Source organism: Thamnophis sirtalis, unplaced genomic scaffold (assembly GCF_051295495.1).
Source record: "Thamnophis sirtalis isolate CommonGarterSnake01/CBP01778 unplaced genomic scaffold, rThaSir2_p1.2 scaffold_12, whole genome shotgun sequence".
NCBI lineage: Eukaryota > Metazoa > Chordata > Lepidosauria > Squamata > Natricidae > Thamnophis > Thamnophis sirtalis.
In genome coordinates, this window is record NW_028261392.1 from 56,808,327 (window position 1) to 56,930,222 (window position 121,896).

The following is a 121,896-nucleotide window of genomic DNA, read 5'->3' on the forward strand; positions in this document are numbered from 1 at the left end:
CTGTAACTTCAGCAGGTGAAGAAGTGGTGAACTGGACAAAGAGCCAATTAAGAGTATGATAGTGAGAGTTCAACTTCTAAAAAGAAAATGTATAGAGCTTTTTAAGTAGGACTTAATTTGCCTCTGGCCAAACTTTATTTAAAGTATTCTCTGGATATTGAAATAAATGAGATATGATGATTAGTTGGTGTTTACTAGAGACAATGAATAGTGAATTTTGAAAAAAATGTGAGAAGTCCTAATATTCAGTGAAAAATCATGTGAATATATTTATATTTATAATCTTTTAAAAACTAGAATTTTAGTAATAGCCAAAAATAGCAAGATACTTTTGTAAGAATTTTTCTCTATTTAAAAACAGAGAATTGCATGTTTTCAAGTCTTCATGAGGAAAATTTCAAGTCTCTTACTTGGTCTGACTAAATTGTAACCTTTTCTTTTAGTTAATTCCGCAAACATCAGTGATTTTTTTCTGCTTTGATTGAATGAGTTTATTTTTTTCTCAGCATTCCCATACCTGTATAGGAAACTCTGGAACAATGGCTATAATTTATTTGCCAGCTCAGATATTTATTTATTTATCTATTACATTTCAGCCAATAATTACTACAAACCATGATTTGGAAAACTAAACTTGATTTACTAAAACATTATTTTATAATCACCCTAGTGCTAGTTTAAGGATAGTTTAATCTGAATTAAGCCATTTTGTTTGGAGAAAGTTCTTTCTTAACTCTAATAGGTAATATTGAAGAAATACCCTTGCCTGATCTTGTGTAGGAGGTGACGTCTGTGGCTTGATTATCAGATATAATCTGCTTTTGTTACATTTTGATATGCTAACTTTTTGTTTAACATTTTATGCAACAGCTTTTGGAAGTTAAGAGTGCACCAGTACATTTAGTAGTCTGTAAAAACTTTAAACACAAAAAAAAATAGTACTTCATATGCTGACAATGTGCAAATAATCTCATGTTTCTATTTTGACAAATTTGTTTCAGGCAAAGCCATCTTTTCTTATGTTAACTTATTTCCTGAGTTGAGAAATTATCAAACTTCAAGCTACCATTTATAGTTTTAGGGTTTTCTTGATTTATTTCTGTTTACTTTCTATTTTATCTAACCCCTGTCCTCCCTGTTATCAGTGATGAAGCAGAATCTCCATTGTTTCTTACTTTTTTTTAAGAGAATTTGTATATTACACAAAATAGCTCTTAATCTCATTTTGCAGATTTAGCCCTTCGGGTAGTGTGGTTACTGTGAATGATCGGTACAGGTCAAAAAGTGAATCTCCATGGCGGATGGATGAACCTAAGCAGCCCAGTTCGCAGGTAGGTATCTCTTGGTGAGCTGTGATGATAATTATGATGCTGATGTTTTATAAGAGTAGCTATAGAGAAGCACTTTGCAGTTGGTGTATTTGTTTATGTGTTATTGGGGTGTGTATGTGTGTGTGAGATGAAGAGAGAGAGAGATAATATTAAGGTGATGTGCTAAGAATGGAAAGATTCAGGTTCTGGTCCAGTGGTGGGATTCAACATTTTTTACTACTGTGGACAACACTTGGTGAGCGTGAGTTGGTGGACATGACAGAGGAAGGATACTATAAAATCTCAATTTCCTCCCAATCAGCTGGGACTCGGGCGGCAGAGAATAGATGGGGGCGGGGCCAGTCAGAGGTGGTATTTACCGGTTCTCCAAACTACTCCAACTTTCCACTACCAGTTTTCCAGAACTGGTCAGAACTTGCTGAATACCACCTCTGTTTTAGTCTTTCCTTACATATGGAAGCCCAATTGAGTGATTTTGGTCAGTTATTTTTTCAGTCCTAGACTGGGGAGTCAAAAGTCACTATCTACTAACCTGTAGATTAGTGCAATGTGTGCATAATCCACAAAAAGAGACACTCTGCTACTGTGTTATATGGCGGGTTAGTAGTGAATTAGACATACTCTATTATTAATTATAATAGGGTATGAGTACTTCAGAAAATAGGTCAAAGGAATTTTGGGAAGGAATGTGAAGAAATTGATTTTTATATGTATCTAAACACTATTAATCAGTGAACCAATAAGCAGACTTCTACTAATGTATCTGGAAGCAATAAACCCTCTTTATATTTCAGATGCAGTGGCTAAAACACTGAGCTTGTTGATCAGAAAGGTTGTCAGTTCAGGGGTTCAAATCCCTAGTGCCATGTAATGGAGTGAGCTCCTGTTACTTGTCCCAGCTTCTGCAAACCTAGCAATTCGAAAGCATGTAAAAATGCAAGTAGAAGAATAGGAACCACCTTTGGTGGGAAGGTAACAGCATTCCATGTGCCTTCGGCTCTTAGTCATGCCAGCCACATGACCATGGAGATGTCTTCGGACAGTGCTGGCTCTTCATTTCTTTGAAATGGAGATTAGCACAACCCCCTAAATTCAGGAACAACTAGGGGAACCTTTACCTATGTTTTAGAATTTTATCTTGTTTCCTAACCCTGTCTGCTCAGGATGCACATAGAAACATGTTAAAAGCAAAACTATAACATGTGTTGCACATTTTAGAAATTTAACCTTAATCATCCCACCGTCATAAGAAAACCCTCTACATTTGAATACAGAAAATGCTTTTATTTCATCTTAGGGATTTGGATGATAAGCACAAGACAGTTTACTGAAACAGGGCAGCCCCACATTATTGTGAATCAAACTAAACATTTTTAATTTTGTCCAACTGATGAACATGCAAGGCTCTTATAGACTTTAAAGTACTTCTTCCTCTGTGCTAAAATAATTGCTCAGGTTGTTTAATTAGCTTAAGTGGAATACTTCAAGCACTATCCCACACAAAGCACAGTTAAAATGTAAAAAAAATCTGGTATATGTATTTTTAAACTACATGTAGAGTATTAAAAATTAAAACTTTCTATAGTACATTAACATTCATGCCAATCAAGCCATTTAGTTCTACAGTATATCTTGTTTTTTGCAGTGATCACCATATGATTCCAGGAAGTTTCAGGCAAGGAATAAGCATAGCAGTCTTTGTTGTTTTGTCTTAGTCTTTAATACTCTGAGAAATAATGCTTCTAAATCTGGATTTTGCTGATCAACCATTAATATGTCTAAGCCTTCTTGTTAATGTCCATGATCATATTTAGCCAACCTTATTTTTCTTCATAATGTTTCTGTTCTAGGCGGAAGAGTCAGCTATTGTTGGAGTAAGCGGCTATGTGGAATATCTCCGTGAACAGGAAGTATCTGAACGGTGGTTTCGTTACAACCCACGTCTGACTTGCATCTACTGTGCCAAATCCTTCAACCAGAAGGGTAGTCTGGACCGGCACATGCGGCTTCATATGGGCATCACGCCTTTTGTTTGCCGGATGTGCGGCAAAAAGTATACCCGCAAGGATCAGTTGGAGTATCACATCCGGAAACATACAGGCAACAAGCCCTTTCACTGCCATGTCTGTGGCAAGAGCTTCCCCTTCCAGGCTATCCTCAACCAGCACTTTCGTAAGAACCACCCCGGCTGTATGCCACTGGAGGGATCGCACAGCATCTCTCCAGAGACCACGGTCACCTCCAGAGGCCAAGCTGAGGAAGAGTCTCCTCTTCGGGAAGAAGCTGGTCTGGCTGGGGAAAGTGCACAGGGATCTGTATCGACTACTGGGCCAGATTGAGACCAGAGGCCCAGTGGATCTTCTGTAGGATAAGCAAGCCCCACTGGGATGGTGAGCTCCTGTAGTTGGTTGTGCAATGTTACCACTGGACGAAGACACTCCCGAGAGAGAGGTTGCCAAAACAGAAAAGATACAGTACTGTAACTAAAGTGCTTATGGTTTCCTTTATTTTTCTCCATCTCCTTGGAAAGGAAAAAAAACTGGGTCAACTAACCTCTGATTCAGGGATTAACAACTTCGGAGGGGTGGGCTTTTTTTTTTAAGTATTCAGTAGTGAACAAGGAGAAATAGATTTTTCTCATTTCTGGGCAACAGATCCTGTGGTCCTAAGGGCTGCAGAGTTCTAGCTATGTGTATGCAGAGCATCAGCATCTGTATCAAAATCATTATACCTCCATAAGATACACGGGGTCAGGAATTGGTTTTTGTTGTTCTGTGCCCCACTCTTATTTCCCAGGTAATTCTTTTTCGAGAACAATGGCTGTTGTACTATAACCAACCATGCCTAAGTGTAGTTTATCTCATTTTCATTTGATGTATCTTTTTAAAAAAATTGACCCATTACCTAAGGGCTTTTATTAAGGGGAGGGGGCTTGCCATTTCAACATGTGTGGCCTTGCCTGTTTGTTATAAGGCTAGCAATTTTTTGAGCAGTATTTTAAAGATTACACAATATTTAAGTAAGTAAGCTACTGAAAAAGAAGGCAGTAACTGCAGTATGAGGTTCTGCCGTGTTTGAATGAATATTTTCAGTTGTGAAATATGGGTAGTGCAGACCACGTCACAATTCTTGCTTATTCTGTGTGCTGCAAAAACTGAAAAGTAGATTTCTAGTTATGAATTTTTAAAACAGTGGCTTTTTCCAAAGGTCATCCTTTGCCTCCCATGGACTTGGATCTAATGAAACAGCAATATTTGTATATCAAAATAGATGGATCTCGGTGGGAGAAGAAATCCTGGTTTGTGTTTGTTTCCCTGTTTGATATTTTTATATGAAAAACATGCAAAAAACATACTCTTACAATTCAGTAGGGTAAAAGCTCCCATTTCCTGTAAGCAATGAAAACTTTTCCTTTACACTTCTATAATATTTCACATATGAAGTTGAGGAGATATCTCTTTCTCTCTCTGCCAAATCCAGCAAATATGCACCTCATGTTTCTTAATATTCTGTTTATAATTAAAAGGATACATGTGCAGGAGAGCAAATATTTCAAATAAGTGTCTTATATTTGCAAAAGAAGTTCTGTGTTGGTATTTAGTAGCAATGCTGTAGAATAAAGGTGAAGAGTTGGCATAATCCTAATATTATAGATTATATGGAGTTAAAATAGCCGAAGCAAAACTTATAGGAGAAAGCTTGAGATATGGTGGAGCCACGAAATGAATAGAGACAGGCATTATAATATTATGGTAAAGGAAGAAACAGCTTCTTGGTGAACATGCTTAGATTTGTATAATATTAATATTTCGCCGATCTTGCCTTCTTATGCCACACATTTCTTGCTTCTAAAAATGAAATTCTTGATTATGCTCACAGGAAGAATGAAAATTGTTCGATGCTCTCCCCTTTCCTCCCTATGTGTGCATTTCTTTTTTTATGTTAACTGAGGAATTTGTTCCATTCCCCAATTCATGATAAAGCAAGCAGTGATTTTTTTCTTTGTGATCACAAAGATACAGATTCAAAAGTCATTGAAAAGATTAACTCATACTTGTTTTAAGAGTTTGACGAGATTCTTCCAAAGCCACCCACACACTATTCTTCTAGATGAAGTAGGGAGGATAATAGATGTAAATATATCTATCTATATGCTGCTTTAATCATAACTTTCAAATCTACCAAAAAGAGACAATTTACATTAAAAAGAATTGGAAAATATTTCTAGTTAGTTTATAACAAAGTTTTTAAAGCATTTAAGAATAGAATTTTAAAAATGTTACCAAACTTGTAAGGCATACATTTATTTATCTACAAGTATGATATAAATATATATATATAAATATATATAAATATATAATTATAATGGGAATATTTCTTTGCTGAATTGATGACGGTGTAGCATTTCTATATAAGAATTTCCTCCAAAGCAGAATGCAGCAAAAATCCATACATATTAAAGAGAGCAAAGAGTTGTAATGGATTGTTGAATGTGGCATTTACAGAGCTGTGAGTTCCTTTTGGACTTGATACTGTGAACAGAGGAGTGATCAAGTAATCCAGGATTATGTCATCAGTCACTTACCTGCTTGCTGGTAAAACTCCTCTTTATTTAGCCTGGCCAGAATCATTGAGAATTTCTTGCCTCTTGACCCAGGCTTCATTTTAAAAGAAAAACAAAGCTTGTGAAATGTGCTTTTAGTTGCAGCCATTGAAAGATGTCATTTTTACTTGCATGCAAATGAGCCAATATTCTTGCCTGTTCTTCTTTTGAACTGGGTTTATAGTTATCCAGTCAGTTTATTCATACAGAAGGCTACATTATGAGAAAAAGCTCGTAAGAGGCGTGTGCCAGCAATCTTCCCAGTCCTTTCTTTCAATATGCCCGGAGGAGTTGGGAAACTTTTATTTCCTTTTTTTAAGCAACACAGTTTATTTTGAAAGCTGGACCCAGAAAAATGTGAACTTTGGGTATGATGCATTCTTTGAAGCAGACAAATTCAAATCACAACTTGTGAAGGTTGATTTATTTCAACAAACCATAATTACAGTTAACTATGGGTTTATGTTCAGATAATATTACCTCATCATGGTGTCCAATGAGACCATGATTCAATTTGTGTGTGTGTGTGTGTGTGAGGATGCATGTGTGTGTACATGTAGAAAATGACCTTGATCTGTGGCTTCACAAAATATAAGAGCTCCCAAAATATCCTGAGCTCTGTGGCTTTATTCAGAGAGTACATTTGTAGTGTAATCAAGAAATCCTCATAAATGTGTATTACTGGAGAAGCTAGAAAGAAGGGTGGGTTTTCTTGTGTTCTTAAAGAGCCTGAAACTCTTTAAAGAGTTAAGATGCCTCGAAGGAATACATGCAGGTTGTTATGATTCATACAATCCAAATCGTGCCAAATATTAAGGCATTGCATCTATTGACAACTGTTCTTCTGCCCTGCCAGGTGGCAGAATATAATTGCTAGAATGGGCAATGGGGGTCACTTAGGAAAGAATCTTAACTCCGTTTGACCATTTATGTGGAAACCCATGGTGTTGATGCGGCTGGAGCCGAAAGAAAACTCTGTTGAACCGCTTGATTGTGTCTTGAGATCTTATTGTTTCCTCAGATTCTACCTTGAGTGTTCTTTTTTTAGTTATTCTAAACAAATGTGCTATTTATACAAATAAGTTATGAACTGATAGCGCATAAACTCGCAAAGCCTGTTTCAATACTTAAACTTGTTTCAGACTATTATGCTTGGTGTTACAAAATGGAAAGTATTCATTTTCAAAAAATGCTAGTAGTGTTTGAACAAAATTGGCAAATAAAGTGTTTGCATTAGACAGAATTGAAGCAAACCTGTGGGAAGGCTTCCTGTTTTTTTGTTCTGCAATGAAACATTTACTTGTGCTGGAATTTTTGTATTCAGTGCTTTAACCTTAGAGGCAAGTTTGGAAATGAGCTTTAAGACATCATTGTTGGAGACGTTAGGCATTGGATAAATTGCCATCCAAGCTCAAAGGATTATTATCTAGATCAGTGTTTCTCAACCTTGGGAACTTGAAGATGTCCGGACTTCAACTCCCAGAATTCCCCAGCCAGCGAACGCTGGCTGGGGAATTCTGGGAGTTGAAGTCCGGACATCTTCAAGTTCCCAAGGTTGAGAAACACTGATCTAGATTCCGTAGTGTAGATGTGTTGGTGACCTATTTTTTTATTCAGTGCATCTGGACATTTTTCATCTGTGCTAAATTGATTCCTAATGTGACTCAAAAGGGAAGGGAAGTAAAATTATTTAATAATATTATACCTCATTACCTCTGTCTGTAGTGAGTAATTTATCTCATTTTTTTAATGAGACTTGGTAGGTTGAACTTACCTTTTACCTCTTGTCTTTCAAAGAACGACAGAGTATTAGAAGGAAAGGATCAATTTCATTGCCCTGCACTTGCAGAATGAATCTTCAATGTGAAATTTTGCCATTATCTTCCTGTGTCTGCTGCTATGCATTAATCTTATCAAAAGCAATAGAGTAAAATTAATATAATTCTTAACCCACATCATTGCACTGCATGTCTGAAGGGCCCGATTTCCTTTAAAATAGCTAGTGTAAACAAACATAGAGCAAAAAAAGAGGAAAAAGAATCTAAACAATTGCATTGCTTTTCTCCTTGAGCATAAGAGATGCTTTTTCCAAATATTGGTGAGACTCCAACTTATGTTCAGAGATCCACATGAACTCAGGATACAACTTTGTCATGTCATGTTATGTCTGAAAAGGTTGATCAGTAAGCCTGTATTTTTTTTAAGAATACAGAATTTTTCATCAGAAGAGAGATTAATCTCTGAATTTGAAAACATTTCTTGCCAATAATTTTAGATTTTATGAGTTTTACTTCTGATGTATTCAATTTCTAATGTTCAGTTTTTCTAAACTGAAGTGAGTTTTATATTTCATAAGCTTTACTTGTTCTTTAATTTTATTTTATTTTTAAAAACCTTCTCCATGATTTGACACAGAATTGCTCTAGAAAATCCTCTTTTGATGCTTAATGGTGCAGTTTTAAAAATATATATTACAATGAGCCTGAAAAGTGGAATTTGGAAATATGATTGTAATTGGAAAAGACATAAAGGTGTCTTTTTATTGCTGTAAGCAAACTCTTATTAGTAAAAGATTCATCTACTTATTAATATAAGACCTGAAAATATATCAGAATTATATATATTAGCAGAAAATATCTGAAATAAATTGAATACAAATGAATTAAATTCTAATCTTATTGGAAATTGCTAGTTATGCCACATTTTTTGAATGAATCTTTGAATGAATTTTCTGGAGTTTTGCAGTCTTGAACTATTAAAGGATCCGATGCTTTATATTGAACTATAGTTGATCTCTTTTGGAGGAGACTCAGGATTCAGACCTAAAGGATTCTGTTCTGGTTGAAAGGATGAGATCTTGCGTAGTTTTGCCAGTAGGTTATATGCAGATTAGGTAAATCTATTATCTAAGATAAAAAGGTTAGATTATTTGTCAATCACTTGCAAATTTATTGGCCTTTGAGAGGGGGAGTTAAAATTAAATATAGCATTTTTAAAAATTTCTTAGTAGACAATAACCTATCTCTACCATTCTGATTGTGACTTCTGTGCTCCAGAATTTTGAAGGGTATATTTTCTTTGATATAAATATTTTGAATGTTTATACTTCTGTTTCCTTGGGCAATGGATTTTGTTTTTGTAGGGAGCAAGTTCACCAAAGATGACCGAGGATAGATAGTTGGAGGTGGACATATGTGTCTGGATGCCAAGTTTGGAATTGCAAATTGAGTACTGAAGATCAACTTTTGTAGGTATATAAATTGAGCCATTGTTGGATCAGGCCAAAAGTTTTGAGAATTCAGCATGTTGTTTCTTGCAATAGCAGGCTGATGTTTTGGGGAATGTCCTTTTTAACACTTCCAATGTGAAGGTGTGCTGCCTTTTATATATGCAGGGTCATGTTTCATTGAGACGTATTGGCAAATGGGTTCTGTATTGGCAGTTATATTCCTTTTAATTTGCCTAATCCTTTTAAATAAATCTGTTAATGTCTGCCTCTGCATCTTGTGATCTAGAATTCTATATGTCAATTATAGGAAATAAAACAGATTGCTGGATTAGATTTAGAACCTTGTAGAATGTCACAACCAGGGAACAAAAATGTGCTCAATATTCTAAGATTATGCGTCATGTTATATTCTGTAGGCATGTCCGTATGGAAAACCTGTTTATTTATGCCATTACTTGCCATTTAAGTCATGTTTTCCCCATACAGGCAGTCTCATATAATTAGTGATCATTCAAAGTCACAATGACATTGATTGATTGATGGCTATGACCAGTCCTCAGAGTTCCTCCCATTCCAACACCCTCCCCAGTCATGTGATCCTGATCTGGGCGCTTGGCAGCTGGCTTACACTTACGATTGGTTGTAGTGCTCCACAATCACATGATCACCATTTGCTATCTTCCCTGCTGGTTTCCCCAGAAAATCAATGGGAAAGCTGGCAGGGAAAATCGCAAGTCATTGCCCACTCATGCACCCTTCCACACCCTTCCTCTGGGCTTGCGGCATGCTAGTCAAATCCCACCCTCCCCAATTCTTGCATACTTTCACTGAACCTCACCACATTTCACATCACTCCTGTGTACCCTTGCGCTTCCTCCCAAGCCTCACCGCACAACGCACATCCCTCATGCCCTCTCCCATCTGGCAGCAGCCACTTATTTACCTGCTGACTTCCTTGAGAGCCATCTGGGGCTTGTAACTTCCTGTCGGTTTTCCCACTGACTTGATCGTGGGAAGCCAGCAGGAAGCTTCCTTCCCTAAGGACTGTGAGATTTGATTTACAATGGCAACTAGAACTGCAGGGATTATTGTCACTAAGGGATGTGATGGGTATTTTATGACCTTGTGTCTTAGTGACAGAAATTCCAAACCTGATTGGATGTCATAAATCAAGGGCTACCTGTATATATTTACCCAAATTGTTAGTAAGCAACGGGAGTTGTAAGGAGCAATACAAAAACATCCCCGAATTAAATGACAAGACAATTCATTAACATTTTACTTTGCTTGAAGTCTGAATTTTCAGTTAATTTTGTCAAGCAAGATACATTCCAGCATAAAGCACTAAGACAATTCTCATGATTGAGATTCATTTTGTGGAGAAGAACTGAAGGAGATGGACATTACATGTACAGGGAAAATAGGGTGTGCTATCAGAATTTGCCCCTGCTTGTCCTGGAGAAGCCATCAGCCATATTACCCAGATAAAGGAGAAAGAGTTTTGATAGTACCCTATTTTGCCTGACAAGTTTGACCAGTTTTTTTTTAAAGGCCATCTAGATTTTTGTAGTCCAATTCTGGTATACCTGCATTTACAGATACATTTCTGAACATTTTGTGGTCTTTATAAATGTAATTTCCCCATTTGTAAATCTCAAAGATTGTTTAAAACTTTTAACTGGTGCCTTCCACTTTCTCTCTCCTTCTCCCCCGAGAAACCATTTCTTCAGCACTTGCCAATTATGATGGGTGTGTTTTTAATCTCTTCTGCAGGTGCTTTTCAAAATGAAAATCTCTGTGGGGCCATAATATCTTATGTCTTTTTGCTCCGGGAATATAGGGCTTGCTATGTCTCCATCTGACATGCTGATTGACTGACCCCATTTTTTGCCTCACATGGTATTGGTGTCCTTCATTTGTTTATTGTTATTTTTTTCATTTGTTTCGATTTTTTTGTTCTGAGAATGAAAACGACTAGTAGACCGCCAAGCTTTATGGCCTAGATTACCTTTCTATGGCTTAAAACCACTAGCAGAGTTTGAAAATACCTTTTGCCTTACTGTACGAACTAATTTGACTGGAATGAATTTGGGGTTCTGCTGAAAAAGAAAGCAAGCTCAGATTTGCAAGTGAATGTGAATTAGAGCCTATGGAATTAATTTATTCTCAATATGCAGCTTTTTAAAAATTGGTCAGAAATTAATATGTTCCCCATTTGATACCACTGGTCCAGTGGTGGGTTTCCATTTTTTTTTTACTACCAGTTAGCTCGCGCGCGTGACGCTTCTGCGCATGCAGAACCTCCCACTACCGCCACTACTGGTTTGCCAGATACGAGTCAAACCAGCAGAAACCCACCTCTGCCCTGGTCATCAAATGCCATAAAATCTAAAGCCAGTTAGAGTGATTCTGGAATCATCCTTTGACTTCCCCTGTTTTTTGTCAAATACTGTAAGTCTGGTAGTATATTTATTACCAAATATCCAGAAATTTCCAAGTCCCATCAGTACTGCTATTTAAAAACAGGTTCAAATGTTTTAATACTACTTCCATATAATCTGTATGCAGAGTTTTGTATACAGTTTTAAAATGTTGCCGTTGATGTCTAAGATTTTTCACACAAAAACTGCCTCCAGTTGCATATATATCTTTTTTGTATTATACCAACCAGATAAAACTGAGATTCCATTTAGTAACTCCTCCTTGTATTTATTTATTTTTTTATTTTTTATTTTATTTACTATATAACTCCCCAGCCCTCCTTTGTAAAGAGGCTGAGAAAGTAAATAGTTATGGGTTCTTTCAGTGAGAGTCACTCAGTTCTGCTCTGGGTAGCATTGGAAGAATTAAAAGAAATTGCTTCCTTTTGCCTCTACCGCTGCAAATGGTTCCATATTGAAATTGGTACAAAAAATACTGAATGCGGCACTTATCAAACTGTTTCAACATTAGCAGAATGTTGCAGCTAGATATGAAAAAAAAAGCTATTGCTTGGATAAAATGAGTTGCTTAATGCATATTTAACCTACTTGCGTTTTCCCCATTTATTACTCATTTTAACTGAATCTGCTATTCCAGTGATATAAGCTATGTTTGCTGCATACCCCTGAGAGATGCATCCATTTTTCATTTTGTTGAAGAACAGTTTGCACCAGTAGATTCATGCAGGCATACATCTTAACTGTGCTGTTCAGAAATCTGCAGTGAATTTTTAGATCCATCATTCCTGCATTTATGGACAGCGCTAAATGTTTCTGTTTAAAGGGTAACAGAAGCTGTAATCCTTTACTTACCACATCTTGGGAGTTTTAATTCAGTGTCTGAAGTGCCAACCCCATTTGTTTGGTAGGTATGTGCTTTTTGCAGAAATCAGAGTTCAGGTAACTACCAATACAGTTTTAATCTACAAGAACTCCTAGAAGGCAGATGTAATCTAAGAGTTTTTGGTCTTATTGCTAGTGAATTATTGCTGTGAATGGTTGTTTAAATGAGAGAATTAACACTGATTATAGGGTATTTAGTGACCTTCTCTCTTCCCAAGAATTAATGTAATTTAATGTAATGCTGCCAAATGATTGCTGGGGCAGAAATTTACTATTTACTAACTATTGATGAAAAGCTGAGACATTTGAACGAAGCATTTAAAATTGCAGTGTATTGCAAGAAAATTGCAGTTTTTCTTCCATTTCTGCTTCCTTAAGTAATCTGATTCCACAGTTTAATAGTTAAAGGTAGAAAGTGCTGTATAATTTAGAAACTGAACACCATGAGCCTGATTCAACAGCGTGTGTACTCACAAATTTGCAATATTCCATGTTTTTCAGTATGAGAAAATAAATAAATTTATGACAATAAAGTGTATTTTCTCTTTGCAGAAAACCAATATATGAAATAAGATTCTTTGAGCTGGAATGTGGATACTTTTCTTGAAAAACTATTTAATCTTTTTAAAAAATAAACACACAATTGCTTCCGGAATATTAAAAGCACACTGAAAATTCTTTCCCTTCCATAGATGCTGCAATGTTTTTTTAATGCAGAAGGGAACTGGTTCATTTTTGTCACAATTATGCCTAATTTTCACGTAAGAATCTTGTACCTTAAGATGTCAAGTTCATATTTCAGAAATGCTTCGCTTGCACAGTCTCCAGCAGAAAAACTTACTAAATGACCTGTACTTAAGAACTTACTAGGCGAGGTGGCGCAGTGGTTAAATGCAGCACTGCAGGCTACTTCAGCTGACTGCAGTTCTGCAGTTCGGCTGTTCAAATCTCACCGGCTCAGGGTTGACTCAGCCTTCCATCCTTCCCAGGTGGGTAAAATGAGGACCCGGATTGTTGTTGGGGGCAATATGCTGACTCTGTAAACCGCTTAGAGAGGGCTGAAAGCCCTATGAAGCGGTATATAAGTCGAACGGCTATTGCTATTACTAGGCGAGGTGGCCCAACCGACTTGGCATAGGATTGATTCTTATGTTCCCAGTTACTCTGGGCATTTGAACATCCCTGCCTGATCTCCATGCATTCTTATATTCACATTCTTATATTCACATTCTTTGGAAGCAAAAGCAAAGTTGTCAAGACAAATACATGCGGAATAGAAGTGTACTTTTTGTTCCATTTGCTGTGGCATCGATAGAAAGGGGCTTTTCTAATATTGAAATACAGATGGCAATGCATATTTTTTAATCACACGCTTTATAGGCACTTACAGATTTTTTTCCAAACAGACATTACTCGTGTTTTAATTAGTTGCCATATTCTAGAAAGACAAAAGACTGTGGAGACCATGGAGAAATTTAGACTGAGTCCTGGTTATGGGAAGGAATCTTTCTCCTGTTGTGCTCCCAGTCTGGATCTCTGTTCTATAGTTTTCACGAGAGAAGCGCCCATGTTTGTGGTAAGCAAGTTGGCGTCAAAAGGGATCCTTGAAGGGGGGGGGGGATTGAAAACCACCATTTTAAGGATCTGTACGATAGGATATTATGCTCCTTGCACTTGTGCATCAGTTCTATGAGCCACCTTGGTTATGATGTCAAACAGCTGCCTTGCTCTTTATTCATTGCATTAACATTCAGTAGAGAAAAGTGGGGAAACTAAATGTGAATCATGTTGTTCGTTGGAAGCCCCTAGCCTTTTGGATTAATGAGGTATCTGAAATCGAGGCTAGGAAAACCTGCTTTTAATTGCTGAGTAAGCTCAGTGGAGTTCCTTTTCTTACGCTGTACTTGAATGTAATTGCACGACTGGAGAGTCAAAACAATATGACAGATCTGCTTAAATAGGAAATAGAAAGTATGTGTTATCTTATTGTGCTAGGAAATTAGGCTGAGAAAGCATTGTCCCTTCTTATTTTGCTCCTGCTGGCTTCCTCCCATCAAATTAAACATGACAGAAATTGCATTCCTTTTGTCTGAACTGAGCTCGTGAATGGATTTACTGGCAACGTTTCTTTATTACAATGAATCAAATGCAATTCTTTTTATTATCAGCCTCCTCTCAGCCTGTGGCAGCCCTTGGTCACTTAACAGATATTGAAAAAGCCAAGCTGGGTCAGTTTCGAAAGAGATCCAATTAATGCTTGGATGGGAGATTATCAGAATTCCTAAAGCTGTGGATCAGATTGGGAAGAAGGCAATGGCAAACTATTTATATATTGATGCCAAGGGAATTATAATGACAGGCTTGTAGGGAAATAGAACTCAAAGGAGATTGTGTATTTTTTACTTCGTTATTAGAAAAATATTAGTTAAGTATGTCAAGAATGATGATTCAAACACACATGCATTAGAACGAACTACAGCACGTAGTGATGATGTTTTCTGTGAGATAATGGAAACAAATAATTATTTTGTACATTAATAGAACTAAATTTTAGAATGAAACTTGGAGATGGCATTCTGTTTGCTAAATCAATAATAATCACAACTGACAATCAAGATAAAACAATGGTAAAGTCTTCAAAGGAAATAGAGAAGCACAGTGTAGCTGAGTGGAAAGTTCTATAGAAGCCCCCAAAAAATAGATAAATGAGAACCACTTATGACTACTTATACTATATGGAAATCATTTAAAAAAGTATTTTCTGTATATTTAAAACTGAGGCATTGTGTGCGCGTGTGTGTGTTGATGATTTATAACTCATTCTGTTCCCATCAGACCAGTGACTTCCAGTTATTCTTATCCTATAATCCATAATAATGAAATATACTTTCTTTTTCCTCAACATCAGGGCTGTCAAACTCAATTTCATTAAGGGCCGCATCAGGGATGTGGGGGGGGGGCTGGGGTGAGCATGGCCAGCTCGATGTTACTTGTCTCGGGGGCCAGCTCGATGTTACTTGTCTCGGGGGCACCTGTGATGGCCCAAGTGCTCTGCCAGTGAAAAAGGGCTTCCAAGGTCCGTTTCTGGCTGCGCTGGACTCCTGCAGCCTTCTGCCAGTGAAAATTGAGCCCGGCAAGGCCAAGCATGGTCCTTGTGAGCTCTGTTTCCGTCTGCGATGGCCTCCTGCAACCCTCTGCCAGAGAAAACTTGAGTCCTGGAATGCATCATGCAGCTCTCCCAAGTGCTCTTTTCACTGGCAGAGGTACTACACGCCGGTCCTTTGCTGTTTCCAGGGGCGGTCCCGTAGGCCAGATCTAAGCACCCCTTGAGTTTGACACTCCTGCTCTACATTATACATGGAGTCCCTTTTTAATAGCCGTGACACATGGGAGAGATTGTTCTAGAGGAAGGCGAAATTGATCTATTTAACTGGGGAGCAGTGGTAGTACTGGCTTGTGTGTCAGTGGTCTATTTTGAAGAACATCTCCTACCCTCAGGAAATATAGCTTGAAAAAACATTGAAATTAGTGTTGTTCCCCTTGCAGCCACTGGGTATTGGAATTGTAGTCTGCTCAGGAAGAGAATGCTGTGGAATTTCAGCAAAAATTTCCGTGCCTCTTTCTCTGGTGCTACTTATCTTACCACTTGGTTTTTATATAACTAACTACATTCTTGTTTATAGCTGTTGACCACGCATATCCAATGTAGATTTTCAAGGACTATGCTTTTTTAACTACCTTGACTGCAAATCACTGTATGTTGAATTAAGTGTCTACAAGTATCTTGCCATCTCTCCGTTTCTCTTTCCATGGAGAGGTTGTCAGTGCTTTGGGGAGAGGGCATGTTTTACAATATTTGAGCGTGACCCGTCAAAACCGCGGTCCACAAAAGCGCGATCGACGAAAGCGTGCATTTGACGTCATCACAGCGCGACGAAAAAAATTAAAAATTGAAATAAAAATAAAATTAAAGCAAGCCGATTCACATAAAGGTAAGGGTTAGGTTTAGGGTTAGGGTTAGGGTTAGGTTAAGGGTTAGGGTTAGGTTTAGAGCGTTAGGGTTACGTTTAGCGTTAGGTTAAGGGTTAGCGTTAGGTTAATGGTTAGGTTTAGGGTTAGATTTAGGGTTAGGTTAAGGGTTAGGTTTAGGGTTAGGTTTAGGGTTATGTTTGGGGGGGGTTAGGGTAAGGTTTTCGCTTTATTTTTACATTTTTCGATCACAGCGCGATGTTTTCGTCGCGCTGTGATGACATCAAATGCGCGCTTTCGTCGACCGCGATTTTGTCGTTCGCGGTTTTGTGGTGGAACCTATTTGAGAATGAATTTTGTCTATCCCTCCCTTGTGGCTCTTGGCAAATACCAATTCTTCTTCCCATACTCAACAGTATTTGGGCCAGGCTTTCCAGGACGAAAAGCTCATATGAAGCTTCAGACTGTAAACTGTGTAATTAATCTGAAAATTTTGAGGAAAATCACTGCAGCGAGCCATAAGAAGCTTGCTCAGTGATCAATGCCAGATGTTACACGGGTGAAACTTGCAATCCCTGATCTCACTGTGAACCCAAACTCCCAAGAGGTTTGGGGAGCCTGCTAGCAGCTTAGCACATGCATAATATATAAAGAGAAAGAAAGCATTGTACATTTGACAGCAGCAGGCATTGTCTGCATTATTTCAAGAATCCATTTCATTCTTACACTTTTTTTGCTATTATTTCTTGCAAGCCAGCTTTTAAATGTAGTATGGCACTTTAAGTATGTTATTTTAATTTCTCCTTGTCCCTTCTTTTTCCCCACAAGCACTTTAAATTCTATGGATATTGTTAGCTATTATATACAGGAGAATTGTCTTAGGTGGAAAATAGATAGCACTGATTATCATGGTGCAGAGCAATTAGAAGAGGGGTTTTTTTTGCAGCCCTGACTAGCACAAAACGAGACACCTTACCTCTCCTTGGAGGTTTGAACAGCTCTGCATCTCTTGGAAGGCTGTTCCTAGCTGTCTCTCTGTGAGCATCCATAACTACTTCACTGGGAGTCCCAACAAAGTGTTGCTTGTTGTGCATATTTCTGCATAGGTAGACAATTGGGAACAGCTTTCAAAAGAGCTGTTTAATTTGCACAACTGTGCAAGTTGAAAACATTTTTTTTAACCCTTTGGACTGCCCTAGTACTTTCTGCATTCCAGGGGGTGAAAGTATTATATATGCTCACTTTTCTTTATCAGTACTTCTGCACTCAAGACTATGAAAGCAAAATGCTATGTATGCATCCCACATTTTAATTCAGATATATAATATTTGGAAGGTTGGCATGCACAGTTGCTTGTGAAATAGGATAGTTTTTGCTTATTGAAATGGGCTGTGTTTCTGAATCAAGTCAAGTTTTTGGAAAGCTACAGAGCCATAAGAAAATGCAACAGATGCTACTAAGGTTTGTAATATACAGAACCTCAGCAATAAAATGGGCTGAACTCTCATCAGATTAAATTGTATTGAAATCATGTCAGTTTTAGATTTTCTTGCAAACATCTTTGCCTCAAATAAGTTCACCTTGTAATGTATTGGAGTTGGAGAGTGGGGCTTTCATGGTGGCAGACTGAAAGCTGGGCCTGTACTGGGTAGTAGTTCAGTTGAAGAGCCGAGGTGGCGCAGTTGTTAGAGTGCAGCACTTCAGGCTACTTCAGCTGACTGCAGTTCTGCAGTTCGGCTGTTCAAATCTCACCGGCTCAAGGTTGACTCAGCCTTCCATCCTTCCCAGGTGGGTAAAATGAGGACCCGGATTGTTGTTGGGGGCAATATGCTGACTCTGTAAACCGCTTAGAGAGGGCTAAAAGCCCCATGAAGCGGTATATCAGTCTAACTGCTATTGCTATTGCTAGTTGCCCTGCTAACCTGACTGACTGCCTGTGTGGTAGAGATATTCTATCTTTTGGCCACATCAAATGGAAACGAAAGTGGGATGGTTGGATTGCACAGATACTAGGTAATTTTCATAAAGGGAGCGATAGGGTTGTGCTCCTGGTTTTAATGGGATTTGTAAGAATTTGAGAAAAGAGTGGTTCAAGTCTGTTTGGGGGTCGGGAGCTATTGTCACCCATCCATACTTGTTCACTCTTAGCATTAAAATATATTCTCCCCCTCTGCTAGGTGGGTTTTGTTTCTGCTTTCCTTTTTAAAACAAAATCGTTCCGCATACGATACCCTCTATGAACTTGAAATAGATGGATTATATTTACTTTTCTGTTGGAGTATTGAGACTTCTTGCTGTATATTCTTTTGGGTTGATTTTCATTGCTTTGAATTACCAATTTCAATGTATTATTTTGCAACAGGCTCAAAAGGGATCCAGCTGTTTGCAAATGTTGACAACAGAACTGCCCAATTTATTTTTAATCCTCGTTTTCCAAGCCTATGCACCCTCTTATTGTCCCGCTGATCCTTAAGCACGTGGAGGGAGAATAAAAGGGAAGCTAGATGGTAATGATTTTGTAGGTGTTCCTTTTGATGTAGGTAGAAGAAGGTAAATTATAATAGTGAAGATAAATGCTTGCATAAAACTCCTTTTAAAGCAGTTTAGCAACAAAAAAAAGCTCTTATCGAACAGCTTTAAAATGTGAATGAGAAGTTAGCAACTTGGTTAGAATTCTGAAAATTTCTATAAGTGTATACTTGAACTTCTGTTTGTATTTTAAAACAAATACATCTTCCTCTTTAACACTGTATAAAAGAAATGTTATGCATGTGAGTGGTTTGAGAATTAAATGGTTTAATACTCAAAGGTGGAGCATATTTTTTTATTTGCTGTCTTTTAACAGAGAAAATTCATCTTGAAGATTCTGCCAAAGATTTATTGTTCCTTCATGGAAGTTCCTATTGTTTCCCCTCCCAAGGTAATAAACCTTCTGGCGTATTTCTATTCTTGTTTTATAGTCAGAAGATGATAATTCCTCATACTCAATCTACTGTAACTCATCAGGATGAGCTACATGTAATACAAACTATTCAAAAGAATCAAACCTAACAAAAGAGGAGGTGGAGTTGCATTATATATAAAAGTTCACTACATCTCTACAGAAATATAGTACATAAAACCAAGGATGAAAACCTCCTAGAATCCATATGGGTCAACATAAAAGAGGGGAGGAAATGGGATTGCTTTGGGCATATACTACAAGCCAGCCAACCAAGCAGAAGAAATAGATGAACTCTTTTCTAATCAATTAACAAATATATGTTGGAAACATACCACAGTACTAATGGGAGACTTTAACTACCCTGATATCAACTGGGAGACAAACTCTGCAGCAAGTGGGAGATCGAACAGATTCCTAACCAACTTAGCCGACAACGTTGTCATCCAAAAGGTAGAGGAGGGAATCAGAGGAGATACTATATTGGACTTAATTCTTACTAATAGAGAAGAAGTGATAAAAGAAGTTGAAGTTGCTGGAACCTTGGGTGTGAGTGTCCACCTCATACTGGAATTCAATATAATGCAAATACAAGCAATAGAATATAATCCAACCAGTGTCTTAAACTTTAAAAGGGGCTGATTTTAACAAACTCAGAGAGAGCCTAAGCAAATTTCATGGATAAAAATCCTAAAGGGGAAAACAACTCAAGAAGTGTGGCAAGCATTGAAAAATATAATTAAAAAAGCCCAGTCCAACACAATACCACTGAAAAAGAAAAACAAGAAATCCAAGAAGAAACCAGCATGGTTGCACAAAGATCTCTCTGATGAACTGAAAGACAAAAAGGATAAGTAAAAAAAAAATGGAAAGAGGAACACATAACTATAGCAGAATATCAGCAGATAGCCCGAATCTGCAAAGGTGAAGTCAGGAAAGCAAACAGTTGATCCGCTAAAGAAACAAATGGCAAGAAAGTAACAGGCAGTAGAGAGAAGGCAGAGCTGTTTAACTCATTCTTTGCATCAGTCTTCATAAAAAAAGAAACTATAGCCCAATCTACCAAAAACATAACTGGTTAGAAAAGACAGATTAGAAATTAAAATTAAAATAAGCAAGAAAGTGGTAAAAAAACAACCAAAAAAACTTAATACAAGCCTTGGTTGTAAGAGGCATAGAATCAAAATCACAGGAAGTATTAGCACCACTTTATAAATCCTTAGTAAGACCACACCTGGAGTACTGTATCTAGTTTTGGTCACCGCATTACAAAAAAGATGTTGAGACTTTGGAAAAAGTGCAAAGAAGAGCAACCTAGACTATTAAATGTCTGGAGATTAAAACATATGAGGAACGGTTGCAGGATTTTGGTTTGGCTAGCCTAGACAAAAGAAGGACTGGGGAGACATGATAGCAGTATTTCAGTATTTGAGAGACTGCCTCAAAAAGGAGGGGGTCAATTTATTTTCCAAAGCACCAGAGGGCAGGACAAGAAACAATGGTTGGAAACTAACCAAGGAAAGAAGCAACCTGGAATTGAGGAGAACATTTCTCTAACACCGAGGACAACGTTCATGGAACAGCTTGCCTTCACAGGTTGTGGGTGCTTCATCACTGGAGGTTTTTAAGAAGAGGCTGGACTGTCACTTGTCTTCATCCTGTTTCCCTCTGTAGTATGGATAGTAGAGGTTCACCGACAAATGTGCGCCCAACAAAAGCACGGTGACAAAACCGCCGCGAGAAAACCGTGATGTTGAAATGGCGCCCACAAAAGCGTGTCGACAAATGTGCGCCGAGAAAAGCGTGCCATCAACAAACAACGTGAAAACAACGTAATAACCCTAACCCTAACCCTTACCTTAACCCTAATCACTCTTTTGTGGGCGCGGTTTTGTCGGCGCGCTATTGTGGGCGCACTGCCATCGTCGTGGTTTTCTCATCGCAGTTTTCTCGTCGCGGTTTTGTCAGGCGCGCATTTGTCAGGTCACGGATAGTAGATACTCTAGTCTAGATAAGACCTGGGAAATCTTCCAATATATTAGTGCACTTCTGGCAGTTCTCTAATCAGCTGACTGGCAAAGTGCTCAGGAAGTTATTACACTTACGGCAGGCTATGCCGTTGGCAACAGATTTCTGGGTTGCCCACCGTGTATGAGGTTCTTCCATTCTCTAGGAAGAAAAAAGCCCCTAGGACAACGCCCCCCTCATGAGGTCACATATCAACCCAACCACTTCTGATCTATTGATAACCTCAAAATACATAAATATACAAATAAACTGCTTAATCTTTTTACCCCTGCATTGGATATTGGACATCTCGCCAAGAAATGGAATCCCTTCAGGTAACGGAATTTTTTAATGCTGGGTCTCACAAAAAATTGGGGAAGAGATGTACGCATTTCAAGATCAACACGGGGCATTTCAGAGGGCAAGAAATTACCTTCCTTACCAGACTTTATATGTCACCAAGGTAGGAACACTTCAATTGACACATCTGATACACTTCACAACAAAGTCTATTATTACCATAAGTACTATCACTCTCAAGGAGGGGTGAAATTCAGCAGGTTCGGACAGGTTCTGGAGAAGCGGTAGTGGAAGTTTTGAGTAGTTCGGAGAACCGGCAAATATCACCTCTGGCTGGCCCTAGAGTGGGGGTGGGAATTGTGCAAGATCCTTCCCCTGGAGTGGGGTGGGAATGGAGATTTTGCAGGATCTCCATCCCTTGCCACACCCACCAAGCCACGCCCACAGAACCGGCAGTAAAAAAAAATTGAATTTCACCACTGCTCCCAAGGTTCTACCTTTGTAGCCTATCTTCATCTGCTGAATTATACATTTGATTTTCTGTCAAAGAAGCTCTACCCACACTCCAAGCAGGTGCCCTGTGCTCATTTACCCAGCCATGCCACAGACCAGAATTTGTATAATACCAGGGGTAGTCAACCTTTTTATACCTACCGCCCACCTTTGTATTTCTGTTAGTAGTAATATTTTCTAACCGCCCACAGGTTCCACAGTCATGGTGATTTATAAAGTAGGGAAGTAACTTTACTTTATAAAATTTATAAAGCAGAGTTACAGCAAACCCCTACCGCCCACCATGAAAGCTGGAACGCCCACTAGTGGGCGGTAGGGACCAGGTTGACTACCACTGGTATAATACAATCGCTGGTTGGAATCATAAGAAATGGTTTCTTCCTTTTAAGTCAACGGCTATACATTGAAAATAAGGGGGCATATTAATTGCAAAACATTTTACAATAAGATTATAAATAGCCGTGACCTGACAAAAGGGCGAACGTCAAAACCGCGCCCGACTAAACCGCGTCGCTGACGTCATCAACGCGGCGACAACAGCCAGCGCGGAGAAAGAAGGACGCTTTACAATAGCGCGTCGAAAGAAAGCCGATTTAACTTAAGGCAAGGGTTATGTTTAGGGTTATGTTTAGGGTTAGGTTTAGGGTTAGGTTTAGGATTAGGTTTAGGGTTAGGTTTAGGGTTAGGGGTTAAGTTTAGGTTTAGGGTTACTTTCACAGCGCGCTTCTGTCTCCGCGCTGTGTCGCCTTGTTGACGTCAGCGACGTGGTTTAGTCGAGCGCGGTTTAGTCGTTCGCCCTTTTGTCGGTGAATCATAAATAGCATATACAGGTAGTACTCAACTTATGACGATAATTGAGTCCAGAATTTCTGTTAAATGAGTTTTGCCTCATTTTACGACATTTCTTGTCGTAGATAAGTGCATCACTACAGTTGCGAAGTTAGTAACACAGTTGTTAAGTGAATCTTGCTTCCCCATTGATTTTGCTTGTCAGAAGGTCGCAAGAGAGGAACACAAGGGACACTGCAACCATCATAAATATGGGTCAGTTGCCAAGTGTCTGAATTTTTAATCACATGACCATGGGGATGCTGCAATGGTCAAAGTGAACAAAAATGGGCATAAGTTACTTTTTTCAGTGACATAATTTCAAACGGTCACTGTTGTAAGTCGACTACCTGTCTATAGAGCCGAGGTGTCGCAGTGGTTAGAGTGCAGTACTGCAGCCACTTCAGCTGACTGTTATCTGCAGTTCAGCGGTTCAAATCTCACCGGCTCAAGGCTGACTCAGCCTTCCATTCTTCCGAGGTGGGTGAAATGAGGACCCAGACTGTGGGGGCGATAGGCTGACTCTGTAAACCGCTTAGAGGGGGCTGAAAGCCCTATGAAGCGGTATATACGTCTAACTGCTATTGCTATTGCTATTATCTTCCTTGATTCAGCCCTCAGAATGGGGTAGGGAGTCTTAATTGTACAGGTAGTCTTGGCTTGCAACCACAATTGAGCCCAAGGTTTTTTATTGCTAATCAAGGCAGGTGAGATTTGCCCAATTTTAAGTCCTTTCTTGCCACAGTTACTAAGCAAATCCCTGTAGTTGTTAAGTGAATCATGCAGTTGTTAAACAAATCTGGCTTCCCCCATTGACTTTGCTTGTCGAAAGCTGGCTGGGAAGATCACAAATGATGATCACATGACACTGGGGCACTGCAACCGTCACAAATACATGCCGGTTGCCAAGGGCCTGGATTTTGATCATGTGACCATGGGAAGGCTCCAATGGTTGTGTGAAAGTTGGTAACAAGCAGTGGTGGGATTCAAATAATTCAACAACCGGTTCTCTGCCCTAATGACCAGCTAGGTAGGCGTGGCTCGGTGGTCATGTGACTGGGTGGCCATGGCTAACTCAACATCACTCACATCAATGGGCCCTTTGCCTTAGTTGTTACAATGTCATAAGGGTTAACCGGAGAGGCAGTTTCTGTAAGCAGGGCAATAAAGATTAGGCTAGAAACAACCCCAGAATGTTTCCTTCCTGCCTTCCTTACAGGATTAGCCCTGTAAAGTGGGAAAAAAACTAAAAGATTTCTTCCAACAACCGGTTCTCCGAACTGCTTAGGAAGTTAACAACTGGTTCTCCCGAATAGGTGCGAACCAGCTGAATCCCACCACTGGTAACAAGTCACTTTTTATGTGCAGTTGTAACTTCAACTGGTCAACTGAATGGTTGTTAGGTCGATCTGTATTAGCGTCTTCACATTTCATTTAGAGAGTCAATCATATATTTGTTATAATTCCATCATTTCTAATGCTACATGTTCTCCTAAAAATCTACTAGATAAGGATTCTGCAATTTATTGAGAAAGTGCTCTGGATTCTCTGCTTCTTGTAAGTAGATTCATTTCCGGACATGCATAAATATATTGGAACTCTTTACTCTGATTCCAAGTTGGATTAGCAAATAAAACAAATGCTGGGTAGAAGGGGAAAGCAATAAAGAATGGAGTCACACTAAACTGTCAGATTGTGACCTTGTTTGCAAGTGAAAGCTGGATTGTGCTGACTCAACCGCTTCCCAGGGTCCTCCTGTTGGAACAAGGCTGGACTGTAGGACCAGCCGTTGAAGTAAGTCACAAAACAGGGATGCTCTCTTTGAAAAGTTACATTTATTTGGCTGCATGCACCGAGCTTGTTATAATGCAACAGAAAGACAGGTGTGGGGGGAAGGGAGGTGGGGTATTAGGGGGGAGGGGGGAGGGGGGATATATAGTATGTGCTAGATTTTAAAGTAACGTGACGGCACTTGTATACTGTTGCTCTTTAATTTCACTGTAAAAATAGGACAAGCTGAATATATTAATAGATTGTAGAAATACACCGAAGGGAGGAGTAGAGGGATAGAAGAAAGAGGGGTAGCGAGGGTGGGAGAGAGGACTGGAGGGAGGGGGAGGAGGAAGGGAGGGAGCGTATCGGGAGAGAGGAGTGGTAGAGGGAGAGGGGAAGTAGGGTAGAGGGGAATGATGGAGGGAAGAAGGGAAGTTGGAGGGGGGCGAAAGAAAGGGTGTATGGAGGGTCGAAGAGGTACATTGGGTTTCTATTTTGGGGGGTATTGTCGACAAGAGAAATGGCTGTGTTTATTGTTTAATGTTATATGGCCCCGGTTCTGCACAGTATATATGTGACTGTACGAAAATGAAAATGGAAAAATAAAAACACATTTTAAAAAAAAAAGAAAGACAGGTGGATGTTGGCTTAATCTTTTTTTCTTTTATTGATTTATTGGTTTATTGGTTTAAGAAGACCAATCGGAGATTTTAGGAACAGGGATCAGCCACTTTGCCCAAGAAAAGGAGGGCATTTATATCCACTTCCCTAATGAGTACTATAAAAGGCCTGTTGGCATTGAAGACAATTTTGTTCCAAGGAAGTGAGCGACCGGAAATTACAACTGTGGTGGAAGCGGCTGCTTCACTGCCTTCTTCATTTACCTGAAGAAATAAAATGTGCATGCTGAATTAGAAACATTCATCAGAGACCAAATAGAAACACTTATGGGGATTTCCCCCCTCCCCTCCATTGACAATCTTTTTCCCCTAAGAACATTAGGGCGGCAATACTTTATAGTTACTGTTAGTTAGACTATAGTTATCCCTATAGCCGTGACCCGACAAATGCGTGCATGACAACAGCGCACCGACGAAACCGTGGCAAGAAAACCGTGACATCATAAACGCACCAACGCACCAACAAAACCGCGGCCACAAAAGCGCGATTTCAGTTAAGGCTTAGGGTTAGGTTTAGGATTAGGTTTAGGGTTAGGTTTAGGGTTAGGTTTAGGATTAGGTTTAGGGTTAGGGTTAGGGTTAGGGTTAGGGTTATTAGGTTGTTATTAGTTCTTTGTTGAAGGTGCACTTTTGTCGGCGCGCTGTTGTCGGCGCGCTTCTGCACTCATTCGTCGGTGCGATTTCGACCTTGTGGTTTTCTCACCGCAGTTTCATCCGTGACCCGTCAAAACCGCGGAGGACAAAATCGCGCTCGACAAAAGCGCGCATGTGACGTCATCACAGCGCGACAAAAAAAATTAAAAATTGAAATAAAATTAAAATTAAAGCAAGCCGATTCACATAAAGGTAAGGGTTAGGGTTAGGGTTAGGGTTAGGTTAAGGGTTAGGTTTAGAGCGTTAGGGTTACGTTTAGCGTTAAGGTTTAGCGTTAGGTTTAGCGTTACGTTAACGGTTAGGTTTAGGGTTAGATTTAGGGTTAGGTTAAGGGTTAGGTTTAGGGTTAGGTTTAGGGTTAGGTTTGGGGGGGTTAGGGTAAGGTTTTCGCTTTATTTTTACATTTTTCGATCACAGCGCGATGTTTTCGTCGCGCTGTGATGACGTCAAATGCGCGCTTTCGTCGAGCGCGATTTTGTCCTCTGCGGTTTTGTGGTGGAACCGTTTCATCGGCGCGCTTTTGTCAAGCCCGCATTTGTCGGTGAACCCCCTATAGCCACTTCCTTTCCCATTGCTGCCCATTCCCAAAAGATGCCTATTGTAGTTATTTAATTCTCATGAGTAGACAGTAATCCCTTTTCAAAGTGTTTCTTCTAAAAGATCAGTGAGGGAGTGAGGAGGGATCTGTCTCTTCTTTCCTTTCATCTAGCAGGGCTTGATATTCATTCTTTTATCTTGTTCTTTTTAAGTACTGAACGGCTTCAAAGACGTCAGTCAAACAGGAAGAACGGAGATGAGGTCAGCACAGTGGTGCTGTCATACTTTGTGGAGCCCCCCACACACACCCGGTGGGGGGCATCCTCTCTCACCTCATCTTTAATATCTGTATGAAGCTGCTAAATGAGGTAGCTGATATTTTGAGGCAGAATTTCAGGGTGTGGATGGAACCAAACAGGCTGACTAACAAGACTGTTTGTCCACAAAGATTTTCCATCCAGCTAAACAAGTCGTAATGGTTAGATGAGCAAGCTTTGTTTGTTTCCTTCCTTCCTGCCTTTGTTATTTTTACAAATAACTCAAGGCAGCAAATATACCCAACATACCTTCCCCTTATTTTCCCCACAATAACAACCCTGTGAGTTGAGTTTGGCAGAGAGAGAGAGTGACTGGTCCAAGGCATCCAGCTGAGTTTTATGGCTAAGGCAGGACTAGAACCAGAGGTGGGTTCCCACCAGTTCGCACCTATTCGGTAGAACCGGTTCATCAAATCTACCGAACCAGTTAGAAGAGGTTCCACCAGTGGACCCGGAAAGCAGGCCACACCTACAGAAGAGGTTCCAAATTTTTTTGAAACCCACCACTGGTCCTTGGATATGATTATTCTACACTATCATGCTCATATTTATAAAACTCAGGGCCTCTGTGAAAGGTAAGGATGACTACTGCGTTTGTGGTGCAATCAGAACATTGCGTGTGTCGAAGTTGTTTTAACGCAAACCAAAGATGCCTTTTAAAAAACAAGTTTACATCCTATTCTTATGCAGGCCAGTGCTGTGTGTGAGGTAATTTAAGGTGGTTCTGACAAGTGTCGTCGGCATCTTCATATCCGGTCACATGGGCGGCAAGCCACTCCCATCCGGTCACATGGGTGGCAAGCCACTCCCACAAAGGAAGCCACACCCACAGAGTAGGTTCGAACAATTTTTGAAACCCACCACTGGTGTGAACTCTTTAAAAGGGTAGCATTTATAAAAGAATTTCTTTTGAAGTATTTCACTTCCTTGAAATAGGCCTGTACCAATTTCTACTGTGGTGCAATGGTGATCCAGAATGACTTGCCTTTTAGGTTTAGCTAACAATAGGTTTATTCAATAGCTGAAGCTTAATTTAGGAAAGAGAACAAAGTACAGTGGAAACAAAGAAGGAAACCTGACCCACCTCAAGGAAGGCTTTGTGAAATGCTTCAGAAACATAGAGACCTGCATCAGGATCTTCAGTTATGCCTAAAAAAGAGAACAGTGCAAAGGGGGGAAAAAAAGTGAATTTTCTTGTGGGAGAAACCAAAAAGACACAAAAGTTAATAATGATCCACGGGGTCTAAAGCTTTGCAGAAACCAGTCACCTTAGCTGGAATAAACGACTCTGCAAATATTTTTAGGTATTCTGGCCCACCCAAGGTCAGGAGTCCAGAGTTAAAACATTCTGGGGGTGTTGCAGAGTGAATGCACCTTCTCTATGCTTGTCTCTTGTGTGAGAAATTGCACCTCTAAATGCACTGTATATTTCTATATTTGCTTCAGTATTGCTTGGCTGTGAAGAATTTGTGGAAGAATTTGAGGAAGGTAATCAGGGAAATCATTTTACAAGAGAAGAGGTTTACAGTTCGTACTACAAGTTAATAGCTAACACCAGGAGATCTTTAGTTGGGTTTTGGTTTTTGGTTTTGTTTTTCTGTTTTTAGAAATTTCTGAATTACAATTCTCACTAGCACCAACCAGCTTGGGCTATAGTAAGGAACACTGGGAGCAGAGGTGGGTTCCTACCAGTTTGCACCTATTTGGTAGAACCGGTTCGTCAAATCTACCGAACCGGTTAGAAGAGGTTCCACCAGTGGACCCGGAAAGCAGGCCACACCTACAGAAGAGGTTCCCAAAATTTTTGAAACCCACCACTGGTCCTTGGATATGATTATTCTACACTATCATGCTCCTATTTATAAAACTCAGTGCCTCTGTGAAAGGTAAGGATGACTACTGCGTTTGTGGTGCAATCAGAACATTGAGTGTGTTGAAGTTGTTTTAACGCAAACCAAAGATGCCTTTTAAAAAACAAGTTTACATCCTATTCTTATGCAATGCTGTGTGTGAGGGAATTTAAGGTGGTTCTGACAAGTGTCGTTGGCATCTTCATATCCGGTCACATGGGCGGCAAGCCACTCCCATCTGGTCACATGGGCAGCAAGCCACTCCCACAAAGGAGGCCACACCCACAGAGTAGGTTCGAACAATTTTTGAAACCCACCACTGACTAGGAGCCATAATTCAGCAATATTGGGAGATCCAAATTTCTCACCCTTCATCTAAAATCAGAAAATAGGTGTGTGCTAAAATAATAGTTGGGGTCTAAGGGAGTTCGTTTGTGTAATATTCTTAAAAATAACCATGTTCATATTTCTTTATGCATATACAAGGAAGAGGAACTAAGCACATTGATAATCATGGGTCTCTGACCCAGGAATAGGAGATGCCCTTACTTCAATCATCCAAAACACTTTTTCCATCCTGAGTCTTCAAGATATTAAACAAAATAGCATGAAAATTCTGAACTACCTGGAGTATTAAATTAGGAATCTAGAAGCACATTTTCTGACTAACACATAAAAAGGTGTTGTGACTCGGCAGAAACCTCCTGTGAGTTGTTTCGGCATGCACGCAAGAAAAGGGCTGACCGATTCACAGGAGAGGATAATGAGCAGCTGTTGCTCGTTATCCTCCTGCTGCGGATAAAAATGACTGATGGTGCCACGCCCTGGTTGCAGAAGTCAACATTCCGGTTCTGTTCCTGTTCTAGTCAAGTTTGTTTGCAACCATCCAGAAAAAGCACTTGGATAAGTGATTTGATTTATATAATCCTGTTTTGCTGTAGTTTACTTTTGCCAGAGAATTTATCTGTGTTTATTTTGGGCTCGTAGCCAGCAAGAGCCCGGACTGATAAAAACATTCCTTTGAACATTCGGTCTGGCTGTAGTTTTTGAATGGGCAAGGTGGGGGTCAAATCAAAAAGGCATACAGTTTCATTCCCTAGATGTCAGCTATCGCTCATGACATTTAAAAAAATAAAACAGGTTAATCAGAGAACATGTTACCAGTCTCCTTGGCTTGGGCTATAGTGCCATTTCAAAAAGGTTCTTTGAAGTAAAACAGAAAGTCTATTTTCCACAATGCATGTGGAAAAGTATCTTGAAGAGGGAATTCTGGTCCATAGATGAGAAAGACTGCATTATAATTTTTTACTAAATTCATGGTTGCGTCCCATTAAAGCACATCCCAACTGACCTGGTAGACTGGCTCTTTCAGGGCTGAAAAGATCTCTTAATCCCATTTCTTGGAGTTTCTCCTTCAGGCTGAAGCTGCTTTCTATCTTGAAACGGGGCAAATGTACTGAGAGAGAGACCTCCTTCAAGGCACCGAACCAGCTTTCCAGCTTCTCTGCGGTCAGCTGCTCCTCCACTTGGGCCAAAGGTGTGTCCACATAAGGTAGGATAAAGACCATTGTAATATCGTCCCCTTGGTAAGGGAGCTCCAACACTTGAACTTTGGCACTTGCGATGGAAGCATAACGGAATCTCGTTTCCTGAAACATCGTGGGCACCTGGCAAGGCTCAGCGTTGGCTCTAAAAAAGGGCTCCTCGTTGGTGTTGTCAAGAGGGAATTTGGATTTCCAGTGACCCTAGATCAACATAGTGACAGAAAACAGAGCCATCAGCCAGAAAGTTAATGGGTTAGTGTGGCACAACAAAACCGCGCTCGACTAAAGCGTGCCCGATTAAACCGCGTCGCTGACGTCATCAACAGGGCAACAACAGCGAGCGCGGAGAAAGAAGGGCGCTTTAAAAGCAAGCCGATTCAACTTAAGATAAGGGTTAGGTTTAGGGTTAGGTGTAGGATTAGGTTTAGGGTTAGGTTTAGGGTTAGGTTAAGGGTTAGGGTTAGGTTTAGGGTTAGGTTAAGGGTTAGGTTTAGGGTTAGGTTTAGGGTTAGGTTAAGGGTTAGGATTAGGTTTAGGGTTAGGTTAAGGGTTAGGTTTAGGGTTAGGTTTAGGGTTAGGTTTAGGGTTAGGTTTAGGATTAGGTTTAGGGGGGTTAGGTTTAGGTTTAGGGGTTAATTTTAGGTCCAGCGTTTACAGCGTGCTTCTGTCTCCGCGCTGTTGTCGCCCTGTGATGACGTCAGCTACGCGGTTTCGTCAAGCGCGCTTTAGTCGAACGCGGTTTTGTGGTGGAACCATGGGTTAGGGCAGTACACCAACCTGGTCCCAAACTATTGCTCCTAAACCTTCAAATGCTAGTTGAACAAATGTTATCTGAACAAATATTCTATAGAACTCTGCATTTATTTTCTTTTAATGGATCCAGATTTCCACAAAATCAATTGAAAATTTATAAGAAAGCTTATTCCAGTACGACGATAAGAAAGTGCAATACACAACCTAACCCATATTAGGCACATTGAGTACACATCTCTAGAAAATGTTCACAACATAAACAAGATTTAAATCCACAAATTCTTCTATAAACTTGGACACCAGAGAAGAGGAGAAGCAGAAACAGATCCACGTCTTTTCATTACCTGGAGCCAAGCTCCTTTCTTGACAAACAGTAAAATAGGGAAGGAGGAAAGCCTCAAGGAGAAGCCTAGGAGCAGGGCCTAAGTAGGCACACTTTATTGGCATTTGGGAGATAGAAGTTTAGTAGGTTGCAAATATTTTGACATGGAAAGTGGGGAAAGGTTAACTGTCAGCCCCTGGATTGCCAGTCGCTCTGGGGCTGCCATTCGGGCATGGAAGGAGAGCCACCAGCTGGGACGTACATCCACACCTGCTGAATTCCCTGCCCGGCAAACGCATACATGCCAGGAACCCCTGCCTAGCTGTGGGGAGGGCAGGTACATCCCTGACAAGCCTGCAGTAGCTAAGGAGTCTGCAGAAAGCCAGCTGGGGGATAGGCTTCTGTTGTGGCCCAGCAGGAGCCGTTGGAGCTGCCACCAGACTCCAACAGCGAGGGGCCCTATGAGTCGGCTATGGAGGATGTGGAGGACCCTGGACAGGGTTCCAACTACGAGCAGGGCGCAGAGAGGCTGGTTGGCCACCAGGTGGCAACTGAGCCTTGGACCAGTGGGGAGGAGACAAGGGAGAGTGATGCAGAAGCCAGCAGTGAGTTGTTCCTTGATGCACGCCATTGAAGAGCTACTAGGCGTCAGGAACAATTATGCAATTACAGGAGGTAATTGCACTCAGCTGGTGGTCATTAGGCTTCTCTTCAGACTATAAAAAAGACTGCTTGTGGACACGCCCCCCTTGCAGAAGCCAACACATTGACTAAAGAGAACTGTTGTAACTAACTTGGCAGGCTGGATTGCTGCCAAGGTTTGTCTGAGTTGCTGCCAAGGTCCTTATCTGTTTGTTTGCTTGGCTTTCAGCCACAGAGATTTTGGTCTTGCTATTAAAGGACATTCTAATTAAGATTGCCTCGGCTTTCGTTACTGGACAGAGGAGGGGGTCAGAACAGGCTTCATAAACAGCTGATGCGTGGCAGACCAGATGAGCAACAGAGCGTGCGCAAACGCAGGGGCCTGGCATGCCAAAAGCAAGCATGGCGTGCTGGATGGAAAGCTGCAAGGACACTGGCAAAGTGGTGGTGCATGAGGGGTGGTAATTGGGGCAGGGCTTGGGGGGGTGGAACTGTGGGGGTGGGGTAAAGGGCATTTAAGGGGTGCACGGTTAAACCGCAGTAGCACTGATTTTGTTTTCCTTACTGTTTGTCACTCTGTGCCAGGTTTCCAGATTGCCAGATAAAAAGTACTCAATTAACTTTCTTGCCTGCATTTCTTGTCTGCTAAACACTGGAAAGTGACATTAAACTTGAAGCTATGCTTGAGAATACTGGTGCCAGCTTATTTCCTTGCACAGTATAAAATCTGGCAATATTTGCTGGAACCAACAGGAAATGTTATTAGTATGTTCTAATGTTCTAGTCATTAGCTGTTCGCCAGGCATCCTGAAAAACTGAGAGAGTTTGAGGATGTTCTAAAACCTGCAGACTGAGAACCAGACAGGATTGTTCTTCCTTCTGTTATATGCTGTCTTAAGACTGAGATTTCTTAAATTCCACCAGATTCAGAAAAAGCCCTCTATAGGAAGCAACAATACTGTAATTGCACAGGAGGCCACACTTATAGTCATCAGGCGTTCTTGACCTGATGATTCTTATAGCAGGATTTTAGAGAGACCTGACCTGGAGCACTTCCATCTTATCACATTCTGAAGAGAGGATAATAAAAGAAGAATATGGTGTAAAATGTAATTGTGATAAATTCAGAATTTAAAATTAAGCAATGAAAGAATTTACTACATTCTACAAAAAAAGTACTGTGCCAAAAGGCATTCAATCATCTGTACATATATTTGCTAACTCTTGCAAGATTTGGTTATAAATACAAGTCAGGAATAAGGAGTTTAAATAGAGGCATTTAAATAAATTGAAGACCTCAGGCAAGCTTCCTCCTTTTTTTCATTAGCAGCAAGGCCTATTATTGGAGGAGGGACATCTGTTAGAAATGTGTGAAATGGTTTGAAGATTGTGCTTATCAAATTAGGTAGGCTTCATTCTTCTTGTCTGTCTTAACTTGAAAAAAATGTGGGTTGCATTGAAGTCAAAGTTAGCCAAATTACTTTCAGTGGAGCTTTTCAGAAAAATCTGCAAGATTCAGTTTTAAGGTTTATTTTCCATACCTTGAAGTAAATTGTGTTGACTAGTATCATAACAGTTAATTCATTAATGACTCCTTCTGGGATCACATTTGTTATACGCTTCTCAGTTTTATTTGCCACCCAATCATTGATGATTTTTCTAGATAATTCTGGCTTCTCCTGAAAGAGATAACATGGAAAAAAGTAGCGATATGTATGTATGTATGTATTCCCCTGGCTTAGCTGATAAGGGAAGAGAGCTTGTGGCTTAGAGATTAATATAACTGCTTAATATGTAAAAACAGCCCAAGTTCGAATCCCAGCAAGGGTATGGCTAGCTGATGAGAGCTAAATAGCTTGAAATAGATCTATACTAATCTCCCTACATTTATTTATCAGCAATATATAATATCTTCTAAGATTGAGATTGTCTTGGCAACGTTTCAGCGAGGTCTCACCCGCCATCTTCAGGCTGGAACGTTGCCAAGACAATCTCAATCTTACATGGGAAAAGACCTGAATACAACAAGACCAGCATACCTACACCCGTGAAAATCTACGAAAACATATCTATATCTATATCTATATCTATATCTATAGCAATAGCAATAGCAATAGCAATAGCAATAGCAGTTAGACTTATATACCGCTTCATAGGGCTTTCAGCCCTCTCTAAGCGGTTTACAGAGAGTCAGCATATTGCCCCCAACAATCTGGGTCCTCATTTTACCCACCTCGGAAGGATGGAAGGCTGAGTCAACCCTGAGCCGGTGAGATTTGAACCGCTGAACTGCTGATCTAGCAGTAGCCTGCAGTGCTGCATTTAACCACTGCGCCACCTTGGCTCTATATTTATATCTATATCTATATCTATATCTATATCTATATCTATATCTATATCTATATCTATATCTATCTATATCTATCTATATCTATCTATATCTATCTATATCTATATCTATATCTATATCTATATCTATATCTATATCATCTATCTATATCTATATCATCTATATCTATATCTATATCTTAAAGTCACATATATATACCTTTCACCCTGGCTTGGCTGATAAGGAGTCGAGCTCTGTAGCTCAGTGGTTAACACATCTGCCTAAGAGGCAATACAGCACAGGCTCGATTCCCAGTAAGGGTATGGCTAGCTGATGAGAGCCAAATAGCTTGAAATAGATCTATACTAGTCTCCCTTTATTTATTTATCAGCACAAATATAACATATCTATCTATCTATCTATCTATCTATCTATCTATCTATCTATCTATCTATCTATCTATCTATATGTGCGCACACACACTTACAGCATATACAACTAAAATATCAATGAGATATTAATAGAATAGAATATAATTCTTTATTGGCCAAGTGTAATTGGACACACAAGAAATACAATGAATACAAGATACAATGAAAGCCATTAAATGCTATTAATATAAAATACTGTGACCATTTGGAGATTTCCCCTCTCAATTGACTTCCCCGTGTTATTATTAGCTCATTCCTTACAGCAGTGTTCCTCAACCTTTGGAACTTTAAGATAAGTAAACCCGGATCCCGGAATTCCCTAGCCAGAATGCCAGCTGGGGAATTCTAGGGGTTGAGGTTCACACATCTTAAAAGTTTCTAAGGATGGGAAATACTGCCTTATACGGTAGTAAGGATTGAATTAAACTATTTTAATGTTGTAGATAATTGATATCAAAACTACCTCAAATTTAATACAACCTCATGGCTAACCTTGCGAATTAAAAAGCAGAAGTTCATAGTGCAGTAAGCAACAAGACAATACTTGGATGCCACAATCAGTGGGATCAGAGCAATAACAATTGCCCTCTTGAATGGAGTAGGACAGCGTCGAAACTGGCTGAACTAGTTTTTTTTAATTTTCTTTCTTTCTTTTTCTCAACTAGTCCAAGAACTACAATTATTCACCCCCCTGGCAACCTGGATTAGATTTGTCCCACCCCAAATTTTGTTCTCCTCTTAAAGCAGATAAACTCAGAATTAGAAAAGATTATCGGAGTACTAGCCTACCTGCAAGATAGGATGGTATAGCATTTATATTGTTGGATCATCACGTATTTGAGAAATATTCAAATATTACTGGATGGTTTTTGGCAAGTCAAGAGATTCTTCTTGTGAAAAACTGGAGGAGGTAATGTCATGTATGCCACACTGGTTATAACTTCAATATATTATTAGTGTTAGCATTTGAAAAAAATGTGTATCCAAGAAGCATACAATATATGGATTGGGGGGAAAGTGATAAAATTAGCTATGCTGACTATACGAAAACTTGTACAAAGGCAATATCTTTGTTAGGACAACAAAAGCATCGTAACAGAGTGCATAAAGGTTTGAATTCTTTCGAACCTTTTTTTCTGGCTGGGTGGTAAACCAAGGAGTGCAGGGTAAGCCAAGTGTGGAGTAAGACAAAGACAGGGAAATCAACACTATTCAAAGGCTGGGGCATCACCAGGCCAAAAGCCAAAGTACAACAGAGAAAATGTTACTTTAGCAATAGCAATAGCAGTTAGACTTATATACCGCTTCATAGGGCTTTCAGCCCTCTCTAAGCGGGTTACAGAGTCAGCATATTGCCCCCACATCTACATCCTCATTTTACCCACCTCGGAAGGATGGAAGGCTGAGTCAACCTTTGAGCCGGTGAGATTTGAACCACTGAACTGCTGAACTAGCAGTCAGCTGAAGTGGCCTGCAATACTGCACTCTACCCAATGCGCCACCTCAGCTCATTACTTTGCATCAGAGGTGGGTTCCTACCAGTTCGCACCTATTCAGTAGAACCGGTTCGTCAAATCTACCGAACCGGTTAGAAGAGGTTCCACCAGTGGACCCGGAAAGCAGGCCACACCTACAGAAGAGGTTCCAAAATTTTTTTGAAACCCACCACTGGTCCTTGGATATGATTATTCTACACTATCATGCTCATATTTATCAAACTCAGTGCCTCCGTGAAAGGTAAGGATGACTACTGCGTTTGTGGTGCAATCAGAACATTGCGTGTGTTGAAGTTGTTTTAACGCAAACCAAAGATGCCTTTTGAAAAACAAGTTTATCATATTCCTATGCACGCCAGTGCTGTGTGTGAGGTAATTTAAGGTGGTTCTGACAAGCGTCGTCGGCATCTTCATATCCGGTCACATGGGCGGCAAGCCACTCCCATCCGGTCACATGGGTGGCAAGCCACTCCCACAAAGAGGCCACACCCACAGAGTAGGTTCGAACAATTTTTGAACCCCACCACTGCTTTGCATTCACCCACAGCAGCATTCAGTCAGCAATCAAGGGTGCTTTCAAAGAGTTACAGAACCACACCAAGGTTTTCAGGGACATTACAGGATCCTGAGGCTTACAGAATATGATACTCAACTACTTGCAAATAGAGCAACTTTACCCCATTGTACTGTATGCTTAGCTCACCTTGAAGTTCAAAGGCCAAAGTTTAGCTCCGTAAACCGCTTCGCTAATGTCCTGGTAGGTTTCATTGAATTTGAGAGATTTTTCCCCAAAAAGGCGATTGGCTGATACCAACTCGGAGGATTTGTTGACTTTCTTGTACAGCCGGCAGTTCAGTTTGGCAAAGAAGAAGTGGATTTGATCAGATGTTTTTTCTGAAATGGTATCAAACTGAAAAACCTTTAAAAAGAGACCAAGGAGAAAGGAATTGGAAAACAGTTCAGCTATTGGAAGAAGTGGCCCTGCCTAGAAAATGCCACTTGGTGGCCTGCCCAATTTCAGTTGAGATATTGGAACTGAAAAGAGTGTGATGCCAGATTAACATGGCACATTTGAGGCATATTTGAAGGTCAGAAGAAGCTTAACATTGTAATGGTTTCAGGTATATAGGAAAATTGGTTCCACCACAAAACCGCGGTAGACTAAAGCGCGCTCGACGAAAGCGCGTACGTGATGTCATCACAGCGCGACGAAAACAGCACGCTGTGAGCGGTAAACTTAAAATTAATCCGTAAATCTAAACCTAACCCCCCGAAACCTAACCCTAAACCTAACCCTAACCCTTAACCTAATCCTAAACCTAACCCTTAACCTAACGCTAAACCTAACGCTAACCCTTAACCTAACCCTAAACCTAACCCTAAACCTAAACCTTACCTTTATGTGAATCGGCTTGCTTTAATTTTATTTTAATTTTAATTTAATTTATTTTTAATTTTATTTGTCGCGCTGCTGATGACGTCACGTATGCGCTTTCGACGGGCACGCTGTAGTCTACCGCGGTTTTGGCATGCCACGGGAAAATTTACTAAGCCTCAGAAATCATTGGCACATTATTTTAGAAGCCTAGAAAATTAATTGTGCAAACAATGGTCGCGTTTATGCTAAATAACATTTTTTTCATTTGACTTTGTGATCTGTCCCTCAAAATATTTGAATGTATGGAGGGAACCCTCATTCAAAGATGTTTTCAGTGCAAAGTATATGGAAATCATGGCTCTTATCAGGCTTCAAAACTTAGTATGCCTGGCTGATCCACATCGACAAAGAAGCTGCCTTCATTTTGAACAATTTGAAGGTTTTTAATTCAGATTTTTAGAATCGGAATGTGTACATGCGCATGTATCATTAGTGCATAACAATTTTAGGGTTCCACCACAAAACCGCGTTCGACTAAAACGCGCTCGACGAAACCACGTAGCTGATGTCATCACAGCGCGATGAAAAAAGCATGCTGTAAACGCTAAAGCTAAAATTAACCCCTAAACCTAAACCTAACCCCCCTAAACCTAATCCTAAACCTAATCCTAAACCTAATCCTAAACCTAATCCTAACCCTTAACCTAACCCTAAACCTAACCCTAACCCTTAACCTAACCCTAAACCTAACCCTTACCTTAACTTGAATCGGCTTGCTTTCAAAGCGCTATTTAAAGCGCCCTTTTTTCTCCGCAGTCGCTGTTGTTGCCCTGCTGATGATGTCAGCGATGCGGTTTAATCGGGCGCGCTTTAGTGGAGCGCGGTTTTGTCATGCCACGCAATTTTAGTATTCATGGATTTTAAGGAGACGATAGATTGTAAGGAAGTATCTTATATACACTGCTCTGTAACACGCTTCCTTGATAATGACATCTATTTTTCTTTAAAAGTATGTTAAGGCTGTGGATATAAAATGGGAGGAGAATGATCTTTGCAGTAGTAGCCCAAATCCAACCTAATCACCAAGGAACCTGACCACAGTCCTAACCTGACATTTACCGTCATTAGCTGCTGAAGAGTTCTACCACAAGCACCCAACTTGGTCATGGCAAAGGCGGTGGAAATACTGATTGGTGACATAAAGAAGTTTTCATTTTCATCCCTGCCATTGGTTAAATTCTTGTATAAGAGGACAGCAAAGCGGGAATTAGCCTTGGACAACTCCCAGACACGAGGGTTGGTAGAAGATGGAATTCTCTCTTGATCAACCTCCTCTTGCAACTTTTTCTCCGGGTTACGATAAATGCAGACTGGATTTACAGGGATATCCTTTGGCTTGGCAGTACATATATCTTGTACTGGGTGGGCCTTTATGGTGCCAGTAGAGTACAAACATAAAAGAAACAATATCAGGGAATGCATCTTCCTGTAATCAAGAGAAAATAACATTTGGGACTGTATATTACAACCGTGGCACGACAAAACCGCGGTCCACTAAAGCGCGCCCGATTAAAGCGCGTCGCTGATGTCATCAGCAGCGCGACAACAACGACCGCGGAGAAAAAAGGGTGCTTTAAAAAGTGCTTTTAAAGCAAGCTGATTCACGTAAAGGTAAGGGTTAGGTTTAGGGTTAGGTTAAGGGTTAGCGTTAGGTTTAGCGTTAGGTTAAGGGTTAGGTTTAGGGTTAGGTTTAGGGTTAGGTTTGGGGGGGTTAGGTTTAGGTTTACGTGTTGATTTTAGCTTTACCGCTCACAGCGTGCTTTTTCCGTCGCGCTGTGATGATGTCAGGTACGCAGTTTCATCGAGCGCGCTTTAGTCGACCGCGGTTTTGTGGTGGAACCTATTACAACACATTTTTCCCCCAAATCAAGACCATTTTACATTCCAGTGTGGTGTGTGAACCATTTGGAGGAGTGATTTGAATGGTTGACAGAAAGCTAATGCCATTTTTGGTAGAAGCACCCTAAGCCAAGAGACACGTGCGTATATTCCTGACTGGCATTTGGTTTTCCTAGGGATTGCTTTGAGAAATAGGAAGGAATCAAGAGGTGGGTTCCTACCAGTTCGCACCTATTCGGTAGAACCGGTTCGTCAAATCTACCAAACCGGTTAGAAGAGGTTCCACCAGTGGACCCGGAAAGCAGGCCACACCTACAGAAGAGGTTCCAAAATTTTTTGAAACCCACCACTGGTCCTTGGATATGATTATTCTACACTATCATGCTCATATTTATAAAACTCAGTGCCTCTGTGAAAGGTAAGGATGACTACTGCGTTTGTGGTGCAATCAGAACATTGCGGGTGTTGAAGTTGTTTTAACGCAAACCAAAGATGCCTTTTAAAAAACAAGTTTACATCGTATTCTTATGCATGCCAGTGCTGTGTGTGAGGTAATTTAAGGTGGTTCTGACAAGTGTCGTCGGCATCTTCATATCCGGTCACATGGGTGGCAAGCCACTCCCATCCGGTCACATGGGCGGCAAGCCACTCCCACAAAGGAGGCCACACCCACAGAGTAGGTTCAAACAATTTTTGAAACCCACCACTGGAAGGAATGAAGGGTAGGATTCTAAGCACAGTTACAACAGATTAACAGACATTTCCTTTTACTTCAAGTTGGGTAAAGGAGAGTCACAGCCCACAGCCTTGACCACGTATGTCAATCTCTTCATATAAATGGACTTTTTCTTGTCTACTTTGAAACAGAAAAAGAAAAGACAAAAACTACCTCGGCTAGCAGCTTCAAAAGGAAAATAATAAATTCACAACAATTAGCATATATCCCGCAGATGGTTTTAATCTGCAATTTAAGAATGGAATTTTCACATACAATAGGATCTTTGATTTTTATAGGAAGTTCAACTGCTTATAAGAGGATATTTTGGGGTGAGATGCATTAATTAGATATTTGGTTAGCTACATAACAACCAACCAAAAACAGTAGCCATCTCCTGCCATTGTTTCCCAGCAACCTGTAGTCTATATTGTTGTGACTATCAAGGATTTAGAGCTTAATTTACATATATTTATCTAACCCTCCTTGAAAAACCATTAAAGTTGAAGCCTAGGAAGAAAGCCATTCATTTGACTGCCGTTATTTACCATATCAGATTCCATTAAACTGCCTTTGAGTTCTAGAACTATTAGAAGGAAATCTTAGATTTAGCCTCTTTCAATCCTCCCTTTATTAATTGGAGTTAAGTAACTCAGTAAATTAATTTGCAATAACCCTGTGAGGTGAGTTGGGCTGAGAGACTTTCATGCCTAAGGTGGCACTAGAACTCACCCATCTCTTGGTTTCTAGCAAGCACCTCCTGACATTCTTTTTAAAAATAGCCCCAAAGGTTGAACATTTAAATGATTCTAGAGAAGAATGTAACAATACACTAGATCAGTGGTCTCCAACCTTGGCAACTTTAAGACTTGTGGACTTCAATTCCCAAACTCTCTGAGAGTTGAAGTCCACAGGTCTTAAAGTTGCCAAGGTTGGAGACCACTGCACTAGATAACTGACCACTCATGGCCGTTTAATGTTTCCCTAAAATCTGTTACCAAAGAAGACTGCTACTTCACTTGGGATTGATCCCACATAAGAAGCTACTGAAGATTTCTCATTGAAAACCTTTATTTCACAATAAAGTTTGTGAAAGAATGTGGGAAAATTATATTCTTTTTTCCCATTCTGTTAACCAATTCCTATTTTTCTAGTGAAAGTTATTACATACTTCTACCATTGTGTTGTATGTTTTCTTTGCATAGTAAATATCTGAAATTTCTTACCTCTTCCTGCGTTATTTCTCTCCAGTAGCGTAGGATGTTCAAAGGGCTGAATTGTTACTTTAGGCAAAAAAAAACCAAACCCAATTTCAATCCTGATAGAATATTCCTGATGGAGCTTATTGCCCAGTCGTACTGTCCTCAACCAGCTCCAAAACAAGAGAAGGAGAGAAGAGGAAAGGGGGTGGGAAAGCCATGACGGTCAAAGGCCATTGATCTCGAAAAGCAAGTTAAACAAATAGGAGAGCAAAGCAATGTTTATTCTGAGAAAAAGCTTTAATGTTCAACCTGAGGACAACATGCCACACACATATGGCACAGACCCAACCCAGTGAGAAAACTGTCATTGAAAAGGAAGTTGCCTTCTTTGCTGTGCATAATCTTCGTTTAGCCACCGAGAGAGATTTTAAGACTTATTCCTGTTAGGTCGAAGAGAATTCTTTGGAGCGAAAGCAAACAATGGGGCTTTCCAAGGGCCTCTTTTTGAGGAGTGCTGGAGTCAGAATCCCAGCCCTTTGCCAGAAACAGTGATTAAAGTACACCGTGGTGAGGTCAGAGCCTGCAGATAACAAATAGTGGAGAGAACAATGGGGAAATATGACTGGGTTGGAGGCAGGGGTGGGTTTTTCGCCCCGTTCCAACCGGTTCGGTTGGAACGGGGCCAGCGGCGCGCACGTGCACGCGTGCGGTGCACGCATGCGTACTAGCGTCTGTGCGATGCTCCAGCTGCTCCTGGAGGATCGCGCAGGCGCTGTATGCATCCTGCGCATGCGTGGAAGCGCAGAACTCGTCAAAACCGGGTAAGGAGTGCGGGCGCACGGGATGCCCTTCGCCATTCCCGGAAGTTACTTACTTCCGGATTCGCCGACCAACCGGTTCGCAGGGACCGCCGCGAACCGGTTGAAACCCACCCCTGGTTGGAGGGGAAGAGACACTCCAGTGCAGGCTCCCATTGCATCTTTCAAGGATTTTAACAATGGGGAAATATGACTGGGTTGGAGGCAGGGGTGGGTTTCTCGCCCCATTCCAACCGGTTCGGTTGGAACGGGGCCGGCAGCGCGCGCGTGCACGCGTGCGGTGCACGCATGCGTACTAGCGTCTGTGCGATGCTCCAGCTGCTCCTGGAGGATCGCGCAGGCGCTGTATGCATCCTGCGCATGCGTGGAAGCACAGAACTCGTCAAAACCGGGTAAGGAGTGCTGGCGGGTGGGTGGGCCAGTCGCCGTTCCCAGAAGTTACTTACTTCTGGGTTCGCCGACCAACCGGTTCGCAGGGACCGCCACGAACCGGTTGAAACCCACCCCTGGTTGGGAGTGCAGGCTCCCATTGCATCTTTCAAGGATTTTAACAATGGGTAGTTCCACACAAGGATAGTGGGCTAGGTTCTAAATGCTCCCCTTCGTTTCCCCACTCCACCCAGTGTGTGATGCGACAAATGCGCGCATGACAAAAGCATGCCGACAAAACTGCGGGGCTAAAACCACGATGTCATCAATGTGCCGACAACAGTGCGCCGACAGCGCGCCGACAGAAGCGCGATTTAAGTTAAGGTTAGGTTTAGGTTTAGGTTTACGGTTAGGTTTAGGGTTAGGGTTAGGTTTAGAGCGCACTTATGTCGGCGTGCTGTTGTCGGTGCGCTTCAGCGCTCATCCGTTGGCGCGGTTTAGAACTCGCGGTTTTGTCACCGCGGTTTAGTTGGGCGCACTTTTGTCGGGCGCCCTTTTGTCAGTGAACCCACACAGTGTACTGAAACCTCCAAGATGCTTATGGCTACTAAATCTCTAACATGTTACTACCCTTTATTGCCAGGATTGTTGCAGCTCAGATCTGGTACTCCAAGCACAGCTAAAACTTCCTTTTACAAAATACTCGACTTCTGAGTCCACTTTCCTACCAGCTTCCCCCTCTCTCTTGAAGAAGGGCAGCCACGATGATCTCTTCATACCCTCTACAGTTTGGAGTGCATGTTTGGGGAACTTCCATTTTAAGGCTCTTCGGTAAGTTAAACTAACCCATACCGACACCAAGAAGCTTTCTGGCTCTTCTATTTGACACTGGGGAAAAGAAAAAGGGCCCATCCAGACCTCTGGTCAATTTCACCCTACTCTGCTTGGTGGGGTTCCACCACAAAACCGCATTCGACTAAAGGGTGCTCGACGAAACCGCGTAGCTGATGTCATCACAGGGCGACAACAGCGTGGAGACAGAAGCACGCTGTAAACGCTAAACCTAAAATTAACCCCTAAACCTAAACCTAACCCCCCTAAACCTAATCCTAAACCTAACCCTTAACCTAACCCTAAACCTAACCCTAACCCTTAACCTAACCCTAAACCTAACCCTAGCCCTTACCTTAACTTGAATCGGCTTGCTTTCAAAGCGCTATTTAAAGCACCCTACTTTCTCCGCGCTCGCTGTTGTCGCCCTGTTGATGACGTCAGCGACGCGGTTTAATCGGGCGCGCTTTAGTCGAGCGCGGTTTTGTCATGCCACGGCTTGGTGGCTGCACCCAGAAGAGTTGCCAGAATCTGCAAGCCGAGAAAAGTCTCTGGCTGCTTCTCCCATTCTGCCTTTTCAACCACAAACAGCTGTGGTTAGACTTGAGCATTAAAAAAAACCCCACCTGGTTGTTAAAAGGATTCACAGCTGAGCAGAAAATAGTCCCTTGAACATCATTTTTCTTATATGTATATCTAGATATTATTTTCCCTAGATAAATAAAGCAAGCCTGCTAAAACCCAAAACTTTTAAATTAAATTGAAATTAGGTGGGTTTTTTTTCAAGGGGGGGAGGGAAATACGTGTCCCATAGAAATTATTATCATCCATGAAATGGGGCTTGTTGATGAGAGACATTTATTAGGCTTATTTACAATTTTCTGATTTTAATGACCACTTAGGACCTAGCTTCAAATTCTTTGGTGGAATGTAGCAACAGTGAAAACGTCGTATGAAAAAAAGGCGGAAAGGAAAGGTAGTTTTATTGAAGATGGCCTATTTGTGATTTTTATTATCAGGCATTTCCCCTAATGCCTCAAAGGGGGGCTTTACAGCAGCCTGAATTAGAATCTGCTACCAGCTGTGTGTTCTGCAAGAGATCTTTCCTTGTATGACTACAAACCAACATAATTTTTGTATATATGCTGCATCTAAAACATTTTAGTGCATTTCTGGAGAATGTTTGAATTAGTTGGTAGTTAACGCCCTCAAGAAAAGCTCATTTATCCTATTTCTTCTGCCCAGAGTCCACTAAGTTACTGGCAGATCCTGATTTCTAGCTCCTAGAATCGGTTCCACCACAAAACCGCGGTAGACCCAAGTGCGCTCGACGAAAGCGCGTACCTGACGTCATCACAGCGTGACGAAAACATCACGCTGTGAGCGGTAAAGTTAAAATTAACGCGAAAACCTTACCCTAACCCCCCCAAACCTAACACTAAACCTAACCCTAACCCTTAACCTAACCCTAAACCTAACCCTTAACCTAACGCTAAACCTAATGCTAACCCTTAACCTAACCCTAACCCTTACCTTTACGTGAATCGGCTTGCTTTAAAAGCGCTTTTTAAAGTGCCCTTTTTTCTCCGCGGTCGTATTTGTCGCGCTGCTGATGACGTCAGGTACGCGCTTTAATCGGGCGCGCTTTAGTGGACCGCGGTTTTGTCGTGCCACGCTAGAATCACACTGCTTTGCGCAAAGCACATGGTATCTCAGGACTCTCTCCCTGCTGTGTCTTTGGGATTGCTAGAGCTCTTGGCCAACTGTGTCTCTTGTGCCTTAAAGTGTCCCTCTTGCAACCATCTTTGATGCCTTTGTCCATTCCTCTTTATCTCTTGGCATAACTATCACAGAATGCTGCTCAGTGGTGCATTTAACCACTGCGCCACCTCGGCTCATAATGTTGAATCTATGTTTATAATGTGGCTCTGTGAGAAAGAGAGGATGTGGACGGTTAGCCTACAAGAGAGGTAATAGGAAATAGAATAGCAACCTTCAAATATCTGAAGAGTTGTCACATCAAAGAGGGAGTGAACTTTTATTTAAGCTTCAAGAGTATTTTAACAGGTACGGGATCAATTGGTTAAAACTTCAAGGAAATGGGTTTAGGTTTGACTTGAGGAAGAACTTGAATTGTACCACTTATAGGCCATATATAAATATCACACTATGTGTTGTTAAAGAATCTTCAAAGGCTGGATGGTAGTTTGTCAAAAGATCCTGTGGATGCGGCACTAAATAGGGGGTTGAACAAAATGGCCTCTAAGCTCCATTCCAATGCTATGATTCTATTTAGAATTCTAGTTCCACTTCCACCCAGTGGCCAGTTCTGATTAGAACTCATAGGAAAGTGTTCCCAACATGAGATACTGTACTGCTTGATACTCTGCTGTTATTTAGCATCTATATGAAGTTGCTGGGTGAGATCATCCATTGGTCCGAGGCGAAGGATCTCAAGTCCAGTAATCACACTCAAAGTCAACATCAACATCCAGGCTGAGCTGGAGAAACTATGGAATGTCTGAAAATGTGGAGAGGCTGTCAGGATCTGGATGGGTAAAATAGGCTCAAATGAAATATTTCCAAGATCAAGTCAATAAACATCAATGCTCTCCAGAAATAACAGCTGTGCTATCCCCAAATGTCACCTGCAACTTGCTTAACAGGTGGAAGCCACAGCCGGAAAAGAAAACTTTTTGCCCAGCATTAACTGGCCTGCCAACTGTCTTCCGACCTGAATCAGGAGGCCCCAATGATTGAGTTGAATGGTTGAACTGCTGAAGGTGGTACCTGGTTGAAGGTGCTCTAGGAGGGGCATCTTTGGAGAATTGGAAGCTTCAATTAATCCAGAATTTGAGTGGCAGATTGCCTGGCTCATCACTATGTTTACCATACAGACTTCCCATTACCATGAGTTATTATAGGCCAGTAAGATCCCACAGATTGGGCCTCCTTCAAATGCTGTCAGCCAGACAGTGTTGGCTGGCGGGCTCCTGGAGGAGAGCCTTCTCTGTGGCTGCTCCGATTCTTTGGAATCAGCTACCCCCAGAGATCCGGACCATACCCACTCTCATGGCCTTCAGGAAAGCTGTAAAAACCTGGTGTTCCGGCAGGCCTCACTGTTGAGGTCCAGCCCCGATTAGATTGAATGTATGTGGTGTTGTGATTTTAAACTGTTTTTTTTCCCTCTCTCTCTCTCTCTTTTTTTTCTCTGTTTGTAAGCCGCCCGGAGTCCTTCGGGATTGGACGGCATATAAATTTTATAAATAAATAAATAAATACTTTGCCGCAGTAAACTCTGGGCAGAATCTCTTCTTGCACAGCTCATGAGGCTTGGACAAAGCCGCCCACCTTTCCTATAGGGTTACCTATATTATGTAATGTTATCCAAAAGCTCAGAAAACATATTCTTGTATGCAAAGACTCTGTACAAATTTGTTTCTATGAGCTTTTGATTCCAGCTGAATATGGAGCTTTTCAAAGTACCAGTTTCCATTTTTAGCTTTTAAATTATTGTTATTGTGTATTGGTTTGTTTTACCCTTGTACATTGCCCCAAATCTAACCCTATTCAACTTCTATCCATTGGTTATCTACAGCCAATCCAAAGTCAATAGTAAAAAGTGAAAGGATTAGTAGAATTGTTTTTCTTTTGTATACCTGCAGTTCATGTGAGCCTTGAAACTAGATATAGGAGCTAAGAGCCCGAGGCAGTTCCAAAAAGGAAGCAGGAGCAAGAAAACGTTTTATCATCTATCACAGTAACTGATTTAAAGTCAAATTCTGATCTTCTTTCCCCTTAGTTGTCCTAGCCTGGTTACTTTTCCTGCTTTACAACTCATATTAGTGGCTCTCAGCCTGCCAGTATTGGTTACACTAAGTGTAAAACAAGCAAAAAGCTACAAAATCTATTATCTTTACCTGTTCTAGTGAAAAACCTGTTTTTTTTTCATGAAAGGAGTGTGTGCAGAACTCAGTTAATGATTATTCATTCAGCAACCATTCCAGGTTTCATGGTGCGGAACAAGTGGTACGGTCCTTTAAGTCCCGACCGGCTCAGTAGCTCCATGGCCATGAGATTGCAATCTGATTCTTGGCAACTGGCTTGCCTTTAGAATGGCTGCAGTGTCCTGTGGTCACATGATCATTATTTGCAACCCTTTCTGGGCAGTTTCTCCTAAGCAAAGTCAGCAGGGAAGCTGGCAAGGAAGGTTCCAAATGGCTTCTCAAAGTTGCTTCTGCAAACATTTTCTCATGAGAAGTCCAGCTAGAAAATAAAAGATCTCAGAGATCTTGTACTCTGTAGCATATTCCCACACCAGCACCTCAATGCCTGCACTCTGTAGGGTGCTTTTGTCCAGACATGCTCATACCATACCTTGGCACCCTTCCAAACCCGGAACAGTCATTTCTCAGGGTTCCACCACAAAACCGCGTTCGACTAAAGGGCGCTCGACGAAACCGTGTAGCTGACGTCATCACAGGGCGACAACAGCGCGGAGACAGAAGCACGCTGTAAACGCTAAACCTAAAATTAACCCCTAAACCTAAACCTAACCCCCCTAAACCTAATCCTAAACCTAACCCTAATCCTAAACCTAACCCTAATCCTAAACCTAACCCTAATCCTAACCCTTAACCTAACCCTAACCCTAACCCTTAACCTAACCCTAACCCTAACCCTTAACCTAACCCTAAACCTAACCCTAAACCTAACCCTTACCTTAACTTGAATCGGCTTGCTTTCAAAGCGCTATTTAAAGCGCCCTTCTTTCTCCGCGCTGGCTGTTGTCGCCCTGTTGATGACGTCAGCGATGCGGTTTAATCGGGCGTGCTTTAGTCGAGCGCGGTTTTGTCGTGCCACGATTTCTCAGTATATTTCACACATATACTGAGAGCAACATTAAATACCAAGCAGAAGGAAGGCGAAGATCAGAGAAAAGGAATAAACATTTTATAATACCAACCAACAGATAAATCTAAGCAAATTCACAAAATCACCCACACCTTTTACTTAGTATCTTGGAATCTTTATTATCATCAGCATCACCCTAGACTAATTCTTTTTTTCTTTTCTTTATTTATTTTTTGTTAAATATACCTCCGCAGGGCACAATCACATACAATCAATACGATTGGTAAATTACATGAGCTCTATCCCAAGCATAAATGCACCAAAATGTCAAAAAAGTTATTAAAAAAAATGAACTCCACCCAAAAAGGTGATAATGACTTAAGAATGTCTCGGGGAGACTGGTACAATCCTAAAAAGACCAAAGGAAACTTGGCTTAACACCCCCCCCCCAAACCATAAAGAATGCACATACAGAGAGAGAGAGAGAGAGAGAAATCCCACAACTGGAAATGACCAGGAGATTTTGGAGGAGGGAGAATAATGTATGTCAAGTTGGCTGAATAAAAATAAGGAGCAAAATCCAGATTGCTGACTGCCAATCCTTGAAAACTAATTTTAAAAAAAACTAAAGTTGCCTTCAAGGAAAAGGTTCATGGTTAGCAACAAGGCTGCTTACATAGCAAGCAGAGACTGCAAGGCAATTGTAAACTCACAACAGACAGCAGAGAAACCCTTTAGGGGGGTTGTGCAGGATTAGAAGTGAGGGCTGCCAAGACAGCTGGCGAAACAGACAATTTTCATTAGGTCTGCCCATCCTGCTCTCCACCTCTGTCCCTCCCTTTGAATGGCTAACTTGGAAAGAGTGCCTTATGCAAATCCAGCTGTGGGATTCTGATCCAGTTACACAATCTGGTTTTGGATGCCAAAGACTTGTGAGTATTGTCTGCTACAACAAACTAACATTAACAACAAGAGAGAACAGAGGTGGTCTTCTTGCACATATCCCACCCTTTCGGAGGGATTTGTGTGGAAGACATTCCCACTACAATTGTGCCTGAAGTCACTTTTAACATACACAAAAGCAAACAAATTTTGTTTACAGCAAACACCAATATGCCACAGGATTTTGTTTTTATAATATATTATACATATATATATGTATATATATATATATGTATACATATATATATATGTATATATATGTGTGTGTGTGTATATGTGCATATATATATATGTATGTATGTGTGTATTTATGTATGTATACATTTAACATTAGCATACCTAGTACTTTTAATTTTCAGAGAGAAGGATGCACTTTGGTGTGTGTTCTTTTAGACTCCTCCCTTCAGTATGTTATGTCTTCAGACAAGATACTTTTTATATGTGAAGAAAGCATCAGGCAGCCATATGTAACATGCAGGCAAGTAATATTAGATACCAGAATAGAAGCTCTGCAGCCACTGAATGGTAACTATAGCTATTCAAGACACTATCAACACAATGAAGGTTTACTGTTCCAAATTTTAAATTTCATACAGATGTCAAAATGCAATTGTCCCACCTATAACATTTCATTTTGGGCATTCACTACTGTATCCAACACAACATAGAAATCTCACTGCAAATTTTATAAAAGGAGGATGGCGCTTCTTGGTGTTATACTGAGCCTACTTACATAGCCTTATTAATTTTGTGACACACATACCAATTTCTGGGCTATTTCGATGAAAAAAAGACACTGTCTATTATCTGAATATTGTGCAACAGATCTTAGAAAAAATGGAGCTACTTTTTTGTGTGCAAAGTGAACTTCAAATGGCACTTAATTAAAACTTAGAATTTTGGGGTGACATCTGTTCTGTAGTAAAAAAAAAAGTTAAATCATGCTTCCACAAAAAGATGTAAGTAGTTCCTATTCCTGTCCCATAATTGCATCATGACTAATAGATCTATAGGCTAAGGCAATCTTTAACTTTATAACCGTTTTTTAAAATTTTTTGTGTGTATTATGATGAAACAATTATGTGTTGTTTACTTGTGATATGTACCACACTGAAGTAGGAGGCCTGGACAAGGGAACCCCAGTACTGTCATTTGAATGAGTATATTTAATGTGAAACCATGATTTAGTGCTATAAGAATGAAGTTCAACTGTGTTTTCATTAAATGCATTTCATTTCTGTTCTGGACATGAAATAAGATTACTTCTGCATTTGATTCACCATATTGTCTGATTAGGTGGTTAAGTAGTTAAACTGTGTTTCATCTTATCACTGTTTGAAACAAACTATATGAATTATTTTGAAATTAATACAAAAAAATAGGTTTAGATGACATGGTAATTTGTACTAAATCTAAAACAAAATATTGTGAACTCTTAGCTATTCTAGGGGAAACATAAATGCTCAGTGCTTACAGCAGCTCATTCTAGTCACATCGAATTACAGCTTAGGATGGGGTTTTTGGGGGGTATGTGTGTATCAAACATTGATGACATCTTCAAGTGCTTTCCTGTTTGTATCAAGTGTCCTTTCCGGCCAAATCAGTTCAGAGACTGGATATGTAGTACGAATCCATGTTACTGACAACAGTATTAGTGAGAATTTTAAAAGAGAATTCTATTAAAATTTTCACTCATAGTAGTAAATGATGTTGCGAGGTGTGATAGCAAAACAAAGTGAATAGCTTATCTGGATAGGATTGTCGTAATCTGGAGACGTTTTTGCCCATCCTTCTTAATATTTTGAGATGGATAAGAAATAGGCACCTGCATGACTTCCAACTCAGTTCTTCAACTGCTTGCCTCCCTCCCCCCAAATTGTTGTAAAGTAAAGTAGATGTCCTGTTCATAATAACAGCAAGATTTGAAAGCCTATGAGAGAACTGAGGTTGGAGCCAAAACGTCAAACGACATCCTGGCAAATATAGTTTAAGACTTGTAGTTCATAAATAATGTAACACTGGAAGCAGGAAGCATAATTGGATGAGGCTCTCTCTGGGACTATTTGCTCTAATAAAGTCCATGCTTACCAAGTGGACAGAATTAGGAAACAAGAATGCTTTTTGATTACATTATGTTGCTGAGATCATGGATGTGTTTTGTGATTCCTATCCAGAGAAATTTCTTTGTCGGTTTGGAAAAGCAGACAATAGGTTTACTATTTGTTGTGTTTCCAAGCAACAGTGCAACATATTTCCCACAGCCAAATGTAAAGAAATAATTTACTTGATTATGCAAACATATTGGATTGATGGTGCTATTTCAGAATCTCTCTCCAGTTTCTTTCAAGTTTCCTCATATTTACTTCTAGTACAATTCAACAGAAAATTTCAAGCAGGAACAATGGAAATAAACAATGTTTCTTCTAAAAACACTTTTTGTACATTATAAATCTAAGTGTGTTGGGAGAACATTCACATATCTTTTTAAAAGGTAAAGTAATTAAGGTAAATGGCTGCAAATGTAATGATGCTTAACATAGCACTTCTGAAATGAGCTAATAAGTCATCATAGAATACATTTTATAAGACTTGACAGTCAAGAATTTTTATATCTATTTACCACTGTTAAGGTTTGAAAACAAAAGATTTTCAATCGAAACTGGCTATTGTAGTAAAATGATTAGAAAAAAAAGAAAGAAAGAAAAACAACAACAATCAAACCAAGAGTAAAGCACAAGTCTTTGGCTCTCCTTAAGTGAATAGGGTATTTTCCATATTTATACAGACCCCACATTTGCCTACAAGTAGGGGCAATATCACATTTATGCATCACTGAGTAATAACACCATAAGGAAATGCAACTTCATAGAAGTTATTGGGTACTCAAATTCATCTGAATGCTCTATTTTGAGGCAACATGCTGTTACCTGGTGCATGAAAAAGGGAGGGTGATGGGAACATACAAAGGAGCGATGTAGAGAGAAGAAGAATTTAAAAAGCAACGTTCAAATGGATCTCACAGATCCTAATTAGCCAAACACATTTAATCTGGAAGTCTGAATTGCATGCGCTGAATTAAGCATTGCTGAATTGATATTCTGAAATCTGGGGTTTGCTTTATTTTTTTAAAAAATGACCTAAGTCCTTCATAAAACGTGCTTGAGGTTAAATATTTTAGTATCTCTCAAATGTTTTTTTTTAAATTTAAGTACACAATACGAGTTTTGCTTGTGATGCCACAGCATCCTAGTATAAAGAACAACCTATTTCATACAATTCAGTGTATTCCAGCCGAGTTTAAAATAAAATATGTTTTTAAAAAATAACATACTGCTCTTTATTATGTATAGCAGTGCTGGATGAGAGTGATATTGATATTCTAAAGAAAAAAGATATTGATCATAACCATGAATGTCATTCAACAATTCTCAGAAAAAAAATGTATTATAGCTCCACAAGCAGTCTAAATGAAGAGTGACAGATATTTAAGAGTTCAGCTATGATCATAACACAGCCATGCATGTGTATTTGGCTTGTTTCCGCTTTTCTAATGGACAGGAGGCAAATATTCTTTCAGGCCTGCAAAAAATCAAAATCTAGAATGTAAAGGTAATGCCAAGGTTCATGAGGATGGCTTTATAGGACCAAAGTGTCATTGTTTCCACATCAACCTGAATTCTGCTCACAAATGGAAATTTTATGGGGTTTTAACACAAAGACTTGAAAAAGCTAGTTTTTAAAAAAGACACCAGAGAATACAGTATTATAGATTGTTTCTGTATGAAAATCAGATAGTTCTTTACATGCTCCTCACTTTAACTTGTTCTCTAGATCCTAAAAAAGAAAACAAGAAACTAAGCCAAGATCAAAGTGCTCTGCAAAGGTTAAACAGAAACTATTTGCTTATACATAAAGGGCATTAACCTAGATAGGGCACTGCGCGCAAAGTACAAGTACAGGAAAATAATGGGAGGTCTTGTTAGCTCAGATTCGAAGCATTTAATTTTATAGCAGAGATTTCTCAATGTTAACAACAGCAACTTCCACACACTTTTTTGCCTAGTGCTTTATGAACATATGTACATGTACATATGTAAAATAATTGTATGTACAACATGAAGAATATGCATGTGTACAAAATATGGGCCTATGCATATACAATATCTAGAGGCACAGACGTGCTATAAATGGTCTAAAGAATGGATTAATGTAAGAGAGGATGGCTTGTAATTACAATCCCAACTCTTCCATACTTATGTCTGAGTATAGTTAAAAGTATTCAATTTCTAAAACTTCTATAGGGAGTTTTCTGCTTGGCATATCTAGATGGAAGCCAATTTTTCTGTTATTTCAAGTTGGATTTTCTTTGGAAGAGAACACTTTTAAGAATGGCCTTATATTGGGAATAGTGAGCCTGATTCACTAAAAAGACTTTTTATATTGGAGACATGGCAAAACAAATAATTTACATAGGCAGACTTTCTTTAATTATGCCATGACATTAGTTTACTTCAGAAAGAAAACAGGAAAGATATAACAGAGTACATGAAGAACATTAAGTGAGAACCTAAAGAAAAGAAAAGTTTTTCTTCCACTTTCTTCTAAGACAGTGAAAGACTGGGTGGTAGTATGAAAAGAAGGGAAAATTCTGTATATCAAGTGATTTTTGATACAGAATTAAATAAATCAAAGAAAAGAGAATTAAATGTCTTTTAAAAGAGAGAGGGAGTGTGTGTATGTATGTGTGTTTGTACGTATATGAACACATATACATACACATATATACATACACAAAAGACACACCACACAGAGTGCTTCCAGGTCCTGGATGCTATAAAGTAGCGGTAATCGTGAGGAAATATCCTTAAATATCATATGTACAGACACAAAAATGTTTATGTGCACGCGCGTGCTTATGTGTAACCATGCACACATGTACATATTTTAGTTTTTTTTTCTTTAAATGAATGCTCAAATCCCAAGGCAATGTGGGCATTAGTTTTTTTGGCCAGCCAGGTTTTGAAATAATGTAAAAAATGCAACACCTTGACTAGGTAACTATATTAAATAATCCGTACTTGCAGATGTCTCTATTTTGACTCTTCCTACTGGTAGGCAAAAAGGGGGCATGTATGCTCACAATATATTTAAGAATAAAATGGATAGAAAAGGATGTTTTAACCTCAAAGGATTTTTAAGGGAAGAAAAGCAATCTAGAACAAGATTAATAAACATTTGCTTTTACCCAACCAAAGCAATGCTTCAACTTATTACACAGCCAGTGCATTTTGAAATTGAAAAATGTAATTACAGAGAAAGGATGCAAGAATTTTCTTTCAGATTTTCCACATATGCACCTTAACTTAATGCCAGTAAAATGGAGAGAGGAGGAGAAAAGTCAATTTTGCACGTATGTATATGACCATATCTGTGCATTTTAAGAAATGTGATAAATGAACGTGCATTTGCAGAGCTAAGAAGTCTTTTCATTTCATACACACTTGGAAGGTTGCTGCTTCTGTAATGGACTCGCTGAAATTAACATGATTTTTTTTTTCTCGGAACCATTTTTTTTGTTAAACTCCAAAATCTTGAGTTTCAAAGATTCAGTTTTGCCATGAAAGATAATGCTGACCAATCATGGTATTATTAGCTTTGGATGCAAAATAAACAGGAAGGAGAATATTGTTACAACCTATTTTATGTTTCCCATAATGTATAAAATAGAATTTATCACCTTGCATCTCAGGCAGATTCCAAAATTCTCTTGCATCAGAGAATCATCCAACATACCTGCCTCCTCCAAGGATATAGGATGATACAGAAATTGCAGTTCAGACATGTGAAAGAAGACACTACACTAATTTTTGCTCCTTTATCCCATCTGAAGTCATTTTATACTAGTTTCTAGATTCTGTTTTAATGCAGTTCTTTTGGGGGGGGGGGGTGGGTGGGTTGTTTAAGCTTACTTATGCAAATGAAACACTTCAGCTCTATGTCACAAATGTCGTAATCAATGCTTCTTAGCTAGTTTATGCAGGACAGCAAATTTCAATTCACTTTTAAAATTGAATAACTATTGCTACTCCTTGAAGCTTTCGGGGTCCAATAAAAAAGTTTGATTTCAAATCCAATGGTAAATCCTTCACAATCTTAAATTAACAAAAGTTATGACAATATCTGTAAGAGAGGTACAGATTTGGGACAATTTAGAATTTTCTCCTCCATCTCAACACCTTATTTTATTTTTAAAAATCACAAAAAAAAATTGTGAATGACCTTGTTCTAGTGGGAGAATGAACAACATTTAGAAAAGTAAATGATACACTGGGTATGTAATAATACCAAAATAAAACAGAAAGTCTATTCCATTAGATCATACAATTAATCAAAGAAAGAATGTGTGTCTGTGTGTGTAAAATGTGTGTGTGTTTGTGTGTGAGTGTGTACATATATATATTTATGTATATATAATATCTGTTTCTTTTAAAGCCCTGGCATTCAAGGCATCCAAAGTTATTAAAATAAAGTTCATTCACAGAACAAAAACAAATTTAATTTGAGTTGTTTGCAGATACTGCTAATTTTCATTTTTTTAATTAAAAAATGTGTTAATGTGAACTATGTGCAGGGTTTGTTCCTAGTAGTGGTGTTGTGCACATTGTCTCAGACTTGCTATTGTTGAAGACTTTTGCTCAGCGTCTTTCATCAATCCAAGGATGGGAAAAGGTGACCCCCGACAGAAGTGGAGGGATAGTTTTGTTCCTTCAAGGAGCAGAAGTGGGCGTTGCTCCGGTTCTCTGGGTATCCTGGTCACCTGCTACTGTGTCGGTGTCCTCTGACAAGTTCAGAGCTGTAGTTTTGTTTGACAGAAGGCCTATAATTTCTTGGGTTGGGGCAGATCCATTTGGAAGATCACTGTTGAGTAATAAGTGTCAAAAAAGGGAAAGGAACAATGAAGGGATGGAGGAAAAAAAAGAAAAAATATTAACATCGAGAAAAGACATTGGGTATAATTAAGCTATTTCAGATCACCCTTAGTATGTAATATTAAACCTTAAGCAAAAATCTCCAACATTAGTAATATTTTTTAAAGTCACATTATCTCTGCACTCTGCTAGAAATAATCTAATGTTCATAATACCTTTATCCACTCAGTCTATTGTCTCCATCTTCAGATTAACTCTAAACTGCTAATCCCCAATTTCTAATTTTTCCTTCACCTGATTGTTTGGACCATGAAACAAGATTATCTGCCTGGAGAATAATAAATCATCAAAACTGAGATGATCTATAGCAGTGATGGGTAACCTTTTTGGCACGGAGCGCTGAAAGCGTGTGCAGGCGCACCCATAATGCAATGCACATGTGACCGCTCCCCCACGCATATGTGTGCGACCATGCTTGTGCCCCCATCCTGTGAGCACGACCCCCCGTACATGCCCCTTTCATGTGCACGCAACCCTGTGCATGTCCATGCAACCCCTGCATGCTCCCTGCTGCATGTATATGCACCGTCCCCATGCATGCAAGCATGTCTCCCACATGCACCCCCCCCATATGCATGGCAGACATTCTGAAAATCAGGTGGCTGGTAGGAGGCACGCACATGCACAACTGATCTGGGGTGACAGCTCGTGTGCCCACAGAGAAGGCTCTGCGTGCCACATGTAGCACATGTGTCATAGTTTCGCCATCACGAATCTATAGGTAGAGGATATATTTTCAAAGGGTTCTGCTTGCAGTTTGTGGGTTTCCTTATTTAAATTCACATTCTCCATTAACCATGGAAAGTTGCACCTACAGTACTTGGACACACTGTTCCCTCTATGGTGTGCGGCTGCGCGGCCGCGCACATGGAAAGAAACCCCCGCACAGCAGTTTCTAACTGCCGCGCAGAGATTTCTACCAAAGCAAACGTGGGGAAGTCCTTTGCAGGCAGCTAGAACTGGCCGCCCGCAAAGGACCTCCCCAGACTTGTTTTGATGAGCCGCCCGTGGCAGTGGTGCCTCTCCCTCCATGCGGAGCACCTGAGCTGACCCCCGCGTTATCCCTCCCCCTTCCTCCTCTGCCGTGCTTTTGAGGCCGCGGGAGCTAGTAGGAAAGCGGAGGAGGTGGAGGCAGCGGCAGGGGTAACCCAGAGCCCAGCTGAGGTGCTCCGAGCGGAGGCACCACCGCTGCTGCTATGGGCGGGGGCGCCAGCGGGAGCTTTGCCGGCTTCACCGGCAAAGGAGAAGAAGCAAGAGGACTGGCGACTTTGCAATGCAACCCCCTGGTCCCGCCGGCCACGGATTTGATTTGGCGTAAGCGGGGGCCGAACACATGCTGCGTCGACTTTGCGCCGCGTCTTTCCTGTGAGGCGGAGTAATTCAACCCCCCCCCAGAACGTGTGTGTGTGTGTTGGTGTGTGTGTGTGTGTGTGTGATTCTGCTTGATGAGATGGTGGTAGAAAAAGTATACAAATTGCGAATTGGATCAAAATTGGTGGCCAAAGGAGTGGAGGGAAGGAAGGAAGGAAGGAAGGAAGCCCTGCCCCCTGTGAAAAAAACTGAAGATGGAGCAGTGAATGGATAAACCATAAAAGCAACAAACAGTTAATGCGTAAGTAAGCTGAGGAGCAAGTTCTCAACTAAGGAAGCAATATAAGAAAGAAATATAAAAAGCTCAATATGCCAAAACACTTATTTTAGTCTTCATTTAATTACTTGTATTGTAGTCTGATGTAACATCTTTTTAAAGTTAACGTTAGTTAGAAAAGATAGGGTACAAAATTTAAATAATAAAAAAATTGTACATTCATTTTGTATTTATATATTATATTTATTACATTTATATTCCACATTATATATTTGTATTGTTATTTTAGTGTTTATTTCAATTTTGATAGATATTATATTGATATATCAATACTGATTTTAATCATGCTAAATAACAATTACTGCTATTATTTATCAGCATTAAATATTTACAGTTTTTAATATTGAGTTAGTCATATTTTAGAATAATAGCATTATCTTTTAATAGGATAATTGGCAAAATCTAATTCAAATGTGATGGGTTGCATTCCAAAGGAATGTGAGAGGACAGGTTGCCTGCAAAATGCCAGGACCCCGGCTGTTGGTGCCATGTCTCTCTCTAGCCAGTCTAACAATGTAAAAGCTGAGCAGAGAGCCTTTTTTTTTCAGCGTGAGCGGAAAAGTATAGTGTTTGAGTGGCACTTTTCATGCCTGGCATTCATCAGGCTGAAACCTTGCTAGCAATCGGCGCTTGACGCTTGGAATGTTGCGCAAATGTCCAGCAGACGTGACAGCAGTTCAAACTGTTGCTCTCTTAGGTGCTCAGGCATGGAACTGTGCAGCTCAAACACTGTACTTTTCCGCTTACACTGAAAAAAAATTAGAGGGAACATTGCTTGGACATCCCCATCACCATTTGGGACATTCCACAAGTAGGATAGTTTGTTAGAACTCTGTCTCTAGCACATTATCCTAGCAAACATGAACAGAAGCAATAATTGGGGAAAGGTAATCTAATATTTATATCTTTGACCGATGGGGTAGGAGTGTGCACTTAGCACACATCTATTAAAGATCTGGAAATACAACAAGATTGGACTGCTCTTTCCAAGAATATTTTTTGAGCAGTCAAACCGCCCCATTTAAAGCTGGTAGATATTTATATCAAATAACCACCTCAAAAATCTGAACGCCTTTAACCTTAGCATGCTGCAACGTGCTTCCCATAGCAGTTTTGGAGGGCTGGTGCAAAAAAAATACCATATGAGCTGAGATTCTGTCCCTGTGCACAAGGAGCCACTGAAACTATAACTCACATCCTGCTGTACTGCATTTTTTATAATGACTAGGCTCAATTTATAATACCTTACCTCGTAAAATATCCAGGAAATACTGATCTTTTTTTACAGGCAAATACTGTTATCAAATCAGTATGAATGTAGCCAAATTTTGCTGTGCTATATGTAAAATTGGACAAACTAATTGGTCATTGTTAATCCGTAACTAATCGCAATATATTATTCTGTTTTGTCATTTATTTTTAATTTTTAATATTATTGTTTTCATGCCTTTATTTGCTGCACTGTGACTGAAATAAAGATTGATTGGTTCATATATCTTTGACACATTGTTACCTCAAGAAATTCTTTTTTTAAATTGCCTTCCCATTATTGCAAAAACAAAGTTTATCAAACTTGGCACAATGAGCATGTTCTGCTGTGTATCCAGTTATTTTGGCTCAATCTAGAAATTCTAGATCATTGCACTGTCAATAGTATTAAAGACAGTAATATTCTAAGACTGCTATGCTGGTTGACTACCAGCACCGATTTGGAGAATATCTTTGGAAGGAACCAGCATTATCATTGAAAGAAACACCTATTGAGAAAGGTCAGTCATATGCTGTATGTCCTGACTCCTGCCATTTGGAAAACACTGAAATAATCTTAAACACTAGCAGATGAAGTAAAACAATGTCAATACATAAAATGTAAATTTGCCCAAAGTAATACTTAAGTTTGAATTAAATTACCAATAAAAATAATTATATTACCTGAATGTTAGAGAAAGATCTTCAGGTGGTACTTTGCCTTGCTGTCCATTTTCAGTCTGTTTACTAGCATTCGCTTTGTTTTTTATATCCAATGAAGACTGGCTCTCCTTGGGAAAGGAAAGACAAATCCATGGTTCACAATGTACTATTAAGTTTGCTTTACTGGGAAGAAATTGTGAAGCACCAAGCCAAGCTCTACATTCATACTCACACAAAAGCTAGAGAGAAACATAATCCTAGACCAAGTTGTTTTATTTTATCAGGCTAGAAAGCTTTCCAACAAATGTGCAAGCAGCAGAGACCAAGGAAGTCTATCACCATGGGCTGGAAAACCACCGTCCCCTTTTCAAACGCCATTTAAAAAGTATTGTGTGCAGATTGTAACATAAGAGTGCTTCAGATGCTTAAGAGGATGAATTATTTGCTGTAAATTTGAGTGTTTACCAACTTTCAACTGTGGTAGCTCGCAAAATTAAATTTGTTGAAAAACTAAAACCTATAAGCTACCAGCTCTGAATATTCAAAATGACTCTTGTTCAGAAACGGTGAGAGCAGTTAACACTGCAACTCGCCAAGCAGCAGCAAGCATCTTCTCTGCCCACCTTACAAAACACTCACCATGCTTAGTTCCCGGGTTCTCTTCCCGATTTCCCTCTCCACCTGGTGCAGCTCCAAGCTCAGCTGTTCACTTGAGATCATTCCAGGCCACTTAGGAGGTGGCGGTGGGGCCTGTGGTTGGCCTGCCAAAGGGGTCGCTTCCCTCTGCAACAGCAGCCTGTTACTAACTGCCTAAATGCACAAAGCCAAGCACATACACAACTGAGCACACAAAATATACCATGCAGGCATGGGAATCAGGCCAAAATGCAGGAATATTGCTTGGCTTCTAACGCCCAACATTCTTTTTTTATTAAAAAAGGCTGATTTATTTATACTTTATAGGTTGCTCTTATAGACATGCCCAAAATAATAACACATAAAATAAGACAGATGAAGCAAACTTAAATTAGAAATATAGTGACTAAAGTAGGCATACTTCTACATTTTATAAAACCATACTTTTTATTTTGGAGGAATTTCCTGATGAATTTTGGAATTATTTTGATGTTTATGAATTCATCAATGATATATTACAATAATCCAGCTTCCATGAAAGACAACATTTTTTTCTTATTTGCCATGTGGAAGTTTATCTTCTGGAGTATATTCAGCCTTAAGCAGACCAACGAAAAGACCCAATAATTTGGCCAATGCTCACTGCAAACTGACTACATCCTAGTATGTACTTCTTGATCTGATTAAGAGTTCTAGTGGAGTACAAACTGTGAAAACACTGATATAAAGACCTCTGCAGAATTGATTTATATAGCACTGTAAGGGTTTATTTTGTCCACCTAGTCAAGGCAGTTTGGGCAGTCCCAGTAGTCATCATTAAGCAAGGACCTATGTAAACATAACTAGTGACTTCCTGCCAGCTTCCTCGTTGACTTTGCTTGTCGGAAACTGGCAAGAAAGGTCACAAATTGTGAACAAATGACTGGGGATGCTGCAACATCATAATTCAAGCATGCCCCGATCACCCAGGTCATAATCAGATGATTGCAGGGTCATTGAGACAAATGGCATTGAACAAGCAGTAGTTATAACTATAATTTGTACTAATAGTACGAGTTATAGTTATAACTACCACTTGTTCAGTGCCATTTTAAGTTCAAATGGTTGTGGAATGGTCGTTAAATGAGAACCACCTGTACAGTATCACTGTATAAATGAAAAATAGTTGAAATATTTCATTTTCAAAATACTGTTAGCACTGAAGGTTTTACATAAATAATTATAACATAATACAGGGATCCCCAGCCCCCTGGCAGGGACCCACTAGTGGGCCATGAGTTGTTTGCAACTGGGCTGTGGAAACGGCAAGTGCGTGTGCATCCCCACTTGCTTGAGCAGCAGGCGAGCGCACATACGTGCCATTCACGCAAATGGAGCTCTACATGTAGTACACCACTTGTGCGGAACCATCCCCCCTAAACTCTCCCCCCCCCCGCCAGCCAGTCCATAAAGCCAGTAAGATTGGGGGACTCTAATATAAGATATAATTTTAAAATGTCTGTCTAGAAAATGTCTGATCTGGAAGACAGCATCAATAGATACTATTGATGTCCAATGGATAATTATTACTGTACTAGTGTACATCATACTAATTTAAATGTCATTAACATGGTAAACTGAGAATTCTGGAGAATCCAAAAATAAAAACAGCCAAGCAATCCTTTTATTAGAGAACCTGTGTAGAGTGTAATTTTTAAAATATTTCTAAATATTGTTAGAAAATGGTACATTAAATTAAATATTCTAGAATATAGGGAGGAAAGTCTTCTATTCAAAGGAAGACCATTTTGTTTTAACATGTTATGTTACTGTTAATTAATTTTGCCTTCGAAGACTTACTGAGTTCATTCTTCATTAAAAAACGGCAATAGTTTGGAAAATAAGATGATAATATGCACTTTTTAATGATTAAAAATATCAATAATCTAACATAGTATTTCTATCAACTCTACAAGGAGCTACACAATTCTATCTTTTCCTATATTTGAACAAAAATTTTATTGTTGATAATTCTGATTACACCACTGTTAGGAAATCTGACTTGCATATAGTACTCCTTGCTTAATGACCGATCATTTAGCAATCATTCGAAATTATGGCAGATGGCCCCAGAGCTACTTAGTATTCATTTTCCAAGTTCTGAAGCCACCCTCGTAATCACATGATTGCATTTTGGGCACTTGGCCAGCATTTACAGCTATTTGCAGTGTTTTGCACTCATCTGGCCAGAATTTTTGGTTTTCAACCAGTTTCTAGTAAAAAAAAAAAAGTCCACATATTTGCTTAATGACTGCTGCTATAAATCGATCAGGGTCATGTGGTGATTCACTTAGTAACTGCAATGACTTATTGCCACAATACCAGGCTCAACTATGATTATAAGTTTAGGAATACGTCTATACAAGTTTTTGTATTTATAAGTTGCAATTGACAAGAAAGAGGTCAGAGAGAATCAACCAATCAGAATGATAAACAAACTGCAAATAGTCTATTGTAACAAATGACAGGAGAAAGGAACTGAAGATTGAAGCCTTGGGGCGTACGTCTCTCCTTGTCTTTGCATGACAGCATCAAGTTCTTAGAGAAAGAACTATTGCAGTAACCTAGAGGCGCCAATATGTTTAATTGAAGAAGATGGGAAATTAAGAAATAGGAAATATAATAATAAATAATGCTCTTATAACAAACAAATTGATTAAAACATAACAACAATGATATTTAAGGGGCTGCCACAAAGAAGAGGGGTTGAAATTATTCTCCAAAGCACCAGAGGGCAGGACATGAAACAGTGGCTGGAAACTAATCAAGGTGGTCCATCAGTAGAGGTTTTTAAAGAGTCTACACACCAGGGGTGTCAAACTGGATTTCATTTAGGGCTGCATCAGGATTGTGTTTGATCTCAGGGGGCCGGGGCGGGTGTGGCCAGGGCGGGAATGGCCAGCTCGACGTCACTCATGTCGGGGGCATCTGTGGTGGCCTGAACCCTCTGCCAGCGAAAACGGGCTCCTGAGCTCCGTTTTCGGCTGCAACAATGTCCTGCAACCCTCTGCCAGTGAAAACAGAGTTCAGGAGGGCTGTTTTCACTGGCAGAGGCACCGCGGGCTGGTCCTTTGCTGTTCCCAGGGCGGCCCTGTGGGCCAGGTCTAACCCTGAGTTTGACACCCTTGGTCTAGACAGTCACTTATCTGACAATGGTATAGACTCTCCTGTTTGAGCAGGGGGCTGGACTAGAAGACCAAGGTCCTTTCCACTCATTCTATTCTATTCTGTATGATATGACATGAATGCATATGTAAGTTTAATTTTGATTATTACATTAGAGCTGTAATATTGTTGTTGTTTTTGTTTTACTCTCTCCTTTTATATATGATGTATTTTAAAAAAAATTAAAGAAAAAGTTTAATGATAATAAAGAAGACTAATTATCAAGCTGGGTATTTTTCAAGCCATCCAATACTCCTCCATTAAGTACTAGCAAACACAACATGCACAAATTAAGCACAACTTGTGTTGTTTTCAACAGCAACACAAGAATTGAAGGTCTCCAGATGGTCACTCATGACCTAGACACTTGGTAAGTAGATGACTGCAATGCATTCTACACAGGGCTGCCCTTGAAGACCACCCAGAAGCTACAGTTGGTTCAGAATGCAGCACCTAGGCAATAACGGGTATGTTGCAGTATGTACATGAATATCCACTGCTCACAGGCTACCAGTTGTCTTGCAGGTACAACTCAAGGTGCTCATTAGTAAAGTAATAGCAATAGCAATAGCAGTTAGACTTATATACCGCTTCATAGGGCTTTCAGCCCTCTCTAAGCGGTTTACAGAGTCAGCATATTGCCCCCAACAACAATCCGGGTCCTCATTTTACCCACCTCGGAAGGATGGAAGGCTGAGTCAACCCTGAGCCGGTGAGATTTGAACAGCCGAACTACAGAACTGCAGTCAGCTGAAGTAGCCTGCAGTGCTGCATTTAACCACTGCGCCACCTCGGCTCCTCATAATTCCCCATAAGCTACCTCATGTTGTCTTTTTGCGAAAACACAGATATTCTGGGATGAATATAGGTTATAGTCAACACTCCTGTCCATTATGCTATCATAAATTTAAATTTTCAACCCAAGAAATAAACTTTCTACATAAGTTCTCAATAAATTATGTATAGCTATCATCTGGTCTGCTATTTAGGAAAAAACAAAGAACACTATAAAAGGGAAAAGAAGTAAAACAGAGCAATAATACTGATTTCCATTATATAAGATTTATGGATCTCAAGTTTGTGAACATGTGTGGAAGTATAGGAGAAGAACAAATATCATATGCAAACGAATGCAGAATTCAATGGTACCAGCTATTTCTTCCTTAATACTGTTATTTTAAAATCACATTCAAAATGACTGAACAGTAGTGAGTTCTTCATTCTGAAATTCTGTGACATTTACACTGTTCTGTCACCCTCCCCTTTTCATTTCTCTAGTTCTTTCTAAGAAAAAGTACTAAGAATACATACCTCAAGTCCTCGTGTCTGCTGACTTATCTGATGGTTTAATTGCTGTAGTTCAAGACGAAGCTGCTGTTCTCTCTCAGATGATGGCAAAGATTTCCCATGGTTAGCAATGTCTGTCATAGATAATCTCTCCCTTTTCGGATAGATAATTGTTTGGAAGGGGAAAAAGTTTTTGTTGTTGTTGTTGTTGTTCTTGCTTCTCAGTTTAATTGAGAAAACTTAAAACATGTATAGCATGTGCAAGTTCAAATCCCCTACCTGTCACCAAGCCGTCCCTGAGAAGGTACATTTTGATGGGGTGAGTATGGTGAACCTCCCCATGCATTGTGTGTTCCATATGGACTGTAATCTATAAAGAACAGAAAAAAAACTATATAAAAATTATTCATTACAATTATTGTAATAGAAATCAGCCTTCTGTAAAGACTGCATTTACAACAGATTACTATGAGTCACCATTTATTTTTATACATATTCTCTCTCTTTGAAAATATTGGTTCTATGTGAAACAAACAGGGTCTTTTTTAATGTTTGCCACAATTTTAATAGGTCATAGTTTTCTCATTTTTTAAACAGCTATAGTTCACAGCAAATAGATCTAAACATGCATATCTCAAAACTGCATGGGCCAATCTGTAACTACCTTATTACCTCCTCTATGAAGAATGAAGCCATCTTGGCTGATTTTTCCATCAATTTTCCTTAGCAATATACAAGGTAGCAACATGATCTTTAGTTTCTAGCTTTTATCTCTCTCTATGGTTGTATGATTCTTGTTTATTTTAATCACGTGTATTGTGTTTTATGTTCCCTTTCCCCCCTGTGAGTTGTTCGCCGCCCTGAGTCCCTCCCGGAGAAGGGCGGCATACAAATAAACTAAATCTTAATCTATGTAACTCTAAATTCAACTAGTGGATCTCAGCTGAGATTTCCTTTAGGAAAAGAATCCTGCATCTTTAGTGCTTCATTTGTAAACCTGCTCAACAATTGGCTCCATTTCTACTATAATTGTTCTGGTGAATTCATAAAAGGATACTGCCCAGCTTTTCATTATTTCTATTTAAAACTAAAATTTTGAATGATCTGAAAATAACCTTTTCTAGCAAAATAATGAAAAGAACAGAAATCTGTCTATACCCAGAGATTTATATATTTTAAATAAATAACTCATTTCTCCTAGTCTGCAAGTTAACATTAATGCCACACTGAATCTCATAATTTGGAACACAAACTTTAAAAAATATTTTTTTTTATTGAATAGTTTTTTCAGTTTTTTTAACACAATTATCATCTTTGCAACATTTTCACATTGGCATACCTCCACTATACCATTTTTGTCCATACATGTGTACATATACTTCTGAAGCCACGTCTTGCCATCCTGCAATAAATGGGAAGATTCCTTCTCCAAATGCACAATTTGGAGAAGAAGCCTTCCAAATGATTGCAAGAATGATCGTGTTTTCTACCCTTCCTAGGCTAGAAAGGTAGAAAACTAACACATACCATCGTCTTGATGGTTAGGAATCTTTTTGGCCTTCAGAATGACAGCATTTGCTAACTTTCTAGCCCTAGGAAGCTAGCAAATCTTCAACATTTGAGGTCTGTCCCTGAAGCCCACCAAGGAATTTCCTCTCTCTGCTGTGTGAGGAAGGGAAATCCCTTAGTGCAGTGGTCTCCAACCTTGGCAACTTTAAGACTTGTGGACTTCAACTCCCAGAGTTCCTCAGCCAGGTCTTAAAGTTGCCAAGGTTGGAGACCACTGCCTTAGTGCACTGAAGGAATGGACCTCAAATTCTAAAGATCTGAGGTCCGGTCCTGAAGCTTGCTGAGGTACTTCTCCTTTACTTGCAAATTTCACCGCCATCTTCCCCATTGAAAGGAAGGGTCATGTGACGGGGGAGGGGCAGAGTGACCTTTTATGCTGGCCGGAAGTGCTTTAACTTTGAGTACTCATTAAACAATCAGTTATAAGTTGAGGGCTACTTGTATTCCCCTATTCATGGGAAGCCTGCCAACCAATGTCTAGACTCATTTCCATAACCAAGCCACATAATGTTTCAAAGCTACTACAACCCCCTGCCCCCCCCCCCCAAAGAAAACAAAACTTTATACCTGAAACACTGACTGGTTTTGCAGAAGCCCCTTGAACTGCCATGGCTTGCATGGGGCCTGGATTCTGGTACATTGCTTTGGAAGTACGTGAGATGGCACCAAACCTTGACACTGTAGGCCTATCTCCAAAGGGAATAAGATCATCATCACCAGTCTCTGCGGCTCTCCTTTGTAAATCCAAGCGTTGATCTCGCATTCCCTTGCTGTCCACATTCTGGAGTGACAGAGTAAATGATCAGAATGACAAAGAAAGCTTCTCCTTTTTAGTTGACATATTTCTCAGATGTTTCCATATCACAATTATGGTGGGAGGGGCTCTGATTGGAGAAAGACACTTGCACAACAGTAATTTTTCAAACTTGTAAGCAAATATTAACAGCATTCAGACTATTCTTTGCAGGCTAAATATTTAGTAATATGAATGTACAAATTAAGCAAAGGCCTTTGGAGGTAGATACAATAAAATAATTGCTTTATCCATGGAACATTATTCCTTTCTCTCAAAAAATACTGTATTACCAGGCCATTATGAACTTCGGGAAAATTTTATAATGTATAACTTTATATGAGTGGAGCATAGCTGCAGAAAAAAATATCCATAATCATTATTTCAAAGCTTTCTCCCCAATTTTACTTTATATATATGAAATTATAAACAAGGAGTGGGAAGAGATAAATTCGAACTCGGCTACATACATACAATTAGGAGAGAGAAAGACTGGAACAAGGAAAGTCAATGGGGAAGCCAGCAGGAAGTCTCAGACATTTGAGGTCCTTGCTTAACAACCCACACAATAGCAACTGGGACTACCAGAACTATGATCACCAAGTGGTGCAACCATATGCCTTTTTGACTTATAACCATGTTCTTTCACGACTTGAGTTTCCAGTCCCAATTAGCGTTGTTAAATGAGGACTGCCTGTACACTGTTACTACTGATCCTTAAACTTCTTGTCAGCTGCTGCCATATCATCTGCAAAAGTCTGGAGAATCTCCATTGGAAACCTTTGTCTAATCTGGTCACCTGGCAATTTACCAATTACCAAGAGTACATCGCTGGTTTTTTTTTTTCAGCATGCTTACCACCATCTCCACAAGACCCACTGCCACAATGTCTTTGGGTTTTGCATCTTTGGTTCCAATGTAGGAGCCAATAGTGTCACACGACCAGGGAGAGTACTGGCTGTAATCATTTCCTTTGTATTTGCCTGCTACCTTCAGATCTTCATCCAAGTACTGCATAAAAACAAAGCCCACTCATGTCAGAGAAAGAAAGCATTATGCTGTCATTTGGAATTACCTTGTCTAGACTAATTGCAGATAAGAACATTTATTAAACATTTGAGACAACCTATGAGGTTTGGGATTTCTCATACTTTTAAAACTAATTCCTAATCTCTGGGCTCTTGTACTCTAATTTTCTCCACGAGGAGAAAAATGGCAGGAGAGACTTACCTGAGCAACTTGCAACCTTCCCTGCCAGCTTTCCCATTAATAGTGGCTGTGGGAAGATGGCAAGGAAGGTTGTAAATGGCAATCATATGACTGTGGCTCACTGCAATGTCATAATCATGAGCCAGGCATTAAAATTTCCATATCACAATTATGTGATCAGGAGGACGTTGTGATAGCTGCAACTTCTTAAGTCGTAAGTCCCCCTTGTTCAGCATTTTTGTAACTGTGAATGGTTGTTGAATGAGGGGTTGTACCCAAAGAACTACTTGGAATCTGTAATTCTAGAGCACCGTGACCTTCAAAATGGTCTACGCCACACTATACTACAGTTCACTACCCTGACGTCCTTATTTAGAGAAGAAGCGATTATGATTAAACAAAATATATTTTATTGGCATTATTTCATGATTGGGATTGTTAGAATGTACTCTCCTTACTTCTACATTATCTTTCTAAGTGTGAAAAGATGAGTCCAAAGTCTTTGGCAGTTGGTTACCAGCCTTGTGAACACTGATAATTCTTTTTTGAGGTCTGCAGAAATTTGTTTTGAATGGGACATGATTCATTTCTACAACTATCAATCATGAAATGCAGACTGAGGGTGCCTGCCATCAATATTTTAATGGGAAGAGCCCCTCAAACTCAGTGTCTGATTATCATCTCAGTGATTGGAACACCTGATTCAACTTTTCCCTTAAGATAGTTGGTTAGTATAATAGGATTTAGATCATGGCATAATATTCTTCAAACAGGTCATTAGGACAATTTCTCATATTTTTAAACCCACATGTATCATATTTTCTACTAAATTGTTTTAAACATATGCTTACCTCATCAGTGTGTAAAGAATGAGGCAGGGTTGGGGATGATGCAAATGGTGGTGGGGAGATGACCTTCCTTTCTTCCAGCTGAGCCATAATTTCCTTTCGCCTTCGATGCAATTCATCTAAACTCGGGTGTGGCTGAGGGGGAGCACGAGTGTAATGCTCCTGGAGGTTTTTAAAAAAATGCAGGTATGAAGATTCCTGTATTCTACAAATGAATTTAAATCTACAATCCCAAAGTTACAAGATACTCTAGCAAAGCAGCAAAATTATTTCAATACAGGTTTCTCAGAAATCCCCCCCCCTTCTTAGATTCATTAACGTCTGTTGAGTCATTATCAATTTCATAAGGCGAAAAGGGCAAAAGCGAAAACTGTTCTGCTAAACAGCATTTTTGGAGAAAATTAGGAATGCTACCTTACATTTCCACAAAATTCATGTAAGTTTTTAATATTTTAACATTTTATATTTAAGTTTTGATTTCTTTAAAAATGAAAACATACCAAATTAACCACCTTTTTGGTGACTGAAGGAACGGAAAGCTATTACAATCCAAATGATACATTTCCAGGTTTCGAATCTGATAATCTGTTAGTTATATTGCTAAATGTATTAATGTGCTTTCTAATAATTGATACTGGTTTTCCATGAACGTTTGACTATAGTCTTTACCTGATTATACTTAGTGACCAAAAAAAAAGGTCACCAAAGCCACATATATAGGAAGCAATCTTGCTTCATTAACACTTATACAATCAGAAAGCATAAATATGAATAATCTTAAATAGATGTTTGCAATCTGCTCAGTTTCACTTTGAAGAAAGTAGGAGACCACAAAAGTTAACAGTTCATTGTCTGCAGACATTAGAACACAGCTGCAATTTATATTCTATCATTTACTGGCTATCCAGATATTTAAAACTCACATTGGCCTCTCAAGAGATACACAGTCACTTTGTCTCTCTAAACTCTGGAATGTTCCAAAGCAATATATGCCGACTGCTATATAGTTATTCTTATTCATTGCTACACATCAGAAATATTATCTATCTGTTTGATATGTGTATCTGTGAATGAATGGCTTCAGCAAAGCAAAGCTTTAAAAAAATCCTCTAAAAATGAAAGATAGAAGTACTTAGGCTATTTTTTTAAGCCAGGGTCTCCAACCTGTGGGCCACGGCCCAGGACAAGGTCTATTTGCAAACAGGTGGCGCGCGCGTACATGCACGCAATCTGACTCACACGAGCAGTGGGCGTTGGCACTTGCAGCCATTTGAGTGGTGGGCACCAGTGAGCAAGTGCCTGCTGCTCACACAAATAAACAACGTGAGCGCGCGCACTTGCCTGTTCTGACCTAAGCTTCCCAAGAGGATGAAGCAAACTCCTTGTCATGACAAAAACCCCTTTGTTTGGGGTTTGTGAATTCTGCTCATTCACATCCAACAAAGTCTTTTAAGGGAGTATTTACAGTCACAGACATTATCTGGCTTGGAGAGCTGACAGGCCGATGTCTACAAAACTTGGCAAGGAGCCTCGGAGAGTCACGAACCAATTAAGCAAATTAATTGTCTCCTGAAAACTCCACTCCCCTTTCACTCCTCTTTTATTTCCTCTGGGAGGGGACATTCATCGTCCACCTGTGGCCTTACTCCCAAGTTGACCCCTGTTCTTTAGCTGTTCCCTTGTCTGGCAACTCTGGACATGTGCACACTGGGAACAGGCTCCAGCTGTTCGTCTGCCTCACTGATGTCTGACTCTGGAGGCAGCTGGTAAGTGGCACACGGCTCTGGCCCCCTCTCAGCCTCCGACACAGAGCCTTCTTCACAGCTTTCCCCAGACTAAAGGGCTGGCCCAGGTTCCTCCCCAACCTCCTCACTGTCCGAATCTGCTGCCAGGTCTACTAGCCACTGGCGGGCCACAATACTGCCCCTCAAACAAAACCATCCCCTCTTCCCCCCTAACCCCCCACCCAAGGCTACCAACTGGAAAGGTTGGGGAACACCGCTTCAGGTCATTGCAGAATAAATTCTGGTCTTCCTGCAAACTGAATTCTGTTCTGGAATTTGAGAGATGGAGAAATGCAGTTTTGTCCTATTTCTTGATTTACAACAATCAATTATAGGTTTTTAATGCCTTGAACCTCCCTCATTCTTTTCAGAAGCAAAATTAATTTTAAAAAACAGAGATAAATTTAAAATTTCAATTTAAATTGTGAAATGTGCACATCTTGGCTTTTCTTGCAATATTTATATTTTGCTAGATTTTTAAAACTAAACTCAGAATATACATTGCTCTGAGTCAACTTGCTTTGTTAATTAGAGGTACTTAATGAAGCTATCTACCTGTAAAATGGGACAATTGCTGCAAGAATTAAATCTAAAAATGGCATTAAACATTACTATTACCATAATCGTAAAATTAAAAAAAAATGTATCATACTCTATGATATGAAGGTCTAATCTGATTCAGATGTGGTCCAACCGGATAGTAGCCCTCCACTTGTTGGTATCTGTCTCTTGTTTCAGGTACGTATGGTGATACAGCAGGTGGAGAAATTTCAATTGGAACAGGACTTCCTCGGATAATATCTTCCCGTTGGTATGGCTGAGCAGCAGGATAAACACGTCTGCTGTCATAATGGGGAGGATATACAGGTTGACTCATGGGAGGGTATTGCTGTGGCTGTGCACTGTATTGTGAGTTCATGATGCGATCTTGGAGATAGGGTGCATAATGTTGTTCTACAAAAGGAGGACCTGGTTCAGGAATAGATGATGGGGGTCGGACGAATCGAGACATACACTGTAGTGATTGAGCTGGAGGATAATATACACCTAAATATATGAAACAAGATTTAGAACAATATTTAGTCCATTGTTTTAACTACTTCAGAGACTCAGAATAAAATAAAATAAAATGTCAGTTAAGTTTTCCCCACTTACATCTGAGGACATACATTTATTTTTGCAAACTACATCTGTCGTAAAAGATGATGGAAAGCATCATATTCTGATGATAGAATTTAACTAATATTTACTATTCAACCACAAAAAGAGAAAATCGTATTTTATTTCAAGATCAAATTTCATGTAGATGGGATTTACCTGCTTGATAGGTTGGAGGCTCAAATGGGGGAGCTGTTCCTCGAGGATCTGGATAGAACACATCAGTTTGCTGAGCTGGGTACAACTGGGAGCCTCGGGGAACTATTTGGAGCTGCTTGCCTACCGAAATTGGAGGCAAGTCTGTAGGTCCTCGGGGGGGCCCTGGGTGGGAGCTCTTGGAAACGGGTTCCAGCCTAGATGAGACAAACACAAAGTTGCAGCAATTACAACTTAGTATAGATATGGTTTTATTGTTGCTGTGTGCTCCCATTTACGTGTGGGAAACTTAGAAGGATTTCTCTCCCAAATATTGCTAACGGTGATTGATGATGACAAGCAGCAGTTTCCAATGACCTGAGAGAGGATTTCTAACAGCCCTACATCTTGGAAATGACCTTAGGATCACCTGATTCCAAGCACATGCTCTTCTGTTGTATTCTGCCATTAATTTAAGCATCCCACCCTTACGTTCCTCACTGCAGGAAACCCCATGCACTTTTCCTAATATCAGATGGTTTTTATAATGCCACTTCATTTTTATTTATTTGATTATGTCCCACCTTTATTACTTTTACAAATAATGTGGCAAACATATCCAACACATCTTTCTCCTCCTATTTACCCACAAAAACAACCATGTGAGGTGGATTGGCCCGAGAAGAACTGGTTCAAGGCCACGCTGCTGGCTTTCATGGCTAAGGCAGGATTTGAACTCATGACTTCTTGCTTTCTAGCCTGGCTCCTTAACTATTACAGCAACAATCTTACAAAGATTACAATTTGTTTTCTTATCCAATGTAAGCAGAAATCTCAATAGTGGCACCGCTTGAGCGTGACCAGGTTTAGAAACTAAGGAAGGCTGGCACAGTCAAATTTTGGATGGAAAATTTCAAAGAAATATTACAGTGGTTGGTCAAACTGGGAAGTTTTAAAACAGTATTTTGAAAGAAAACCATTGCAAATTACTTCCACATTATTAGCAGTATATGAACATGAACAGGAATCAAATTCAAGTTTAGGGAGTTTTTATATGTTGAATACAGGTTAATCTCCTAGGCCAGGGGTCTCCAACTTCTGGGCCACGGCCCACTACTGGGCTGTGAGCTCTTTGCAACCATGCTGTGGAAACAGCGAGTGAACATGTGCTCCATGTTCCATTTGCATGAGCGGTGCTCGTGTTTGCTGGCCCTAGCAGGGAATGACCCCCCCCCCCCAGCGGTCCACAAAACTGGAAAAATTGGGGAACTCTGCCCTAGGCTTTGATTCTGAAAAAAATGACTTACAGATAGAAAAAGTTGTACATATCAAATTATATACAAGCTGCCTGTAAGAATCAGTGCAGAAGTATATACTCTGTATTTTGAGCACATACAATTTTGGCATGTGGAAGCATGTGTGGATTACTCTTCTGCAAGCTAATTTATATTGTCAAATTCCAAGAGATTAAACAAAATAGAAGCATACAAATCAGGAGGTGATCCAGGAGCACTACTACTATGGTGGTCCATCTTCCCCGATTTCATGACCGAGTCGTAACTGGAGTCAGTTCCACGAGAGATAAGTTGTGTCACTGTACTGCCTGGTGAAACAATCCCATTTGGCAAGGTAGAGGGTTTCCTATTGGGTAAGTCCACTGTTGCTTCATCTGAGATAATAGCTGCTGCTGGCAGGCCCACTTCATTTAGTTGACCCAAGGAGGCACTCAAAGGTCTTCGAGGAACTAGACGTTTGTTCATCTTGCGAAATCTTCAAGAAAAAAACATATGGTAATCAATCAACAAAACAAAAAGAATTGTTGCAGTTGAAACAGGATACATTTTAATTCAGGCCCAATATTTACAAATATTATAAATACATGTGGATTGCATACAACTAGATAATACAAGTAGCCCTTGAATGACTATGGTGATTGGGATTGGAATTTATATTGCTATACAATGCGGTTATAAAATATGGCATCACATGACTGCATCACTTAGCAACCAACCCAGCACTCCACGTTCCCATGATTAAATGAACTCCACCAGTTGTTAGCTGAGGACCCATCCCAAGTCAAGCCATTCTGAGTTTGATCCCTCCCAGTCCCAAGCTTTAGTTCTTCTAAGGTAAAGGACTGCCTCCTCCCAACATCCCTCTCCCCATCTGCATCTCTGGCTGCCCTATATCCTGCCTTGACTGCAGCAATGGGTGAGCTCCCCCCCCCCCCGGGGATGAGTCCCACCACTGTTGTATCATCTGCAAATTTAATAATAGTATTCCTGGCGTGAACGGGAATGCAGTCATGTACATAAAGAGTATAGAGTAAGGGACTCAACATGAAACCCTGTGGTGTACCAGTGTTAAAAATAAGGGCTGAGGAGATATGATGCAGAACTAAAATCTACAAAAAGCATCTTCACATAGCCTACCCCCATTCCAAATGAGTCAGAGCAGTGTGAAGAGTGATGTCTATAATATCCACGGTAGATCTATTTGTTCTGTATGCAAACTGGTGTTTATCAAATGTATGCGGAAGACCAGAAATGAAGTGCCGACAGACTAGTTTCTCAGAGCACTTCATGATGATAGGAGTGAGTGCCACTGGTCTGCAATCACTGAGGTTATTGATAAGGAACATTTTTTGGCAGCAACAATATAGATGATAGACAATGATGGGAAAAAAACAATGAAAAACATTAAGTTCCAACATTAACAGGGGTAAGATGAAGATGACTTTGTATGTTTCTGAAAGGACTGAGAGAGAGATGAATTACAAAAGACTAAAAGGATTAGAATGCTAGCAGGTGGGCAAGCAGCTAATTGATGCTTATCTCGGATCTTTAGTTCAGAATAAAAAACAGTAATGTAACACAACATTTCCCACATGTCGACTGCACATCTTTTAACTCAGCCTTCAAGTATGGCCGTATCACAACTTATTTGCAGTAATTGTTTCCTAATGATCTACTACCTCAGAGTTACCCAACTTTTCCAGCTTTGCGGACCAGTGGTGGTGAGGGATGGTTCCATGCGACTGGCTAGTAAGTGTGTGTGCACAACTCCATTTGTGGGAGCAGCAGGCACATGTCCCACTTCTTGCGCACATGGAGTGCACACACTTGCCTGTCACTTCTGAGCCCAGTTTCTAATGGATCACGGCCCAGTAGTGGGTTGCAGCCTGGGTACTTGGGGACCCTGCACTATGTCAATTTTTTTTTCCTGAGCTATTCACCAGGATTCCAAACTTATTTATTTATTTATTTAGTAGATTTATAGGCCGCCCAATCCCGGAGGACTCCGGGCGGACTTTTGGGTTATTAATTATTGCCCATTTTTTTTCAATTGTATTACTTCTAAATAGGAAACTCTACGACAAATGAAGATGAAACACATCTTGAGATCTCATCTCATATATTTTTTAAATTATCAACAAATACAATCAGAATCATGTCATAAGATAAGACATTAAAAATAGAGATTGGAAATAAAATAAAATCACATGGTCACAAATTGTAAAACAGCAAAAATCCAAAACTGATCAAAGTAGGCAAGAAGATATTTTTTGTAGCTGCTTTTAAGGACTACACTTGCTCAAAAACATCTCTTCCCAACTCACATTTCTCTGATAAATTCATCCTCAAATGTAAAGATGCTGAATATTTCATTGCTCAGCCCAAGTGGAATAAATTAAGGATCCAGTCCTTGGCTTCCTGAATAGTCAGGGAAATGATTGAAGCCTGGGAAATGGGCCCCTTTCAGTAAACAGAGGAGTGCTGATTTACCGCCAGCTTATCAGGTTCTTAGGAGCTGAGGACTTGGAAGTACAAGAAATAGCCAACAACTTAATAACCGGCCATCAACACCCTAATCAACAACTAAAAAGTCACACACAACCAGTCATCACATAAATACTATGCCTAGAATAACCTAAAGCATACATTCTGATGAGACAGAAGTTCCCGGAGGATGGATTTCCAGCATGAGTCCAAAAGCTCAGAAGACTAAAACTCTGGTCCTGGTGACGGATCCAGATTGGATCCTGCAACATTATCTTGGGACATGTATATTTGCTTTCACTTGTGAAATAAATTCCTCTTTAATAATATTTTAATAATTAAAACAGAAGTTCAATTAAATATTTTTTTATAATTTCTTAAATATCTTCTAAAACAATACAACCATAGTATCTTGTATCTACAGGTAAATTTTAAAAATTTACTTTTTTTTGCTTATAATACCAGCAATTCCTAATTAGAATTTTAAAAAAATCACCAAGATTGATGCATCCAGATGAATATATTATTAATAAAATGCTACTGTATGACTTGCTGTTTCCCGGTTTTTGCTTGAATGATCAAAGGTTTTACTATTCTGATCCTCTGATGATGACTCAAATTGAACTGAATGATTCCAAATTTAAGCTCATATATAATATTTAAGGTAGAAGTAGAACAATGGCATGGAACTTACTTTTCTAGTTCTTCCTGTGAGTGTGCAAATGTGCAGCTGGCCCCACGGGGGCATTCTCTTCTCTGTTTCATATCTCGACACATATACGTCTTGTACTTGCTGTGCTGAGGTGGCTAAATTAGATAAAAGAACACAAAAGATTATTTGGAAAATAATTGTCCAAAATAAACAGAAACCCCCGCCCAAAAAAATATAGAAAGATATCTTTGTTAAAAATGACATGAGTGACTGTGAGTGACTAGGTTTTATGACTGTAATTGTCATCAAAATAATAGCATATAGAAAATAAAATACCAGTTCTGTTCATATAAACATGTGCAAGATCATCCTTTATGTACTGATACAATAGATTATTTAAAAAAGAAAACTCAATCATATCATTTAATTTAATGAATATTGTATTTAGGGATAAGTAATAATATAGTACACTAACCTCATAAAAAACTAAGTAGTTGACTGAGCCTGGCTTCAAAGAATGCCTAAAATCTATTATCTCTTGTGGCAATTTGTTATCTTACATGCAATTTGAAAGAATAAACAACTGTTTTAGTTCAAAAAGGAGCCCTTGGTCTAGGTCAGGGGTGTCAAACTCAAGGCGGGGCCAGCCTGGAAATATCAAAAGGACTGGCCCGCGCTGCCTCTGCTGGCCAAAACGGGCCATGTGTGGCCTCTGCGTGGCCTGTTTTGGCCGGCGGAGTGCTGCTGGAAGCCAAAAACGGGCCACAGAGTGCTGCTGAAGGACTGCATTGGACTGGATTACAATTATGTGGCCACAAGTAAGTGCCTGATCTGGATAGAAAACAAGCAACATCCTATGTTAATACTACAGTTTAATGCCAGATTTTACATACTGTAGGTCCATTTAATCTACAATCTATACCATTTCTCTTTACTATCCTGGAAATTTACCTCTGCTGTTAGATCTTGTATTATCATGTTATTTATACTGTTGTATTTTTATTATTAGTTGAATTTATATATATATATATGGCTCTGTGTGCGTATGTTCCAGCATAACTCTGGAATGCCTCGAGCAATTTCAACCAAACTTGGTACACAGATGACTTACTCTGGAGAAAAATACTGTAGGGGTAAGACACCCCTAGGTATTGTGTTCTGTTAAGATGCAGTCTGTTGTGCCTTTAAATGGCTTCTACTGTACTGCTATAAAATGGCTTCTACTGTACAGCGCAGTGAAGTTGCCATGGTAACGGCTTCACAGTACTCCACAAGGGGGCTCCCTCTGGTAAGGGGGAAAATCCAATGTTAGAAATTACGTTTGGTCCAGACATTTTCCCCCTATAAATAAATAACCGGGCAATGCCGGGTTATCGGCTAGTAAATAAAATACAATAGTATAAATAGCTTTACTGCCTGGAAAAGCAATTTAATATTAAACAATAGGGTATAAATTTATAAATAAAAAGTTTAGTGGAGTAATAAATGTTTGCCAGTAATATCTGGTAGAAGAGATAGGAAAATGGTTATAGTAAAGAACTGTGGAAAGAAGGGGAAAAATGCATCTTGAGCCTGTGTAAAACGCCCACCATGGCCATGCCCCTCTACTCCCCGGCCACCACCCCCTTTCACCCGAGATCAAACACAATCCTGATGCGGCCCTCAATGAAATCGAGTTTGACACCACTCATCTAGGTGCACTTTTCCCAAGCTCTGCACTATATACCAGCAGTCTCCAATCTTTCTTGTTTGGCGGACTGGCAGTGGTGGTGGTGGTGGTGGTGGTGAGGGAAGGGGATGGCTGCAGACCGGCAACAGAGTGGTTCACTATACCTGTTGCTGATCTGCTCCTTTTTTGCTGTGATTCTGGATGTAATCAACCAGTCCATGTACCACAGTCCGTACAGCAACTAATCCATTCTCAAGCTGTTCCCACGTCGGTGGTGGAGCATCTACAGTATTTAGAAGAAGAAAAACCCTGAATTTTTCTCAGCAATGGGAAATTTTATGGAACAAAAAAAATCTTTCATCATAAAAACCATTCCATTTTTTTATGACATGGAAAATATACGACATTTACAAGGATGTAATGATACACAAGAATTAAAATTTAATTTTGAAAAGCAAATTAGTTTCTTTCATGACAGGAACAGGATCCTCTGGCCATTTATTTAGTTCTTTCTTTTTCAAAATAAACTTAGTCGGTTTTACATGGTGATTTATGTTAGACATTTTTCTTATATTTCTGCATTGGACTTTTCTGGCAAGAATACAATACATACCGTATTTTTTGGAGTATAAGATGCACCGGAGTATAAGGCACACCAAGGTTTTAAAGAGGCATTATTTTTTTTAAAGTAGGTAGGTAGAGGGATAGAGAGGAAGAGAAAGAAAGAGAAAAACTGTAGGTAGATATGTACGTAGGTAGAGAGAGTAGTTAGGTAGGTAGATAAAGGGATAGACAGAGAGAGAAATAGAGAGAAATACAGTAGATAGGTAGGGAGGAAGAGAGTAGGTAGATAGAGGGATAGAGAGAGAGGGAGAAATACAGTAGATAGGTAGGGAGAGAGAGTAGGTAGGGAGGGAGAGGGATAGAGAGAGATAAATACAGTAGGTAGGGAGGGAGCGAGAGCGTGCATAGGTAAGTAGGTAGGTAGGTAGGTAGAGGGATAGAGAGAGAGAGAACTACAGTAGGTAGGTAGGGAGAGAGAGTAGGTAAGGTAGGTAGATGTTTCCAGGTGTATTTATCCATGTGCTGGAGAAGGAAATCACTGACAATCTACAGCACCTAAGACTTTGTTCCTGCTGGCACAGCACTTGATCAATGTAAGTCTCATCAATCTGTTAACGAGCTTTCCAAAAGGAAAAAAAAAAAATTTTGCACTCTGCAAAACTCCGAAAAACGGCCCGTTTTTTTCAAATAAAAGGCATGAATAGCCTGAGGGGGGGGGCTTGCAGAATGCTCCTGTGGGGGGGGGGGGGTGGACAAAAAAGAGCAAAAACAGGCCTAATTTTTGTCAACTTTTTTTTTCATGCATAGCCTTATGGAGGCTTATAGACTGCTGCTGGGGGTTGGGGGGCAAAAAACGGCCCATTTTCTGCTCATTTCTGCCCTCCCCAGCCCCCAGGAGCTCTCTGAATGCCTTCATAAGGCTATGCACGGCCATTTTGGTGAAGGGGCGGGGCTTTGGAGGCAAAAAAATGCTGTATTCGATGTATAAGACGGAGCCAGATTTTCAGTCTCTTTTTTGAGGAAAAAAGGTGCATCTTTTACTCTGAAAAATACGGTACATAAAACAATAAAATAAATATATCATAAAATAACGAGCTTTGAAATTGTCATGAACTTTTTGCTTTCCTAAAATTATGTTTATGTGATTTTTGAGGTTATACAGTATCACCTTCAGGAAATGGAAATTTTATGTAAAACAGAATGTGCAGTCAGCACTAACTTTTGATTTATACATAGATCTCCAAAAATTGTAGTCTACATACAGGAAAAAATTGGAACTGCTGCTCAAAAAATACAGTTTCATAAAATTGATGAAACTGGCTCCAGTCCACAGAAGTTTATGACCTAATAAATATATTAATCTTAAGATAATATAAAAACTGTTGTCTGCCTGCCCATCTACCCATCCAAATTTACCTGGACTGGGATCAATATTTGCAAGAAGTTCAAGATGGGGTCGAAGCCGGGTCAAATTAGCTGGATCACCAGTCCTCTGGAGAGCAATTGTTAATTCCTGAACACTCTGTGCAAAAGAAGCTGGGGTCTGCAACTTAACACATTCACATATTAATCATTAGAAAAACTTTCTGTCCACATGGACACCCCAATCAAACCCCATGGGAAAATACATGTTAACATTATCTTAATTATTTGTCACTTGATATTATAAAGCACTTTGTCTTCGAAAATTTGGTGTCTTCTCCAGAAATAATGCACTAATTCCTAATAATGGTAGAAAAGAGTATACAAAGACACTAAAATGAGTTTTCAATCAAGAAAAAATGCTATTGTAAGATGACAAAAGTGAAAAAATGATTAACTTCTGGTATCTTTTGCACTCATCCTTCCATTTAAACAATATCATTATTAGTTACGTATAAACAAAGATGTAGTTTCTTTTGCACCGCATACACGAGTTCCCTCATAGGCTCTGGGTCTCTCAATAGGCTCTATTTACTTAGTCACAGGAGTAAATGAATATTAAAGTGGATGAAAACTTCCACATTCTGAGTATCAAATCCTGAAAAAACCAATTAAGATTTGCTTTATTTTATCAGGATTAAATTCTGCACGGAAAAACAGCATGCAGAAAACTCTTGAATTTTGTTTATCAAAATTAATCCGTAGTTTCATAATACAGTAACAGGGAAAAACTGCAGTGCTTTCCCCAAAGTTGGGCTGTAAGAGACTGCTTCTACATTATGCTCTCATACAAGCCCAGGCCTCCAAAGTCATAGACTAAAGCTAAAAATTACTCCTGAAATTGTATTATGCTGCCAAATCATTTTAAGTACTTGCCTCATGCAGCTTTAGATAAGTGCTCTTTAGCATTTTTTTCCAAATATAAGTACCTTCCAAAGTAGTACTTAGAGCAACAATCAATCTTAGCTCTAACTTAAGAAATGATATAGGGTTGTTTTTATTTTTATTCAATGAGTTAATAACATTCAGGAACATTATTACTACTAGAAATAAATGCATTTTATATTTGTTCCTATATAAAACCGTCTCAAAGAGATTTACAAAATATAAAATATACAATAAAATAATAAAACAGTTTTAAAGTAAATAATAATAATTTTAAATGTCCAGTTGACTGAGCTTCATGTATAATAATAATAATAATAATAATAATAATAATAATAATAATAATAATAATAATAATAATAATAATATTGTGACTATGGCACAAACCAGCAGTGGTAATTCCAGTGGTAATTGGCACACTGGGTGCTATTCCAAAAGCACTGGAATTACATTTAAAACAGTTAAAAATTGACAAAATCACCATCAGTCAAATGCAAAAAGCCGCACTGCTTGGATCTGCACGCATATTACGAAAATACGTTACGACGTCCTAGGCCCCTGGGTGGGGCCCGACTAGTAACCAATGCCAAATCCGGCGAAACAACTGGCCGCTGTGATACAATTGTATAATAATAATGGTGATGATGATGATTTCATTGTCATTGGGGCACTTGGCACCATGTCCAACAATTTTACAAGATACATCAACAAATTGCAGCTTCCTGCAATAACACCAGCGGAACTGCAAAAACTGTGCTACTCAAACATCTTATATTTTAAGAAGGTACTTGGTTAATACCTAGGACACTGGCAGCAAACAGTATCAACCATTAGCACCAGTCACTGGTATTTGTAATGCATTTTTGAATGTTCAGTTGGCTGAGTTTCATGTTCAATGAATAAATTATATAATAATAGAAATAAAAAGCATTCATCTGGAATTCACAGAAAATTCCAAATATGAAAATAGGTTAAAAATATACTATTTTAGGTTATAATAGCAATAACACTGAGACATACACAGTTTTACAGTTCTTTTACAGCCCTCCCTAAGGCATAGTGCCCCCAACAATCTGGGTCCTCATTTTACTGATCTCGGAAGGATGGAAAGCTGAGTTAACGTTGAGCCTGGTGAGATTCGAACCACCAAATTACAGGCAACTGGAGATCAGCAGAAGTAGCCTGCAGTACTGCATTCTAACCACTGCACCACCACGGCTCACAATAGGCCCTAGGTCTAAAATGGTGAAAGAGGTTCCCAGGTATTTTGGATCAAAGCTAAATTCTACAAGGAGGATACTCCATTCCCACTACAGGTAGTTCTCAACTTACAACCACAATTGAGCCCCAAATTTCTATTGCTAAGCAAGCAGTTGTTAAGTGAGTTTTACCCCATTTTACGATCTTTCTTGCCAAGTGGTTAAATGAATCACTGCAGTTGTTAAGTTAGTAACATGGTTTTTGAATGAATCTGGCATTCCCAATGACTTAGCTTGATAAAAGGTCACAAAAGGTTGAACACATGACCCTGGGACACTGCAACCCTCACAAATAAATACATGCCAGTTGTCAAGTGCCGGAATTTTGATCATGTAAGCATTGGTATGCTGTAACACCAGTAAGTGTGAAAAAGAGTCATAAATCACTTTTTTCAGTGGTGGTGTAACTTCAGTCATTAAATGAATGGTTGTAAGTTAAGGGCTACCTGTACAAAATTGGAATAAAAAAAATTAATTGGTGCATTTCACACATAAATATGAATTTCTCTTCACAATTTTATCAGCATTTTTAAAATTGATTTGAGAAACAAAAGGGTAATAATTTTAAAGAGATACTACCTTGTCAATAATGGACTGCATATGGGATTTGTGAGACTGGTCTCCATATAGCAATGAAGACCACTGATCTGGAGCTATCCGCAAACCAGCCTCCATGGCAATTTGTACAATTTGGGAATCATGTTCTCGTCTCAGAGCTTCATATGTTCTGAATTCTTCCTTCAGCTGCATTAGGGAGGAATCCTCATCACGTTTAGTCACCTGGTGGAGGCAAAACTATTAAAGTAAGATAAAGATAAAGTGTGCCTAATCAAGTTTCTCTCTTGCAAATGATAATTCTGTGGAACTTGTTGCATCATGCCATTTGTGCAAAAGAAGTACACACACACATACACACACACACACACACACACACTTTAAGAATGGACATAACTACCAGATAAAGAAGATTCACAAGAACTTAAGTTCTTTTGTACCTTGAAACAGGAGGCTCTGTAAAGAAGCTGGACAACATGCCCAATGCTGGTTTTAGAAGCCTGAGGAAATCGTGGCTCCAACCTCTGTACCACAAAGAGAACCAAGACTTTTCGAGATAAAGCAGATCCATCTTCTAAAGCTAAAAGAACTAACTTCAGGGCTTCCTCCTGCATCGCTGGAAAATCAAGAGGACCATCACAGGATTAATATAGGATTTTTATAAAGATATTACAAATTCTACGAATTAGCAACTATATTAGGAGTGATAGAAATCTCCAGGTTACATCAGGATCATGCTAGAAAATATGTCATTCCCCTAGAGCATAATTTACTTGCATTAGAAGGAACCAGACAATTTTCACTTTCATATCAATTACTAGTCTGTTTATGACATGGTTTTAAAAATAGGAATGACTGAGTGCTAAGACAAACCTACAAAAAAAAAATGCTAAAAACCCCAAGTATATTCTTTACTGCAAAACGTTCATCATAGGATTAATTATGCCACTGAATATTTCAGTCCACTATATATTGCGCAATATTTAATACAGGCAGTCGACTTATAACTATTCATTTAATGACTGTTAGTAATTTTGCTGAGTCACAATAGAGTCACAATAGAACTGAAAAAAGTGACATGACCAATTCTCACACTTACAGCATCCCCAGTCATGTGATCAAATTGTGAGTGCTTGGCAACTGGCGTGTATTTATGAGGGTGGCATCGTCCTGGGGCAGTGATGGTGAACCTTTTTTGGCTCGCATGCCAAAAGCGGGGGGAGCGCAGGGGGGTTGTGCGTGGGTATTCCACATCCATAATGCAGAGGACCCCAGCGCACATGCATGCACGATCAGCGCTTCCCCCCATTTTTGGCATGCTTTTTTCACCCTCCCTATGCTCCAGAGGCTTTATAGGAGCCTGGGGAGGGCGAAAACAGCTCCCCCCCGGGGGCTTCAGGAGTTTCCCTGAAGCCTCCGGAGGGCGAAAAACTGGCACTAAGGGCAAACCAGAAGTTTGCAAAGGACTTCCCCTTTGCTCGTAGCACTGGTTTTAGCCCTCCGGAGTCTTCAGGGGCCTTAAGGCAGCTTCCCTGAAGGCTCCGGAGGGTACAAAACAACCGTATGAACAAACCAGAAGTGGGTTCTGGTTTGTCCGTAGGGCCGTGTTTCATCCTCCAGAGCGTTCATGGGCCTTCAGGAGACTTCCCTGAAGGCTCTGGAGGGCAAAAAACAACCCTATAAGCAAACCGGAAGTACATTCCCGAACTTCTGGTTTGCCCGTAGGGCCAGTTTTTAGCACCTCCAGAGGGCGAAAAATGGCCTCAAATGAAGGCCAAAGTCAGCTGGCCAGGGCGCACATGCTTCGCGTGCCCTGACAAATGGCTCCGCGTGCCACCTGTGTCATGCGTGTCATAGGTTCACCATCACGGTCCTGGGGTCTTGAGATTATCATTTGCAACTTTCCTAGGGAGCTTCTGACAAACAAAATCAATGGGGGAAGCCAGATTTGCTTAACAACCGCATGATTCACTTAAAAACTGCAGTGATCGCTTAACAGCTACGGCAAAACAGTCATAAAATAGGGCACAACTGACTCAAAAACTGCCTTGTTTAGCAAGGGAATTTTGGGAACAATTGTAAGTTGAGGATTCCTTGTAATGAATGAATAAATCAGTGTAAGCAGTTGATCGTGTTACTCCTTGCAACTAAGAAGTAGGCCTTGAGTGCTACTTTGTGTTTCCTAATTGCTGGATGGTCATTCTGAAATTGAAGTTCACATGTCTGAAGGATACCCAAGCTAGGGAAGGGTGCTAGGAGAGTTTTAACAACTAACTCCAAAAATTCAAATGCTGAATTTTTATAACTAAAATAGTGGAAACGTATTAAATATTACTTTATATTTTTCTTGGATGAACTTATGTTAGTTTATATTTCAGAGACTTTTTCCTTGATTACTTTATCTGGTACTGCTCAGCTGAACAATTTAAACAATTTAATAAAACACCATCCTACTGTATAGCAGAACATTTAGTAAGACTTTAGTAAAACCTGTCAAATCTGTGCAATGTACAGTAGAAATGAACCACACTATCATTAAAAAGAAATTGGTTTTTTAAATGCTTTCAATTGTTCAAATATAAAAAAAATATGTAAAGCATTTTTGCTCATATCACAGCTGATCTTCTCACCGATAGAAAACCATTTCCCCTGCTACATACCTGGTCCAAGGAACTGACAGCCTCTAGCCCTCACTGCAGCCCAAAGATTTGAAGATAATTGCTGGGGGTTCTGGTGCTGAAGAATAAGCTCAGTAACAGTTCTTTCACCCAGAGATCGTGCTGCGCGCATAGCTCGGATCCGCCCTTCTTCTTCCACCAGCTGGCAATGGACTAATGTCACAAGCTTCCTTTGCATGGGTCGGCTAAGCACACTCTGAGTTGTGCTGTTCAATCCTACACCTTTATGAAGAGAAAAATGTTGTTTTTCTGAATTTCTTAAGGGCAATGCAAAAGTTGTATACAATTTATTTGGGGCTAATTCATTTTCATTTCATTTATTTGGGATTTATAGGCCGCCCTTTTCCCCAAGGGGACTCAGGGCGGCTTACATTCATAGGGAAAGGGGGGGTGCAATATAAAGACATAAACAATATGTGAATAAAATAAACAGTAAAAACACAACTTTCATTCAACACTCAACACTCGGGCGGGGTGAATTAGAAACTTATCCCCAGGCCTGACGGGATAGCCAGGTCTTAAGGGCTGTGCGGAAGGTCTGGACGGTGGTGAGGGTGCGAATCTCGACGGGGAGGTCATTCCACAGGGTCGGAGCTGCTACTGAAAAGGCTCTCCTCCGCGTAGTCGCCAGTCGGCATTGACTGGCGGATGGAATTCGGAGGAGGCCCAATCTGTGTGATCTAATTGGTCGGAGGGAGGTAATCGGCAGGAGGCGGTCTCTCAAGTACTCAGATCCACTACCATGGAGGGCTTTAAAGGTGGTAAGTAATACCCTGAAGCGCACCCGGAGATCGACAGGTAGCCAGTGCAGCTCGCGTTGTTATTTGAATAATTAGCCTAATTGTCCAAACATTTTATCTATACATTATTATTCTTCAGAATTTCTTCAAGGCACAATTTCTTCTGCCTTGAAATTTTGTTCATGTTCATATTAACTGCTGTGAAACAATAACACCATTCGTTCCAATTGGAAGTGAACTGGTTCTTTTCTGGACACCAAGTGTCATAAGTTCCACATAATCATACCATAAAGGCTGAAGGGAAGCGGGAAGGAAAGAAAACATGATGGGGTCTGTTTGTTTTTTACATTTTTTTCAAAATTACTTGCTTTGGCACCTGTTTTCTTAATTGGATATTCTTCACACATGTTGTCATGACTAAAACATGGCAAAAGGATGACAAGCATGATTCACCTCTTGCACTGCTGAGCGGTTTAAGGTATAAGGCTAGCTCTTCCACACATTTCCTGGCTTCCTCATAATGTTTAGTATCTTCAGCACCACTGCGTAGATTTATAGGTTGCTGTTCTGGCATCTGTAGAAAACATAAGAATATAACAAATACGTTAAGAAATGGCTAGTTCTATGTTTTTATTTCTCCCATCTTTGTCTACAAAACTTCTGCACAGTTCCACACTTTTCATTAATTGTCTACTCCTGTCTTGAAGAAGACAAAGCAGTTATTGTTACAAAAAGAAAAAAAGTATGTGATTCCATACTATTTTATACACAAATATATTCAAGCTTGTTTTCAAAACTACAAAACAAGCTTGCATCCCCAACAGTAATTGGTTAATGGTGTACAATTTAAGCAAGCTTTTTTCATATAGGTTTCACACTATCCATAGTTTAACGTAGTAAAACTATTGATTGATTGCCTAGGCACCCTACAATGAAACTTGGGGACTTTAAGAAACTCTTTCCTTAGCCAATGATGATTTATATACTTGAAAATGTTATTGTTTTGTTACATTTGTTCATTTCATTATTTACTTTTTCTGAGATTTATTTAAAAATACAGTTGCTTATTTGATGAAAAAAGATGTCAACTAGTTAAAAGAAAGAAATCTAAAGCAAGAGACTAAGGAAGCATTCCCTTACTTGAGCACCCACAAGCTGCAGCAAAGCTGAATTCACAGGAAGATGTTCTATGTCTGTATTGATAGTGGTCTGATCGAAAGGACATGCTTTCCGATGGAGCTTGTTCAGGCACATCTTGCAGACTGTGTGGCCACAACCTAGACTGATGGGTTTCCGGATCGTTTCGTCGAATGTTTGTGTGCAAATAGGGCAGGAGAGAAAATCCGTCCATTGTGGAGCTTGTACAGGCATTGCTTCAAGAGTTACTTCACAAGACAAAATCTAAAGCAGATTCCACTGGAATCAAATTTATTTTGAAAAAAAACCTGTTTTTAAATAGTTTCTGTAAGTACAGACAGTCAGCACATAGTGTGAAATATAACCTAAAAAGTAAACACAAAATAAAATAAAATTAGCTGATGGAGATTTTATGAGAAATATTACTGAAAAACAATTCATCTATTTCATACGTAAGACAGAATAAATGGTGTACGTGATACAGTGACTTCCATTGCTTTCTCATGATTAATAAAAAAAACCCTCTGTGCTGAACAAACTATTATGAGTACTTTATATTGCTCAATCTTTTTACAAGAAAACTATCCTATTAGCTTTTTTAAAAGAAAAGCTATAAAGTTGCCACCCTGACCCTTATTAAACCACACTAAAGTGTATGCAAACTACATGTTATGTCAGATAATGATTTATTTTTTTAATAAAATTTTTGTTTGAGGAAAAATATTCATGATCAGTCCTTGAAGTTATAGCTGCTGTGGTTTCCCTTTGGTCACATTATCAACATTTGGGTGTTTGACAGCCCACCCTCATTTATGGCCACAGAGGTCCCTTCAATTCCTCACACCCTCTTCTCTCCCCCCCCCTCCCCCCGGCATCTCTGCCCTGTCTCCCTATACTCTGCAACCTCCAACTGACTTTGGCTGACTTCTTCCTCTCAGTGCTGACTAGACGTGCCTGGTCTGGTCCTTTGCAAAGCAGCTGATAGCTGTGCAAGGCCTACTTCCTGATATCGCATGTGGCTAGTAACTGCTTTCCAAATGAGTTGTTGGTCCCAAACAAGAATGACCCGTAATATAATGTATGCAAGTTGCAGAATTCACATTTTTCAGTGTACAATTTAGTAATAAAATTTCATTTTTAAAGTGCATCAACAATACGCAGAAAGTGGTACATTCATTCTAATAAACAATGCAATTATGTTGGAACTAAATAATAAATCACTTAAAATGAATTTCTTAGTCATTAATTAATAAACGACATTGTCACCCTTTTTATATTTCAAAAACAGTCTTTGAAAATTACATTTATGTATTCTTCATTTAATGCTTTGGGTTCTTTAAATTTCTCAATGTTATCTATCTCATGTAACCTCAGATTTTTTGACCATCTTTGTCTACATATATTCAACCTTTTTTCATATATTTATTTTGTGTACTATATGATCAAACCATGTCGATATACCGTACTTCCTTCATGCTGGTCACTCACTTTTGTTTTCAGTCTGTATTCATTTAGTCCACATTCATTCTTGGTCCTATAACTTATTTTACTACACAAACCCTACCCTGCTGCACTCAATCCCCCCCCCCAATACAGGCAGTCCTATTGGGACCAGAATTTCCTTGGCTAAGTGATGCAGTCGTAAAGCACACAATGTCATCTGACTGCATTATTTTGTGACAGTAATTGCAGTAATTCCAGTTGCTTGTCATAACTCCACATGCAAGGGGCTTTAAGTAGAGAGAGTCCTAGGTTAGAAGCATCAAATCGTTTTTTTATTAGACGTATTCCATAATTTTTTAACCGATGTAATTGTTTCCAGAGATAGTAGTTTTAGCATGTATTGATCTTAATACTATCCAACCAGCCAAAAGTCATATACCGTATATACTCGAGTATAGGCCGGCCCGAATATAAGCCGAGGCACCTAATTTTACCACAAAAAACTGGAAAAGTTATTGACTCGAGTATAAGCCTAGGGTGGAAAATGCAGCAGCTACCGGTAAATTTCAAAAATAAAAATAGATACCAATAATGTTTTTGAATATTTATTTCAAAGAAAAACAGTAAACTAGCTCTGGGACATCGTTATATGGCTGCTTGCCATAACAAGGAGGAGGTGGGACATCGTTGCAGAGCGGTAGAAGGGGGAGGAAGGGGAATCGTAAGACAGCCCTGCATTACATTAGAACGTGAGGAGGGGGGATGGTGCGGTGTGCGCTGCGCGGAAAACTGACACAGAGGGAGGGGAAACTCACAGGGGCGCCGGGCCATTCACGAGCGTCACCCAGCGGCATGGCCCCGCCCCTTTTTCTCCTCCATTTCGGGCAAATTTTTCACTGACTCGAGTATAAGCCGAGGCGGCTTTTTTCAGCCCAAAAAGTGGGCTGAAAAACTCGGCTTATACTTGAGTATATACGGTATGTGCATATTGCAAAGTTGCACAAATTGGAAAATTAACAACTTGCTGGCTTCCAGTATGTAATAACTGACAATAGGTAAATGTAATGATGTAGTTCTAGATCTGGAAAAACAAATCTTTCTGCATTATGTTGGTTTCATTTTTGGTAAAAATATTTTTAGAATCAAAGAATTCCATAGAAATTTTCTAAACGAAGAATTTATTTTCTGAAAATGTTTTCCAGATCCAGTATATAAACTAGAATTCATCTCAGAATGTAAATTAATCTGGGAATAATATTCATTTTGAAGGGGTTACCTTTCCCCAAATGTTTAATGACTCCCATCTATCTATATCTGAAGAAACTGCTCTATTTTATTTATATTACAGTATATTATTGAGAAATATTCATTGATATATACATACCTAAATATTTAATTAATTTGATTCAAAACAAAGTTAATATTAATGGATGGGTAATCGATTTTCACCTATTGGCATCAATTCTGATTTGGATTAGAATATCCTACTATTTTGCTAATAGCATCTATCTTCTGCATCAACACCATGTGAAGTTTAGAAATAAACAAAAGAATAACATTAAACAAAACCAATCTGTTCAACTGAGTTATGTACTTCTCCTAAGACCTCTCTATATTATCTAATAACACAGCCCAAGGCGTCCACTCAGATATTAAAAAGCAAGAGTGAAAGTGGATATTCTTGTCTTGTTTTTCTAACTAGTAAAAAGTAGATAACCACTCCACACAACATATCACACAACACTGCTAAACATATGTCTATCACATTCAGAATATGACATCATCTTATCCTGTATACTTTTCTCTATGTACATAGAAATGGAAACAAATCCATTCATTTATCTCAAAACATTGAAACCCTTTTTGTACATAAATGCTCAGTTATCATTTTCATTCTTCAAAAAGACCAATCACATTTTTGGATCTTGTAATGTTTTATATAACCGTCACGTTGCTAACATTTTCTCCCTAAATCACAATCATAGAGAATGTTTGTCCAGCAAAACTCATACAGTATGTGATTCTTTCATTATCATATATATAAATAATTGGGTTAATGACTACCACATAGTCACATAGCATAAGAGCTGTGTTGGTGCATGGTTAGAGTGCAGTACTGCAGGCTACTTCTGCTGCCTGCCTGCAATTTGGCAGTTCAAAAGTGCGTAAAATGAGGACAGCATATTGGGGGCAAAATACTGACTCTGCAAACTGCTTAGAGAGGGCTGTAAAGCACTGTAAAGAGGTATATAAGTCTAAATGCTATTGCTATATGTGGTGCCAGCTTTGATGATAAAATGTTTCTTTTTTTGCAGAGTTCTGTGCATAATGCATACAATTAGAAGGAAAAAGATTTTTTTTCCATTTCAGGTTGATTAGTAGAACAAACCAAGTAGAAGGGGAAGACAATTAAGAGGAAAATCTTACAAATTACTAAAGAAAATGTACTTTGGAAAAGTACTCCAAATTTATTTGCTATATCTATTATTTCCTTTGCTAATTTGTCATAAAAAATTGAAACAATAGAAAAAGTAATTCAATCTATTTATCATAATATTTATATCTTAAGATCCTATGCAAATACACTATGCTATTCCCAAATGTACAAATCATGCAGCAATATAATCACATTCTGGCTTCTTAATGGGTTATTGTGACTGCTTATCAATGTGTCATGGCCAACCTATTTCCATCTGGCAATACAGATGTATGAACTATGAGCTAATTCTTCAGGAAAATACAGCCCCGTCCATATCAAAATCTATACTTTATGTTTCACAAGATTCTGAAGATTGAGCTTTTTCAGAGAGCCTTCCCTGAATTTGAGCTTTTGCTGCCATCTTTTATTTTCTATTTTGGTAACGTTGCATTTACAATTTTTATATAAGTTTGTTTTATATTGTATTTTTATGTGAGCTGCCAAGAGTAATTTTTGTGGTGGTTGAATAAATACAACTTCTGATCAAGAGAACTTAAGTCTCATTTCATCATTCCTCATCTGGACTCCAGTTACTGAATGACAGCATCAATAGTTCCCTCAGAGTAGACAAATGGTATGAATGAATGTTATGAATCACCTCCTCTGTTAATTGAATGTACAAGTTAAAGAATAAGAACAAGTTCAACATCTGCGGAGCAAACATCAAGTCCTCAACATTTAAGGCTTGTTAAGAACCTTTTCCATTTTTTTCACAATCTCTGCTTTGTTTCTCCAGCCCACTGCACGATTTGCGGAAGGGAATTTCTGTCCTGGGCTAGAATAATAAAATTGGGACCCCAAAGATTTGAGCTTCATTTTTGCAGCCTGAAGAAGGATTTCCGCTTCCACCTGCCCCACACATGGGAAGGGAAATCCTTCAGCAGGCTGTAGCAGCTTGCAAGCTTCCTGGCTGACTTTCTTGGGCAGCAGGCAGAGAATGACAGTTGGTCTTACCTGAACTGTGATTTTAGGAGTTTGCAGGGATGGTCCAGTAATGAGTTATTGTCATATCCAATTGGCCTCGAGACTGAGTTAAAGTTGAAGCCATGCCACTGTGCTCCTTCTTTCTGGCTCCAGTTTCAACGATGCATACACTCCAGGGGCACCTGAAAACAAGTCAGAAGGGAGACTCCTCCACGCCCCTATCCCTGCCTACAGACCATTATCGGGCGGGACCTGGACCATCCTGCAAAACTCCTAAAATCACAGTTCAGGTCAGACCAATTGTCATTTTCCGGAGTAGTTTGCAGGATGGTCCATCCGGTACCGGTAACCCTTTTGCTTCATACGCCAGAGCGATCGGCAGCCTGATCCAACGACTAATGGTAGAAGATGTGACTCTCTTTCCTAGTGTGGACGATTGAAAAGAGATAAATAACGCTTCTGACCTCCTGAACTCCGCCGTGTGCTTCAGATAAATGTGTAAGGCACGTTTGACATCCAAGCGATGCCACCTATGTTCTCTATCTCTGACAGGATCAGGGCAAAAATCTGGAAGGACAACCTCCTGCGTGCGGTGGAACAGAGAATTTACCTTAGGCAAGAACACCGGGTCCAGACGAAACATGACCCTGTTATGAAGAATGCACAGATCCTCCCTGGAGGACAATGCCTCCACTTTGGAAACGTGCCTTGCCAATGTGACTGCCACCAAGAACACAACCTTCAAGGTAAATGTAAGTAGTTTCAGACTAACTGTTCTCAATGGTTCTGCCATCAGGGACTGAGGTACTGTGGGAAGGTTTCAAGTAGGAAACCTGTGAATAACTGGCGGCCGCAGGTTCGCGGCCCCCTTGAGGAACCTCTTAACTACCGGAAGCTGGGATAAGCTAGTGAACCTTTACCTGCAATCATCGTGGAGAGAGCCACTATCTGTCTCTTCACTGTGCCATGAGATAGACCCTTGTCCAAGCCATCTTGAAGGAAGTCCAAGACTTGTGGCACAGCTGCCCTTCCAGGTTTTATATGGGAAGACCAACACCAAGCCATGAAGGTGGCCCATGTGGAATTGTACATTCTGGTCATCAACTACTGTCTCGAAGCCTCAATAGTCATGATCACCCGTTGAGAAAGATGAGCGTCCCTTAGACGCTCCCGCTCAATCTCCACACGGTCAACTGAAGCCATTGTGGCTCTGGATGGATCAGTGCCCCCTGTCATAACTCTACCTCCCCCCCCTCGGGATCCTCCACAGTTGACCTACTGATAGGCACATTAAGTCCGCAAACCAACCCACTCCTGGGCCAGTGCAGTGCCCCCAGAATGACCTCTGCCTGTTCCTTGACTATCTTCTGAATGACCCTGGGAATGGAGAGGAGTGCTATGGGAACACAATGATCCCTGTGAATCTGCTTAACTAACTTCACCAAACTGGACCTACAATCAGGGGGGAAAAAATCATGCCCCTACGGGAGTCTATCACTGCCCCTAAATGGAGGATCCGAGTGGTCGAAAGCAAACTACTCTTATTGAAGTTTACTGAAAACCCCAACTCCTGCATGTCTGCCCACCAACCGGATGTCTGCCCATGTCTGTTGTGACAACAACGCCTGAACGAGAATGTCGTCAGGTAGCATTGGATTCTAATCAGGACCTCCCTCAAGTAAGCGGCCACCACCTCCAGCACCTTGGTGAAGGTCCTGGGAGCTGAGGCTAATCCAAACAGCAGGGCCCTATATTGGTAGTGCACTCCCAGGCAAGAGAACCTGAGGAACCTCCGGCGCTCCAGAAGGATGGGAATGTGGAGATACGCTTCCTTGAGATCAATGGAAGCCATGTAATCCCCCTCACGGACACCCGCCAAGATGGACTTGAGCAAAGCCATCTTGAATCTCCTGTAAACTAGGAATTGATTTAGAAGTTTAAAGTCCAAATGCACTCTTGGATCTGCTTCAGCCAAAGGAGAGCCGTGTGGTTGAAGAAAGATGCTGCAGCTGCCACTTTCATGGCCCAGGCTGCCGATTAGAAAGTCTTCTTGAGGGTCATCTCTGCCTTCTTATCATCAGCTTTCAGATTATCTGCCACGTCTACGGATACCAATACGGTGGGGGAAGCCAGTGCCACAACAGGTGGGTCCACCATAGGCATCTGCAATGCTTGAGAAAACCCTGGCTCAATGTTATAGAATCTCCTGTCATTGCTGCCAGGATTAGGGACGGACCCCGGCTTAGCCCATTGTTTCTTCACTACCTCTAGGAACAATTGTGGGGCAGAAACTTTAACAAACTTTGGCTTAGAAAATATAGGCCCTTGGCCTTTTTTGCCAGAGCCCCTTCTGCAGTTCCCTCCCTGTTGCCTACCTCCGCAGTACCTCGTGCCTTGCACAAAAGGGACCCAAATAAGGTGGGTCGGAATAACCCAGTGAAAGCTGGGGGGTCCAGAACAGTGGCCTCCTCATCCTCTGAGAGACTGAGATTCCTCTGCACTTGCTCACCTAGGACAGAGCCTTCACTTACCAGGGATGGAGGTGGCGCAGTGGGTAGAGTGCAGTACTGCAGGCCACTTCAGCTGACAGCTAGATCAGCAGTTCAGCGGTTCAAATCTCACCGGCTCAGGGTTGACTCAGCCTTCCATCCTTCCGAGGTGGATAAAATGAGGACCCAGATTGTGGGGGCGATATGCTGACTCTGTAAACCGCTTAGAGAGTGCTGAAAGCCCTATGAAGCGGTATATAAGTCTAACTGCTATTGCTATTGCTATTGCTATGGAGATACTAGTCTACTCACAGCTGTGGCAGCTGGGCGCCCCTGAAAAGAAGTGCTGCCTGAGGCTCTGGCCCGGCCCTCAGAGGCTGGATGTGGGGCCTTCTGCTGTATCCCAGTTACAATCCCATGGGAAATAGCCTGCTCTATCAGTCTCTGGAGACCCACAGGTAGGTTTTCCATGTCCAAGTAATCCCAGCTATGCCCCCCAATGGCCTGCTCCAAGCTGGATTGGGGAGCCAATAGGGGCCTAGTCATACGCTGTTCACAGCCAGGGTCCACCGAAGAAAAGGATCCCCTTGATATAGGCCTTGATCTGTCATAGAGGGGCGGGGAAGGGGAAAGTGATTTCCTCAAAATATCCCCTAAGGGAACCAGGTGATCCCTGAGGGGAATCAACACTGGATGTGCTTCCCAGGGGAGAGTGAGATCTAGCCGAGGTGGTGCAGTTGTTAGAGTGCAGTACTGCAGGCCACTTCAGCTGACTGTTAGCTGCAGTGCAGCGGTTCTAATCTCACCGGCTCAAGGTTGACTCAGCCTTCCATCCTTCCGAGGTGGGTGAAATGAGGACCCAGATTGTGGGGGCAATATGCTGACTCTGTAAACCGCTTAGAGAGTGCTGAAAGCCCTATGAAGCGGTATATAAGTCTAACTGCTATTGCTATTGCTATTGCTATGGAGATACTAGTCTACTCACAGCTGTGGCAGCTGGGCGCCCCTGAAAAGAAGTGCTGCCTGAGGCTCTGGCCCGGCCCTCAGAGGCTGGATGTGGGGCCTTCTGCTGTATCCCAGTTACAATCCCATGGGAAATAGCCTGCTCTATCAGTCTCTGGAGACCCACAGGTAGGTTTTCCATGTCCAAGTAATCCCAGCTATGCCCCCCAATGGCCTGCTCCAAGCTGGATTGGGGAGCCAATAGGGGCCTAGTCATACGCTGTTCACAGCCAGGGTCCACCGAAGAAAAGGATCCCCTTGATATAGGCCTTGATCTGTCATAGAGGGGCGGGGAAGGGGAAAGTGATTTCCTCAAAATATCCCCTAAGGGAACCAGGTGATCCCTGAGGGGAATCAACACTGGATGTGCTTCCCAGGGGAGAGTGAGATCTAGCCGAGGTGGTGCAGTTGTTAGAGTGCAGTACTGCAGGCCACTTCAGCTGACTGTTAGCTGCAGTGCAGCGGTTCTAATCTCACCGGCTCAAGGTTGACTCAGCCTTCCATCCTTCCGAGGTGGGTGAAATGAGGACCCAGATTGTGGGGGCAATATGCTGACTCTGTAAACCGCTTAGAGAGTGCTGAAAGCCCTATGAAGCGGTATATAAGTCTAACTGCTATTGCTATTGCTATTGCTATGGAGATACTAGTCTACTCACAGCTGTGGCAGCTGGGCGCCCCTGAAAAGAAGTGCTGCCTGAGGCTCTGGCCCGGCCCTCAGAGGCTGGATGTGGGGCCTTCTGCTGTATCCCAGTTACAATCCCATGGGAAATAGCCTGCTCTATCAGTCTCTGGAGACCCACAGGTAGGTTTTCCATGTCCAAGTAATCCCAGCTATGCCCCCCAATGGCCTGCTCCAAGCTGGATTGGGGAGCCAATAGGGGCCTAGTCATACGCTGTTCACAGCCAGGGTCCACCAAAGAAAAGGATCCCCTTGATATAGGCCTTGATCTGTCATAGAGGGGCGGGGAAGGGGAAAGTGATTTCCTCAAAATATCCCCTAAGGGAACCAGGTGATCCCTGAGGGGAATCAACACTGGATGTGCTTCCCAGGGGAGAGTGAGATCTAGCCGAGGTGGTGCAGTTGTTAGAGTGCAGTACTGCAGGCCACTTCAGCTGACTGTTAGCTGCAGTGCAGCGGTTCTAATCTCACCGGCTCAAGGTTGACTCAGCCTTCCATCCTTCCGAGGTGGGTGAAATGAGGACCCAGATTGTGGGGGCAATATGCTGACACTGTAAACCGCTTAGAGAGGGCTGAAAGCCCTATGAAGCGGTATATAAGTCTAACTGCTATTGCTATTGCTAGCTGGAAATGGGCTAAGCCTGCCCTACTGTGCTAGCAGTTTCTCAGCCCTGGAAACTGTTTTGGTGAGGGCCTTATGCCTGCGTTGTTTGTCCCTCTGAGTTACTTGCGAGGGACGTGTGGCAGCTGAGGCCTTTTGCCTCCTAGCAGAGGCAGTAGGCCTGTTCTGCCTCGTGAAAGTCTCCTCCCCAGGTGACAATGGGGGGGAAGGAGACCTCTCCGCGCCATCCGCCATGCTGGATCAGCCGCAGCCGAGTTGTACTCACAAGCCTCCTTGTGCCGCTCATCACAGCTGTGACGATCACTCCCTCACCTCCACGCACTTCACCGTTTCTTCTCTTGGTGCGAGGTGCTGCAGCAAGCCTCGACGCAAACGCTGTGATCGGCGTGGTCCCGGGCAGCTGCGGGTGGCTCGTTGCCTTGCCAGTGGTCTTCGCGCTCTTCTCCAGGATCTCCAGCGTTAATTCAGCTGCCTCCGCTCATCGGCAGTCAGGAACAGCAAGAAACAGGCGGGCTGGAAACCCGAAGCCCATTAGTTTCTTGCTGCATGTGTTTCCAATGCCCTGCTCCACATGGCTTCAGAGAGGCTCAAAATGGCCACCAGAATGGTGCCTAAGCCTCTTTGTGTCCCACAAGAGCTGTCACCCACTTCCCATGTGGCCAAGAACAGTCACTGCCCCAGGGAAAACGTACAAGGCAATAGAGGTAGGGAAGTCAGGCACAATGAGGAAAGAGGAATAGGTTTGAGGGTCCAGGAATTTTCCAACAGGAGCCAAATTTTCTATGTCTCTTCTCAGGCGAGACTGAGTTGAAACTGGGACCAGAAAGGAGGATCACAGAGGCGTGGCTTCAACTTTAATTCAACCTCGAGGCCAACTGGACATGACAATAACCCATTCCTGGACCATCCTGCAAACTACTCCGGAAAATATTGTAAATGTCGATCACATGATAGCAGGGCATTTGACAACCAGTCATAAGTGTGAACAAGTTGCCAAACACCCACATCATTACCAAGTGACTATGGGGGAAGGAAGAGTGACAAGATATCTGGAAGAGTTTTACAAGACCATAAAATATCATTTCCAAGCTGTCATAACTTCAAATAGTCATTAAAAGACTAGTCAGAAGTTAGGACTTATTGTATATAAAAATCCTAAATAATACACATGGTTTTTAAATTTGCATGTATTTAGAACAGTAGGATCATTTAGTTAAGACGCCGAAAAGAAATGATACAAAATGGAACAATACAGTTAGTCCTCAAGTTATGATTGCAGTTGGGAGCAGGACTGCCATCGCTAAATGATGCAGTCATTAAGTATCACGTCCCTGTATCACTTAGTGCAGTGTTTCTCAACCTTGGCAACTTGAAGATGTCCGGACTTCAACTCCCAGAATTCCCAGCGAATGCTGGCTGGGGAATTCTGGGAGTTGAAGTCCGGACATCTTCAAGTTGCCAAGGTTGAGAAACACTGACTTAGTGATAATAATCCCAACAGGCTCAGTTGCTGTCATAACCTTCAATGTATTGGTCATTAAATGGGAAATGGTGGAAGTCCTACATAAGGAATGCAAGGGTACTGCAGAGGGCTTGGAAATGCCAGGTGAGGCCCTGAGGAGGCTGGTGCTAGTTGTGCATGATTTGGGGGAAGACATGGGATGCTTGGTGCATATTGCATGAAGGCAGAGGCTGGATGGATGATATGGTGCAGCACAAGCGCAAGAACCAATGGGAGTATAAAAAGGCCAGGGGGACTTACAAGATTGACTTGCAACCTTCCCTTCTGGCTTTCCCATTGACTACTTGTGGAAAGTTGGTAGGGAAGGTTGCAAATGGTGATTACGTGACTGTGGGATGCTGCAACAATCATTAAGTGCCAAGTGGTTGCCAGGTGCATGATTCATGATCATGTGGGTACGCAGGCACTGAGACAGCTGGAACTTCTGGAATTGGTCATAAGTACCAGTCATCCAACACCATCACAACACAAAGATCATTCCAATTTTGTTTTCCATCATATGCTTTTCAGATGTCCCAACCACTTCTCATTGCTACTGTTTTCCTGAATCTCAAAGTAGCTATTTTGACAGCTTCTAGTGAAAATATATGGTTCCAAGTATTTCTTAAACAATCTGCTTCATTCTAACAACTGATTATTTTTAAAACAATGTTTTAATTTGTAATTGACTTTTCAGACAATTTCAAAGTTCTATGTTCAAACCTCAGTTGTTCCTTTTCCTTATAATTTTACCTCTCCAGTCTTTCTCAGCTTCTCAGGTCTATTTGCTTTTTTCTCTCCACTATTGACACCCAAAGAAGAAACTAAGGGCTACAGTATTTTGTGCTTTGAAGGGTGAAAAATAAACAAAAAATGGCACATACGGCAGAGAAGGATAAAATACTTAAGAACAGACCTTTTAGGGACAGAGAGAAACACTAACGCTATATAACCTGTTTTAGAGTAGTACTTTGAGATGAACTGAAATGCTTTTTAGATATTAAATCAAGACACTTTTGAATCTGTAAGTTATAAATTTTAAAATATTAATATATCAAATTTTTACATGACACCTAAACAAATAATTTGCTTAGCACACATGGAGCATTCAAATTGTAAATGCTTCAAATTCAAAACCATATATCTGCAGTGATTTTGCCTAATGAAAGATATAGTATGAACACTGCAGCAGGGACAAGGACTTCAAACATAACAATACCTGATCAATATTTAAAATATATTTGCTGAATAAAATGTATCAATCTGAACATGTACTCGGATACAAGTCTCTCAGACAGAATGGCATCAAAGCATCTTTTCTACCACGTTTAAAAAGACAATCAAAATTATAGTAATAGATACATTTAACAGCACAATGACCTATATTGCATTCTATAAATTCTGCAAAGAATTTATAGAATTCATAGCCAATTTCAACTTAAGTGTTGCATTCAGAACATTGCCAGAGATCAAAGTTATAAGCTCTGGAGAATGAATGACAGAGTCTGACAAACATGCCATCATTACCCCAATATAAAACACACATAATAAGATGTATTATCCTGCACAAATCCTGTTTTATTGGAAAAGGGAATAGATCTCCCTTCAGGGAACATCTCACATGCTCCATGTGGCTGATCAGAGTCCTTGGTATTCCACAACGTTTGGAAGTAATTTTCCTCGGACAACAGGTAAGTTATCTCTCTAATTCAGCACAACAGCAATGCGATAATCATCTTGCTAGATTCTGTTTATCCTTGAGTTCATGATGTTGATCTAGTAGTAAAAGGTAGGTTCACAGGATTGCTTGGAAATTTGAAGGTACTGTTTTTTCAGGCAGGCAAAGCATTTGATTTTATCTCAGACCAGTGATTTCCCCCCTTCCTTTTCATTCCTTCATTTCTAAGTCTATTGTAGGAGAGGAGAGAGATTATTTTCTAATGGCACTTGCATGATATGGAGGATACAGACTTTCTGTCATATTTCTTTGGCATGATTTTTTTCAGGGCATTTCTTACATCTGAGACAGTAATAGAGACATGACGCTTCTTCTTTCTCAATCGCTCGGCTGCCAAGGACACCTTCTTGTAGAGGTCATGCACACAGAAATGCAGGATATTTTGCGCCTCGTTGGTCATTCGGACACTGTCAAGCCTCATCTTCTGCATTTTTCTGGGAAGTTTTCTGGAGATTTTCTTTCCATAGCCACGTTTTGCATGCCTTGCATTTCTCTTTTCGACCCTAGGCTTTCTCTGTCTATACTGAGCTCTGTTTCTTTGCCTCTGGTATATCTGTCTCTTTTTCCTGCTTCTCCAGGTGGTAGCAGCCATTGCTTGAATTTAAGCTTACACACCCAAACTCCCTGCCTGCCTAAAAATGTCAATGTCCTGTCCCTTGTCGTATTCTTATATAGGGCTGGCTATTCAAATAAGTACCACATACAAGTCAGGTGATTGGCCAATAAGAACAAAGCCCAACTTAACCGCCTCATAATGACTTCACTATGATCCATTACTGCTGTATGCAATGGACATAAAAGTAATATTAACAATGTGCTGCAAGATATGTTGGATTGACATTTTGTCAAATACAGTAAACTGTCTCCTAAAGGATTCCAACTGATTCTTATTCTTAGATTATGCATACCCATAATACAAATAACCTCTCCTTGCAATCTTTTTGTGTATAGTCATTTGCATTTTTTATTTAATGCCTTTACTATTCCCTCTCAAAGTGAGGTATGTAGAGCACACAGCAGCTATATAATTGTGAATTTAAAGCATTTTGGGAAAAAAAAGACATTTTAAAAAAGAAGACAAGAAGCCGTATTTCTGCCTTTCTAAAACAGTGGTTTTTGAATTATGTATGGGCTAAAGATTCAAGAAGTGAGATCATCGTAATAGATTTGGATCTGGTTTTTAAGTGAGTTTGAGGAAGTCACTATTTAGTCTCCTTAAGTTTTCACTGTTCCGTGAACATAATGGAGACTGGGAAACAAATCTTGTACAGTATACTTCCTTGCTCCATAAATGAAAATCATGTAAGAAACACGCCCATGACTTAAAGCATGTTTAATATAAAGCTCACAGTAAGCTATCAATAAGTCTGTATGTGCAGCAGGAGCATACTCATTACCAGAGTTTTAATTGTCCTTCGTGTAAAATTAGTTTAGGTCCAGAAACTGCATTTACCATTTAGAAATTGATTAGGCTTCATTTTCTTAGAGAAAGAAATGTCTAGAAATGTTAGCATTCTGATACAAAAATAAGCAAAAATTACAGCCATTTATAAGTTTCCAGGCTTGCATGCTTTAGATTTTTGAATCTTGCTGAATCCCAAATCAAATTAGATACCCTGATGAAATGAATAGACATTCTTGCTGCATATTACTTCGGGATTGTGGTGGTAGATGGGATAGAGAATAAGACTCATAGTTGTTTGTTTGTTTATTCATTCATTCTTTCTTTTATTTATTTTATACTCAGTTTTACACAGGCTGCCATATTTGGGCTGAAGAATCCAGATGGCACTAGGTAGTAGCAAAATGATAACTTGTACAAAGGGGCATTGTGGCTCCGAGGCTGCAAGAAGCCCATGAACCACAGGGCAGTGAGAAGCCCAGTCCCCGTGTGGCTCACCAGCACAATGCAAAGGGGGTCCCATGAAAACCTATCCCAGACGCCCTCACGGCCTGCACTTCAGGATTCCTGCTGCCCTGCACTCTGCCACCCCAGCTGGCCTTTGATGTCTTCTTGCTCCCACTGCTGATGAGGTGGAGCACATTTGCAGCTGCTGCAAATGTGAAGCCATGTTCCCCAAGTCTTGTAAGAAAACTGTTGTGTTCGATCTGGGGGGAGAAGCCTGATATAGCCAGCAGCTGCCTGGCAAAAGGCCATGCTGACTATGCTTGGTCAGAAGAATGAGAAAGAAGATGGTTTACCTCAGCTGGGGCATCAGGGGACACAGAGCGCAGGGAGTCAGAAGGGCATAAATGGGAGAGATAGGTGGGTAGAGAAAATTAAAGTGCCCCTGCAGTCATAAAAGGGGCATTGTAATGGTCGTAACGCCAGCAACCAGTATCTTCACTAAGCACCACTATAGCTCTGAACAGTCACTAAACAAACTGTTCTAAATTGAGGACTTCCTAAATATATTATATACATTATATTTTAGCCTGTTCAGATACTTTTAAGGTTTTCATTTAAATGTTTCATATGCCACCATATAAGAATATTTGTCCTAAATGTTAACATTAATTTTTTAAAAAGTAACTATATTAAAATCATTTGAATCAGTCCCCTTGGTTTACAACATATACAGATCCTATTGAAATATTATATATAGAGTAGTGCTTGCAGTTTGCGGTTCCATTTCTACATAAATGCTACTTAAAATGGATCTGTTCACACAAATCCCAAAACTAAAAAGAAACCAATTGAATATAAGTCATTGAAGAAAATGATGCAAAGTTATCAGTTCATTTGAAAGGGAAGAGGATCAGTTGTTCCAATGAATAGAATGATAACCCCATTCCAATCAATACAATTGTAATCAGTGTTAAATGTGGGAGGTCCAGCCTCATTTAAAGAATAGAATTCTGGGTATTTACTATCAAAGTCTGATCTTTACAACACAGGCATATGGAAATTTGTCATGGCTGGAACCAAAAAAATGTTATTGATGCTTTACTACACTGGAAAAGGTTACAAAACTATGTCCAAAATATTTGGATTTTACCAGTCCACTGTCAAGCAAATAATGGCAGTTCAACACTATTGTTATCTTTTTCAGGAGTGGTCAACCAACCATTTAGCATCAACAAGAAGCTGTGTAATTTTCTGATCTCTCAAAGAATCCCAGGGTAACATTTAAAGAACTAAAAGCCTCTTTAGTTCTTGTGTATTGATGACTTTTGGGGGAGATATGGAGAACTGAAGACAGTTCTGCAAAAGTGGAGCTGGTGACAATGGTAAAAACCAAAGAATCTGTGAGTAGACAATATCTTTGGCACCTCTCCAGGTAAGGAGAGAACTAGAGATCTCCTATATGTTCCTTGCAAGGAGACCACAGGACAGTGGTTTTCCATGCATTTGGGTGCTGGAAGATGAAGAGATTAATCATCTTGCTTGCAATAGCAGTGTTACATCACTTTCTAATCACTTCAGCAAATTGCTTATTTATCATTTTAAAGCGATTAGAGACCTTTAAAATGATAGGTTTGAAAAATCTTCATCCAGTGAGTTTATCTTCAATTCTGAATGAAAAAAATAATAATTATAAGATTAAGAAGAAAAGAAGAACTTGAAATAAACAGGAAAAGCTAAATAATATTTTGATCTCAGAAAGTTATAAATGTAATCCAGAAAAATTTGGAATATTGAACAATGAAACATTTACTATCCAACTTAATTATTTATAAAAAGCAGACTACTTCATGGGGAAATAGATCTGGTTTGGTTTTTGAAAGAAATATCAGAGACAAGCAATTTTGTGATTTAAAAACCGGACACTAAATGAGAACTAAAGAGTTTAGGCAGAGAAAGGAAATGCATAGTATAAAATGCAAAATATTAAAACAATGAAAATACTGAAACAAACATTTGAAGAATGTAGTCAAAAATTAGCCACACTATCAACGATGCTGCTACCATAACTAGATTACAGGTAGTCTTCAAATTACAACCACCATTGGGATCAGATTTTCTGCTGCCAAGCAAAGCTGATTGTTGTGCCTGATTTTATGACTTTTTTTTTTGCCATGGTTAAGAGAATCAAAAATCATGCAGCAAGAAAATATGCAGATTGTAAAGTCAAAGCATGATTAAAGCAGAAGTACATTAATGCATTAGAATGGCCAAGTCCAAAATCCTTTCTGTAACTCTACAGAAATAATGTGGGAAATTTATATGAGGAAGGCCACAAAGACCCCTGAGTTAAAGCTTTTCTATAAGAAGGAATGGACTTAAAATCTTCCAAGATGATGTGTAGGGCCAATTAACAATTATTGAAAATGTTTAGCTGCCATCACTGCTGCCCAACTACTGAAAGCAAAGATTCACATACTTTTGCCTTATAATATGTATTTTTGGATCACACAATACTTTTAAACCATTTGCTTAATTAAGTTCTCTTTATTTAAGACTTGTATAGAAAAAAGATTGCATTTTAGGTCATTTGTATGCTCATTTCTGGATAGGGATATTCATGTTCATAAATGGTAAAGTATTTTAAGGTGGTCCTCAATTTATGCACTGGAATTTTGATAGTGGAGTGAAGCAGTCAAGAATCAAGATGCTGTGACTGCTTTACTCAATGACTGCAATCTTAGCTCTCCCAGCTGTGATAATTAAGTCATCACATGTATTGTTAAGTGGAGTACCAGGGTAAGTTCCTCTCTCCACCCCACCACACCCTGGAGAGAGGAACTTAAGTTTGCCTTTTTCTAACAGCTGCAGGTGCAGGCAGCAAATGCGAGCATTGGCCTTCCTACTGAGGGTGCTTCATTCTACCCTCCAAGTGCACCCCAGTCTCACAATCATTTGGAAGCCTCCTTCTCCTAATTGCACCATTTGGAGAGCTGGCCTTCAAAACGATTACAAGAATGATTGCATTTGCTACCCTTCCTAGTCAAGGAAACTTAGTGAGCATCTTCAGAATGATAGTGTTTGCTAACTTTCCAGAGTTCTTCTGCATGCAGAAGTGAATGCCTCAGGTTGCAGAAATGGAGCTCAGATCTTTGGGATGTAAGTCCTGTTTCTGCAGCCCAGCAGGAGCTGAGCCCTTTTGGTGCAGAAAAGAATGTATCAGCCAGGTGCAGAAAAAGAACTCAGACCTTTGAGTTTCTAGTCCTGTTTCTGCTGCCTGGTATCAGGCTGAGCTCTCTTGAGTGTCCGAAAATGACAGGCAGTTCTCTCAGCAAGGGGCAATAGCTTGCCATCTTCCTTGTAAAAGGCAATCACATGATCATAGGACACTTGGCAGCTCATTATAAGTGCAAACATCTTGCCAACTGCTTGAAATGTGGTCATGTGATGGGGATGCAGGTAACATTTAAGATGGCTGGAAGTGACTGGCCATCACAGCCATCTTAACTTTGAACCATCAGTACATAAGTCAAAGATTACCAGTAAGAAATTTCTACTTCATTCAATTCTTAAATTCATACTCATTTGATCAGAACCAGAATAAAGAAAAGGAGAAACTTAAAGTAAACTGAAAATAATAAAATATCGTGATTGGAGTGTGAGGAATCAGAAATGTGGATTAGGGATTAATGATTTAGAACAAAGGAAACTAGATATAAGATGTGCAAGACTGAAGACAGCTCGTAGATAACCTTTTCTAACAACCTTTTCACAAAAACTGAGCCTTACATGGTGGTAGGCTGACAATCCAAGAAACTATATTTTTATTCATATCTTGTGCTACTGCAGCCTTGTCTGGAAGGTTTTTAGCCTCTCACTAAAGAGAAATAGGTGGATATGATTTTAGGGCACATGGCAGTAGATGGATTGCACTGGCAAATACGTGAAGTGTGCTGTTTGCTAGTCTGAACTGTAGCTGTCTAAAATGCTGCTATAAGATCTAAAATAAAGAGTGGGTGAAAATGCAAATTTGTGAGCTACAGTAATGAAAGTCAGAGGACAGTGAAATAATGGGATTAAAATTTTAACCTGAAGAAGACCAAACCAATGACAACAGGTACAACCGCCAGCTTTAGCACTGATAATGAAAATACTAAAGTGATAGATAGCGGTTTAGGATCAATTATCAGGAGGAAAGAATCCTGCAATCAAGAAATACACCATAGACTATCACTCTTGGTAGAGTAGCCATGATGTCTTTGGAAAGAGTATTCAGATATCAGAAAGTTTGGATATAAAAGATCACAAAATGTTTATCTGGTGAAACTTTATGGAAGCAAAAATAGTATTGATGCCTTTGATCTTTGAGGCGGAAAATACTCCATGAATACCGTAGGTAGCAAATACAACAACTGTAATGGTGATCAAACCAATTACTCAAATCAAATCACACAAATAAGCAGGTTCAAATTATTATATTTCAGGTACATTATGGGAAGACTGCTCTGGAGAATTTTACAATGCTGAGAAAGGTGGAAGGAAAGAGAAAGGACAACCAGCAGCAAGATATGTGGACTCAATTACAGTGCATTATTGAACTATCTGAAGGATCAGATTCAGAACAGATATTTTGGGAAAAAATCTATGTGGTTATTAAAGTGTTGACACTGGCTTAATATAATATCCATCTTCAACCCTTTCTCACAGCATGCAATTTACTTTTTTCACCTTAACATATTTACCACACCAATTCAAATTTCCATGTTTCTTTTAACATACCAACTTAAATTTTTTTTTTACAAACATGTAAAATACATACACACAAAACTTAAACGTACACCACATTTACACAATACAATACGAACAGGAGCTTCCTGTTCTTTCTAATAGCAACTGCCAATCAATATCGCTCATCTTACATTGTTTCCCCTTTTATTATATTTCATTTGCATTTCACCATTCTTAACCCTCCTATTTTACTCAGCTGTCTGCTATATTGGCTGATTACCTCTAGTAAATTTAAACCACTTTGATATATATATGTTAATTCTCCTTAACTACTATTTTTGGGCTTTGTTGTCTTCCTTCATTAATCCTTGTTTCTTTCCTCCATCCACCTATACCGTTTATCCCATATCTTGTAGTATTCTGTTTCTTCTTTTCCCTGGATTTCTTTTGTTAATTTGTCCATTTCAACACAGTCCATAACCTTTCTTATTATTTCATCTTCGCTTGGAATTAATTTGTTTTTCCATTTCTGGGCAAAGGCAATCCTCGCTGCCGTAATTATATGTAATATTAAATACTAAATTTCTTTTTTATATTTTGCAATCATTATTCCTAATAAAAAAGCTTCAGGTTTCCATTCTATTTTAACATCTGTTATTATCTCTAGCCACTTTTTGATCCCTTTCCAAAAACATTTAGCGTCCTCACAGGTCCACCATAAGTGGTAGTATGTTCCATGTATTGATTCACATTTCCAGCATTTTGAGGAGGTTTTTGTTGATATTTTAGCTAACCTTGTTGGTGCCAGGTGCCATCTATAAAACATTTTGTACTGATTTTCCTTGTATGCAACTGATAGTGTCATTTTTAAGTTTGTTCCCCAAAATTTTTCCCATTTATCCAATTCAATATTATAGCCAAAGTTCTGTGCCCATTTTATCATTTGTTCTTTCACGATTTCCTCTTCCATTTTATGCTTCAGGAGAAATTTATATATTCTCCCTATCATCTTTCTATCTGAGCTGTGAATTATTTTATTCAATTTGTGTGATTCTGTTTCGATGTCATATATTTTAGTATCATTATTGTGTTTAGATTTGCAAGTAGGTTAGCCAGTCAACTTTCATGTTTTGTTCTGCCAATTCTTCAATTGTTTTTAAATTTCCCTGTCCATCAATTATGTCTCTGTATCTTAGCATTTTACTCATATCTATAAAATTTGGATGGATTGTCCTTTCTGTTGGTGATAGCCAATTCGGGATTTTCAAATAATGGATTTTTTTTAATTTTGAGCCAGTTTTGCAATAACGCTCTCCTAATTAAATGTTTTTGAAAGTATTTGTGCGTTTTATTTTTATCATCCCATAGAAACGTATGCCAGCCTGCTTGCAAATCATGGCCTTCTAAGGTCAAAATTCTTTTATTCTTTAGCTCTATCAAATCCTTCACTCATGTTATTGTTACTGCTAATGTGTATTATTCCCAATTTGGTAATGCTAAACCTCCCCTCTCCTTGCTGTTTTGCATTGACTTTAGTTTAATCCTCGCTTTTCGTCCTTGCCAAACGAACCTAACAGTTATTTTGTTTAATTCTTGAAAGAAAGTTTTATCCAGGTTAATAGGTGCGGCTTGCAACAAGAATAAGATTCTTGGTAAAATATTCATTTTGACTGTGGCTATACGTCCTATTAGTGATAGCTGAATATTTTTCCAGCTTTGTGTTTGGCAAAGCCAGAAATGGCTGCCACAACCTCAGCGCTCTTGCCGATCCCAAGGATACAAAGTAACATTCCCTGGTGGTTAGAAAGGAAAACCACGTAGAGCTACTTACAGTCTAGAACAGAGAGATAGCTACGGTGGCTGCAGAGGCAAGGAGTTCCAGTAGAGATAGAAATTGCAGGAGAAGTTAAAAATATGACTCATTCTTTAGCCAGATTGAGATGAAGTGGGAAGGAAGGGTGGAGCACAGAGGCGTGTCTTCAGCTTCATCCCAGTCTCATAGCCAAATAGGTGTGTCAATACCATCCACTGGAACCTCCTGTCCCTCGCTCCGGAAAAAACTCTTATTTCCTTATACCATTTTCAACTTTAGTTCAGTGAAATGTTACCTATTCTTCTCAATACAGAACTCTGTGCTCTATAACAAACCACTACATTTGTTACATATGACTTATTTTCATCATATACCATTCTTAGTACCATCTTTGGAACTACCTTTACCTCCATATTTACTAATTCAAGTCCTATTCACATTATCATATAATTTCTCTACATCAATAAATATACAATAAACATTTTCACAAATTTCTCAAATATTTGCTAAAAAGATGACTTGATCTATGCACCCCATAAACTGCATAAAATTGCAAGTTTTGTTCACTGAAAAGATTAAGTTTAAGAATCAGAACTCTGCCAAATGGCTACCCAAGGAGACTTAAATCAATGATATCCTTATATACATATCACATAATTTTTTCAACATTCCCAGAGCTTTTATGAATTTTTATGACTTTTTTTCTTGGACACTACTTTTTAGTATTTGTTTCAAGTTCATTTTTCAATACATCAGTATGATCCCATAGTTGCATGTCCCAATAATGCAAATATGTTTATTGGAAGCTTTTGTTTAGGCCTTTTCACCAAAATAATACAGGTAATCCTCCTCAATTTACAAACACAATTGAGCCCAAAATTTCTGCTGCTAAGCGAAACATTTTTAAATGAATTTTGCCACATTTTACGACCTTTCTTGCCAGTTATTAAGCGAATCACTGCAGTTAAGTAAGCAACACAGTTGTTAAGTGAATCTGGCTTTGCTTGTCAGACGGTCGCAAAAGGAATCACATGACCCTGAGACACTAAAACTGTCATAAATATGAGTCAGTTGCCAAGCTTCTGAATTTTGATTATGTGACCATGAGGATGCTGCAATGGTCATAAGTGTAAAAAATTGTCATAAATAACTTTTTTCAGTGATGTTAACTTCGAACAGTCACTAAATGAACTGTTTTAAGTGGAGGACTACCTGTATTCCATTTCCATTAAAATCATTCAGCATTTTTTCTTTCCTTTTAAACTCTTATTGCTTTTTGATTCCATTTTCTTTCTTTATATTAACAGCACATTATGTCTGACATGACTCTTATCTTAAACAGATGTACAATCTTTCATACAGGAGCGTTATTTCTTTGTTTTTATAACCTCATTTCTGTCAGATTTTTCTGTTTAAGTCCACATGGGTATTTTTAATTGTAACTGTTGCAACAATCAAAAATGGGTCTATCCTATATTCACTCATTTCTCTTGTATCTTTATTATTTTTTTCCAATTTTCATCACAAACAGACCAATGATGCTCTTTGATTAATTCCTTTTCCATGATAACAGATTTATATTGAAACTATTTGAAAGTAATAGATATTTTTCTAAGCAGATACTTACCAGTCATTATTCCCTTTCATGTTGGGTCAAGCAGCCCAATTACTTTTCTCATCTGATATAATTCACCTAACAGAATATTTGTTTCTTCTGTGAAACAAAGCACAATTTTCACAAAACTCATTGCTGGTTTTTTCATTTGCCCTTTCATTCATAGTAACTCTAAACCCAGGATGTCTATTTATTTTTCTTGAATTTTATTTGTTAATTCAAGTCTTTACAATTTTATCCTCCCACATTTCAAGTAATGATCTTTCATGGGCCAAGCCAATCACCAGAGCAGCCAATAGATACAAACCTGTTTCCCATCATTATATCCTGTTATCTGAAGTAATGTTTTTTAATGTACATAATGCTTATTTTTAATAAAGTAGACAATCTTATTAGCCATAGTCATACCCATATAACATAGTTTCCTTGATAAAGATAAGAAATGTAATGGGAGGTTTGGCACATCTTGGCCAATTTGCAAAAAGAGCAATCAAACGCCAGTTTTATCTGAATCAGGCTAATGCTGTCCTACATTAAACTAGGAAACCTAATCCTAGATACAATTTTGCAAGCAAAGAAATAGTTGCCCATATCTATCAATTAGGACCGTGATGGCAAATCTATGGCATACGTCCCAGGGGTGGCACCCTGAGCCCTCTCTGTGGGCATGCGCACCGTCACCAGCAGCTCTTCCAGGTTCCGTTGTGTACATGCGCGCTGAACAGCTGGTCTGGCGCAAATATACACCAGCCAGATGCTCTCTTCCAAGTTCTGGTGCGCACATGCATGCTGGACAGCTGGTCTTCAGGGTTCCAGCATGCACGCACCAGAACACAGAACAAAGCAGTTGCATGCATGTGTATCAGCCAGTTGCTCTCTTCTGGGTTCTGGTGCACGCAGGCTCCAGTTTCGGCACTCAGTGCCAAAAAGGTTAACCATCACTGAATTGGAAGGTACATGCAGCATACTGACAAATGCTCCCAATTAAGCCAGAATATTGGCTAGTAACTTAGAAGGCCTGGCAAATTGGGGAGGAATGAATCAGAGGCCTGTATTAAATTATGGGAGTACGGTTATATTCAAACAAGTTAAAGCCACTTACAGAGAAAGAGCCATAGGCTCAGAATATTTATTAAGAACAAACCAGAATAATCTAAACAATTTGGTTTATGCATGGATGTAACCACTATAACAACAGAGCTTCATAGGAAATGGACCAGGATTTTTTTTAGAAAAATGTGACATTGTTAATTATTAGGTATTTTAATACTTGTGTTCATGTTAAGCTACATTAGTTACACTAACATTGAGCATAAAACTTAAGAATCATATTGTTAAATACCATTTTAGAGAACTTGAAGTTAAGCCATGTTCTCCATCAGGTAGATTAACATTTTATGTACATATAGAAGCAAAGTTATACAATTAGAATATTGACCATCTAGTTGTAAAATATAAGTAGCCATGAGAGATAAACATTAATAATAATAAAAAACATGTGGATCAGTGACTATTTTCCCCCAATGTCAAACTTAATAGATGGGTATTCAACATAGCCCCATGACACTTTTATATGGTAATTAAGCAAAGAGTCATTGTTTAAAAATTTGTATCATGGCCAAAAAAATCTTATGGTCAGTTCTCAAATATTTCCTGCCTATATAATATAAGCATATAGTCTACCAAGCTGAGGCTATTTATATCAGATGCAGATCTCTTAGCCAAATCACATAACAGGCTTTAAGTTAGAAAGATGAGTAAAAATAAGATCATTTAAACAAGCAACTGATAGGGAAAGAATTGATGAAGACAAATTTTCCTCACTGTAAATTGCCCATTCAGCCATCTTGTGTTTTGTTCTTGGTGGTAAAATGTTTTTTCTTTTTCTTTCATGTTTTACTAGGAAATTGAGAAGCTCAGAGGAAGTTCAAAAGATCAATGCATGAACTTAAAGAAATTGCTAAATGGAAGAAAGCTAGTCATTATGATAATTATAAACTCAGTAATAACACATGTTATTGGATAGGAAGTTTAGAGAGGGAGACTGAAGACAATGAGAAGCAAAGCTAAATGCAAGAAGGCTGAAAAGCTTAAAATGTTGCATTGAATGAAAAAAAAAATCCTAACAAAGTTTGGTTCTGATTTTGCTAGCTCTTACGGTACACTTAAATCAGAAAATACTATATAACTACAGATAACATAGAAATTCTTAAAATGATTACCTCTATGTCTTAAAACAGAATGAGAAGTTCAAGTTTATGCAGAAACAAGAGTCAAAAAATTCAGGAAATTTCTAGTTTCAACTGAATATTTCTATAATAAAATGTGGGTCAAGATGGTTATCTTGTTGATGGCCCCTACCTCTCTTTAATTCATTTTAAAACGATTGTGTGTTTTCAGATGATTGTTGATTCCTGGCAACTGCCTGGAATAGTCCTACAGTTTTCTTGACATGATTTCAGAAGTGGTATGCCATTGTCATCTTTTAGGGCTGACCGAGATAATTGGCTCAAGTTCACTCAGCTGGCTTCGTGGCTAAGGTGGGACTAGAACAATTTTTAATGTCTGTTTATGTATCAAATTATTCCAACCCCTGTTTGATTTATTGACTTCTATAGAACTTATTTTCCCTAAACTAAAATCTCCCTCATATTATAACTACCTAAGGTCGGGTTTGTAGTTAATTGTACTGTACAATGGCAGAATAAAGTTATATACAGATCTGTATAAGATGATACACTATCATACAATAGGTTTGTGTTGTTTTTATAATTGGAAGATAAAATGTTGAAAAGTGCTTTGAGCAGTGTTTTGGATCAGGACTCAAGAACATGCATGTCAACACTTCCTTCTTTTTTGTGGCCATTCCTGTAATACCTGGTGTACATTTTACTGACTATAGGAGATACTTCTTTCCATCAATGTTAGTCTGCCTTTAAAATTAAAATTCTAGTATATTTGTAAAATGTATATACAATTACAGTTAGCATATCTCCAACCTAAGATGTTAGAAAGGATCTTATAGCATTTAAATGTTTAGATTATGTAAATAATAATTAGTGATTAAGGCACCTAGCTAGAAAGTTGGGAGTTGGTGAGTTCATGTCCCGCTGTACTCATGAAACCCAGCTGAGTGACTGGGCCATTCACTCTCTCTCAGCCCAACTCACCTCAAAGGGTTGTTGTTGTGGGGAAAACTGGAGGAGGAAGGTGTGTTGAATATGTTCGCTGCCTTGAGTTATTTGTAAAAATAATAAAGGCAGAATACAAATAATATTCAGGAATTATATCAGATGTAGTCATAAAACTTTTCTACATTTAAAGGTCCCACAGAAAACACCTTAAGGTGATTCATAATTAAATTAAATTGTTAATGTAATCAGAAATTAGATTTCTTTTTCCACTTTATTATTATATGGTTAATGTCTGTTTGCGGCTTACAACCTATTTCTATGACTTCAATGACATACTGATAGATTACATTTATTTGACAGCTATTCATAAAATTAAGAGTCACTTCGTACGAGGTGGCCATACAAATTTTGTCAAAAAATAAGTCACATTTTAAAAATGGGAAAAAAATTAAGAGCAAAACAAAATTTTATAGACCTGTAGAGATTTATAATAAACATATACTTTTAAACTTATAGTTTTCACAAGGAAGGGAAATTGATATAGCTCTCTTAAGCGCTGAGACTTCAATTTTTTAAAAACATTAAACATACAAGAATGTATTAATTTTTAAACAAATAATTATGTTTATTTAAACCCACTCTCAGAAAATATGGTGAAAAAAGAGAAAAATTAGATTTAATTTTGTACATTATGTACAAAATAGTATGAACTATTCTCAAGATGTCATTTCCTGCTACTCTCCCATTTAAAAAATGTTTTTGCTACATATAAAGGCAGTAGACTATTTACATCTGTATTCATTTCCAGTCAAATACACATATTTGGTGAATTCAAAGCAGCAACACTTCTCCAGAGATTTAAAATTCAATTGTACTTTTATGCATCATTTCTTTTTTTGGTTACACAAACTCAAATCTACCTGAGACCGTCTTCAAAATATGTGCGGAAGAAAACAGAATTCAGTAAACTAAAAAACTGATTTACATCTGTTTTCATTTCCAGTCAAATACACATATTTGGTGAATTCAAAGCAGCAACACTTCTCCAGAGATTTAAAATTCAATTGTACTTTTATGCATCACTTCTTTTTTTTGGTGACACAAACTCAAATCCACCTGAGACCGTCTTCAAAATATGCGCGGAAAATATTGGGTTTGTATTTTGGGGGGTATTGTTTATAAAAGCGAGGGCTGTGTTTTATTATTCAATGTTATATGCCCCGGTTATGCACATGTGATGGTATGGAATGAAATGGAAATAAAAGTATTTTCACAGGAAAAAATATATATATGCGCGGAAGAAAACAGAATTCAGTAAACTAAAAAAAAAAAAAAAACTGATTAGCAAAACTTAAGTTTCAGATCTTAGCCAAAACAGAAAATGGATCAAAAGGAATCTTTATTTGAACTTTAAAATATATATATAGTGGTGGATTTACATTCTTCCTTGCATGTACCAACTAAACAAAACCGGGAAATGGGATTGATGGAGGAACGAATCCATCCCACAGCAATGAACTATACTGCAGTGTTTTTCAACCTTGGCAACTTGAAGATGTCTGGACTTCAACTCCCAGAATTCCCCAGCCAGCGTTCGCTGGCTGGGGAATTCTGGGAGTTGAAGTCCAGACATCTTCAAGTTGCCAAGGTTGAAAAACACTGATACTATAGTACAACAAAATGACAAGTTGTAAAGGTATAAATCCCGACCCTTTTACACTAAAGAAATTCCGACTCTTGGAACAGGGGCTACTCCTAGTTCCAAGCACGGAACTTGACACATGCAAGGGAGATCCAACGTTCAAGATTTAGTTAGGCTTCAACCCAGCACGTAAAATCCTAGCGATAGGAAGAGAGAGAGGCAAGGAACTGATTTATGACACCAGCACTTCTCGCTTAGGTCCCTGAGGTGAACGCCCAAGCCAACTTGGCCAGGATTATCGAATTTAATAAATATAACAAATATAGAGCACTCTCCTAAAGAACCTGTTTCTTTTCATCCTCCGGCCCAGAATACAGAGAAAACGCGCCCAAGACATTCCCTTCTTTCCACACCGGACAGTTTGCCCTTGCTGGGCTTCGAAGGCACCAGAGCGGCGAAGGGTAGAAATCGAGAACGGCGGAAGCCTGAGGCCTACAGAGCCAGATAAAGGGAAAGGGAAAAAAAATGGAGGAGGGGGAGATGCGGAATAAGAGAAAGGGATATTCGTCTCTCAGGCGCGTTAGAAAGCGAATTAAAACCCGACGTCGCCGTTTCTCTTTCTTTCCGCCTTCCTTGAGGGAAAAAAAAGGAGGAGGCCGCAGCCTCCGCCCTATTGTTTCCCGACCCGAGGAGAGCTCACCTCACGACGGCGGCAGCAGCTCCTCTCAGCTGCGGACTACGGCCACGGCCGTCGCGCCTACCTCCTCCTTCACCAGCATCGAGAGCCGGCCGACCGCGGCCTCCTGCCCCAGCCTTTGGCCCTCTGCTGCTGCTGCTGCCACGGCTGCTCCTGCAGCAGAGGCCATCTTGGGCGCCTCTTTGCTGGCTTCGGCAGCCAAGCCTTCCTCGCCTAAACAGGCGTCACTGCTCATGCAATTGCTCGCTAGGTCAGTCGGCCTCCCCTTCCTGCTCCCGGAGGGGTGGAGCAGCCCAAGACTCATCCTCCCGGCTCTCTCCTCCTGCCGCTTCCTTCCTTCCTTCCTCCCCCGAAAGGGGAAGCGGGAAGGAAACGAGACCTGGGAAAGCTCCGTTCTTTATGCCCTAACTGAGGGAGGCGGATGAACGTGAGGGGAAAAAAACGCCTGCCATTTCCCGCATTTTGAAACGACGTGCAATTCGACAGCGTTTTTTTAAGAGCATACCTACTAGAGCGTAAACCCCGTTGAAAATAAGGTGGATCCTCCCGGAGAAGAAGGGGACTTCTTGAAGAAACCCGCGCGCAGCTCGGCCGTCATTTTGTGAAGCTGTTTTTGCTGCCCCTTCAGCGCAGCCTTCAAGAGCCAGAAAGTGCAGCAAATGGTTAACTTCTATCTTCTGCATAATAACCCACAGGATACAGCAAATGTGATCAATAGCAATATGCCTTTCGGGTGTTTTCCTCTTTTCTGTCAGGCAGGCGTAGAAAAAAATATTATTTTGAGCCGCAGAAAAGTAGCTTCCCTCATAATAAGACGGTGCCTCTGTAGGAGCACGTGAGGAACAAAAAATATGTACACATGCTGGTCAAAGACTTAATAGTTTTCTTACATATCTACCCAAGTAAGAGGATATCTGCAGAAAATAAATAAATAAAAGGATTGGAGGAAAATATTGCTGGAAGTGTAGAAAAGAAAAGCTTCAAAGAATGTAGTCAGAATGCACATAATTAAAAGGCGGGAAAAATAAAGTAGTTTTGGCGAAAATAAAAATTTCGGAAGTCCGTGTAAAGGGCTAACCTACACTTGAGCAGATTTAATGGAATTAAACAAAACAGTATAATGAAATTATCTGAGATAAAACGCAAGGGAGGAAATGCCAAGGATGGTATAGATTGGAGATTTATATGGGAATGACATTTATTTATTTATATTTATTTATTTATTAGACTTCTATACCGCTTAATAGGGCTTTCAGCCCTCTCTAAGCGGTTTATATGGGAATGACATTTATTTATTTATTTATTAGACTTCTATACCGCTTAATAGGGCTTTCAGCCCTCTCTAAGCGGTTTATATGGGAATGACATTTATTTATTTATTAGACTTCTACACCGCTTAATAGGGCTTTCAGCCCTCTCTAAGCGGTTTACAATTTTTTTTAAGCAAATTGAGTCAGCAACTTGCCCCCACAGTCTAGGTCCTCATTTCACCCACCTCGGAAGGATAGAAGGCTGAGTGGACCTTGAGCCGGTGAGATTTGAACCGCTGAACTGCAGATCACAGTCAGCTGAAGTGGCCTGCAGTACTGCACCCTAACCACTGCACCACCTCGGCTCTTGATATGACATGATATGACTAGGACAGTGATGTTGATTACATTATTGCAACGCACTCTACGCAGAGCTACCTTTAAAGATCACCCGAAGCTTCAATTGGTATGAAATGTGACGAACTGGGTGCTCATATGTATCTGCCAGTGGACCTATATTACACTTCTTCTGCATTGGATTCTTACCAGCTTCTGGGTGGTGAACTATGAAATCTATGAATCTTTGATGACTTGGCATCAAGTTGCCTGAAGGTCTGCCACTTAAGTCAGCCCAAACACCTTGATCATGCACGTAGTAGTTGATTGGGGCTGCATTTCCCCACTAAGGGTTATGACAGAAACCAGCCAATTTTCACACCATAGTTGACCATTGTACGGTATATAAATATACAATTATTGCATGACTTCAAGGCTACCAGGCCCATGTTGTTTAATTCAGAAGTGTGCAAGGAAAAATCCATGGACTTGAACCTTTGAAATGATAAAAACTATTTACAACTTTTCACTGACAATTGGCAATCAGTTGTTGCATCCAAGTAGTCCTTGATTTATAGGCGTAATGGAACCTGCCCATCATAATTGCCAATCATGATGGTCATTAAGCAAGGTGTCCCTGTTATTGCCTCACTTAATAATCCCTGTCTTAGCTCTTCCTGATGTGATTGTTAAAAGACTATGTGGGTTTTTTTCCCCTGTAAATGTGTTTTTATTTCCATTTTCATTTTCGTACAGTCACATATATACTGTGCACAACCAGGGCCATATAACATTAAACAATAAACACAGCCATTCCTCTTGTCAATAATACCCCCCAAAATAGAAACCCAATGTACCTCTTCGACCCTCCATACACCCTTTATTTTGCCCCCCTCCAACTTTCCCTCTTCCCTCCATCATTCCCCTCTACCCTACTTCCCCTCCCCCTCTACCACTCCTCTCTCCCGATACACTCCCTCCCTTCCTTCTCCCCCTCCCTCCAGTCCTCTCTCCCACCCTCTCTACCCCTCTTTCTTCTATCCCTCTACTCCTCCCTTCGGTGTATTTCTACTATCTATTAATATATTCAGCTTGTCCTATTTTTACACTGGAATTAAAGAGCAACAGTATACAAGTGCAATCGCGTTACTAAGACTATGTGGGTTTTAAGGGAAGCCTAGGATGCCTCAGTGGTGGTGGAGGCCTAGAAGGCCTAGCATTGGAGAAGGAAATGAGGCTGCTCTATCCTTTGGCATCTCAAAACTGCCCGATGCCATTCTGAAAGTGGGCATCATTATGGAAGCAGCTGCAATGAATTGTTGATGCTCTGAAATTGCACCCAAGTAGAAAAAATAGGAACCACTTTTGGTGGGAAGGTGCACCTTCAGCGTTTAGTCATGCTGGCCACATGACCACGGAGATGTCTTTACACAGCGCTGGTTCTCCCACTTTGAAACTGAGATGAGCACCGCTCCCTAGAGTCGGGAACAACTAGCACATATGTGCGAAGGGAACCTTTAGCTTTTTTTAGGTAGGGGTGATGCAACATCCTTGTGGTTGTAAGGGTGAGTGCATTGCCAGGTGCTGGGATTTTGTATACATGACCATGTGGGCATTGTAGCAGTCATAACTTTAAAACTGGGTTGTAAGCTTTTGGGGGGTCCATCATAATTCCAAACAATTGCTGAGCAATTGGTAATATGTTGAGGACTACCTGTATACCTTAGGGTAGCTACATTCCTGTCTACAGAATATTGTAATCTCACTAAACCATGTTTAATGGACTTAAATTAAACCAAAGAGTTAAGCTAAGTATGTCAGGATACCTGAGATTTATTTTCTTTTTTTTTAATACCTTTCTTCCTTTGTTTTACCATACAGGTAGTCCTCATCTTATGATCACATTTGGACACAAAATTTCTGTTGCTAAGTGAGATATTTGTTAAGTGAATTTTGCTCCATTTTTTGACCATTCTTGCCACATTTGTTAAGTAAATTACTGCAGTTGTTAAGTTAGTAAAACAATTGTTAAGTGGATCGGGCTTCCCCATTGATTTTGCTTGTCAGGTCACAAAAGGTAATCACATGGCACCAGAATGCCGCAACCATGAGTCAGATACCAAGGGTCTGAATTTTGATTTCATGGCCATGGGGATCCCGCAACAGTGGTAAGTGTGAAAAACTTTCATAAGTCATTTTTTTCAGTGCTGTTGTAACTTTGAACTGTCACTAAATGAATGACTGTAAGTCAAGGACTAACTTATATTATGCTTTTATTATGCTTTGCATAATTGTGCTTTCTCCAAAAGCTTATACCGCATTACATGCATGTATGTATCAATTGCAAGTCCGTGTTCAGACATTCCAAATTGATTGTAGCAGTCTAAATATAAAAATAAAATATTCTTAGAGTTAAGCTTTACTTCTGCTTGCAGGATCTTGTTTATGCAAAAAGAAAAAGCACGATGGATATGAATGCATGCATTACCAGCAAACCTGCTGCACTGTGTAATAAATTCAGCTTCCTGGAAAAAATCATATAAATTGTAAATATACTGTATGAGTTATTGTGTCTAAGCAAAACTTTTCCATATTATTATTTTAACTTTAAAATAATATTAGGAAAAAAGCAAGTGACAAAGATTGTACGGTATAAGAAATTCTTATATCAAACAGCTATTTGCTAATGATATACATTTTATAATTTTACACCACATCATTTTGGTGGACTAGAATAGTTACATGGATTGCAAATTGATAGTTTAAAATTTCAGAAGGGATTAAGAAATCTGATTAACTAAATTATGTATAGTATACTTATGCCCTCTGTGGTTACAATGATATAAAAATCCGTGACCCATCAAAACCGCGCTCGACTAAGCCGTGCCCGATTAAACCGCGTTGCTGACGTCATCAACAGGACAACAGCCAGCGCGGAGAAAGAAGGGCGCTTTAAATAGTGCTTTGAAAGCAAGCCGATTCAACTTAAGGTAAGGGTTAGGTTTAGGGTTAGGTTTAGGGTTAGGTTAAGGGTTAGGGTTAGGTTTAGGGTTAGGTTAAGGGTTAGGGTTAGCTTTAGGGTTAGGTTAAGGGTTAGGATTAGGTTTAGGGTTAGGTTTAGGGTTAGGTTTAGGGTTAGTTTTAGGGGGGTTAGGTTTAGGGTTAGGGGTTAATTTTAGGTTTAGGGTTTACAGCGTGCTTCTGTCTCCGCGCTGTTGTCGCCCTGTTGATGACATCAGAGACACAGTTTAGTCGGGCGCGGTTTAGTCAGGCGCGGTTTTGTGGTGGAACCATAAAAACCAGTGACTTCTGAAAACCCTTGTGGCTTTATGTGTATTAATTAAAATTCTGGATGCCTGGATGTTCTGAATTTTGCAATGTGCTGTCCAAACATGCACATGTGCACACACACTCTTACATACAGTATTTTCAACTAAGCCAGGTATAAACAAAGGACAGCCCTTTTTGTTGGAGGACAAAGGATTAAATAACAGTCAGATAAATAAATAGCATCTCTAATGTTATGCTTAGGTTTTATTTAGGTTTCGTTGATATTGAGTTTTATCCCCTCAGTTTGCCCGAATTTACCTCCAATGTGGGTATAGATTTCTGAAACAGGTTGCACTGGACCCCCACATTCATTCATTTATTCAATTTGGGAAGCCTCAGAATACCTTAAACCAGCTTCACTAAAATTAAATACTTTTTCAGTAAAATATCTGAAATTCAAGAGATTTAATGCTTGGTTTAAAATATTGCAAAACTGTGAAAGAGAATGTCCAACAGCAGAACCCAGGAAGAATGTCACAAAAGCTTGCTGCATGATGAAAATGTTTCTCGGAACACTGAGTTTCTTTTCTGTGGTATACTCAAATTTAGAGGTATAAACTTCCTCCTTCGCAAAGTAATCAGGCTTTCTTTTCATTTTTGGCATTCAGCAATCTTGTTGTATATTGTATCCCTGTGGATACTTCCCAAAAAGAGTGTACTGAACCCTTTCAGCTATACTGGTGAAGACTGGAATAACTTAGTTTTCTAAGCAGTAGAAGTGATGTGCCAGTGCCTGG

At 39.8% G+C, this 121,896-nt stretch overlaps 3 protein-coding genes across 4 annotated transcripts in view; 1 reads left to right on the top strand and 2 right to left on the bottom strand.

The window, feature by feature from the left end:
* Positions 1 to 3,819, top strand: part of ZBTB37 (zinc finger and BTB domain containing 37) — a 5,718-nt gene extending 1,899 nt beyond the window's left edge. Inside the window, exons 2-3 of the mRNA XM_014073294.2 lie at positions 1,232 to 1,331; positions 3,182 to 3,819. Of these exons, the coding sequence (XP_013928769.1) occupies positions 1,232 to 1,331; positions 3,182 to 3,670 (589 nt within the window). The 3' untranslated portion in view covers positions 3,671 to 3,819. The remainder of the gene's footprint in view (positions 1 to 1,231; positions 1,332 to 3,181) is intronic.
* A 21,639-nt stretch (positions 3,820 to 25,458) lies between these two features.
* Positions 25,459 to 41,778, bottom strand: SERPINC1 (serpin family C member 1). The gene is made up of 7 exons (XM_087726753.1): positions 41,591 to 41,778; positions 38,870 to 39,236; positions 37,076 to 37,291; positions 33,658 to 33,795; positions 30,207 to 30,600; positions 28,090 to 28,154; positions 25,459 to 25,701 (listed from the first exon to the last, which is right to left on the bottom strand). The coding sequence occupies exons 2-7, from the start codon at positions 39,230 to 39,232 to the stop codon at positions 25,528 to 25,530; spliced, it is 1,350 nt and encodes a 449-aa protein (XP_087582879.1). The 5' UTR covers positions 39,233 to 39,236; positions 41,591 to 41,778; the 3' UTR covers positions 25,459 to 25,527.
* Positions 41,779 to 55,322: 13,544 nt separating this feature from the next.
* RC3H1 (ring finger and CCCH-type domains 1) lies at positions 55,323 to 116,456 on the bottom strand. 2 transcript variants are annotated; one of them, XM_087726760.1, is made up of 20 exons: positions 116,247 to 116,456; positions 87,895 to 88,256; positions 87,208 to 87,328; positions 85,997 to 86,236; positions 83,777 to 83,952; positions 83,361 to 83,561; positions 80,632 to 80,764; positions 78,816 to 78,934; positions 77,025 to 77,137; positions 74,040 to 74,321; positions 72,576 to 72,769; positions 71,911 to 72,305; positions 69,478 to 69,636; positions 68,276 to 68,428; positions 67,192 to 67,405; positions 65,335 to 65,425; positions 65,080 to 65,209; positions 60,568 to 60,738; positions 59,950 to 60,056; positions 55,323 to 56,298 (listed from the first exon to the last, which is right to left on the bottom strand). In XM_087726760.1, exons 2-20 carry the CDS (start codon positions 88,123 to 88,125, stop codon positions 56,148 to 56,150), a joined length of 3,381 nt encoding a protein of 1,126 aa, XP_087582886.1. In that variant the 5' UTR covers positions 88,126 to 88,256; positions 116,247 to 116,456; the 3' UTR covers positions 55,323 to 56,147. The 2 variants fall into 2 exon arrangements, with proteins under 2 accessions (XP_087582886.1, XP_087582887.1); XM_087726761.1 differs by lacking the exon at positions 116,247 to 116,456 and adding an exon at positions 110,783 to 111,631.
* Between the last annotated feature and the right edge of the window lie 5,440 nt (positions 116,457 to 121,896).

What these genes read in the sequence shown, in the direction of transcription:
- RC3H1 (XM_087726760.1), bottom strand. Translation starts at nt 88,125, where the DNA reads ATGCCTGTACAAGCTCCACAATGGACGGATTTTCTCTCCTGCCCTATT. An exon ending in ACAGAGCCTCCTGTTTCAAG is followed by an intron (nt 83,562 to 83,776) that starts GTACAAAAGAAC and finishes TGCCTCCACCAG; the next exon opens with GTGACTAAACGTGATGAGGA. An exon ending in TTAGACCTTCATATCATAGA is followed by an intron (nt 69,637 to 71,910) that starts GTATGATACATT and finishes AAAAACCTCCAG; the next exon opens with GAGCATTACACTCGTGCTCC.
- SERPINC1 (XM_087726753.1), bottom strand. Translation starts at nt 39,232, where the DNA reads ATGCATTCCCTGATATTGTTTCTTTTATGTTTGTACTCTACTGGCACC. An exon ending in TTTGGCCTTTGAACTTCAAG is followed by an intron (nt 33,796 to 37,075) that starts GTGAGCTAAGCA and finishes TATCTCTTTCAG; the next exon opens with GAGAAGCCAGAATTATCTAG. An exon ending in TGAAAGAGCCAGTCTACCAG is followed by an intron (nt 28,155 to 30,206) that starts GTCAGTTGGGAT and finishes TCTCTTTTTTAG; the next exon opens with GCATAACTGAAGATCCTGAT.